The sequence below is a fragment of the Triturus cristatus genome, chromosome 3_2, assembly GCF_964204655.1.
Source record: "Triturus cristatus chromosome 3_2, aTriCri1.1, whole genome shotgun sequence".
In the NCBI taxonomy this organism is placed as follows: Eukaryota; Metazoa; Chordata; class Amphibia; order Caudata; family Salamandridae; genus Triturus; species Triturus cristatus.
The window spans coordinates 289,834,669-289,978,847 of record NC_140584.1 but is presented as its reverse complement, the minus strand read 5'-3'; the positions used below and the strand labels follow the sequence as shown (position 1 = coordinate 289,978,847).

Below are 144,179 nucleotides of genomic sequence, written 5' to 3'. Positions count from 1 at the left end.
TGTAGAGGCCGGTGCTGTATGTGAGCCGGCTGGCATCCTGGACCAGGGGGACGGTCTGTCTTGCCTTGGAGTGGATCTATCTGGAGGCCATCAGCAGCATGTGGAGGGTGTTGCAGCATGAGGTACAGATGTTGGTGAGTTGCATGTTAATTGTGAGCGATGGGTCCATGACGAACACCAGCTTGCCTGCGTGGCCACTGGGTGCTTGTGCAGTGCACACACCAGTGGGACGCAAGGAGTTGACCCAGCCATAAGGGGACAATCCTCAGATGACCTCTGTCACCTCCAAGTCCAGCCTCAGATGGCTGATGTTCAGCCATTCATCAACGGATCTTATGCCTTTGTGAAGTTTGGATCTGTCAATGGCTGGCCCTTTGGTGAGTTTGAGGAGCAGCTGGGTGTCAATGGCATACCAGATGATGATGATGTTGTGTGTGCATGTGATGGTGGAGAGGGGGGTCATGGAGACATTGAAGATTGTCACGCTGAGAGAAGAGCCCTGTGGCATGGGCCAGATGCCCCCAGTGTACTACATGTTGCAGGGTGGAGGCAGACTCCCTGGCCCTTGCTGGTGAGCTACTTCCTGAGTGAATCATGGGCCCTCCTCTGGATACCACTGTTGGAGATGTGTGAGCTGACAGTGTGGTAGCACATGGTGTAGAATGGTGTTGAGAGGACAAGGGTGGTGGGCTCACCATTGGTGAGCAGGGCAAAGTAGTCGTTGGTGTTGGCAATGATGACGGTTGCAGAGGTGTAGTTACTGTGTAAAACGGTCGGGTGCCAGTTGGCTGGAGCTGGTAGCATGTAGGAAATTGGACAGTTGCTAGTAGAGTGTCTTCCTGGTGACATTTGCTGGGTAGGGAAGTAGGCTGATGTACAAGGAGATCCTGTGGTACTGCATCACCCCATTGACTGACATCATCTGCCACATGGACTTGCTGGTCACAGTCTGACCAATGATGCCAAACACTGTGGGCTGGACTCTGATGGCTTCAAATGCCAAGGATCCCATCTCCCCCTGTGAACTTTGGATTCTATGGTCCCTGCATTTCCCCTTTTTCTGTGCACAAATCACGCCCCAGAGTTCGAAATTAAAAATGCAATTATTGAAATTTCATGTTGCAGTCATTTAGCATGAGTCCACAACCTACGTGTGGGGATATGTTAAAGTATGCCTGTGTGTGGAACTAACTCCAGCCATCCATACACTTGGATCTGAGTCCGGTCGAGGACACACATGGCTCACAATGTATCACAAAATGCAGACATGGAGCCTAACACTCACCCGTGATGGCCTCAAGCTGCTGAGGGGGGTCTTGCTATATTGCTCTGACAGACCAATTTTGTAGAGTCACATGAAGGTGTAGAGGTCATGGGTCATGTTGATGTGCCCGGGGAGGGAGTACCAGGTCTGTTTTGCGAGGTGGGAGAACTATCTCCTGCATGCAGAGGTCATGTGGATGAGATGAATGGTGGCCAGGGCAAGGTGGGCTGCATGGAGTAGGGCCAACGGGGTGTTGGATGACACACGTCCAAGGTCGGTTTGGGTCAGGGGTTGGGGACTGCCTCATGAGTGTGGTTGAGGAGTCTGAAGGTGATCCTGCAGCACACAGTGATCCATTGTACATATCTCAGGTGGACGGTGATGTGGCTGGGGCGGGGGATGTTGCAGATGAGGTGTGCGGATGCACCCTGGATGTGGATAAGTTCTCCAGCATGTTTGCTGTTGTCCTCTGTAGAGGCCGGTGCTGTATGTGAGCCGGCTGGCATCCTGGACCAGGGGGACGGTCTGTCTTGCCTTGGAGTGGATCTATCTGGAGGCCATCAGCAGCATGTGGAGGGTGTTGCAGCATGAGGTACAGATGTTGGTGAGTTGCATGTTAATTGTGAGCGATGGGTCCATGACGAACACCAGCTTGCCTGCGTGGCCACTGGGTGCTTGTGCAGTGCACACACCAGTGGGACGCAAGGAGTTGACCCAGCCATAAGGGGACAATCCTCAGATGACCTCTGTCACCTCCAAGTCCAGCCTCAGATGGCTGATGTTCAGCCATTCATCAACGGATCTTATGCCTTTGTGAAGTTTGGATCTGTCAATGGCTGGCCCTTTGGTGAGTTTGAGGAGCAGCTGGGTGTCAATGGCATACCAGATGATGATGATGTTGTGTGTGCATGTGATGGTGGAGAGGGGGGTCATGGAGACATTGAAGATTGTCACGCTGAGAGAAGAGCCCTGTGGCATGGGCCAGATGCCCCCAGTGTACTACATGTTGCAGGGTGGAGGCAGACTCCCTGGCCCTTGCTGGTGAGCTACTTCCTGAGTGAATCATGGGCCCTCCTCTGGATACCACTGTTGGAGATGTGTGAGCTGACAGTGTGGTAGCACATGGTGTAGAATGGTGTTGAGAGGACAAGGGTGGTGGGCTCACCATTGGTGAGCAGGGCAAAGTAGTCGTTGGTGTTGGCAATGATGACGGTTGCAGAGGTGTAGTTACTGTGTAAAACGGTCGGGTGCCAGTTGGCTGGAGCTGGTAGCATGTAGGAAATTGGACAGTTGCTAGTAGAGTGTCTTCCTGGTGACATTTGCTGGGTAGGGAAGTAGGCTGATGTACAAGGAGATCCTGTGGTACTGCAGTCCGTTGTTTAAGAAGGGCCTGGGGCTCTGCATGCCTCCTGCAGCCATGGAATGTGGCTAACTCAAAGGAGACATTCATGACGCGCAGGACGTGGGCTTCAAGGATGGCGAATGATGTGGTTGAGAAGTTGTGTGGGAAGGGGCCTGATGGAGAGCCAGAGTGGATGGTGCACATGATCCCGGTTGTGTACTTGCTGCTGATGGGAGTCCATGACCTGAGGGGGGTTTGTCCAGCAGAAAATAGTGCCGTCTGCCTCTGTGTGCCAAGGCTGTTGTCCATGGCCATGAGCTTGCAGTGGTACAAAGTAGCAAGGGATGGGATCTGCCTTGCAAGGGTGGGGTGTCTTGGATGGAGATCTGCTGTCAGTTCACTCACAATGCTGAAGAGCTCCTTGATGTCGTGTGTTTGGGTGTCTCGGCACTGTCTGACGGACCTCCACTTGTCCTTGCTGAAGATATGGTGATGGCTGTGTGTGGTGTTTTCCAGGGCTGTAAGGAAAATGATGGCTCTTTGTGTTGCAAGGTTCGCACAAGAGTCCGGCTAGGTCTGTAGGAGTCCAGTAGGTCTGCCTTGTCCCAGGTGCCTTAACTGTCGTTGTGCTTCACAGGAAAGTCCGTCAAAGTGGCTAGATTGATGGATGAGTTGCTGATCCAGTGTGTGAGTTTGCAGGGTGTGGCGGTGGTGTTGTTTTGAGTGTCCCACACAGCTTGTCTGTGGCGACTTACATCTGGCATCTGTGAGGGATCGGTAGCGGGGTGAGTGGCACTGTGTTGCTTGTTGGAGACGTGGATTCAAATGTTGATGGACCAATGATGGATGGTGGTGTGTGTCCCCTCCCGCAAGAAGTTAGAGGAGGTGGAGGTGAGGGCCTGCGTGCAGATTTACATGTTGATGGCTTAGCGGAATTGTGGATGTGGGCCTGCAGATCTGTAGATGAGTGTTACTCCGAGGGTTGCTAGGGAGTTGCTGCAAACCCGGACTTGTGACTCGGAGGGTGTACTTGTCAATAATTACCTATTCAGCCCCCGTGAGTGGTGTTGGCGTCCCTGTGGGTGATCTTGGATCCGTCTGAGATGGCAATGAAGACGTCATGTGCTGAGGATGCTTTTGTCCAGGTTACTGTCATGAAGGTGATGTGTGGGGCTGCAGTGTTGAGGAGGTAACAGAGTCCAATGGCGTGCTAGTGGATGGAGCGGGTGTGGAGTAGGAGGCACCTAACCTGGTTGGAATGACAGGGTCTGGGAGGCTGGGCAGCGCTGTGTAGGCAGTTGGAGTTGCACACTCAGCATGCGAAGGTGTCGTGTGTGTGCTTAGGGGTTGCCTGATGGCAGGAGGATGATTGTCACGAGGACATTGCTTGGAGAGTGGCTGCAGCATGAGCCTGTTGTGTGACGTGGGTAATGCAAAGACTAGAGGGTCGTGCACTGTGCATGTTAAAGGTGCAGACGGTCCGTCCTTTTGCACGGCGGTGGGGCTACAGTGGCACAGAAAAGCTGCTGGCTGCATTACAAATGGGTGGAGGGGAAGGGCTGAGCATTTCAGAGGCGTGGGGGTTGCAGAATTAGGGCACTCGAAGTGGCGGGCCGCAGGTGAGGCAGCAGCAGGCGGAAGGGCTTAGAAATCATGCAAAAATCAACACACAAAGACAAGGAGGTCTGCAAGGCACAGTGCAACAGGTGTATGTCAAGGAAGGAGTGTCAGCTCACTCATGGGTCACTCCCAGAAAGTGTATGATCAATCACCATAAATGACAGTGTTAGAATCCGGGGTCTCTGGTTGGCGCAGGTATGCACTTGCGACAAGCAGGGACCCTTTCCTCTAAGTCAGGGCGTAGGATTACCTCTTTAAAAATAACCCCTGCTCACCCTCTAGGTAACGTGGCGCGAGCAGTCAGGCTAGATTTCCAGAGGGCATTAGGTTAAGCGTTCAAGATATCTCACACAATAATCACCACCCCACCACACAAAGACACAAGGTTGTATTTATATCAAAATAAAGTTCTTTATATAAAAGATTTCTTTAGGCAGGTTGTCAAAATACAGTTCTCTTGCTTCAATAATGTTCCAGTTACTTGTATTGCTTTCAGGCAGTCCACAGATCTTAAAATGGCGAAGTTCTACTTTAAAAATGCTTCTTTGGGGCATTGTACGCTTCGTAGCGCCTCCGGTACGTGTCGTACACGTTCGGGACGTCTCTTGCCAAGTCCCACGCTTCCCGCGTGAGCGCCGGCAATGGATTTCGATGCTGTACGGGTCGTACAGATGCAGAGACGCGCCGTACATGGACGGCAGAGCAGGTACGGCTCGTACAAAGGGCAGTACGGCTCGCACCAAGGCGCGCTGGTCACAATACCTTAGTTCTTTGTGGGGAATGTTCGCTGCGGCCTCCGGAGTCCACAAAGGGGTGTCCCACGTCGCGTTGTCGTCCCTTGCAGTCAGAGGGCGGCGGTGCTTCGTGGAGCACTTGAGGACAGTCCCCGGCACACAACGAGGTTGGCAGAAGGAGGGGCGGCTCGGGGGGGATTTCTAACGCGTCGCAGCGCTGTCTGCTTCGTCCAGTTGACGAACAGGTGCTTGGGGTCCTTACAGTGATCTCAGCGGAGCAGGGTCGCAGAGGCTCGGCGCTTGGACGTCCAGGGTCTCTTCCTTGCGTTGCGAGCTACGGCTCGGGGGGCAGTTGCTTGCAGTGCTTGGGCCAGGCAGGCAGGCCTTTGCGGTGCTTACAGTAGCCCCGGTGGCAGACGTCGCGGTGCTCTGAGAGAGAGAGGAGCACACAGGTTCTCTGGGGTTCAGCGTTACAGGGTTACCTCCAGCAGCTTCTCTTCTTCTTAGGGAAAGGTAGCGCCCACTGTTCCTGGGGCACAGTTCAGGGGGCAAGTTCACCAGCAAGCCCTTGGAGATTGTTCAGCACAAGTTGAATTTCAAAGTCTTTTCTCAGTCTTTTCCTCCTCTCCTTCAGCAGCAAGGCACCCACGACAGGTCAGTCTCACAGGTCAGAGACAGTAGTCCTCCATGCAGCTTTCCCAGGTCCTTCTCTTCAGGCAGAGGTTCGTCTTGGCGTCAACAGGATCTGATTTCTTAGGAGCAGGGCTCCTTCTTTTATAGCACAATTCTTTTGTTCTTTGTCGCCAGGGGGCCAGGGCCTGGCTCAGTCCAGTTTTGGAGCACTTTGTTGTGGTGACTCTGCTCTTTCCTTTCAGCAGCAGGGCAGAGACATCAGCCGCTCCACAGGGGGTGGAGCCGGCATTGTGGTGGCAGAGCACAGGTCTATTCAGAGTCAAAGGTGTACTCCTCCCACCCATCCTGGTGTAATCTCTCTACCCACCACCTGGCAGCCAGCCTGTCTCCTGGAATTCCCCAGCCCTGCTCCTTTACTGTTACTAGGCAGAACACACACACGGCAGAGGCGGACTGAAATGGCCAGGTCAGTAAATACGAACTTTCTAAAAGTAGTATTTACAAACACAGGATATTAAAATAAACTTTACTAAAAGAAGTATTTTATTAGTCTGAGTTCAGGCATACTAAACTTGACTTTCTACCATGCTCTCTGAGTCCACTGGGATTACAGCGTGTAGTAATTCCAGCTGCCCATTCTGGCCTATGGAGAGCAGGTAGCCTTCAATAGTGAAAAACGAAAATAGCTGTAATTCACTATTAGGACATGCCACACACATCAGGGCATGTCCTACCTTATACCTACAATGCACCCTGCCCTTGGGCCTACCAGAGGGGTGACTAATATGTAGTTAAGTGAAGGTTTGGGGACTGGCAAGTAGGTGCACTTGTGCAATCAGTGCGACAGTACCAGACCGCGCGCAGGTTCTGCAGTGGCAGACCCTAGACACATTTTACTAGGCCGCTTCTGTGGGTGGCACAACCAGTGCTGCAAGCCCACCAGCAGCATTTGTATTTACAAGCCCTGGCACTCCTGGTGCACTTTACTAGGGGCTGATAGTAAACCAAATAAGCCAAACATGGAAACCAATCAATGTATACACTTTTCAAAAGGGAGCACTTGCACTGTGGCACTGATTAGCAGTGGCACAGTGCCCTGAGCAGCTAACACCAACAAAACACAATGAGGCACATCAGCAAAAAGTGGAAGGGAAACTCACGCCAAGGTGCCAGGTCTAACAGACAGCCACTGTGTCAGGCAACAAAATGCAGAGATGCGCAAAGGAGATCACCATCAGCAGCCATTCACGTCCCGTTGTGGTCAGCAACCTGCACAAATACATACACAACCAGGCACATCATGCACAATAGAGATCATTAGCTATGAAGCACTGCATGCATGTTGCCAAAGTACACAAACACTCATATGCCCAATCTTTGTCAAGTCTGCCATAGATGACGCATGCAAACTGGTAAGAGATCTGCAGTGACCGAGATGAGGCACTTTGGATTGTGCTGAACACCTTTATTCCACATACACACACAAAGGGATATGCCTCCATATTAACAGACTCACAGGTCAGTTGACAGAACATGTGGGACATACGCTGGACACCCCCTTCACAACACGGATGATGTCAATCTCAATGAACTGGCACACAAGGTAAGTGGATGAGCAGAACACATCCTGCTGCACACTGAGATGCTGCAATTCCTCATAGAGTATCTTGTTGTGATGTCCCCCACTATGTCCACCCGTAGCCTCTGCAATGTTTCAGAGCCAAGGTACACACACATTGAAGCCTTCATCAGACGCCATATTCCACTACAGATGACTGTCAAAAAGGATGACTATCATGTCATGGGAGTGATGCTACATGTCATGTGCTCCATGGTGAGAAGACATGTATGCATGGTACCACAACATGCACAGAGCAGTCACCACACATTCACAACCTGTATCACCACAAAAAAGCCTTGCTGCAATACTCACCCAAACTGACATTTCCACATGTCCGTGCATGGAACGCTGATTCAGCACACGTTGCAATCCACACGAGAAATAGGAGGAGGACAACGATGACACAACCAGACAACAGGTGCCAAATACCTGGGAATGACAGACACACGAGAAGTCACCCAAAAATGATTCTCAACGCACACATGGAAGTGTACAAAACAGCAACAATGTTGGACACATGTAAATTGCCTATCAAGTCTCTGTGCAAAACTGTGTTGCATGACATCATCACTCGAGTGACACATCAGAACACACATCCAAGTCACTGTGCATTCAGTCAGCTGGACACACACATTGCAACACATGCCACTCAACGCTACAAGATTACACACTCATAGCCAGTGACCCACCATTATGAGAAGAAGTTGCATATGAGCTGACTCCGGATATCATCCCCCTCTTCCTCATCATCACTAGCCTCGTGACCAAGCCCTTGATCCTCCACGGGTGGATGCTCCTGCTCATCTGGATCCAGGATGAGTGGCACTGCCTTCTCAACTGCCATGATGTGCAGCATGCAGCACACAATGAAGATTTTGCAGACCTTCTACGGGGTATACGGGAGGGACCCACCTGTCTTGTCCAGGCACCGGAATCGGCTCTTCAGGAGTCCAAACGTGCTCTCAATCACTCGCCTGGTCTGGCCGTGTGCATCGTTGTACCGGTGATCTGCAGCTGTTCTTGGGTTGCGGAGAGGTGTCAGCAGCCATGGCATGTTGGGATAGCCAGAGTCCCCTACATGGAAACATCATGTAAATAAGTGGGTCACGAGATGCCGTAGGAGACTAAGATACCGCAACACATAGGACAAAAAGACTATACCCACCAACAAGACATGCTCGCTCGTTGTGCAGCCGCAGCATCATTTGTGGCACCCTGCTACGCCTCATGATGTAGGCATTGTGTGCTGATCCTGGAAAACGTGCACAGATATGTGAAATCAGCATGTTAGCAAGACACACCACAAGGGCATTTATCGAGTGGTAATGTTTGCGGTTGCGATAGGCTTGTTCCTGTGCTCGTGGTGGTACAAAAGCCACATGTGTACCATCAATGGACCCAATTACATGGGGCATCCCACCCAGGGCATAGAAATCCCCCCTGACATCCCTCAAACCCTCTGGACTTGGAAATGTGATGAATTCATCAAGGTGCTCCAACATGGCTGCTAAAACATCACGCAGGACACGGCTGAACATAGTCTGGGATATCCCACCCACATCAGCTATGGTGAATTGAAACGTACCTGTTGCAAAAAAAATGAAAGGCTGCCATCACCTTCATCTTGGTTGTCAGCGAAGTAGGATACCTGTGTTGCGGTTGGAGGTGTGGTGCCAGCCTGTTTGTCAGGTCCTCAATCAACTGTTGAGTGAATCTGTAACTGCGGATGCAGAAACATTCCATCATGGCACCCAAGTCTGGCATTAGTCTTGGGACAGGTGGTGCCCTGCAAAACATAATTTAGAGGAATGAAGATTGAGAGTCGGCAAACATCAATGTCAATGAACATAGCACATGCTACACTGCTAATACACATCAGGTAACTATGGAGTCTGGTGTGTGCAATACATCCAGGACACAGATGGCAGCTTGCTGGCAATCCTACAAAATGCATGATACACCTGTTGATTGTCAAGTCAACATGACATGCCCTGAAATGATTTGGGGGCCAGTCTGAGTGAAGAGCCACAGATATGACCGGAGTGACACACAACCACATAGCTGCATTTGAATGATGTCAGCTCATCCATACGACTGATCAAGCACCTCCTGAGGCGGAAGCCGGGAGGTTGCGTTGCTTGGCACTGCTTTTGTTTTTACCTGCTTTAAAACTGCTAAATCAGCGCTTTATTGACTTCCTTCCAACTCAGTGCAAACTGGCTTGATTTACAAAGCTTGAATTACCCACTTCGCTCCCCCTCTTTCCCGTTGCCCTGGGCCACTCCCAGCCGAGCATTGACGCTGTGGAGTTGATCCCGGACATGGAACAGCGGCAGCCATCTTGGGTGTGGGTGGGAGTGGCAGCGCTCTAGTTGCGCATAAAAGGGGACGTCCATGTCTTCGCGCAGCGAACGCACCTGACTCGCGCCGGAGTCGCGCCAGAGTCAGGCCCGTCTACGCCCGTCCACGCCAGGACGGGCCTAGGGACATTGGACCCGGTTTCGCTTCCTGCACTCCATGGTTTTCATGGTGTTAATAACACCTACACAGGTGAGGAGTTAAAACAACTTAGTCACCACCCCCTCGCACAGTGCACTACATGCGTACTGCCAGTTCATAACTTTAATTGCGCCCACTGCGGCTTTACCATGGGCCGATTGTAAAGGTGTAACCAACTGAAAGTATTACATAAACGGGGTAAACCGAGGGGTAGAACAAGGACTGCTAAAACATCCTCCTCCCTTACAAAACTGCATTTTTGGAGTGTGAACTGTAGATCCCTTCCACAACATAAGATCAACATCTATGACTTTATAGTAGACGAAAACCCGGATGCCATGTTCCTTACAGAAACCTGGCTTCAGGTTAGTTCAGGGCCTGATATTGCCATAGCGATTCCCGACGGCTATAAACTGGTAAAAATAGACAGAGACACTGGTAAAGGAGGTGGCATTGCGATAATTTTTAAGTCAAACTATTTATGTACTCTTGATGCTTTTCCCATGTCTGGTTGCGAAGCCGGACTTTTTAAGCTTGCGATTAGCCCTCAACTTACCCTGTTTGGTCTCCTGATTTATCGCCCTCCCGGTAACACTAACACCTGGATAGCTTCCTTTGCAGACACTATGGCCCTTCTTTCTCTGAAAGCGGCCAATTTTTCCATTCTTGGTCACCTGAACCTCCATCTAGAAGATGGTCAATGTAATGTCAGCAAATTATTTTTATCCGAACTGGAAGCCTTAAATATTCTATTATGCAATTCTGGACCTACACATTCTGCTGGGCACTTATTGGACCCTGTCCTTTCAAATCTTTCTTTCGAATGTTCTTTTCCTGCCCATCCTTTGGAATGGTCGGATCATTATGCAGTACACTTTGCCTTATCTCAAACAGATTTTCATAACAAGAACACTAGTAATAAGGATGTGCTTATACATCACTGGCATAAACTTAATATCACTGATCTTAACGCACGTTTATCGAATACTCTCCCTAATACCAACACACCCACATCTGTACTAAACTCCGAAGTATTCAAATGGCTGAATTCCGCCATTGATGAACTTCTTCCCTTAACACTCAAAAACTCTTCATCTCATCGACCTCCTGCACCTTGGTTTTCTGATGATTTAAAACACATGAAATCTAGCTGTAAGACGTTTGAGAGGAAATGGAGACGTTCTTACTCTGCCTCCCGTAAAACAGCCTATAAGGAAGCCCTTAGAGACTAACATCATCATTGCAGAATGGCTAGAGCTGCCTATGTTTCGAACTCAGTCATCAATGCCCAAAACTGTCCACGTACGCTCTTTTCAGTTGTGAAGAAACTAACTGGAGCAGACACGGTACCAGCCCCTCCCGCTCTGGAAGAGGCTCAATGCAATTCTGTAGCAAATTTCTTTATATCTATAGTAGAGCGTATCTATGACTCTTTAAATCCTTTGACAGCTAATGATACTTCTCTGCCGGAATCTACCCTGACTCCAGATGTCTCACTCCCCACTAGGACGAAACTTGCAAATTGGTTACCCTTCGATGATGCTTTTTTTTCCCATTGCCTAAATAGCATTAAATCTGGTTCCCCACGAGATCCGATACCCGCCAAGATTTTAAAACTACTTGAACTTAGTTCACGTCAAGTGCTAATGCAACTTCTCAACTCTTCATTACTTGAGTCATATGTTCCTCAGGAGTGGAAGCATGCAATGATAATTCCTTTATTAAAAAAGGCCGGAGCGGACATTACCAATCTGTCCAACTTCAGACCTATTTCATTGCTCCCTATTCTATCAAAGATCCTGGAAAGGCACATTAACACACAGCTGACACATCTTGTGGAGAGCTCTGGCTTTTTACATCCGTCCCAATCAGGCTTTCGAGCGCATCATTCGACTGAAACCACACTCCTAGGAGTTACTGAGAGTCTGGGACACAGTGTCGATCGCGGGGAAACATCAGCCTTGATCCTTCTCGATCTAAGTGCGGCGTTCGACACTGTGTCTCATTCCATCCTTCTCGCGACTCTTCGGTCCCTGGGAGTAGAGGGTGCAGCTCTCGGCTGGATAGCCTCTTTTTTAAAAGATCGCACTTTCCAGGTGTTCTCTGCCTCTGCTTCTTCTACAACTTATCCCTCGGCGTATGGTGTTCCCCAGGGTTCGATACTCAGTCCCTTACTATTCAACATTTACGTAAGACCCCTTGCCACTATTGTGGAGGAAGCCGGTCTTACACTGTACTCCTACGCCGACGACTCACAGATCATTTTTTCTCTCTCTAACAAAGAGTGCAATAACACCTCTGCTTTGAAAGAAGGTCTGACTCGTGTTTCAAAATGGATGAAGAGTAATTTTTGAAACTTGACGGTGACAAATATGAGGTTGTGATACTAGGCAAGAACAAGGATCTCTGGGGTTCCCACCATTGGCCCAATGATATGGGACCTACCCCGCTACCTGTAGCTGCAGTTCGCAATCTCGGATTTCTCATTGATGAGAAACTCACAATGAGACAGCAGGCTGTAAAAGTGGCTTCCATTTGTTTTGCCACCCTGAGATGGCTTCAAAAGATTTTGTGGATGTTACCTCCTTCCTCTCAAAGAACGGTAGTCCAGGCGTTGGTTGTTTCCCGCCTGGACTATGGTAACGTCCTATATCTGGGAGCTGACCAAACAACCATAAAAAAACTTCAGGTTGTACAGAACGCTGCCGCCCGACTGCTCTGCAATGTTCCTAGGAGAACATCAGCCTCTACAGCACTTCGTGACCTTCACTGGCCCAAAATTCCAAACAGAATTAAATTTAAAGCCTTGTGTCATGTCTTTAAAATCAAACATGGCTCAGACCCTAAATATCTTCAGGATCTTATCCAGGCCTACAAACCTAGTCGAACTCTTAGATCATCAATATATGATGATTTTTCTGTCCCTAGATTTAGGCTGGCAAAAATGGGAGGGCGTTCTTTTGCCTATTTGGGTCCTAAGTTTTGGAATGCTCTTCCTGTGACCCTAAAGACAGAAACCAACCTCTTTCTTTTTCGCAAAGTTCTTAAAACTTGGCTCTTTCAGCAGTAATTGATAGCCTGGTAAATTCAGCGTGCCATTCTTTTTCCCTTTTAGTCTTTCCTTGAGCGCCGGGAAACCCACTGTGGGTAGCTGTGCGCGTTAGAAGTTTAAATAAATAAATAAATCCAGACAGCTGACTGCAAGGCACACGCACAGGTCACATTGAATGTCAAATGTACATGTCACACACAGTGCGATGGAGGGGTACACGTGACAACACAAAGACACAGCCATTGAGATGACAAACACATGAATGACTGAAAATATATGATGTCCCATGCACACAGACTCTACAGCCTTGGGAATCCACATGTGGCATGGTGTGCGTAGATGTGTTACATGCCCATCTCCACACAGACCCCTGTTGGATGCACCAACAGCAGATGCCGTTGACGGGACACTGACATGAAGCTCATGGGAACACATGACACACAGCCGACATAGTCCCAAAGGGGCACGCTGATCGTGACAGGTCAGTTCATAAGTATCCCTGTCCCTGGCATCAGGAGACAGGTGCGGGTGTTGATGACTGTGCCACCCACTGCTGCTATACATGACACAGTTGGACTACAGACACACATGTGGCACGTGTCAAGGTGATGTGTGGTACATCATGCCCCATCACACATGACATGTGTCCACAGGTCAGAACACATCAATTGTGCAACTAGATGGAAGGACCTGTGCAAGATCACAGGCTAACACACCTAGGGCCTGCACATGAAAGAATGCAATGATAAGTACTTGATGGACATCCATGTGCGACTCGTAGCCCTCCATTCCTGGAATGTGTACGGCTGTATCACCTTTGCAAGTGTGTGAAATGCGTACACATCCGTGTACGCACCAGTGGTACACGTACATCTACAACTGGTGCGTACACGTACGTGTACAACTGGTGCGTACACATACATGTACTGCCAGTGCCTACACGTACCTGTACACGTACGTGTAGGCACCAGTCATACACATCCGTGTATGCACCAGTCGTACATGTCCGTGTACGACTGGTGCCTACACGTACGTGTACAGGTATGTGTAGGCACTGGTAGTACACATATGTGTACACACCAATTGTACACCTACGTGTACTAACAGTGCCTACACATACCTGTACACGTACGTGTAGGCACCAATCGTACATGGACGTGTACGACTGGTGCCTACACGTACATATACAGGTACGTGTAGGCACTGGTAGCACACGTACGTGTACGCATCAGTTGTACACGTACGTGTACTAACAGTGCCTACACGTACCTGTACACGTACATGTAGGCACTATTAGTACACGTCCGTGTACGACTGGTGCGTACACGTACATGTACTAACAGTGCCTACATGTACTTGGACACGTACGTGTACGCACCAGTTGTACACGTCCGTGTACGATTGGTGCGTACACAGACGAGTACTACTGGTGCCTACACATACGTGTCCAAGTACATGTAGGCACAGTTAGTACATGTATGTGTACGCACCAGTCGTACACGGACGTGTACGACTGGTGCCTACACGTACGTGTACAGGTATGTGTAGGCACTGTTAGTACACGTCCGTGTACAACTGGTGCGTACACGTACATGTACTAACAGTGCCTACACGTACCTGTACACGTACGTGTACGCACCAGTAGTACACGTCCGTGTACGCACCAGTCGTACACGGACGTGTACTACTGGTGCCTACACGTACGTGTCCAAGTACGTGCAGGCACTGGTAGTACACATACGTGTAGGCACCAGTCGTACACGGACGTGTACTAACAGTGCCTACACATACCTGTACACGTACATGTAGGCACTGGTAGTACACGTACATGTACGCACCAGTTGTACACAGACGTGTACGACTGCTGCGTACATGGACGTGTATGACTGGTGCCTACACATACGTGTACAGGTACGTGTAGGCACTGTAAGTACATGTCCGTGTACGACTGGTGCGTTCACATACGTGTACTACCAGTGCCTACACATACTTGGACACATACGTGTAGGCACCAGTAGTACACGTCCGTGTACAACTGGTACGTACATGTACGCGTACTAACAGTGCCTACACATACCTGTACACGGACGTGTACGCACCAGTAGTACACGTCCGTGTACGCACCACTCGTACACGGACATGTACTACTGGTGCCTACACATACGTGTCCAAGTACGTGTAGGCACCAGTCGTACATGGACGTGTACTAACACTGCCTACACATACCTGTACATGTACGTGTATACACTGGTAGTACACATGTGTACGCACCAGTTGTACATGGACGTGTACGACTGCTGCGTACACGGACGTGTATGACTGGTGCCTACACGTAAGTGTACAGGTACGTGTAGGCACTGTTAGTACACTTCCGTGTACGACTGGTGCATACACGTACGTGTACTACCAGTGCCTACACGTACTTGGACACATACGTGTACGCACCAGTTGTACACGTCCGTGTACGACTGGTGTGTACACGGACGTGTACTACTGGTGCCTACACGTGCGTGTCCAAGTACGTGTAGGCACGGTTAGTACACGTACGTGTACGCACCAGTTGTACACGTACGTGTACTAACAGTGCCTACACGTACCTGTACTAACAGTGCCTACAGGTACGTGTCTCACGCACAGTGCAACTGGTGCCGTAGGGGTACGTGTGAAACGCACCGTACCTGTGTGTGGCATTCAAATTTACATAGGGACACATAAGGGACAGGTATTAGGCCCTAATTGCATGCAGGTTGCCATGGATACCGAGTTTTGACTTCAACATTTTCCAGCAGGTTTCCTGGAAAAGTCAGTTGGCCACAATATACAATGTTGCTAAGTGGTTGTTGACTTGACATGATGCTTTAAATTTGAACGATGCTAATGCTGTCACTGCTGTATGTTTAAAGGGATTGCAGTAAACGTAAGATGCGAATGATTCTGACCAATCACTATGTACTCCTCAAAATGAATGGCCCTCAGCAAGACAGATATAAGGCAGCCAGAAGCCATGAGAGGGCACTTGCCTGCACAACTTTCCTGTCGACAACATTGCTGCTGTCTCTGCTTCCCTGGACCATGTCTCGTGCTGTGGAGAGGGCCCAGCCATTCACCCTGGAGGAGAATCAGGCCCTGCTGGACATCCTCCTCCCACAGTACACCAGCCTGTATTGGAGACCAGGGGAGCAGGTGATTTCTGAGTCCACTACCTTTACCTATGCACCTGTTGTGTGACAGTCAATATTGTGTCCAGGTGGGACTGACATGCAATGTTGTTCAGAGTGTGTCCCGGGGGGGGATGCTTATGTCACTCATGCAGTGCATCATGTAGTTCCTGTGTGCACTCCTCACTTGCATGGTGCTTACAGTGACTTTCACTGCATAGTGCATGAGACATTCAGCCTGGCTAATCCTTGGGGGCTTTTATTCATGTTGTCCTGAGGTGATTCAGTGTTTCCCCCCGGTGTAACAGGTGACTGTACCCACAGATGTGTATGAGTTGGGTGGACCTGTGGAGAGTGTCCAAATGACGTGTACGACCTCATGGACATTGACGTGTGTGAATGTTCCTTGTCATGTGGGTGAGTGTCTATGTGAAGTGTTGCACCACACCTGCATGTGGAATGCTACTGATCTAACCATCTGATGTGAAAAGTGAGCCATGCTTTGTGTCTGACTTGCAGAGCTGCCACGACCCCTGTGACTCCCCCCAGGCAAATGGCACATGTGCAGAGTGAGGGTTGTATCCGCTGTAGTCAATGACAGGCCAGTGCTCAGTGACTGGGTGTGTCTGTCTAGTCTGCTGAGGGTGCGTCAGTGGAGTGGGACATGTGACTGCATGGCACGTGCTGCCCATCAGCCTGCTGTTGCATGTGCTGCACAGTGTGTGGCATGTGCATTGAGTGTTTTGCACCCCTCATGCCACCTGTAGACTTTCAATGCCATGTACTGCATGTGCGCTTGCACACAGGCCACTTGCATGTTGTGAATGAGGCTATTCCTGTCAGCATCCTATGCCCTGTTCAACATTTCAAAAATGTTCTGATGTGTGTTTCTGGGACATGGAGCAGGTGTATTGATGTTGTGTCACTTTGTCATCCTGACAGGTAACTGCCTACGAGAAGGGGGGTCATCTGGACCATCGTCGTCAGGGCCGTGAGGACTGCAGGGGGGCGTGATCGGCAGCTGGCCCAGGTCTGCAAGAGGTCGGATCGCCCGGGTCCAGCTGAAGCTCTCTCCACCTCGCCGACACGGCGGGCGCCGACACCTAACCCTCCACATGAAACGTGTCCTGGCGGTGTTCTTCTCTGACCTCAATAGGCAGTTAGAGGAGGAACTGCAGCAAGGAGGGGGTAGGTACATGGCTTTTTGTTGTGTTATGTGTCGCCAGCTTTAGGAAGTGCTATTTTGCATGAATGCACTCCCAGAGTTCATATGTGCAGTGCATTTTCTCTTTCTAAATGTCACCTGCCCATCTTTTTCATCCCTTCCTCTCCTGGACATGTGTCCCCTGGTGTGTGTGTAATCACATTTGCACATGGTCATCTCTGGTGCCAGTACATCTAAGTGCACATTTCTTTCTGCATCATGTGGGTGGGTGGTCTGTGACTTGTGTTGGTACCTTACCTGTGCCATGACCTGTTCACTATGTAGGGGGTCCATAGTTGTTGTCACTGATGCTGATTCTCAACATAGGAGTGTGAGCCTTCAACTTGACACCCTTGCAGCATGCATGTGCAATGTTGTGGCCTCAGACATGATGTGCATGAGTGTGAGATATGCATAGTGCCATGACGGTTGTACATGGTAGAGTCAGCTCATTCCAGGACCATGGAGCAGTGTGCCCACTACAGTCCCTTGAGACACCCTGGCCTCCTAATCATGTGTGTCATCCAACACTGTGCACATTCTCTGTGTGTGCTGCATAGGTCTGCCTCTGTGGCATTGTTTCCTGCCCTACTTTGATTTGGTTAATGTGTGCTACATGTGTCCACTGGACAGGGATACAACATTTTGCTTGTGCATACTCACACTGGGCATTGCCTGTGTGGCTATTCACAACAATCTGTTGATGGTTGTTTGTCACAAATATGTGTTGTCAGCCCCACGAGGTGATGTGGTGTCAATGAAGCAATTTTGCAAGCACAGTTGTTGTAACCCTGAATAAGAGGTGTCACTTCTTGATCTGTATACATCACATTGACTCAGGTATTGGGGGAGGGGGGTGCGGGAGAGGCATACATGTGCAACTCAGATTTTTAACTGGCAGGTCTGACTTGTGTGGGAGAATTGGCTGTACTAAAATACACTGGGCAGTGCCCCTGTGATGCTGGCCAGTGCTCAATGTACGTGCTTTGCAGCCTGAGTCTTTTTTTTTACCAACAAGAATCCTGCTCATACATTTTTTGGCACGTGTGTGGTTCTGATGCAACGCAGTTTGGACTGTGTGTGCTGACATCTGTGTGTACATTCAGGCTTGCCATGAGGGTGTCCCCACAGTACAGCTGGCCCTTAACACCCAATTGCAGTCCCATTGGCTTATGCATTGTCCTGGGTGTGGACATGGGTGCCACTCCAGATGACAGGCAGTAGGTCATATGTGTAGCCAACTGTGTCATCAGGTGACGGTTGGCCTGGTGACAACTGACATGATTCTATTTGTTACTCTTCATGATTTGTACCTTGGCACTCACAGCACTTGCCAACAGTTGTTCATGTTTCACATGTGGAAAATCGTTGATTTGTGTTAAGAACACTAATGTGCCTGCATGCAATATGTCGCACAAGGCAGTGCACACAAAAGTACAGTGACACTGTCATGGAATGAGCTGGCACATTTTCTATGAAGCCACTGTTTTAAATAAATGTTGTCACAGAATCTCCATATACATGTTCCCACGGTGGTCTTGATTTTGTGAGACTCATTAGTTGTCGATGATACAAACTAACGAGTGTCAAGACGTCCAGACCTCCGTGGGCCCATGTATATGTACTTTCTGCAACACAACCTATTTCTGACAGTGGCTCCTCCGAACAGGTGGCAGCTTCTTCAATGACAGTGTCAATGTACTTTTGTATGCACTGCCTTGTGCAACATCTTGCATGCAGGCACATCAGTGTTCTATTAGCAAAATGGCCAATTGGCACATCCCAAACATGTAGATCGGTTGAAGTTGTGTGAGTCCCAACGTACCAACATTTGTTCGTTTTGTGTTCCAAGGGACTCACAGGTCTCTCAGTGTGGTGGCCCCTTGAGTATTGAGGTGTGTAAGTTTACCGTGAGTGCAGCACTCCTGTTTATTTCAGGGTAAACAAGAGGTGTCATGACTTCATTGTATTGCTGTGCTCACTGGTTCACAGACACTAGCTTCTCAGTGTATTGCTCCTTCAAGTAGTGGCCTTTTGTTTCTTGAGTTTCCTGGTGTCAAAGTGGCATGGTGGGTCTACCAACTGGGCAGTACAGGGCTTACATATGTGCGGAGTTATCCAGCTGTTACTCATGATGCATTGCCTGATATGCACTGTGACCTATTGTTCTTGTGCTCATGTGTCAGATGTATACAGGTGACTGATGCTTTCTGGTTTCTTTTCCTTGCCCACAGCATCATCATCCACACGCGAGGGAGACACCGGCATGGACCTTGAGGAGGGACCCAGCGACAGTGCCACCAGTGCTGTGGAGTCAGCAGGAGACAGTGGCACGGAGGGTGAGGGGAGTCAGTCAGAGGACCTGTCCGGAGGCGAGAGCATGTACGACACCGACGGGTCCCAGGCTGACATCCTTGAGGAGGCGGAGGATGCAACAACATCTGGCAGCATCCCACCATCTGTACCCGCCTCCTCCATTGACATCTCCGCCCTCCCAGTTGCTCCCTTCTGTCCGTGCAGGGTCCCACCGTGTCTCCTTCAGACCAGGCACCGCACCCCCTGCCCCTGTCACCCCTGCTGCCCTCAGTGAAGAGTCTGTGAACACACTGCACCAGTTGCAGGTTGGTTAGGCATCGATGCTGCATGTCCTCCATGAACACACTGGACTGCTCACACAGTTGGTGTCGTTCATGGAGGGCATGTCATCAACGATGACTGAGCAACGCAGGTTTCTGCGGTCCATGGACTCTTCACTGAAGGAAGCAGTGTCTCTCCTGCGGCGCTCCGTCCCCCCCCTATCCCGGACCCATCCACACTGCCCTCTCCAATGCCTGTCCAAAGCACACACAGACAGTCACAGGTACACACCACAACAGACACATCCAGCACACCCCCAACTAAGGCACAGCACACACCTCCTGGCACGCACACTCAGGGGGATGTAGTCACACCCACAGGGTCTGGGGGCAAACGGCAGCCACGCAGCCACAGTCAGAGTCCGCAGTCCTCACGACCCACTTCCTCCAAATCCACTCCCATTAGCTCCCCAGGCAAAATGTCACCCAAAGAGACCTACATGGCTAGTCTGTCCCTCAGCCCCACTGTGACACCACCCTGCAAGCGGTTGAGGAAGTCTTCGGCCAGGTGAGTTGAGTCCCCCCCCCATGTCCACCACCTCCCCTGAGAGCGCTGCACCCCATCCCTCGGACCCCCCCCCCTCCCTCCGTTGGCCCTGGTGTTCGTTCCGGTGCAGGGGTTCCTCTGGACGTCCTGGCTGCCGTGTGCACCACCTTTGGCGCTGCACCACCCCCTGTGGTGGATACGTACAGCCCTGCACCCACCACACCTACCCAACCCACTCATGTCCCTGCGGTGCCTAGTACTCCCACTGATGAAGCCCCCCCCCCCCCCGGTCGACAACCCTTGAGGGGACTTTGTGCAGGCAAGGTAGGGGTGGACACACTCGCATCCGTCCACCCTTGGACTCAAACTATGGACTGGCCATTGGCCTTTGTAAATAGTGTTTTATTACAAGTTCTTTTGTTTATGTGCTGAATAAAGCCTTTTCTTTTAGTTTCCACACTATTGCATTTCAGGTACTTGATGTTGGTGAGGAGGCCCATGAAGTTGGTGTTCTGGTAATGTGTTAGGGTTCTGAGAAATGTTTTAGTATGATGGTCATGAGGTGGACCATGGTGTCTGTGTGCCATCTCATTGTCTGTGAAAATATTAATTTGTAGTGTTTGTTATTTTGGATTGTGAGACATTGTCCCAGAGAGTGTTCCTTCCTCTGTGGCACCTGACATGTTCCCTGCAAACAGTTGCACAATTGTTGTGCTGACCTATGTCAACATATCCTTTGTTGGTGACGGATCCCTTCACCAATGGCCATGCATGCTCACCAATGTCTCCTGCTAACTCGTCTGTGCCATCCTTGCCAGTCACTGTACTTGTGTTTTGTGTATGTAGGAATGGCATCAGGGAGCAATTGGCCCTTTTCAGCACTATGCATGTGTGTAATCACGGCCTAACACACAAATGGCACATGTAATGCAGGGTATTTGGGCACCTGACTCACAATTGTGGGCATTGTATCTAGTGGCAGTGGACCCTATTCCTTACATGAGAGACATCATCTGGGTGGCTGGACCAGCACCTGGACATTCCTATCACTCCTGTGATGTGCGTGACAGTGTGTGGTCCCCTTGGCTAACTTATTTTAGTATGCATTTCCATGACTATACAGTCTGTTGGCATTAAATCCGGGTGTGTATTGTGGGGCATCCGCCATGGGTGGGTATACATGTGTTGTATGTCCTCACACCCACATGTGGTGTGTCATGCAGTGTGTGAATGCCATCCATCCTCCTGGGAGTGGGGCACTGCTGGGAGTGATATGCACAGACCCCTCATATGTCTGGGCACTGCTGGTAGTCCTCTGCACCCACCCCTCATATGTCTGGGCACTGCTGGGAGGGATATGCACCCACCCCTCATATGTCTGGGCACTGCTGGTAGTCCTCTGCACCCACCCCTCATATGTCTGGGCACTGCTGGGAGGGCTCTGCAACCACCCCTCATATGTCTGGCCACTGCTGGTAGTCCTCTGCACCCACCCCTCATATGTCTGGGCACTGCTGGGAGTGATATGCACCCACCCCTCATATGTCTGGGCACTGCTAGGAGTCCTCTGCACCCACCCCTCATATGTCTGGGCACTGCTAGGAGTCCTCTGCACCCACCCCTCATATGTCTGGGCACTGCAAGGAGTCCTCTGCACCCACCCCTTATATGTCTGGGCACTGCTGGTAGTCCTCTGCACCCACCCCTCATATGTCTGGGCACTGCTGGGAGGGATATGCACCCACCCCTCATATGTCTGGGCACTGCTGGGAGTCCTCTGCACCCACCCCTCATATGTCTGGGCACTGCTGGGAGTCCTCTGCACCCTCCCCTCATATGTCTGGGCACTGCTGGGAGGGATATGCAACCACCCCTCATATGTCTGGGCACTGCTGGAAGTCCTCTGCACCCACCCCTCATATGTCTGGGCACTGCTGGGAGTGATATGCACCCACCCCTCATATGTCTGAGCACTGCTGGGAGGGATAAGCAACCACCCCTCATATGTCTGGGCACTGCTGGTAGACCTCTGCACCCACCCCTCATATGTCTGGGCACTTCTGGTAGTTCTCTGCACCCACCCCTCATATGTCTGGGCACTGCTGGGAGTGATATGCACCCACCCCTCATATGTCTGGGCACTGCTGGTAGTCCTCTACACCCTCCCCATATATGTCTGGGCACTGCTGGGAGGCCTCTGCACCCACCCACGCACCGCCTTGGAGCTGTACACTGCTGGCCAGGAACTACACACACATCAATTTGTAGGTAACATGCTGGGCCAGTCCTCTATGCCCACATTCATGGCGTGTGTACGCCTCGTATCCTAATTTTCCTGCTGCCGTAACGGGGTACGTGTGGTATGGACCGCACCCACGCATGTATGCGTGGGTACGGTCCGTACCTGGTTAGTCATGGGGCCGTGGGGGTACGTACCGTACCCACGCATTCATGCGTGGGTACGGTCCGTACCTGATTAATTATGGGGCCGTAGGGGTACGCACCGTACCCATGCATTCATGCGTGGGTACGGTCTGTACCTGAGGACTCATGGGGCCGTAGGGGTATGCACCGTACCCACGCATTCATGCGTGGGTACGGTCCGTACCACTGTTGTCATGGCGCCATAGGGGTACGTGTGGTACGCACCGTACCCACGCATGTAGTTTTCACCTTCTGCGGCGTGTGTGTCGGGTGCGGTGCACCAGGTCGTAGGCCAGGAGGACCGGGATGACACGTACAATGGTGTTCATGGCTGTACGTCGCGTACCGGGGCTCCGTGGCGTTGCCGTTCGGACTGTGTTTGGCTCCCGTAAACAAAGAGCCGTACGGAGTGACGTCGTATTTGCTGGGCCGGAAAACGCTAGTGAAATACGTACGGACGTCGCATACAAGCATTTCCGGATCGGAATCGTGGGTATTTTTTTGCTGTACGGTCTTTTGTATGATTCGTACAGAAAAAGGCTTTCGGTACGAATCGTACTTCCTAGGTTGTGAAATGAGTTTACCTGGTACGAGTCGTACGGAGAAAATGCTCCGTACGACTATTCGTAGGGCCTTTTTACAGGATCGGAATCGGCCCCTAAGTAAGTATATATATTATATTTTATATGTATATGTTTAATTTATTTTAACATTATATTTTTAATTTTTTATTTTTTAACATTTTTTAATATTTTTAACTATGTTTCTTTTAATTATATGTATCATTTACTTTATTTTACATCATTTTTTTAACATTTAAAAAAACTATATTTTTTGCAAAGATATTTTTGACATTGATATTTTTTTCTCGATATTTTTGTACTTACCATGATGTAGATAGGATGTCGATATTTTTGACTTCGATATTTTTGTTACGATATTTTTGTACCTCGATATTTTTGTAATGGATTCATTCTTGGCATATGGGGCCCCTGGAGCAAAATGCTGGTGCTAGCACTTGAGAGAAGCAACCATGACAAAATGCAGGCTCTGACATACCAGATATAATTTGGGACATAAGGGTCACTGATGTTGTGTGTATAGCATTAATGTCAAAATTCTGTTACTGGCATGTTGTAATTTTTGACATAATGGGCCTCGCATGACAAAATTTGAACCCTGGCTCGATGCAGAGGCACCCTTAGCACATTCTGCAGAAAAATGGCCTCAGCTACTTGGGTGAGTGAAGTTTCATTAGGTTGACACTCCATGAAAGGACAAGAACATTTGAAGAGTGTCCTTTCAGAACTATAGCTTTTTAGCAAATATATGTGATTGTTATGTTTTAATTAAAATATACTTTTAAATCCAGTTTATTTTTAAACAAATTCTCGTGAAAGAATCCCCCCTGACCATCCTCAAGCACCCTACAACAGGTCTTGCTCAATCACTCGCTCACCATAATTCCTGCATGCCAACAGTCTAAAATAGACATTTGACTGTGCTGTGTTGTTTGAATAATCATGCGGTTACTTCAGTGATGTAAATGATTGTGATGTCACTAAAGTTAAGGTCATGTGGCATCACTTTACAGGAAGTTTCAGTGTCAAACGCAATTTATTTCATGTTGGTACCCAGCAAGGACTGTTTTCATTTGGAGAAAACGGAAAAAAAGAAAATATTGCCATAAGGGTACAAAAGGAAACAATCCAGGAAAAACAACAGTAGCAACTGACTGGCACAGGGAGAGGTGGATGGAAGCATGATTGTGGGGTCTGGTACTGAGAGAGGTGTGTTAGAGTCTGGATAATGTTACAGGAAGATGTGGGATTGAAGATGGTTGTGAGGGATTGACGCTCGTAGAGGCGTGACAGAGGCTGGTAATGGTGTAGTCATACTGGGAGAGGTGGAGTAAGGGGTTGGTGATGGACAAATGGCCCTGGGGAGATGAGGTGGAGGCTGGTAATGGGTACTGGTAGTGAGTGGGGTTGGTTGTAAAGTACAGCAGGAGACTCAGAGGGCTAGAGGAGAGAGGGAGGATGATAATAGTGAGCTGGTAATTGGAGAAGTGAGGTGGAGGAGAGCAATGGGATATTGATTCTAGGAGAAGTTGGGTGAATGATGGTTGTGTGGGTGGTGCTGGAAGAGGTAGTTAAAGGCTGGTGTAGGAAGGTGGAATCTGACTAATGGTTGCCCCCAACTTTTTGCCTGGTATTTGAGTGGTTTTTGACTAGTCTGGCTGGGCTCCTGCTATCCAGGACCCCAGCCTGCTTTCTCCCTAAAACTAATGTGAAGTACCCTAGGTACAAACCAATTGGATACTGAGGATTCCCTGACAGTCCCTTGTAGATGGTACCCTAGGTACCCAGGGCATGGGTCCCTCAGTAGGCCTACCAGGGCTGCAGCACTTATTGTGCCACCCTGGGACAGCCATACAAACTGACACCACGAGACCACTACTGTAGTCTGGGAAAGGTGGTGCTAGCACCCCTTACAGGGATATAGGTACCCTATATCCCACCCCATTACAACACATATACTCTCATAGGTCACCCCTATAGCAGGCCTTGCTAATCCTACAAGGCAGGGTGCTGAGGTATGTGTGAGGGGGGACCCCTACCCGAGTAGGGCCTCTCTGCAACCTTCGTAAAATCATTGCTGGGTTGTTTGTAGTGTAGCCATACCATATACTCTTAACCGCATTATAAGTCTATCGCAATAGCATGATAACTTGAGAATGGCTACACAGAACCATATCGTGTTTGCTGTCAAACATGTAGGAATCCTACCCCCAGTCCAGTCATGGGCATGAGGGCACGATTCCCCCCTGCTAGAGGGGCGATATGGGAAAAGCGGCAGAATTTAGACACCAATTTAAAAGTGCACACGTAGTACAAAATGGCTACTACCCGCCACCCACACGACTCTGGCTGGCTGTTGCTGGGGAAAATCCCAGCCTCGCCAGCTGGACAATAGAGCTCCTGTGGCAGGTAGGTACTAGCACCCCAGACAGGATATGTGGATTGGAACTGGGTGGGTGCACCATATGTTGCCTTTCAGAGTTGCACGTAGGCTGCTACAGCGCCTACATTCTGCATACACTGCCTGGAACCGGTTCAGGGGCATCCTGCCCCTTGCCCAGGCGGGAAACACACAAAGGGGAGAGGGTGTAGCCACCCTTTCCCGCCTTAACTCTCATTGTTGGACACTACTCTGGACACTCCCCTAATCTTGGGGATAAAGGTGAATAACGTAGCCCCAGAGCCTCAGATTAATCTTGGACTTCACTGACTTGCCCTTCGACGAGCTGCTGCCCAGCTGACTGAAGAAATCTCCCTTGGGGTAAAGGAGTTACCCCCCTGCTTGGCAGGCACCTGAAACACTGCAAGTGACCCGGTTGGAACTTCGCTGCTCCTACGGACTTCGTCGACTCCCAGCAACCTTGAGGTGGGTTTCCTAAGCATCCCAGAGGCCAGTGATCGTGCACAGCAAGTCTGCGCACCGTGGACCGCGTGGGTGCCGAGATTCCCAATACCGCAGGACAGGCCACCTCTTGCATAGCACACAACCCTGACCAGTGGGGAAGTTGTGTGCTTTGGCCCATTTTTGAGCCAACCACCAAGCAGCAATTGTGCCAAAGATCAGCGCCCTAGCCCCCTCCGGTGGCCCGTGGGCTCCCTTTTACGCACTCCATTTTGCTGCCTTCCGCTGTCCCTGGTCTCTCAACTTGTGGGCCCTAGCGGAGGACAATCTCGACTTCCAAGAGTTCCTCTGGTTGCTCCAGGCCTGCTCTCCAGTCTCTTCAAAGGAGACCTCTCACAGACCTCGTGGGTCTGCACCAGTAGCTGATTTGTTCATCTTGCATGGGTTGCGGTTGCCAAGGCTTAGTGGATCCAATCCGGACACTAACACCGCAGCGACCCTCATCCAACGTGGGACAGTCGCCCTTCAGAAGCTGGCCTTCCTTGAAGCCTCCCGGAGCCCGTGGCTGCAGATCCAAGCTACACCTCTTTCCACTTGAAGCACTCGACATTGAAGGTCTCTTTCCTTTGAGCTCCCTGGTCACTGTGCCGTGACCCAGACTCTGTCCCCTCTGCTTTCAGGTTCTTCTCTACAAGATCTACAACTTCAATCTTCCCGGCATCATCAACGCTTTTGGCTAGCAGCAGTTTTGTACATCTTCCCATTGAAAATCAGCCTGCGACCCGACATCGAAAACGACCTATGCACCCGGCTTCCCTGGGGCAGGTAACAGTGGTACCTCGGTACTCCCGTGGTAGTGGGCTCCTCAAAAGCTCAACTCTAAGTTTTTAACTTTGAACTCCTGCTAGAAGTGTCTTTAATCTGTTTAAATCAAACAGCGACATTCTCCATAGGCTTTAATAGAGATCCCGATAGCAGCTATTTCCACTGCACGAGCCTCCCGTGGGTCCCCTTCCTCATAACCTGGGGTGGATTCTAAAGGGGCCAGCGATCCTAAATGCCTTAGGCATTGTCTGTAGAATTGTCGTGGTTCTTATACCACTTTTTTAATATATGGTTTGGTCCCCCCCTGGGGCCCTATGATTCCAGTGCTATTTATTGTATCTATCAATGCTTGTTTGAATTGTAACTTTGCCTCAACCTCATAAACAGACTTGTGGGATTCTGTCTAGAATAAATACATATATTGTATATATATACCTGTGTGGACTACTCTTTCATTTGGTCATTCAAGAGGTTATCTATGGTAAAACAATAAGCTTAACACTCCTTCAAGACTTAGCCTGAAGGCTGCTCTCCACAGCTACCACTAGGATAGCTTTCTTTAAAGGTTGTCTTAAACCTATCATCAATAAGAGTCGAATTGGACTGGTGCAAGGTGTCCCCTATAACTAGGAGACAGCATATGCCAGGCCAACTTCTCACAGCTGGTAATGGAGACCTGATATTGAGAGAGGTGGGGTGGATGAAGGATTTGGGGGAGCTAATGCTGGGAGAGGTGAGATGGAGGACGATTGTGGGGTACTGGTGTTTTCAGGGGTGTGGTACATTCTTGTGAGGATTTAGAGGAGGTGTGATGGAGGCGGACAATTGCGAACTGTTGCTGGAAGTGGTGAGATGGAAGCTGGTAGTCTGTGATGAGGATATGCTTGAAAGTTGTTCATGATTGAGTATTGTGGGAGATGTTACACTGAAAGATTTTCAAGGTGCTCTCATGTGTGATAATGAAGAAATCGGATGCAAGATTAAATAAAAGAATTGAGGGGAAAGGATGTGGCCTAATGCTAGAGCGGTCAACCTTGGAGCTGGGGCACCAGGTTTGAGTCTGGCAGAGACGCTCCACATCCTGTGATTCTGGGCAAATCACCTAATCTCTCTGTGCCTAACAAAAATAAAATGTGTCTGTCTGTAACTTAACTGATGCTCATGTAAAAGCGATCTGATACCTTCGGGTCTAGTTCACGCTAATGGAAAAAAAAGAAAGAAAAAAAGAAATTGCGTTGTATCTCACAATTTGCTCAAGTGGGGATGCCACGATTAATCCCAAGTTTTCTGGTTTCACATTGAGCAAATAAACCACTAGATGAATAGCCATTTCAGTCTCTCATTTTACATCAAAAGGCAATGCTTTGTCTTTAATTCTTGGCACATGAGGTTAATGCATGAGTGAAAGATAGAAGCCACATGAAGGCTTGGCTCATTTAGCTTCAAGTATCCAAGAGAAGCTCGAGCTGATGCAGAGCTAGGCATCTGCCTAAACCTTGACTCGATCCTTCAGTGGCTTGCCCACTTCTACCAAATAGTGGCAATTAAGGGCCAACGGCGCGGGAAAGACATGATTTGACTATGATCAAACAATTTTGCGAAGCAGGAGACAGAACCTGTTAGACCTGGCGCCATTGGCGTGGGTCTCCCCACAATTTTTTGCCTTTGCCTCCTCCTGGTTTTGCTGTGTATTGTACTCCGTTTTGCTGGTCTAGATGCTTTGAGCACTTTGCCACTGCTGTTCAGTGCCAAAGCGCAAGTGCTCCCTTTGTAAAGTGCTGTTGTAGATTAGTGATTCCATGATTGGCATGTTTGATTTACTTGTCAGACCCTAGTATAGTGCACTGTGTTTGCCATGGGCCAGTAAGTCAAATGCTGCTAGTGGGCTACAGCACTGATTGTGCCACCCACAGAAGCAGCCTGTGAAATATAACTCTGGCCTGCTATTGCAGAGCCTGTGTGCAGTCTGGGACTGCCATGTCGACTTGGCAAGTGCACACACTTGCCAGTCCCTAAACCTTCCATTTTCTACATATTAGTCACCCCTAAGGTAGGTCCAAGTTACCCCTGCGGGCAAGGTGCATTGTATGTGAAAGGTATGACATGCCCTGATGTGTGTGGCATGTCCTGATAGTGAAATACCGCCAATTTCATTTTTCACTAATGCAAGGCTGCCTGTTCCCATAGGACAGAATGGAGAGTTAGTGTATAACATCTTATAAACATAACTGGCCCTGGGAACAAGGTAGAAAAATAAAGTTTAGTATGCCTGAACTCAGAATGTTAAAATGCATCTTTTAGTGAGGATGATTTTTACATTATGTGTTTTAAAATACCACTTTTAGAAAGTAGGTATTTTGTTGCCTAACCATACAGTGTGCCTCTGCTAGGTTTGTTTACTGCATGTCTGGCTTGTGGATGACAGGAGCTGGAGAGGGGCAGCGGCTCCAGAAGTCTGATGACTCAGGGCTGGGCTGAATAGACCTGGCCTGCATTTAGAGTAGGGGGAGGAGATTTCCTTTCACCTGAATGGACCTGGTCTGCCTTCAACAATGCTATTTCCACCTCTTGTCAGGAAGCTGCACTAGGGAGGATAGTACTGGTTTTTGCTGGGTACAGATACTCTCTGCCTTCACAGAACAAAGGATTTTTGTGTATAAAAAGAGGGGCCCAGACCCCAGACTTTTAGATCACTTCTGGGAATCAAGAGAAACCTTTGCCAAGGAGAAGAGCTGGAGAAGCAGATGAGGAATAATGTCCCTGTGCTGTTTGTTGTCTGGGGTTGGCCTGCAGTGGCTACTTACTGCCAAGGAAAGGAGAAAAGGAGTTGGCTGTTTGCTTTGTTACCTGCTTAAAAGAAGCTCTCCAAGGGCTTGAAACTGAGCTTGCCTCCCGTTCTGAAGTCTCAGGGACACAAAGACTTCACCACCAGCTCCCCTGAATTTCCTTGCTGGGAATTCCAACCTGCACAGAGGGTCCTGCTGCTGTTTAGGACCTCTAGAGACTGTTTGTCACTGGGAGCTGGAAAACCGACGCAACATCGAAGAAGCGTGTCACATCCGCACCTGTTTGCGACGCATCACCGAAGAAACAGTCGCAGTGCCTGCCGCGGCTTGAGAAACCGGCCCACGATGCATCAGGAGCAACGATCTCCGAAGTACGAGATCACCACACCGATCCAGACGCAAGCTTGCTGTATGACTGCACAAAACCACGCATCGTACAGGATCAACGCATCGCATTGAGGTGCCAAGACTGCTGGCCATTTTGTTTGTTTTTTGTGACACATATAGGGTACTTTGTGAGAAAAGTGTTGAATTTACAACTTGCATTGAACCGAACTATTTCTACTATTTGAAAGCCAATTTTTGTAATACTGTATTGTGTATTTTTGTCGTTTGGTCTCATTTTGGTTTAGATAAAGATTACTTATTTTTCTAAACTGATGTGGTGTCCATCTGTATTGTTTTCACTGTATTACTGTATCTGTTCACAAACTCTTTACACACTGCCTCTGAGATAAGCCTGTCTGCTCGTGTCCAGCTACCATGGGGGTGAGCAGGGGTTATTTTAGAAGTGTATCCCCCTTACCATAACTAGAACCAACGGTCCCTATTTGGACAAAGATACTAACCTCTGCCAACTAGAGACCCCTATTTCTAACAGAACCCCACAGATCAGAACTCTGTGTTTTAAGGTCCATAAATTTCTGTCTACACCAGATTTTAGAGACTGTGTGTTCTCCTCCCCAACATCAAATGATTGCTGAGTTATAGTCCCATTTCTTTTCACACACCACTATTTTTTAATGTGATTATGTTCTTCCTATCTCTGTAAAAAAAAAAAAAAAAGGAGCAGAGAAGCATATTCAAAAAGATGCATAAGAACACACAATTTGTCACAAAAAAATGAATAAAAAAACATGTTTTCTGGTACCATAGTTTCCATATTGCTAATTACACAGCGAGTAGGGGGCGAGTAGTTCCAAAGGTGAGACTCAGCCACTGCTCTCACCAAAGAAATGCCACTGTGCTGGGAGCTGCCCAGACCTTTAATACAAGGTTCACAATCAGCAGATTTGGGCAAAGTGGTAAAGCCAGGATTATTAAACATCAAGGTCCTGATTAGGAGTATAGGTACTATGTATCACAACTGATAAATGTTATGTTATGTTATATTTATTCTTATATAGCGCCTAATCACCAACAGGTCTCTTAGCGCTTTTTCTTGAGAGCGGGCCAGGGAGCATTGGGGTGGTCACATAACAGCACAGGTGTGTGGTAAATTTTAAATTACCTGTACTTAATTTATGCGGTAAAGTTCAATAAGGATAACTCAGAATAAATAAGAGGCAGAATCCGTGATATTAGAGGTTTTAAAAGGGGATTTATTCCTTACAAAGGAATTGGTTCGAACCAGGCAATCGGATTCCGTCACCACGAAGGTTCGGGAAGGGATTGAGCATACTTTATTGACAGGTTATCATATATATAGTCAATGCATTACAGTAAAGGCAGATGCTGGAGGCGTAACAGCTGAGAAGAGAGATAAGAATATACATACGTAATGAAAAAAAACGTTACAATAGGCGTGTACTAGAAACGTCATTATGAGGATGTCACAGGTGGGTGGATCCATAAGAGAATCCTGCAAGGTCGGCAGAAATACATGGCAGAAATGCGCGTGCAGTAGCATGACGTGTGATTGACGTATAACTGGAGGGTGAAGGGGACTTGACATTTAGCCCTACATGAGGAGACAGAAGTCTGGGATGTCAGAACAACCTAATCCCAAATCGTATCTAATATCTTGTGTTTAAGGAACTGTATTATCTGGAAGGAAAGGTCTCTCAGGCAGAGGCTATCCTATACTGACTGCTAGTGCGTGTATAAGCGTCTACGTGTCTACATGAGATGCGAGGGGGCATGGGCCTACCATGGTAACAGGAGCTATGAATTACTTGCACGGAGACAGTAAGGCCGGGCCCTTTGCTCTGTAGCTGGAAGGATGTTTACCTAAACTACTAGACAGGAATGTATGTTTCGAGGAGCGGAGCAGATAACTTGAAGGCTAAATACAGTCTTGGCAGGCAACAGGCCGGGCCAGGCACCGTTAGCCGCGCAGGAAGTAAGACAAAGGTCATGGATACAGATGCAGGTCCAGGCTGGAGCATTCAGAGGCAGAAAGCAGGAAAAGGCTCGATGGCAGAATTCAGGGCCTAACTTGCCATGGCTGAAAAACGTGAAAGGTGCACCATATAAAGACGGTGGCAAGGCATACTTAGGAACGGAATATTCGACCCATTCATGGCGGATCTGAAAGAGGACATGTTAACGTTGGACACAAATGTATTTGCGTCTTCATAGCTGGAAGTGGAGGGAACATACATGTACTTGTAGCACGTACATGGAGCCGTTGGGGTCTAAGATAGGGGACACAATTGATCATAAAAATTCATATTTCCTCATTCCCTCCTTGTCCCCTACGGACCCTTCATGATATATCGATCCTCAGGAATCCATCAATCTGTTCATGTAACATCATTTGCTCTTCTTTCTTCTTACGGGATTTTGAATGAGAACTTGAGTGTGGAATACATGATGTGGCACACAGGCCGCAAATTGCTGGCCCACATTGTAGACACAGGCAGCAACTGAATACTATGAGAAGGGCAATACCTAGGAAGGATAGGACTTTCCATCCCCAGGCTGACAACACACTCCAGAACCAACCGGACCAAGTCCAGGTGCCTGGATTCTGGTGTATCTGACTTGCAATCTTATGAAGACGAGTTATGGCTTTATATACTGATGGCGCGTTTTCTGGAATGAAAACACAGCAGCTCGATCCGATGACTCTACAGGCTCCGCCCCTATCGGCCAGGATGACGTCAAGGACAAGACGATTTTGGAGAACAACAATCCGCATCGCAGACTGCTCCTCCGTTAAGTTGCCTAGGGCAGAAGTAGTTTCATTCACTACTGCTTCAAGGGTTCTGGTTAATTTACGTATCAGTTTACTATTAGAGACAACACCTATGTAGGGAAAGAGACCTTTATTGAAGTCTGTGTATTGTTCCCATGCCGTTTCAGTGTAGTCGACAATCGGGAGATTTCTCTGGGGTCTATTGTGTACTAGATGGGTGTTTCTATGATAATCAGGAGGGGCTAGGAAAACAGGTGGCAGAAGGAATGCAATGTAACAGGTACCATCCCAATCTAGAGGTAAACGTATATATGCGGTATGACCACAAATGAAGTAGGAATGACGGGAAGCTCTGAATGTAGACTTGCCTTGATTACTGAATTCGATCACAGTAGTACATTTACTATGACCCAGGTGTACTGAACCATTTTTTCTCACACATAATTCACCTTTGACTGGTAATACTGACATAGCAGGCAAGACTGGTGCAGCTTCGGATTCAACATTCAGAATCATGAGGTTAAGTGTAAAATTACCTAATCCATATACTTCATTTTCTAGATCAGTTCCTGTCCTTTTGGGAAGTCCCTTTTTGTTAGGGTAGCAGGCTTTAAGCAAAACTAAGTTCAGGTTTCCCCATACCCAGTTGTCCTGGTAAACTACGGTATTAGAATCTAAAGAATTGATCAAACTAAACCATGCACCACAGGAACCATTGTGTGTGAATGGATACGGAAAGAGGGGCAGAACTCCCTTGTATTTCTGGTAGGGAGGGAGTCGGCCACATATCCAACAATTTGTAGCGTTGTTGGCCTGATGGGAGTGATGTAACATACTAATGAATGTGTTGTTGCGCAGCGCAAGTCTGTAGGGCAACTCATGTGGAGGTAATTCGCTAAAAGAGTGTTCGGCAGTAACATTGAAAGCAGAATGTGCACGCTTGAAAATAGGGTAGTATATGTGCAACAGTATACTTGCAGCAATAATCAGAAGATTTAGAAAAAACATAATCAATAATGTCACTATACAGTGACTACGAAGTGATTTACAATATGCACGTTTCTTGAGCTGTTTCTGTCTATCTCTCTCTCTATTTCGGTCTAGAGGATACATGTCAGAGACTAATTTAACCGATTCACCTAGGAGAGGACTTAAACAATTAAATTGTCTGACTTGCTAGACCTTAGCTTCAGTTTATATTCCTGGGAAGCAGTTTTCTCGACCAGGGGGAGTTTTGAGTCAGTCCGTGGAGGAGGGCAGGGCTGAGAGTTCAAATCAGAAGGCAGTCCGTGAAATTTCTTGATGTGGCTCGAGTGTAGCCAACCCTTGCGACCCTCAATCTTCACTGCTGTCCTCGTGGTCAGAAGTACTAGTTTCGGCGTTTGCCAGCGAGGCTCCAGCGGGCTCCTCCTGTCGAAATTTCTTATAAACACGTAATCTCCGGGAACCACTTCATGGGGCTTCACCTCGGTGTTGTCGGGAAAGGCTGCAGCTACCTGTGAACGGCAAGATTGTAGTGCAGACATCAAGGAAGCAAGGTAATCTGTCAGCATATTACAATCAACGTCAGTGATTTTACGAGGTATAGGCGTCCCCCACATATTTGGTGGCCTACCGAAGACCACCTCGTACGGGGATAGCCCTGTTCGAGAATGTGCTATCATTCTCATGTAAAAGAGCGCAACTGGTAAAGCTACTATCCAGTCGACGCCTTTCTCTCTGCAGATTTTAGAAAGTCTAATTTTCAGAGTCTGATTATGACGCTCCACGAGACCTGCTGCCTCGGGATGCCGGACACAGTGGAATTTCCACTGATAGCCTAACAGGAGTGAAATGTGTTTCATTAGCTCGGATGAGAACGGCTGACCGTTATCTGAGTACACGATACGGGGCAAACCATACCGTGGGAAGAATTCACGAACCAGCTGCTTGGCAGTGGTCGGAGCAGTGTAATCTGGGACTGGATATGCTTCTGTCCAACGGGAAAGTGCGCATACAACTACGAGGACATATTTGAATCCTCGACAACGTTCCATCTGGATATAATCCATCTGGAGGACTTCAAAAGGGTGATCGGGAGGTTGAAATCCACCTTGCTCTACAGGAATGCCTTTACCTGGGTTGAACTGACAACAAATCATGCAAGTACGCACTGTTTGGCTGCTGCTCGTGTTTATTGAACCAAATGTTTTGAATACTGTCTAGCATAGCTTTTTCTCCTAGATGCGCTGGACTATGTATTGTGTTAATGATAACTTGAACCATGGAGTCGGGGAGAAACCATGTAGATTTTCCCTTCGTCATCCATCCCTGATCTGTTTGGATCCCTCCTAGTTCAGTCCATTTCTTGATTTCCTCTGGTGTAGCATGTGTCTGTATGTCAATTACATCAAGGGCGGGATCCCTGACTGTCATGCAATGTGTCGATGTCGGAACTATTGTCTTTGTCAAGTCAGTTGCATGAGTTCGATTCTGTGCTGTTTGCTTAGCTGTTCGGTCTGCCAGGTCGTTACCCTGGGAAATGATATCGGTAACTTTTGTATGGGCCTTGCACTTCATGATAGATATCGAAGTAGGCAGATGTATTGCATCTAACAGAGCTTGAATGAGGGGACCGTGTTGAATGTTGGCACCGTGAGAAGTTAAATAACCTCTCTCTCGCCAGAGGACTCCGAAGTCGTGTACAACTCCGAATGCATAACGTGAATCTGTGTATATGTTAACTCTCTTATTTTTGGCTTGAATACAGGCTTGTGTCAGAGCGATGAGCTCTGCTGCTTGAGCTGACAAGGTGTCAATACAATTCGTTTCAATAACTTCGGTGTCTGTCGTGACTGCGTAAGCGGCCACTAACTCTCCTGTACTTGTTCTCATGCATGAACCATCCACATAAAGTGTCAGGTCTGGATCTGGTAATGGAATGTCTGTCAAGTCTTGTCTGGGTTTCGTCGTAATAGTAATGACTTCAATGCAATCATGTGCCAATGGGTCTGTTCCACTTAATGGCAAAAGTGTGGCAGGATTTAATGTACTACAGCGTCTGATTTCTATGTGTGGCTGAAACAATGTCAATTCATAACCTGTCAGTCGTGCTATAGTCAAGTGCTGGGTCTGAGTTCGGTTTAAAAGAACTTCCACGGAATGTGGAACTTGCACTGTCAATTGATGTCCTAATACTATGGAATCGCTTTGTCTGATCGCTAAAGCTGTTGCTGCGACTGATTTCAAGCACGTAGGCAGAGCCTGGGCTACTGGATCTAATGTGCTAGAAAAGTAAGCACACGGTTTGTGTGAACCTGCTTGTTCCTGAGTGAGTACTGACAAGGCAGTACCTTCGCGTTCTGTAACAAAAAGTGTAAAAGGCTTACTGTAACATGGTGTCGCTAAAACAGGTGCTTGACATAAGGCTTTCTTTAAGTCTTCAAAAGCTTGTGTATGTTCCTGAGTCCAAGGGAGGACAGTCGAAGTCGCTGCCTCCTGGGTTGTCAACTGAATGAGTGGCTTTACTAGAAATGCATATTGGGGAATCCATTGTCTACAGTACGAAGGGAGGCATATGAAGGCCCGCACCTCCTTTTGTGTCTTGGGTCGTGACATGTTTACAATTAACTGGATGCGGTCAGGTGTGAGCTGTCTCCCCCCTTTGGACAGCAAGTGCCCAAGGTACACAACTTGCTGAACACAGAATTGCAGCTTCGAAGGGGACACCTTGTGCCCCTTGTCGGCCAGAAAATGTAAAACCGTCAGTGATGCTTTTTCACATTCGGGCTCGCTTCGGGCGGTGATCAGCAGATCATCGACATACTGAAGCAGGGTAGTGTTAACAGGCATGTGGATACTGTCAAGTTGTCTTTTCAGTGCTTGGCTGTAGATGCTGGGGCTTTCTGTGAATCCTTGAGGTGCGCGTGCAAATTTGAAGCTTCGTCCATTTAAACAGAATCCGAACAAATATTGGCTTTCCGGATCGATTGGGACGCTAAAGAAGGCGTTCTTGAGGTCAATTACAGTAAAGAACGTTGCTTCTGAATCAATAGCTGTCAATAATGAAGAGATATCTGGAACCACGGGATATTGTGGTACAATGCATTTATTCAATTCGCGCAGATCAATAATTAATCGATAAACTGGGGGTGCATTTGGATCAGTACGTTTAAGAATTGGAATGATAGGAGAATTACATACATTGGAGTCGGTTTCCACAACCACTCCTTGTGCAATGAGCTCGTCAATGATTTGCAGCAAAGCCACTACAGCATCTGGAGGTAACTTGTATTGTCGAATTCGTGGTAATACCACTCCTGCTTTGAGTGTGACTCGATATGGTGTAATGTGCATACAACCTACATCAGTGGGGCCTTGTGCCCATAAATGTGCAGGGACATTCTGTAACCGGTGATCCATGTCTCTAAATACGTAGTGACCTTTAAAGTCACGCAAAAATAGTCGTACCCCTTCCGGGGAACAACATATTACAGCTCCTAGAGCTTTCAGTGTCTTTATACCTAACAAGTTTTCTGGGCATGATTTTGTAAGCAATAAATCTGTAGTCCGTGTCAATGGACCGACTGCAAGAGGAAGAGGTTGCGATACTTCGTTAACAATAGGCTTTCCTGAAAATCCAAGGGAAACATTCTGTGAGCCTGAGAGGGGTGCCCCTGGAACCTCGTCGTGACTTATAGTTGTTCTGCTTGCCCCTGTATCAATTAAAAACTTTCTGTCTTTCCCTAATACTTGACTATGTACATAAGGACCCTCTTGATCTACAGGAACCTCAATAAGAGGCAAGCCAACCTCCCTCTCTAGGCTGTTTCATGTGTATCGCTGATAATCGGGATAGTCATTTTGTGCATACTGGTACATCTGTTGTGTCGTGTTTTGTGTTGCGGCACTAGGCTGTGGCTGTGGTACTGCTACGGTCTGTTGTGAAGCTTGCATAGGCTGTACATTCTGAGGTACTTGTGGCTGGATCTGATCCTGTCTAGGTGGACGCGGTCTCTCCTTGGTTTTACCCGTAGAGATATTATGTTTCAGAACTGCACAATCGTTTATATAATGACCTGGCTGTTTACAATAGTTGCATGTCCCTTTAACGGGAACCGCTGAATTACTGGACTGTGTCGTACCCTTTTTATGACCGTCAGCTGGAACTGACTGAGCAACGAGCATTTTCATTTTCGTGTCTTTCATACGTCTTTGTTCGTGTTCATGTTCTTCTCTAATTCTATTCTGGTGGTACTGTAACATTTGTAACATTTGTGAAGGGGTATTAGCTTGCCAAGAGCTCTCGACTTTCAATACTCTGTTCTTAACCTGGGGCAGGGAATTCTCGACTAATTTTGTTACAAAAAGATGTGGATATGAATCGCTACTTGCTTTCAGACCGCTATTAATACCAAAACTTTTTTCAAATCGGGAATAAAAATCACTAGTGTCTTCATCTGGTTTCTGTTTGCAGGCTGAGATTGCACCCCAGTCTTCCTTTTTCGTAGTTAATAACCGTGGCAATACTTGTACTAACAATCCTGGTAACGCTTTAGTTTTGTCCCCAAGCCCTAGGCCTGGAGTTCGGGTATTTTCTTCGTTTTCTAATGCAGTCCAATCAATCTTTTGCTCTCCCACCTCCCATTCTTTTTCTTTGAGTTTCTCGTAAATACCGGCAGGCAATAATACTTTTAATATTTTCATAATGTCAGGATAGGTATAATCACCCATGAGTAACATGTCTTTTATTTCACGGTGAAAACCTGCTGGATCTCTGTCATGGCTGGGCACTAATTTTTTCATTTCCAATAGTTCTATTTTAGTTATAGGCGTGTACACAAACACGCGTCTAAAAGTATTATCATTTCTAACTGGGTGCACTTCGCGTAAGGGATTCTGTCTGTCTATGTAATACATTTTTCTTTCCATGGAGGGAGCTGGATCAAGCTCTGGACACAGAAAGGCACTGTATCTGTGCCGATGTTCTAGAATTACTTTAATTAGATCGGTACCTAGACCTCTCCATTTCTTCAGGAGTAGTTCTATCAGTATATCAGGTAGGGGACCAGGATCGGAGTGTTGACCTTTATACAATATAAGGAGGTGTTGTATCATGTACATACCAGCTAAACGCTGTTCGTCTGGTGAAAGATTCAAAAACGTGTGTGCTAGCGCGTCATCACTATATTTATCAGAACTGTCAGCCCATTGTACTGCTGACCTGGCTAATTCTTGTTCATCCATAGAATCGAGTACATGGTACCCCATTCGTTCTTGAAGTATTTTCTCAGTAGCCTGAAATAAGTGTTCAGGGGTCTTTGGATTTGACATGGCTGCTTGAAAAATTCTCTTACTTTCTGGACGTATCGGACGCATTGAATTATTAAAAGATCTTCCCTTACCTACATAAGCTATCATTTCTCTAGCTGGTAATTGTAATTGTCCTGTTGTCGTTTCTAGTTGTTCCTCCTCCCCCGAGGATTCAGTCTTATCTGCATCTATTTCTCTTTCAGGCTGTTCTCTTTCACATATTTGTTCTACTGTTTTTCGGATCCTTCGGTACATATTTTCTATACTATTCTGTTTATCATGTTTTCCGTCTGCTATATTCTGACCCCATTTGTTAAGTGCTTTCATTTCTTCCGGGTCTACACCTGGCCTATCTCTGTTTCTTATCAGGCAGTTTATGAAGAAGCGTAACAACAGTTTTTGCGTGTCCACTTTCTGGTATGCCATGGCCTCGCCAATACTTTCAGGACCTTGCCCTGTTTGGACAAAGTGATATATTTTGTCTAGATGATCAATCATTCCTGGTAGTATCATTAAATAGTTCGCAACTCGTCGTAGACGTACTGATGATAGCATCATTCTGTCGTCTTTACCGGGTACTGGATCATATCTACAGTCTGTAAGAGGCTCTTTAAGTATGTCGTAATTCGCTGTTTGAGGTGTACGTTGGTGTGCTAAATCCCTATAAGTCAATCGATGTGCTGGTGGTGGCGTATGAAAGCCTCCTGTTGCACCTCCTGAGGTGCCAGGTCCAAAAGGATTTGTTGGGTGTAAGGTAGGGAGAATAGGTGCAGGAAGGAGTGGAGGAACAGGCGGAAGGTTTTGAACGGAAGGAGGAGTATGTTGCTCCAGAAGTGGGGGCAGATTATCTCGGGGTCGAGCGCCGTTAGCAGGTGGTGTGCGTGGCGGCGGAGCATTAACATATTCGGGGGCTGCATCGTCTAAATAGGAAGAAAGGAAAATGTCCTTTGCGGTCTTGTGGTGCAATTTAGTCGGAAGCAATGGAGGTGGCAGATCTTTTGGTACTTCCAGGGTGGCCTTAGGTAAACCCTCGGCCAGAAGAGGATACATACCATTCATAAGAGTGTTTCGTTGTCTGTCTACTTGTTCTGCTTTTACTCGGATACCTTCCTCAATTAATACGTTTTCTCGGGCTTTGTCTGAATCCTCCCTACTTTTCTCTTCTTTTCTGAACGCTTTCTCTGTGCGTCTATGCGATTCTTTACGCCATAATTCAATGGCATCTTTCTGTGACTGTCTGGCTTTCTTTTTCCATAATGCTTCTTCTACTCTCATGATGCAATCTGCATCCCATGTCCCAGCAACGGGCCATCTCTGATTCTCTGCTAAATCCTTGGTGTAGTCCACCCACAAATCGAGATATAATACGGCATCTAGGCCATGTTTATGGTACATAAAGTACCCTGGAGTGTCTCTAGGTGGAATGGGAACGGCTTCCTCGAGTATCCCTTTTCTAGTTTTTATCTGTCTTAATTTTGAGAATAACGGCATCTTAAACCTTGCTACTTGATTCTTACTCGGACTTGAACACAATTAATACAATAAACACAGTAATTAAGATCGAACAATCACTCATACCACGATATTTAAAACATATTAAAACATTTTAAAACGAACAACGATAATTAGAATAAAACTAGCTAACTGCATAATACTGGATGTACTGCTAAACAGTACAGATACACTGCTAAAACGGTGCAGACCGGATCTGTGTACCCAAACCCGTCTTGACCGGCAAACTAATGCGCACGTCTAGATGCGTCCCCAGCAACGGTACTCACCGGGAAGCACGGAACGGAAGGCCTCGGAAACTCTGAACTGGACTGGACCGGACTGGACTCGACTCGACTCGTGACATAGGTACTTCGGAACTTCGGAACCTGGTGGGCCTCTGTATACCTCGGATCTTGCTCTCTCAGCTAGGCTCTGGTCGGGATCCTCCGCACTCCTCACCGCCTCGTCTGGGTGTTGATTGCAGCCTCAGTCACCTCCGTTGGCCTGAGGGAGGTACAGGAAATCCTGCGGGTACGCGTAGTTGTCCGTCCGGCTGTGGCAGGAGACCGGGTCTGCAATGCACCTCCGGCGCGTGGGGTGGGGGAGGAGTCCCTATTCGGGCGCCAATTATGTGGTAAATTTTAAATTACCTGTACTTAATTTATGCGGTAAAGTTCAATAAGGATAACTCAGAATAAATAAGAGGCAGAATCCGTGATATTAGAGGTTTTAAGAGGGGATTTATTCCTTACAAAGGAATTGGTTCGAACCAGGCAATCGGATTCCGTCACCACGAAGGTTCGGGAAGGGATTGAGCATACTTTGACAGGTTATCATATATATAGTCAATGCATTACAGTAAAGGCAGATGCAGGAGGCGTAACAGCTGAGAAGAGAGATAAGAATATACATACGTAATGAAAAAAAACGTTACAATAGGCGTGTACTAGAAACGTCATTATGAGGATGTCACAGGTGGGTGGATCCATAAGAGAATCCTGCAAGGTCGGCAGAAATACATGGCAGAAATGCGCGTGCAGTAGCATGACGTGTGATTGACGTATAACTGGAGGGTGAAGGGGACTTGACATTTAGCCCTACATGAGGAGACAGAAGTCTGGGATGTCAGAACAACCTAATCCCAAATCGTATCTAATATCTTGTGTTTAAGGAACTGTATTATCTGGAAGGAAAGGTCTCTCAGGCAGAGGCTATCCTATACTGACTGCTAGTGCGTGTATAAGCGTCTACGTGTCTACATGAGATGCGAGGGGGCATGGGCCTACCATGGTAACAGGAGCTATGAATTACTTGCACGGAGACAGTAAGGCCGGGCCCTTTGCTCTGTAGCTGGAAGGATGTTTACCTAAACTACTAGACAGGAATGTATGTTTCGAGGAGCGGAGCAGATAACTTGAAGGCTAAATACAGTCTTGGCAGGCAACAGGCCGGGCCAGGCACCGTTAGCCGCGCAGGAAGTAAGACAAAGGTCATGGATACAGATGCAGGTCCAGGCTGGAGCATTCAGAGGCAGAAAGCAGGAAAAGGCTCGATGGCAGAATTCAGGGCCTAACTTGCCATGGCTGAAAAACGTGAAAGGTGCACCATATAAAGACGGTGGCAAGGCATACTTAGGAACCGAATATTCGACCCATTCATGGCGGATCTGAAAGAGGACATGTTAACGTTGGACACAAATGTATTTGCGTCTTCATAGCTGGAAGTGGAGGGAACATACATGTACTTGTAGCACGTACATGGAGCCGTTGGGGTCTAAGATAGGGGACACAATTGATCATAAAAATTCATATTTCCTCATATGGGGGGGTTAGACGGAGTGCAAGGCTTCCCTAAACAAGATCATTTTAAGCTGTTTCCTGAAGGATAGAAGTGCAGGTTCCTTGCGTAGCTGATCCGGCAGTAGGTTCCATTGCTGCGGGAGTAGGACGGAGAACGATCTACCTCCTTTAGACACACTGTTGTATCATGGGGGAGCCAGGCGGCAGGCCTCAAAGGATCATAGCGTGCGACCCGGGACGTAATTTTCAAGGCGTTCTTTGATGTACAGTGGGGCTTTGCCGCAAATTGCTTTATGTGCAATACAGAGGCCCTTGAATTTAGCTCTTTGCTTAATCGGAAGCCAGTGTAGCTTGTGCAGCAGGGGGGTGGCACACGTCCTTCTCTGCAGTCTAAAAATCAGTCTGGCTGCGTAGTTCAGTACCACCTGCAGTTTATTGATAAGGTATTGCGGGAGGCCAATGTATAAGGTGTTGCCATAGTCTAGTCTGGAAACAATTATTGCTGATACAATCGTCTGTAGTGAGGCAGTTGAGAGAAGGGGAACCAATTTCCGCAGTTGTCTTAGGAGGCCTATGCATGTTCCAACCACTGTGGTGACCTGATTGGCCATTGAGAGCTCAGAGTCAAGCTTGATGCCCAAGCTTTACACTACGGGTACTGGTGTGGGGGAGATACCCTGTTCTTGGGGCCAGAAACGGTCGCTCCAAGGATTGTTTTTCGTGGGAATGACGAGGACTTCTGTTTTGTCTGGGTTTCTTTTTAGGGAATTTGCCGTCATCTAGTTTACCGTAAATCTGAGGATGTTTTGTGCCAGGTCTTGGGCGTGCGTGGAGTTATCAATCCGAAGGATGAGTTGGGTGTCATCCGCGTAATTGAAAACTCGGCAGTCCATACGGGCTAGAGCCGCCACCAAAGGCTGTAGGTATATGTTGAAGAAGAGCGGTGACAATGCGGAGCCCTGGGGGATGCCACACGTGAGGGTGCACCTATCGGACACCTGCTCACCCAACTGGATCCTTTGGGACCGGCCAGTCAGAAAGGATGAGAGCCACTGGTGCGCCTGTCCGCATATGCCCAGATCAGTGATTCAGGCCAGTAGTTGTGTATGGCTGACCGTGTCGAACGCCGCTGATAGGTCTAATAAGATCAGGGTGCTCGGTTTTTTATTGTCAGCCGCCGTTCTGAGCTCATCTAGAACAGACAACATTACCAGCTCGGTACTGTGGTGGGCTCTAAAACCTGCCTGTCGGGCTTGGAGTAGCTGGTGATCCTCCAAGAACACCAAAAGGGTCTTAAGGACATGTTGTTCAATCACTTTTGCTATGAAGGGGAGCTGTGAGATGGGTTTATAATTTTTGGGGGTAGTGGCGTCAGCTCCAGATTTTTTTAGCGCGGGAGTCACTCTGGCCCCTTCGGGTTGGAGGGTAAATGGCCAAACTCCAAGGAGTTATTCAGGAGAGCGAGGATCAGCCTTTCCAGCCCGGGGGGGGGGGGGGGAGGGCCATTCGGAAGATACTCGCGGGTCAGGGGTCAGCGGGGGAGCCCGATTTGGTGCGTTGCATCAGTAGTGTCAGGGATGTGGAGTCTAGTTTAGGGAAGGTGGAGAGTTGCTTGCCCGTGGGAGGAGGGACCAGATTTTGGACTAGGGAGCACTGGTTGATCGGGGTGTTCTCAATCTCAGAGATGTTGTCCCTGACTTTCTGGAGAAAGAAGGTTTGGAACGCATTACATTCAATGGGCGCGCCCGTAGATTTTATTTCCGCATTTTGACTGAGTTCTTTCAGTATTCTGAAAGTCTCTTTCTCTTTGTTCAGTGCGTCAATAATCCATGCCTCGTAGTTTTCGGCTTTCCTCGACATAATGGATTTTTTGTAGGAGGTGAGAAGGGTTTTGTAAGATGTCAACTCCATAGGGTCATATGTTTTCCGCCATCGCCTTTCGGCTTGGTGGAGATTTTGCTTCTGTTTCCTCAGAGTCTTGTTAAACCAGGGGGCTCCCTTGCCCTTGTCTCTAACTCTTTCCCTCCTTTCTGGTGCCACTAAGTCTATGGCACTACGTAAGGTGTTAGTGAGGGCTACACTTTCTTGGTCAATATTCCCTTCCGTGAAGATTGGCGGGGGGAGCCTACGAAGGGTGTCTATTAGGTTGTCCTCCTTGATTTTTTTCCAGCTTCACAATTTTCTCCACCCTCGGGGTGGTTGTGATAATTGGCTCTCCAGCAGGACCCAGCAGCTAATTAGCGAGTGGTCTGACCAAGCACAGGGGCTGATGTCCAGTAGACTGGCCCGTGGTTGTGTGGTCCAGATGAGGTCCAGGGTATGCCCTTTAATATGGGCCAGGCCATCCACCAGTTGATGGAGTCCCATCAAGCTCATTGCTATCTCAAAATGGCTAGTGAGCATATCTCTTGGTACCAAGTCCCAGTGATAGTTGAAATCGCCGACCACTAGGAGGCGCTGGTACCGTGAGCAGAGGTCAGTGACAATCTCTGAGAAGAGATCGTTAAATCTGGGGGTGGATCGTGGGGGGCAGTAAGCAACCAGGAGAAGGAGGCAGGAGGATTTCAGTGTGATTTTGATCCCTAATATATCTGCATTATCAATGCTTTCTGCCACTATCTTGGCAACCATGATTTTAGTGTTGAAGAGGATGGCCACACACCCTCCTCTCACCTTTCCTTGTCTATAGTACCAAAGTGCATCAAAGTCCCCTGGAAGGGCTGCAGTGATGTCTGGGACCGAGGTGTTGTCCAGCCAGATTTCTGTGAGTGCCAAGATATCTATGTCTCCATCCTGGAGGAGTGAGAAAACCTCGAGGCGGTAAATAATGATACAGCAGGGTACGTTATTTATGCAATACGAATAATAGCACCTATTACGAGTTTCTGGGGTATAATGCGGATTTTGGAGTTTAAAGTACCAAAATTGGCATGATATGGTAAATAGTGTATGCTTTTCCCTTGTTAAATTTTGGCTGGTTTGACCTGCGGAAATTGAACAAAGGTTGAGGTATTTAACATATCCGATAAGTATTGTATGTGCTAAATGCAACCATTTTCGTAATTCCGACCCCTGCATAAACAGGGCTTTACGCAGCTACTGGAAAATATGACACTCAATCATGGCCTTATTCTCCTAGTGCCCTGGTTAAAACTGTCCTACTGTACCATGTCTATCAGTTGAGGCTGGGTGCTTGTGCCTGCCAACCTCAGTGCATTGCAAACCTTGTCAAGGGGGTCTTTGTCAAGAGTTTTTACAGTATTCGTTACCTGACTAACCCTGTTTGTAAGCCCTGCTAGGTTTACGGAAAGAAGAGTAAACAAAGGCATGAGGAGATGTTGGGGCCTAAGATTCTAGTTTATTCCAATTCGATAATCAAGTTACTTCCTTATATACTTGACTCTCCAAAGGATATGATAGCATGCAGAGAAGGCTTACTTCACGGTGTAATAAATGGATAGCTAGGTACAGAAAAACACAGCATTACCATGCCTGTTACGCTTCCAGAGACTCAGGGCCCGATTCACAGAACTAACTTAAGACAAAATCCTAAACTTACTACCATTTTGGTATTCACAGAAGGCACTTACACATTTTGGTATTCACAGAAGGCACTTACTCATTTCGGTATCCACAGAAGTTAGGAGTCCTAACTTTAGGACTCCTAAATGCCTTCTGTGAATACCGAAAGTCTTAAAATTAGGATTTTTCTCAGTTTAGTAGTAGTATAGTTAGGACTCCTAACTTTAGGACTCCTAAATGCCTTCTGTGAATACCGAAAGTCTTAAAATTAGGAGTTTTCTCAATTTAGTAGTCCTAAGTTTAGGACTCCTAACTTTAGGACTCCTAAATGCCTTCTGTGAATACCGAAAGCCTTAAAATCAGGATTTTTCTCAGTTTAGTAGTAGTATAGTTAGGACTCCTAACTTTAGGACTCCTAAATGCCTTCTGTGAATACCGAAAGTCTTAAAAATAGGATTTTTCTCAATTTAGTAGTCCTAAGTTTAGACTTAGGACTACTAAATTGCGAAAAATCCTAATTGTAAGACTTTCGGTATTCACAGAAGGCATTTAGGAGTCCTAAAGTCAGGAGTCCTAACTATACTACTACTAAACTGAGAAAAATCCTAATTTTAAGACTTTTGGTATTCACAGAAGGCATTTAGGAGTCCTAAAGTTAGGACTCCTAACTTCTGTGAATACCGAAATGAGTAAGTGCCTTCTGTGAATACCAAAATGAGTAAGTGCCTTCTGTGAATACCTAAATGGTAGTAAGTTTAGGATTTTGTCTTAAGTTAGTTCTGTGAATCGGGCCCTAAGGGTTTCCTTGAGGGTGTAGTGTCAAATGGAAACCTCAAAAAGTATCCACATTAAGTTCACGCCTTGTACAGGTGTCCGTCCTCATATTGACCCCTGGGAATATGCTTGGGAGTCCCCTTGTACTATTACCCAATACTCCTCATTTTGCCGCTACCCTGTCCTTCTGGTAGTAGCGGCTCGTGGAGGGAGTTCAGTGTGGCAGTGAGGCGGGGCGGGGGAGGGGCAGAGTGGGGAAATGTAAACACCGGAATATGGATGAACGGAGGTAAGTACACATTTAAATAAATAAAACGAATTTCGTTGCTCGCGCTGCACCGCATTTATGAAGCGCGTGCAAGGAAATTCGTTTTATTTATTTAAATGTGTACTTACCTCCTGTTCATCCATATTCTGGTGTTTACATTTCCCCACTCTGCCCCTCCCCCGCCCCGCCTCACTGCCCCACCGAATCTCCACCCTACCCTTTCATCTTTCTCTTCTTCCTTCTATTGGTCCATTTCTCCTCCTCGACTTCTCCATGCCACTCTCCAACCTCGCTCCCTCTCCCTTTGTCTTTCATCTGTCCCTGCCCCTTTCTCCACCCCTCATTTTGTTTTCTCTACTTCAGTCTCGCATCACCCTTCTCACTCTCCCCCTACTCTCTCTCTCTCTTCTTCCCTCTGTTATATTCTTCTTCCCACCTTTATTTGTCCTTTGTTCAACTTCTTCTTTGTCCCTCTACTTCTGCCTTCCATGTGCTCTTTCTGTCCGTCATAATACTTCTCCATACCTCCTTCCTTCTTCCATCTCTCCACTTCTTTTGCCTCTCCTATCTTTCTCTGCCTCTCCCTCCACCTCTCCCAGGCCTTCCTTACCCTTAGAGTGCTCCCTTCTTCATCCTTTTTATCACTTTCTCACCTCACTTCCATTCTCCCTCTCTCCTACCTTCTCCCCTTTTGTGCCCGGATTTTCTCCCCATTTCACCCCTTCATTTCCCCCTTCGGCTTTCTACCTCTTCTGACCCTCGTCTGCTTTTCGCTCCATCACTTCGTTCCTATTCCTCTTCCCTCTCTCCCCTCTCCTTTATCCTTCCCTCCACCTCCACCCCCTCACCCATCTTGCCTTATTACTTCTTTCTCCCTCTGCACTTCCGCCGTGCCTCTTTCCTGGGCCTGGAAGTCCCTGCACGGGTCTTCTTTTGTGCTGTGGTTTCTCTTAATGCCAGGGCACTGGACCCCGCTGCATACAGAGGTGAGCCGGGACCCCTGGGCTCCCTCTACAGGGGGTCTGACTAGGGGTCTGCATTCTCCGAAAAAAGTATTTATTTCCTGTAATCAATTTAAAATAATGAAGGGCTTATCCTGCGGCAATTTTCGACTGCGGAATATGTTCCTAGCGCCGAGAAGAGCAGTTGGGATGCGTTCCCCGTCCAGTTTCATGGCATCTGTACATTATACAGCGACTAGAAGCCCCGGAGACTACACGAATTGACCTTTAATTTCGGATAGCAATACCAGACCGTAATTACCGATGTCAGTGTTATTGGCAAAGTCGGGCCGGTATTTCCAGTGGATTATGGCTATCTCCTACTAGGTCAACATGGAATGCGGAATAACATGAAATCATCTGTACTACCGGCCCATTTGCTGCATGATTTCCTGAATTCCGGGCTGTTTTCCAAACTGTATATGCGGCTGGAATTACCACAAAACGTCATACCTGTTTTTCCTAAAAATTTGATCCTGGTGCCAATGCAGGAATTCCATCAAACTCCTGGGGGCCAATTCACAGAACTCAACTGAGACAAAATCCTGGGCAGTAAGTTCCATTCCACTTGCAGAATTTGGGTAATTTTGCGTTCCGCAGAGAATGCGGAATTGCCAAATATTCTGCGATTCGCGGCTTCGCGGAATTCTTTGCTTGTTCGCGCTTTCAAAATGCTTGTTCGCAAGATATTTCTCCCCGAGCACGCAAACAGCGTTCGCGAACAGGGAAAAAGCATTGCGAACGGGCGGAACAAGCAATTCCCCGTGTTCGCGGAACTTGTGCGTGCTTGCAGACATTTTTTACCATTTCGCAGAGCTTTGCGTAGCGCGACTACGCAAATTCCGCCCACCCCTAGTCGAGGCACATTGCCAGTGCCTGCCCCGCCACCCAGAAGGAGTCCCCGGAGAAGCCCCGGTGAGTGGGGCTGCGCTGGGGCCTTTTTCTTTTTCTGTCAGTGTGGTGCCAGGAGCGGAACCAGAGCGGACCGGAGGAGTCCAGAAGTTGAGCCCCGGTGAGTGGGGGCAGACCGGAGCCGAGTTTGCGCTCCCTGAGGCACAGTGAGTGCCTGTGCAATTTTTCTTTGGGGGCAATTTTTGTGAGAGTCCCAGCGTGGGGGCTCAAAAGGCCGAGTTGGTGCCAGGCCTGATAATTACAGCTGCTCCGCAAAAGCGCGGGCAGCTGCCATGTTTGGCACATTTGTTGGAAAGTCCCAGTGGGGACCCAGGAGGCACAGTGGTGCCAAAGCCTGAATTCCAGCTTCACTGCGAGAGAGAGCAGGCAGCTGAAACCCGGGGGAATTTTGTTCTCCCTGAGAAATGAGTGAGATACACTCCCCCGCCCCCAGCGCATTGTGCCCTCTGATTTCGCTGCATTGGCACCTATGCCCTGACTTTCTGGACAAAGGGCATTGGGCCCCCTAGAGAAGGCTCAGTTGGCCAGGGGGTCAGTTGTATGTTGGTAGGGCGCAAGGCCCTAAATGGGAGTTATGCCCAATACCTATTGCATAATGTGTTTATGATAATGTGATGCAGACATGAGGCATTCATTTATGTTGCTAATGCAAAGGTGTTTCTGCCTAATATGGTGATCTAATGAGATTTATGCATAATGTATCTATGCCTCTGATGGTTATGCAGGATATGTTTTATGCCTAAGGTGATATAATGCTGAGGTCATTATTATACCACTAGTTACTGGTTGCGTTATTTACTACTTGTTACTAGTGCTTTCTAAAAGGTGCTGACAGTGGCCCTGCCAGGTGCATATAATCCCCTGCAAATATTGCTTAACAGTGTATTTGTGTGATTACAATTCTAATGTGTTTGGATAATACAAAGGCTATTTTTATATAACCTTGTGTGGAGCTTCCTTTGTAGTGTGCGTAGTGTGTTGCTGCTATGTGTGTGTGTTGCGCAAATGCTTTACATATCGCCTCTGGGATAAGCCATACTGCTCGTGCCAAGCTACCTGGGAGGGGGCTGGGGGGCAGGGGTTATCTTCAGCGTGTAACTCCCTTGCCCTGACTAGAGTGGTGGTTTGTGCCTGGCTTAGGCGCAAACCCGAGCCAACCAGAAATCCCATTTCTAACAAGCCTGTATCAGTCTAGAGCCACATCTCCCCTAAGCTGATACCTTCTTCGCCCACACATCTCCCATTAACATTCTCCCTTACATTCCAGCTAATACCAAAAAGACTGTCATCACTGCCCTAATTTTGTTCAAATTAGATTACTGCAATGGGCTCTACCTAAACTTGCAGGAGAAACTCCTGAAAAGACTCCAAATTCTGCCCAACGCAGCTGCTAGACTGCTCTTGGGGATTCCAAAATTTCAATCTGTCTCACAGGTAATCCGTGACCTACACTGGCTACCAATCAGAAGTCGCATTAAATTCAAGGGACTCTGCACGGCCCAGTGGCTTAACGAAACTTGTGGGAGCCCCCTGCAAGGTAGTGAAGGGGCCCACTCTTGACTCAAGCAGCAGCTCTCTGGCCAGGGTACTGTGCTGAGGAGGGTCCCCTGGAGCTTGGGGGCCCGCTCTGCAGGGGCTGAGGGGGGTCTATGTTACACCACTGCCATAGCCCAAAAGGCACTTCCTGGCATAGGCCCTGAGTTTCTTAGAAATGCTTTTGACGGGTATGCACACAGCAGACGTTTGTGCTCCTCTGGTGCCAAGACGGTGGTGCCCAGATTTCGTAGCACTAACTGGGGTCGTAGGGGTTTTGTAACAGTGACTGTATCTGACTGGAATAACACTCCCCCACACATCAGGGCCTTACCCTCCCTCGCCGTATTCAGGAAGGAGTTGAAAACGTGGCTTTTCAACAAGTAATTGGGGTTTCAGTTTGTGTTACAATGGTCTCAGCCCCAAGACACCTTCGGGTAAACGAGCGCTCTACAAACCTTTATGTAGCCTAATGGCTAGTGTGGTCGACTTCGAAGCTGAAAACGGGTTTGAGTCTCTGCTAAACATCCTGTGATTCTGGGAAAATCACTTAATCTCCCCGTGCCTAACAAAATTAATGTGCCCGTCTGTAACACAACTGGTGCTCATGTAAAGCGCTCTGATACCTTGGGGTCGAGTTTGCCCCTTATATAAAACTACCCCAAAAAATACACATTGACATTCAACTAGCATCCACTGGGCCCACGTTTCAAGGCTCCATGTCTCAGTAGAGACACGTCTCCCCGGGCTACTTCATTTGACGTCTTCATTTGGCCACCTTCCTCTGGTCCTACTGGTCCGTGAGTGCAAACTTTCCCTGCCTCAATATCACCATATTTCTAAATCGCCCTAGGTGCACACCTTCCCGGAGCTTATATCTTGTCAATCCCACACCTTTTTGAGTGCCCATTTTCCATGGCCCATCGCCTCCCCTCACCCACGCCTTCCTTGGTAAGCATCTGTGCTGGCCCTAAACCTGCCCATGACCTCCTGCTCTTGGGTCTATCAGGGGTTCTCCAACCTTTTCTGTACTGGGAGGTACTTAAGTTCAATGAAACGCATTAAGAGCCACTAATATTATTAGTGTTATATAATCTCAATGTTGTTATATTTATATTAATACAACCAAGCAAAGCATTCTAATTTAATAAGCTGGGCTGCACACAGGCACACACTCTGAGGTGGCTGGAGAGCTGCAGTAGCTCACGAGCTACTGGTTGGAGACCCCGTGAACACCTTTTGTGGGCTTAGAAATCCTCCGGTCCACACACTCCCATGGCTTTTATTTGTGTCAAGATCCGCATCTCCCTGGCTCACACCTTCCATGTACGTGGACAGTTTCACATGTCTGCGCTTGCACCCGTGCTATTGAGCAGTAATATTTCCAAGTAATCATCCTTCCATGCCCACACCTCTCCAATGCCTATGTGTCCCCGGCTGCACACTTCCAATGGTCTTACATCTCCCCAAGTTCACATGCCCCTGCGCCAATGCCTCCACTCGGTCTCCATCAACCAGACCATTTTCTCCCTGTCTGCACACCTTCCCTGGTCCCACAACTCAGCATTTCTCTGGGTGGGTCGTGGGTGTACTCCCCTCTTGACATTAATCTCTCCCAACTCGACATATATCTCTGCTTATTATGGTGTGAACAGGTGCTCTCTAAAGAACGCCGGAGCTCAGGAAGCCGTCGGCGTAGGAATCCTTCAATGAACAGTCATATGCTGCCATCTGGTGCCTGAAATGGGAACTGACCGGCACACAGTAGGAAGCGTGTAGAAAGAGAGAGAGAGGGAGCGAGAAATACCCACACTCGGTGCAGAGCCTGCACTCCGCCGCCTTCCCTAAACAGACGGAAGGAGCCGTGTGCAGTCGTGAGCGGTAACCTGCTGCTGCATGGGGGTGCGAGGTAAGTGCCAAGGGTTAATGGCGATAGGAAGTAATTGGCGTCTGGGAGCACAGCCGGTGATGAGCGACAGGGAGAAAGAGGGGCGCTGGCAGAGGCGGGCGGATGGGTTAAGGCCTCCCTGCAACCTATTGCCGGTTGGCGGAAGAGGCGAGTAGGGTTCCTTGGCCATGCGACTACTCACCGCAGCGGCAAGGAGACTGGCGAGAAGGCTGAGCTGCAAAAAGAGCGAGCACGTCGCTAAACGAAAGGACATACTGCAGCTGGGCCGTACCGTTGTACACTGCCGGGTGCAGAATGGCTGTGGCATTGCCACTGAACTCTGTAGTGCAGCATTCCTATTGCAGTGCTGTCAGTGCGGTGCGCATCAATCAGTGCACTATGTCTTTAGAAGTGTGCGTTTGGAATAGCCCAGGACAGCATCCTCATGATAATGCAGCCAGTGTGGAACACTTAACAGCAACATTTATGCAGAACTGCTGAGTTTGGCATCCTATTGCACTATGTCTGTGGTAATGCTGTTGATTTTGGCCTACTATAGTGCGGTGTACCCATGGTCGTACGGGTGATTCGGGACACTGCAGAGTTCCCATGTTAGTTCATTGATTCTGTGGATTTGGAACTCTAATGCAGAATGTGAACTCGCCTCACTAGGGCAGTCACCCAGTTGTGATTGTGTGCACTTGGCCCACTGTAGTGCAACATCCCTCTGAGAGTGCTCTGAATGTGGCCTACCGCACTGAAGCGCTTCTATTAAAATGTGAAGCTGGCACGCTCAAGGGTAGCGTTCCCACGGCAATTCTAGAATTTGGCGCACAGTGCAACGTTTCTATAGATACGTAGTGACACTGCCTCACACGAGTGCTATATTCGTATGGTCGTATCATCCATTTGGCACACAGTAGGACGTATTCACGTGGCAATGATGTAGGTTCGAGGTATTGTAGTGTGCCATGGTAATACCGTGCATTTGGAAATCTATAATACAGTATACCATGTCATCTGTGGATTTACCTCAGTACGATGCACTATTTCCACAGTGATTGGTTGATTTTGGCACACTGCACACTGTGCTGCAGCATTCTTTTGATAATGCTGTGGCCTGCTACAGTTCAGAACTACTATAGGAATGTGAATGTAGCACACTGCAGAGCAGTTTGACAAACAGTAGTGCACTGTTTCTATAAAAATATTGCAACATTGGCACTGGTGAGTGGAGTATTCATATGGTCATGCTGTCGATTTGGCACACAAAAGCACAGTACTAATGTGGCTATTATGCAGATATGGCACATTGTAGTGCAAAATCAGCACGGCAGTGCTGTGGGTTTTATACAAGATAGTGCTGTATTTTATGGCCATACTATGACCTTTGTTAAATACAGTACAATATTCCTGCTATAATGTTCTCGATTTGCATAATACAGTGCTGTACTTTGTTTATCGTACCGTGTGTTTGTCACAATGTTGTGCCTTGTGCAGGACAACACTGCGTGTTTAGCATGCTTCAGTGCAGTTTTCCTATAGTAATGGGAGGATTTGGCTCAAAATTGTGCACCATTCATGCTGTGTATTGTGTTCTCGACACTACCGTGATGCGGCTGTTGTTTTGTCATTATATAATGCTGTATTCTGTGGTAGTGTTTTGTACTTGTCACACTCTAGTCTAGTCACACCGACGTATTTCTGTCGGAGTGCTCTGCATTTGGCATAGGTAATGTTGCAGAATTGGCATGCACTGTTTAAGTGTGTATGTGGTGTGGGTGTGTGTGAGGGGTGTTTGGGTGTGAGTGTGTGGGTGGGTGTGTGTTCTGTGTTTTTGGGGGGTTATGTGTGTGTGTATGTGTGTGTGGTGTGGTGTGACTGTGTGGGTGGGTGTGTGGGTGGGTGATGTGTGTGTGTTTGGGTGTGTGTGGTGTGAGTTTGTGTGGGGGGGGTGTGGGTGTGTGTGTGTGCGTGTGATGTGTGTGTATGTGCTGTGAATGTGGCACATTCTGTTGCATCGTTTATCATGTAAGGTTGTGGATTTGGCACATCATGGCTCATATTTGCATGGTAATGCTGTGGTTTTAGTACTTTGCAGATGTGTCAGAATAGAAGTTTGGTGGTAGTGCATACTACAATGCATTATTAATGTTGAGCCTTTGTCTCTCAACAACACAGTATTCAAGCAGTGCTGCTGCTTACTTCCCCAGGGCAGTATTCCTTCGGTAACAGTTAGTGTAGCACAATGTATCACAGTGTAGCACAGTGTTTCCGTGATGGTTTTATACTTGTTATGTTATGTTAGTTTACGTTATTTATTATACACTGGAGTACAGTATTCATGTTGCTTTTGTGCCATGTTCTGCTGCATTATTCTTTACAATCGTTTACATGTGGCCGATATTAGACTCGTGTCCCTTTGGTAATGCTCTTGTTTTATATACTCACAAATAGAAGAGGATCTATATTCAAGCACTTCCTCCTATGCAGTAAATGGTATCACAAAAGGGGCTTGAATGCACTGAATAAACTTATTGTGGCCTTCTTAGGTATGTGTTGTAATATTCACTGTAGGCCGAAGGTATCCAAAAGATATTGGCGGCGACACCTCCCCCACAACTTATCATGGCATGCCTCATCATAGGCGTCCTTACCACACTATAGTAGGTGAATACCAGTCCTGTGGACTCAACCTCGCAAGGAGTTCTTATATAATTCTTATTCTAGACTTAAGCAGGGATCCAGTAGCAAAATTATCTAAAGTGTAAACCCAAAGATTTCCCTCTACTAACAGGTACCCTTGATATGCTTAAAAAAAGTTTTTGGAAGATTTTTGATAAAGTATAATGGTCCATAAATCCATTCTGTTTGCTGACATGTTTCGACTCATTTATGAGCCAACATAGGACCACGGTCTTCTTCAGGGCATAACAACTCCCTCACTAACTACTGCATACATTCCATGCATAAACATGAGGTGTAAGGCTCTCATACCTGTCTTATGCTAAACCATTTTTTTTACACCAACTGGAGATAAAAGCATAATAAAAAAGGAAGAAAAATAATCAGTCAACTAAATCAGTGATTTTAAACGATCTGGTAGCAATAATTTTGATTTGAGTTGATTTTGTAATGTGCAACAAATGCCCGAGGGTGTCTTGGTGCTAGCATATGTAAGGATAGTACTGCTGAGAGGACCAAACTGCAGTAGTTACAAAGATAAAGTGAAAAGCCAAGTATTTAAAAGCTTTCTAAAAGTCCACAGGTTAGATTGACATCTTAGATGCAAAGGCATTTGATTCCATATCAAAGAGGTGGCATGAACTACAATTCTGCCGCCCCAAGAAGTTCTGTTGATTTTAGGAACCAGTGGTGGCCGCCACCGTTAGTAACCAGCATCATTTTGGACATGGCTGACTGAAGACTTCTAGGTGAATACCACAGAATTTTTTTCTTTAGGAATTCTGGACCTGTACTATAAAGAGCTTTATGTGCCGTGCAGTGTGCTTTAAAAGACTCTCTTTTTTTTTATAGGGAGCCAATGTAGCCCCTCCAGCCCCTTGGCGGCTGATTTATGTTTTCTGATGTTTATAAGAAGATAAACTGCTACAAACTGCAGCCTCTGGAGTTTCTTTAAGAGGCTTTGCTACATGCCCCAAAATAAGGCATTACAGTAGTCTAACCTCGACAAAACTAAAGAGATGGCAACTGATGTCTGAAGATCAGCCGAGAAGTAGGGCACTATTTTTTTCAATATCTTTGAAATATAAAAGCCGGAGGAAATGAGCTGATTCATCTGGTCAGCAAACGTGAGTTTTGAATCAAAGACCACTCCAAGCTTTTTCACTTTTGTAACTGGTATGGCCAAGGGGCCAAGAGTCGAGGGCCACCAGGAGGCATTTCAAAAAGATGAATCAGACCCAAAGAGGAGCATCTCTTTCTTGTCAGAATTTAGTTTAAGACATTGACTGTTCATCCAGTTAACAATTGTTCTCATACAGTTGTTAAAACAGAGGTATACCTCCTCTATGTTACTGGTAATTGACACTGCTATTTCTGTGTAATCTATGTAGGAGATTGTATTAAAGCCAAATTATCTAATCAGTTTAGCAAGTGGGGCCACGTAAATGTTGAACTATGTAGGGCTCAACGAGGACCCCTGCAGGACTCCATAAGATAAAGAGAAAGAATTGAAGGTAAAGTCTCCAAAGTAGACTGATTGCACTCTCTCGCTAAGAAAATAATCTAATAGATTAAGAGCTACGCCTCCAATACCAACATCAACTAAACACTGTTTCAAGACGATGTGTCAAATGTTGCAGATAGGTCTAAAAGGACCAATGCAGCCTTTCCACCATTATCCATAATGACACGGATCTCCTCTGTGGCCACCACTAGTGCAGATGCTGTGCTATGCGCTTTCTTAAAGCCAAATTGTGTTCCATCCAGAATGTCATTTTGATAAAGAAAATCCAAGAGCACTGAATTAAAGTTTCTCACAAGAAGTTTAGATGGTGAGGGAAGTTGAGAGATAGGGCTGTAATTCATTTTTTCGTTTGGATTTAGGGATGGCTTTTTTAAGCAAAGGGAAGATCAATGCTTTTTCCACTCCAAGGGAAAGCTACCAGCATTTATTATGTTACTCAGTAATGCTGGGAGAGGAGGTGCTCATGTAACTGCTAGTTCCTGAAAAATGTTCGCAGGACAACGATCTGATGGAGTCCATGACTGGGTTAGCCTTATCAGATTGACCACTTTTTCCGTCGTAAGAAGTGGAAAATTACAGAGAGATTGGTGACTGCTATCCAGGGAGGGAGCTTCTATAAGTGGGGAGTTAGCACTTTGGCATACCTTGATATCCCTATAAACAGCCTCCACTTTATTTTTGAGAAATTCAGCATAATTGTAACATAGGTTTTGTGCTGGTACTGAAGTGTTCGCATTAAGGGGGCATGAGAGCGGTTTAATTGTTCTAAAGAGCTGCCTAGAGCAGTTGGTTGTCGATTGAATTTTTTCAGTAAAATTTGTTTTTTTCTGCTTTAATCATCACTTTATATCCCAGAATGAGGTGCTTATACTTAGCCTCTCTGCTGGAGAGTAGCTACTCCTCCAGACTTTTTCCTGTCTTCGACAACTTCTTTTTAATCCCTAAGCTTTTATGAATACCAGCCCGCTGTAGGGCGTATTCTGTGGGTTTTGGATACTCTAAGTGGGGCCAGATTATTTGCTGCCTCATTAAACCAGCTAAAAAAAATTGCCGCATCTTTATTCCGTTCACCAGGTATTATTGACTAATAAGACTCTAAGGTCTCAGTCAATTCCCTTCTATCAACTTTAATCCAGGCCCAAATAGAATCGACTAGGTCCCTATTGGTCTCTGTCAGTTTGGTTGAAGTAGTTAGGATGCTTAACCTTATGGCCATATGATCTGACCAAGTAACCGAGAGAATATCCTCAAACTGCAAGTCAGGGTGGTTAGAAAACATGGCATCAAGAGGATGTCCGGCAATGTGTGTAGGGGTGTTTACTAACAATTTTTAAATCAAAGTTGAACATATTATCAATAAGCAGCCTTGAGTCTTTGTTAGCCTCAGCATCTAAGTGAAAATTGAAATCTCTTAAAATTGTATAATTAACATATTGTATACAGGTTTCAAGGAAATCACGAAGGGCTTCTTGAAACTTCACTTTAGAGTCAGGCGGACAGTAGATCAATAGGCCATAAAATATGCATTATGATTTAATTTGCAGTTAACTGAAAGTACTTCACGATCAATCATGGCGAAAGATTCACAGATGATTTCAAGATTATCCCTATAAATTATTCCCAGTCCGCCGCCCCATTTAGTCTTTCGGTCCAGCCTAAAGACTACGTAGCCTGCAGTGAGTGACGCCACTAAATCTGGGTTGGAAAATGTGTCTGCCCAGGTTTCTGTTAAAAAGGAAATATCAGGGGAATACGAGTCCAGATAATCAAAGAGGCCGTGTTTTTGGTTAATTACAGATCTTGTATTCTGCAAAATACAATTTAATTTAAATTTTGGAATCGGATGTAACATAGGACGGGGATCGCCCGCTCTCGGTTGGACCCACCTTGAACTAAATCCAGAGAACAGGAATAATGGCAGTTTGCACAAGCATGGCTATTATCCATCAAGTTAAACGTGAAATGATTAAATAATAAGGCAGTGTTACCAACAGTATGCGCTTCTCTCGTGCATTACAAACTTTGACCAGGGTTCCTGGCGCAGGCCGCAATCCAGACGCAGATAGGTGCAGATTGGCTTGCATTAAGCATGCCTTTGTTACGCTCCCCGCGTGCGCCCGCTGCGTGAACGTGGTCTGCGAGTCAATTTCATTTCCGGCATGGGGCTTGGCTGTTGTGTATCCAATGGGTGAAGCGCAAGTCAGTGCTTGGGAGAAAACAGTGATTGGTCAAAGAATATTCAAACCAGGGTCCAGCAACCCCTAGCACCTGGGTCAGGCTCCCCTGGGCCAGGTGCATACTGGTAAATTAAGTCCAAACTAAAATAAAGATGCAAAAGGAAAAGCATACATTTAAAATAAGTGGGCAGAGCCCGTAGCACTCTATAATTGAGCAGCCAGGCACCTCCTTAAAAAAACAGCAATGTTGTTGTACAAAAAAATTAAAAGTGAGTCCAATTTCAGCAAATGACAGCAAGGCAGCCCCTGCGCGAATGCGGTCTGCAAGTCAATTTCAGAGCCAACATGGGGTGTGGCTGGTGAAATGATTACATAACAGAGTTTTACCTACAGTATTTAGCTGGAGGAGCGCTTCTCTCATGTATTCCAAATTTTGACCATGGTTCCTGGTGCAGGCCGCATTCCGGCAGCGGATGGGCACAGACAGGCTGGCCTTCGGTGCGCTCCCCTATGTGCGTCCGCTGCACAAACGTGGTCTGGGAATCAATTTCAGAGCAGGCATGGGGCGTGGCCTGTGTTTATCCAATGGGTGAAGCGCAAGTCAGTGCTAGGGAGACATCAGAGATTCAGAAAAGAATATTCAAACCGAGGTCCAGCAACTCCTAGCCACTGGTTCCAGCTCCCCTGGGCCAGTTGTATAGTGGTATATGAAGTTCAAACTAAAAGATGTAAAAGGGAAAGCATACATTTAAAATTAGTAATATTTGTATAGCCCTCTATCAGGAGCCAGGCACCTCCGTAAAAAAACGACAATGTCATTGTACAGGGAAATTAAAAGCGAGTCCAATTTCAGCAAATGACAGCAAATTATGATGTGTTCTCCCATGATTACTTCTCACCATATTCACCCCCACTCATGGACACTGCAAATAGACAAGCAAGGTACATGTTTTATGTATGTCTGGTAACACTACAATTGCAAAAGAAACAATTGATGGACGGAATGCTAGACAATGCAAACATTCACCCCAAGTCACAAGGATCAGGGTTAAATCCATCATTCTTTTGCTCACCGCACCACCCCAGTTTGGACCCAACCATATGTAAATCAGTCTTGACCCTGTTCCTTGTGGGAACAGTCCAGCCTGAACTGCCAAGCCAGGTCCTCCCTGGATCGGAAACAAGCATCCTTGGACCGGTTTCAGGGCATCACCCTTCATTAGCAAGGCTAGCTTGAATCCAGTGGTGTGGTGAGCAAGGGACCCACGTCTGGGCTTACCCTTCCCACTTAGGGCGACATATGCCGAAGAAACAATTGATGGATGGAATGGGGAGAGGATGTGGTCCGTCGGCTGCGCTGCCGCCTCTGGTGCAGGAAACCAGGGTTAGAGCCTCGAGGTCGCGTCCACATCCTGCGATTCTGGGAAAATCACTTAATTTCCCCGTGCCTGAATGTGTAATGTAAATACGGTGCTATGTAAAGCGCTCCAATACCTTCGGGTCGAGTTTGCGCTATATAAATATGCACACACAAAAAATGCTAGACAATGCAAACATTCACCCCCAGTCACAAGGATCTGGGTTAAATCTATAATTCATTTGCTCAGCACACTACCCCAGTTTGGACCCAACCATATGCAAATCAGTCTTGACCCTGTTCCTTTTGGGAACAGTCCAGCCTGAACTGCCAAGCCAGTTCCTCCCTGGACCGGAAAAAAGCATCCTGGGACCTGTTTCAGGGCATCACCCTTCATCAGCCAGGCTAGCTTGAATCCAGTGGTGTAGTGAGAAGGAACCCACGTCTGGGCATACCCTTCCCACTTAGGGTGACATATGCAAAATAAACAATTGATGGGCAGAGTGCTAGACAATGCAAACATTCACCACAAGTCACAAGGATCTAGGTTAAATCCATCATTCTTTTGCTCACCATACCACCCCAGTTTGGATCCAACCATATGCAAATCAGTAAAAAAAAAATATTTAATACGTTCTTGTTGAGCGCAACTGCCACCCCAAGGGTATCCTGGCGCTATGACCTTCACAGTTCATCAGATCTAACACACTACATTGCTCTTGGAAAGAGGTGGGTCTTTAAATCTCTTTTAAAAGAGGTTAGATCTTGCTTACTCCTCAGCGACAGGGGGAGGGTGTTCCACAATTTAGCGGCTGCAAAGCTGAAAGCACGGCCGCCCATCCTCACTCTGTTGATCTTAGGAACTTTTACCAAAAACGCCGAGGAGGATCTCAAAGGTCTGGCAGCCTGATACCAGGAGAAAAGATTTTGGAGCGGCAAAGGTCCTAGCCCGTGCACAGCCCTGAAAAGAAGGCACGAGGCCTTAAAGAGGATCCGCTGCTGAACAGGCAGCCAATGGAGATCGAATAGTGCCGCCGAAGACGACGCAGAGCGTGAACGAGCTAGAGCCAATTTGGCTGCCATGTTCTGAATCCTCTGCAACTTAGATACCAGAGTGTTGGGAGCCCCCAGAAGCAGTGCGTTACAGTAGTCTAACCTACTGAGGATGGTACTGCGCACCACTTCTGCTCGTGCTCCCAAGGGAAGTATCGGCAAGATTTTACGTAAGGCTCGAAGCAAGCCCATACACGTTGCCGTGGTCCTGTTTACAGAGGCATCGAGCTGCAGACTAGGCTCAAACATGACCCCCAAATTGCGAGCCGACTCGGCGGCAGTCACTCTGCCCAAGATAGAAGCCGGCCAAAAATCCTCTGGCAGCGGGCGGCGGGGCCGATCCAAGGAGCAGTGGAGAACCTCGGTTTTTGACCCATTAAATTGGAGCGAATTAAGCCGGAGCCATTCTGCTGTTGCCGACATGCACTGGTGAAAGGTGTCCCTCAGAACCGCCTCCTTGCCCTCAAAGGAGAAAATCAGTTGAGTGTCATCGGCATAGTTGATGACTGAAATGCCGAATGACTTTATCAAACTGATTAGGGGTCGGAGGTAGAGATTGAAAAGGATCGGGCTAATCGCAGACCCCTGAGGCACACCCTGCTTCACCTGGCGTACGGCTGAGCGAAAAGGTGGCAATGCCACTGCTTGTTGTCTATTGCAGAGGTAGTATGTTAACCAGCTTAGGGCCGAACCAACTACGCCCGCTCTCTGAAGGCGGTCCAATAGGACAGCATGATCCACCGTATCGAACGCGGCCGACATGTCAAGCAGCACTAAAAATGCTGCCTTACCCGTGTCGACACGCGTTCGTAGATCATCCAATACGGTGATCAAAGCGGTCTCAGTCCCATGGGCCGGCCTAAATCCAAATTGGGCTGCATCCAGACATGAGCTGGTTTCTAGGAAGTTGGATAAGGTTCTTGTGACTAACTTCTCTATGACTTTTATAGGGAATGGTAACAACGAGATGGGCCTATAATTGGCCGGGCATAGAGGGTCTAAAGAAGCCTTTTTTAGCAGAGGTGTCACTACTGCCAGCTTCCAGCTGTCTGGAACCACGGCTGTCGCCAGTGACTGGCAGCAGATGGTATATAACGGGGGCAGCAGCTCTGCCTGAAGCGCTTTCCAGATCTTATGTGGCAAAGGGTCAAGTGGAGAGCCCGAGGATACACCATTAGCCAATGCATAAAATTCCTCCAAGGTAGGGGTGGGAAAACAGGACAATTGAAGTTGCCCCACTTTAACCTCGATCCCCTCAGCACCCGAAAGATAAAGGTGTTCTGGTGGAGAGAGCCTTGCCGAGGCCGGCTGGCCCGAAATCGAAAGGCCGGTTAGGATCGTCTTCATTTTTTCCTCGAACGCAGAGGCCAAAGAGTCGCACAGTTCCTGAGATGCTACAGTGACTGGTACTGCACAGGCTGGATTAGCCAAATTATTCACCAGTTTGAAAAGGGTCTGTACTTTATTAGAGGCCTTAGCCAGGGAAACTTCCAAAAACTTCGCTTTGGCCATCCTTAGATGGACTTTGTATTCCTGCAAGGCCTGTTTATAAGCCACACGGTCCGGTTCCCCGTATCCTCTCCTCCAAGCGCGCTCTGCCTGTTTACAGCGAAGTTTTTGCTGACTAAGATCGCTAGTGAACCAGGCATTAACTCTCATGGGTTTGTCCTTCACCCTCCTTAGGGGGACCAGTTCATCTAAGGATGTCAAAATTTGCTGACTAAGGGCAGCATAGCTCTTATCCACAGTATCCCCCACAGAGAATGCTTTGGGCAGTAGTGTAGGTAGACTTGACCCCCTTAACAGGCGAGACCATTGCCTACTGAATTTAGGCCTATCCGGACCACCTTCACTTCGCAGTCCTCCCGGCAGAAAGATAGACATGAGGACCAGAGCATGGTCAGTCCAGCATTGATCCATGACCCTATTAACTACAACCAGCTCCTTGTCAGCAAATACCAAGTCCAGTGTGTGCCCCTTCGCATGAGTAGGAGACTGCACCAGCTGCTCTAGCTGTATATTACTACACGCTTGGCAGACTTCTCTAAAGGCCAGATCTTGCGGGCCAGAGGGCCATAGATTAAAATCGCCCAACACTATGAACTCAGCATGGGAGTTAGATAGATCATAGATGAGATCAATAAATTGCTGGAAGGACGAAGCGGTTCCGGAAGGCGGTCTGTAGCATAGAAGACCTGCTAATACTGTACCACCCCAAGCCGTTAGGGAGAAGCCCATGAGCTCAAACCCTATCACTTCTTTTACTTCAAGCTGTGAAAGGGAGAGCGTGTCCCTACAGATGAATCCTACTCCGCCACCCCTCCCCGAAGTTCGGGGGATATGTCTTATGAAGTAGCCCGGTGGGCAAGCCCAACCGAGCTCCACTCCACTGTCCGTTCTAGTCCAGGTCTCGGTAATGAATAAGATATCCAATTTGGAGGACTTGACTAGCAAGGCGATCTCATCATGATGTTTAACAAGAGAGCGAACGTTGAGCAGACCACAAAAAAGAGTGGTCTGAGTAGGTGACCGCGTGGTAAGTTGAATATCTGGAGCCGTGAGGCAATTCAAAGCGCACAGTTCCTCCCGAGTATATACCAAGTGCGGAGTAGCCGCCATTGTCGAACTGGGAGCAACCGGGATGCGAACGGGCGCTAACGGGCTTACCTCTGGCGCACCTCCGATGCGCCCACGGCGCGCCCGCTGCGCGCTTACGCTGCGCGCCTGCTCACCCATTCCAATTAGTAGTATTACGCCACGCGTGGTCCGCCTAGTAGAGCCGCTGGACCCAACCAATATGGCGCCTGAAGTGTCCCAAAGCCTTCACTCACCCACCCAAGATGGCGGTCGGAGCGCCGCAAGCCAGGAACCCCCACTGACTAAATCCCGCCGAATGCGGGTGCAACACCAATTACAATGCAGGTAAGCCTGACTATCCCCCAAGTAGCAAGCGCCTAGTGGCTGGCAAAGAATTTAAGGCAACACGAGCAGTGCAAATTTAAAGCAAGTGCCCAGTAAACGAGAAATAATTAAAATGACAATGCGCGCGATGACAGAAAGCTCTGCCTATCGTACCGGAAGAGCGGTTTAAATAGCTCTCCAATACGCGTGGTCCGCCTAGTAGAGCCGCTGGACCCAACCAATATGGCGCCTGAAGTGTCCCAAAGCCTTCACTCACCCACCCAAGCTGGCGGTCGGAGCGCCGCAAGCCAGGAACCCCCACTGACTAAATCCCGCCGAATGCGGGTGCAACACCAATTACAATGCAGGTAAGCCTGACTATCCCCCAAGTAGCAAGCGCCTACTGGCTGGCAAAGAATTTAAGGCAACACAAGCAGCGCAAATTTAAAAGCAAGTGCCCAGTAAACGAGAAATAATTAAAATGACCATGTGCGCGATGACAGAAAGATCAGTCTTGACCCTGTTCCTTCTGGGAACAGTCCAGCCTGAACTGCCAAGCCAGGTCCTCCCTGGACTGCAAACAAGCATCCTGGGACCTGTTTCAGGGCATCACCCTTCATCAGCCAGGCTAACTTGAATCCAGTGGTGTAGTGAGCAAGGGACCCACGTCTGGGCATACCCTTCCCACTTAGGGTGACATATGCAAAAGAAACAATTGATGGACGGAATGCTAGACTATGCAAACATTCACCCCAAGTCACAAGGATCTGAGTTAAATCCATCATTCTTATGCTCACCACACCACCCCAGTTTGTACCCAGCCATATGCAAATCAGTCTTGACCCTGTTCCTTGTGGGAACAGTCCAGCCTGAACTGCCTAGCCAAGTCCTCCCTTGACCGGAAATAATCATCCTGGGACCGGTCCTTTTTATACTTATTGAACCTATGTGAGTAATCTCTGTGGCATCATCATGCCACCATAGTGCCAAATTCCAATCATATTGCTATGAAATACATTTTTAAAGTGATCCAAAATTGCTGTAATGCATGCATACAGACATCGAAACAAATATGTGAAGCGATATCAGATGCAGCCTTCTCTTAGCTGCCATTGGGTGGTCCATATGTCAAATTTTAAGCCGTATATTATGTAGTGCACTCTATATGTTAGCACATCAACCTGCCATATTTGGTAATCACCTAGATTTACAGCGACTTTGGATAACTTAAAGAATGTATTTCATTACAATATGAAATTTGGGTCGAGTTGCTGAACAAAAAGGACATTATAATTGTTGTAGAGATTGTATGCTAAGAGTACAAGAGCTTGGATTATTAAATAACTCAATCTTTTGGCAATGTACCCCTACTATTAAAGGTTTAACTAAACCTAACTTAAACATCTATTATGAATTAATATTTTGCTCATAAATTTCAGAACCATGGTTACATATGATATTAATCAATTTGGAATACTTGAATATGGTAACATTAACATTCTACAGGTCTAAGGAATTTAGCTACATGATCATTCCATTATCAACGTTAATCATAAATTTAATGTACAAACATACAACGGAGCGACAGTTTCTTACCCACATATAAATCTTTTGAAGTGATTGTTAGTAAATTTCCAGATAGCAATCAAACATCATGGCTTTTTTTGTTGTTGATTACAGCTACCCTTTGAGGCGGAAGCCGGGGGTGTCGCTCCTCAATTTGTATCTCTGTTATTTCTCTTGCCATTTTGCACTTTGCTGTTCGCTCTACCCATTTTGCACTGTTTTTAATGCTACCCTTGAGGCTTAAGCCGGGGGTTTCGCTGCTCAATTTTTAAGCTTTTTAAGTATATCGCTAGTTTTGCACATTGCTGTCCGCTTTGTTTGACTGCATTTGCCTCCTTACCTGACATCGGTTGTGTTCCTGGCCTTGACGCTCACCGCTCAGCTGAGTCTGTGCTGGGGCGGGAAGCGCGAGTCCGGAGCCGCCATCACCTCCCTCAAGGCACAGGGCCACGCCCCTCACTGATAGCCACACCCCCTTCCTCCTATAACTATGGTCCCTCCTCGGACGCGCAGCGGACGAGCGCAGCGGGCACACCCTCAGCACGCCGAAGACACGCCAAAGACAAGCCCGTCTGTGCCCGTCCGGGCCAGTACGGGGCATGGGGCAGAGGGCCTTGTCCCGCCCGCCTGTAAGAGGCTAGTAAGAACCTCGGGGGACCTACGAGCGTTACGCCCTCTTCGAGACCCATGCTGCACTTTGCTCAATCTCTGCATTATTGGAGGCACGGCCTGCATGAAATGCAAACTTTCCACTTCCATATTCCAACCTTTTCCTGACTTGGTTAGAAGGCGTAGGAAACACAAACAACATCGGGTCGCAGAGGCGAAGGAGTTTGTGCTGTACACCACCAACTGTCGTTCGCTTCCCAAGCACAGTTTGGACATATTCAACCTCCTTATGGAGGCTAACCCCAGCGTTCTTTTTCTGACTGAGACATGGCTGCACAAGAGTGCGGGCCCTGATGTGGCGACCGTCCTCCCTGCAAATTATGCGATTACCAGAATTGATCGTCATAACCAGGTGGGGGGTGGGATTGCCATCATTTTTGATAGGAAATTGAAGTGCACCTTAGAACATATCAGCATTCCGGAGTGCGAAGCAGGACTTTTCAAAATCTCCCTAAATCCAAATTTCACCATGTCTGGTGTATTGCTGTATCGTCCTCCTGGTAACTCCTCCAAATGGGTGTCTACCCTAGCCAACTACATTACCCCATATTTTATGGCATCCAAAATTTTTTCACTTATTGGTGATTTCAATCTTCATCTGGAGGACCAGTCTATTGCAGTGTGTGTCAATCTGCTGGACGATTTAAAGGCCCTAAATTTGTCTTTATTAAATACGGGTCCGACCCATAATAAGGGTCATCTGCTGGACCCCGTTTTTTCGAATGTGACGGTGCTCAAGTGGCTTAATATTTCTCCCATTTGTTGGTCTGATCCCTATCTTACTAAATTAAGTATCAAATTTCCACCTACAGCTCACTCTACAATTAATGCCTCTGCCACGTTGAGGAAAAATTGGAAGTTACTGGACTTGGTGGAACTCTACCAGACACTTCATGTAAACCCTTCCAGGAAGGTCCATGACATAAACCGCCTGGCCGAAGCCACTGATAAATGGCTCCGAGATGCTGCTGATCATTGTCTACCCACCATCTCCAATAAAGTAAACAGTCACCGTCCTCCTGCCCCCTGGTTCAATGACCTTTTGAAAATTGAAAAAACTAGATGCAAGGTCCTGGAGCGCAAATGGCGTAAAGATTACGACCCTGATGCTAAGATCATTTATCACAAGGCTAGAAATTTATATCATTCTGCCTGTGTTAAAACGCGCGCCTCTTTTGTATCTCTTTCTATTATGGAGGCTTCTAACAAATCGAAGACTTTGTTTAATCTAGTCAAGGACCTTGCTGGAGTTCACACCGCAGCATTACCTCCTCCACTGGATGCGAAACAGTGCCAAGATCTTGGCTGTTACTTTGTGGAGAAAATTGAGAAAATTATCAGGGACATCTCTATTAACAATACTGTGTCACCCCTTCCCTTTGACTGTGATTTTGTCTTTCCGGACGATAACATCTTATTAGTATGGCCCTCCATCACGGTCAACTCAATGAAATCCATACTTAAAAACATTAAGTCTTGTTCTCCTAGGGATCCTATCCCGATGAAAATTCTTAAACTACTAGATGACCAGGCCTTGGAGGTCATTGTGGACATGCTTAACGCTTCACTAGATTGTTCATCTGTCCCGACCCTCTGGAAGCATGCCATGGTTACGCCTTTGCTAAAAAAGCCCACTGCTGAACCTGAGTGTCTGGCTAATTACAGACCTATTTCTTTGCTCCCCGCCTTTTCTAAATGTCTGGAGAGACATGTTCATTCGACCTTAGCCTCTTTTGTGGAAAAAAATTAACTTCTGCACCCCTCACAATCCGGCTTCCGTGTTGGTTTCTCTACTGAAACCACTCTCCTTGGAGTCACAGAACACATCAGAAACTTACTTGATAAAAGTCAGACGGTCGCTCTTGTACTCCTTGACCTAAGCGCGGCCTTTGACACTATATCACATGAAATCCTTATTAAAGCACTGTTTAGGAATGGAGTGCGTGGCAATGCACTGGACTGGATTCGTTCCTTTCTGAGTGGCAGGACATTTCAAATTAATTCCTCTACAGCGTGCTCTGACTCTTTTAAAATCTTCCACGGTGTCCCTCAGGGCTCCATTTTGAGTCCGCTGTTTTTCAACATATATCTTAGACCGTTAGCAGACATTGCTGAAAAATCTGGACTCTCCCTGATGACTTACGCCGACGACTCCCAGATTATTTTCTCCCTTTCAGAGCCTAGCCCTTCTTCTTCTTCTCCCCTTAAGTTGGGGCTGCAAAACATCCTGAATTGGATGACGAGCAACCAGCTAAAGTTAAATGGAGACAAGACGGAGGTTCTTCGTCTAGGTAAACAGCATGCTCTGTGGAATGCTTCCCACTGGCCCGACCAGCTGGCCACGATTCCTACCCCAGTGACCTATGTTCGTAACCTGGGCTTTATTCTGGACAATACTCTTTCTATGAGTAAACAAGCCAACAAAGTTGTGGGTCTATGTCTCACCATTATTAAATGGTTACGGAAAATCATATGGATGCTGCCTCTTTCTACCCAGAAGACTGTAGTCAATGCTTTGATTACTTCTCGGCTTGACTACGGTAACATACTGTATTTCGGCTCAAATAAAGTAGTAGTGAATCGACTACAACTTGCTCAGAACGCTGCAGCCCGTCTACTTTGTAAAATCCCGAAAAACTCTGGGGTCTCAATTCACCGTAGGAAACTCCACTGGCTTAAGGTGGAAAACAGAATTCGCTTTAAAGCCTTGACTTTTATGTTTAGAATCAAGGCGGGCACGGCACCTAACTATCTTTTATCTTTAGCCCAGCCTTACTACCCAAAGCGCAGTCTTCGTTCTCAATCACTTTCAAATTTTTGTATCCCCAGATTCAAATTGACAAAAATGGGTGGCAGATCATTTGCCTTCCTTGGCCCTTCTCTCTGGAACGCCCTCCCCCTTTTCATCCGGAAAGAGGAAAACTATGACAGGTTCCGTAAAAACGTTAAGACCTGGCTTTTCGACCAATAACTCGAGCAGCCTGTTTTTTGGTCCTAATATTGTTTTCTTGCTGTATCTTGGCGCCGGGAAACCCTTTTTGGGTAGCTGTCGCGCCTTATAAGTTCTAATAAATAAATAAATAAAATAATAAATGGATCCTAGCTAACATATATAAACCATCATATATGAATTCCAACTTTGCGACTACTACTAACCTACTTGATTAACCTAGTACCTATTCATCTCAGCCATACTTTAATTATGAGCGATAATCACATTTTAACAGATTCAAGCAATATAAAGGGTTTGCTGCTTTTGCAGTGTCTATAAGACTTAGCTCCCCTACACCTCCAAAAACATCCTGGATTATGTTCTGGCCAATGTATACCGCCCTGTCGCACATACTTAATTTCAACAACAAATGCAAAGTGATCACTGGCAGATTTTCAGTTAGCAGAATCATTCAGTGAATCAGTTCAAGATGAAAGGAGTGGTTACTGTACTTCATCAATTTAGGAATTTACCCAGAATGGATATTAAACATGTATCTGGCATCTTGAAAGACAAACCTGATGATTCTTCCATTTATGCTATTGCATGACCTTTTTATTCAGCTTTAGCTGAGTTTTGACCTATATAGCTCTTCTAAAAACTTGTACCAAGAAAAGAAGTAGTTTATTTAATCAGCGAAACTGCTTGTCCATTAAATTCAGATTATCTAACGCCACATTGGAACCAGCTACTAGAAGGTTGCAGAAATCAGGACACAGAGAAAACAGAGAGCAAGTTAACAACCTAAGAAAAACGTAAAAAATAGAAATCACTGCTGCAACAGCTAACTCTGTTTTGAGAATTAGCCAAAGCTAACCACATTCAATAGGAGTATTTGAGTACTGAGCAGATTTAGAGCCAACCCTACAGCTAAAGCAAAGGGATATTGACCATATTAGTAAGCCGGACACATTTTGTGAAGAAAGAAGGTGAAATAAAAGCAAATATCAATAACTGCCTAAATAGTATTGATGTTCATACAAACCCATTTCCAGATCCTTCCCAATATTCATCTGGAAAACCAAGCACTCTCACCAACAGTTAAATATGTTTTATTTATTAATATTTCTCTCAGTACAATCCAGTAGAACAGCAACAACAGCATATAAACCAAATGCACATTATACAGGACAGTGAATCAACAGATATATGTCAAATAGAGGGAAGCAATTAAACATATAAGTTAAGACGGAAGAATATTATGAGGGTGGCGGGCAGTATACTTGAGGTCTTAAATAAACATTTGGCCGACATGCATAAGATGAAACAGAGAATTGTCCCTGAGGAGGTGGACTGGGCATCACAGGGGCCAGTCACGCTGTCACTCTCTTTCCAAGACAATAAAATACCCAAATCGGAGTGAGCAGTGCAGGCTGAGCGATAATGTCTGTGCCTACAGTTACCAAACCACTTCAAGGGGTTGCCGGTGTGTTGATATCATGGTCCATGACATAAAGCCGTAAGTATGACCTGAGTGGTCTCCAGATGTTTCCGATTGAGATGCCTCTGGCTGCAGTTCTGCCTAGAATTCCAGCCACCCATTGCAGTATATGAAGTTACTCATCCATTTCTTGAATTTGGGAGCCTGTCCCAACAACATGCCACCTGCCTCTTGGCCAATAAGAGTGCCAGAGCCAGGAATCGCTTGTTTGAAGTGTCTAGGCCCCTCACCAATCCAAGCAATTCAATATATGTATAACTCATTCAGTCCTGATGGATAGGGGTGCCTGTACCTCTTTCCATTATTTAAATACTGCAGCTCAGGACCACACCAGATGAAGGAACTCTGCTTCTAGAGCTCTGCACTGATTACTAGTGAAATCTTCCCTCAGGCCAAATTTATTTAAACTCATCAACGTGTAATATGCTCTTTGTAAGAACATGTAATGGATAATGTGGATCTCAGTGCTGGAAGACACCATGCCTGTCTGAGTAGAGGAAAAACACCTTGTTTCATAGAGGATCCCTGCAGTAACTCCCCCTCCCAGTTGGAACGCGGAGTCTGGGTATGTATGGTCTTACCCATCTGCGAAGCACTGTATAATATATTGAAGAGATGTTTAGAGATAGTGGCAGCTAAAAGACATTTCAGAGGCGGAAATGTAGCTGGCTCTTTTGGAAGTCTAGGAGTGAGGATTTACAGATGGCGCACAGACAATAATATCAAAACATGTCTAGTGGGCAACAAGGATGGTTCCCTTTATAATCTTCCAGTGTAAGGAAGACACTGTTTCTAAATAAATTGCCCCATATCCGTAAGCCCCATGCGTGAATTTGTCATAGTTCTTGGTTCATTTGTAATTTGTTCCAGAGGTCGATGGCTCAGAGGTGTTCTCAGGGAGTACGGATAGCCTGGTTGCACATTTTTACTCAGTCTATCCCCAGCCCAGATTGTGCAGTCAGTCATCGATTGATTGCACACTGAGATCTAATAATTGGCTTCCCCAGGAAAGTGGGAGTCAGGACAGGGGCCATACTATGAACTTCAACCACTAAATGTGATAAACATGGGGCTTGCACCAAAATAGAGTGCAGTGCTCATGTGCACAGAGTTAATATATAAGTCAGGGGCTTCAAATCCGCCAAGGTAGAACTGCTGCATTAGAGTCTCCCATCCAATTCTGGGCTGTCTATATGCCCATACCAGTCTAATCATTAGGGATCTAAGGACCTTAAAAACTGTCATATTTAAAGGCAGGGTAATATTCAGGAAGAGATGAAGCAGTTTAGGGAGGATCACCATGTTCATAAGACCTACCCGACCTGCCACCAAAAGTGGGAGTGAGATCCAATGAAAGATCTGCTCAGCAAGTTGAGTAGTTGTTTGTAGAACCATAATTTTCCCTTAGTACCACATCTCTGTCTCTATGCATCAAGATCCCTTAGTATTTGAGAGAGTCAGTAAACTAACGCAGAGGGAATTCAGGCATAAACAGAGGTGTTTTGGTTATAAGGGTAAAGCTCTGGGATTTACTCCAGTTGGTATGAACCCCAGAAAATGACCCAAACCTAATATATTCATGCATAATAGCATTAAGACTTAAACAAGGCTCTCAAATGGAAAGGGTCATATCATCGACATGCATGGATATCAATATGGGTCTACTTGTATAGCCTAGAGCATATTGAGCGTGGTTCTGCCGAATCCTAGCTGCCAAAGGTTCCATGGTTAGTGTAAATAGGATGGGCAAGAGAGAGCATCACTGTCTCGTGCCCTGGGATATTGTCAAGGAGTCTGAGTAAGCATTGTTAACACAGACCCTCTCCGTGGGGAACATATAGAGCAATTCTTTCCAGCTCAGGAGGGGGTGCAGGATTCCCAACCTTCCCAGGATCATGAATAAATAGCCTCACTCCAGCGAATCAAATACCTTAGAGGCATCCAGAAATATTGCAGTGGCATTAGGAGCTGGATCTGTGTCCAGCAGGAGGACAAATAGGGTACGCAGGTTGTGTGAAGTTGAGTGGCCCAAAACAAATCTGGTCTGTTTCAGGCAAACAAAGGTGGGGAGCAACAAAGTCAGGCTGTTGGCAATTAATTTTGCAAGTATCTTAGTATGAAAGTTCTAGAGCAACAAGGGGCGGTAGGGCTCACATTGATGTGCCAGTTTATCTGGTTTCAAGAGAGTGATAATCACCACCTCGCGGGAAGGATCTCTTTAGCCCATGCCATCTCAAATACTGTGAGTAATGTGGGGGCCAGGTTAGTAGCAAATTGTTTAAAAAACTCAGCTGGCAATGCATCCAAGCCAGGCCCCTTGCCAGTGGGGAGTCACATCTAGCAGTTCATTTACGCTGAATGGCTGCTCCAGGAAGAGGCAGCATGTGTTGCTCAGCCAGCTCAGAGCTCTGTCTTCCAGATAAGTATGGATCTGAAGTGGTTCTGGTGGCCCTATAGGGATGCACAGATATTTGAAATAAGCCAAGACCATAGTGAGTATCTGTGGGTAATCACACCAAGTATGTCTTGTGGTGTCTTTAATTTCTACAAAAGAGTTTGCCTCCCAGGGACATCTTATCATGATAGCTAATGACTTGCCAGGCTGCTCTCACTTGCCATACCACAGGAGTTTGGGGGGAGTGATGGGGGGAGGACAACCCACACCTTCATGCTTCATGTCCACGTTTTCCCATGGTCAGTCGGACTCCTCGTGCGATGCAGGAGGTTTGCTATGGGATCAAAGTGACCTGGCCTCCCCTGTAACTTCTGTAGATAGTCCAAGACTTGTTGCTGTGTTTGAAAAATATGCTTTTTCCACAGGTGTGAAATCCACAGGCGAGCAGGGTACAGCATGGCGTATTGATTTGTGGCCTGAATAAGCTTCTGTTTCAAGGGGATTAATTTACATTGTGCCTCCTGTACCGTTAGTATAAAATTGGGAAATATCAATATAATGTTGCCATCAAAGGAGAGAGCGCCTTTCTCTCAAACCAGACGAAGGGCAGTATCTTTGGCGCAGAAATTCAACAGGCATGTTATGAAGGGATGTGTTTGGGCCCCAGGAGGGGGCCTACTCACCAAAGCCCTGTGGCCTCGCTCCTCAACAAGGAGGTGGGAGAAGTAATCTACTCCAGAAAGGGTTAGTAGCAAATTCTCCACAAAATCCTCCATTCTGCTGATGTTGGTGGATTACGGAAACACCCAAAATGAGGATATTATTGCGTAGAGATCTAGCTTCTACATACTCATTCTTAGCTGCAATAATCTTAAGGACATTTTTCATGTTAAGCCCAATTTCCCCTTTTTGACGCCAACTCATTTTCTACTGTGAAGATTCTCTGTTCAGCCTCCTTCAGTCTATCATCGTGAATCTCAATCTTGCAGGTGACAGCATCAATTCTGACCGCGAGGGCATTCATTTTAGCGTCTATTAATGTCAGGCTCTCATAAATGGCCTTAAGGATGAATTTAAAATCTACATCCTGGTCACCTGTGTCAGGGGGATGTTTCCGGTGCGCCTGCCCGCCCGGCGGCAGCAGCGATTTATCTCGTTGCCATTGGCATTCAGAATGCAGTTTAGACTGTTTGCTGTCCACCTTGCTCATTGTGTGCGGCTGTGGGTCCAGGATTGGCACGGGAATGTCACTAGTGTGCGCATCGACCTCTGTGCAGAAAGGAATCCTAATGTCAAGGCTGAATCAGCTGGATACAAATCTTTAGCCGTGCACCGTATATTCACACAACTGTCAGGCCCTATGTCACCCAGAGGATGGGTCCCACCTCACCCCTGAATATAGTCACCAGTACTGGAGAGATAGTCCATAATCTGCTGGAAGATAAAAAAAATAAGAAAATTTGTAAAATTAGAGACAGTCACTGGAGGAAATAATTCTGATTTAAGTTGATAAATGTACAATTGTTTCCTTTAAAAGTACATTCCGTGGCACAGCATAAATCTAGCAACTCTACCCAGAAAGCCATTGAGAGTATATGGACAGTAGGAGTCACAGAAGGTCTACTTGATTTTCATCGTTTAAAGTGTTAGGTTAAAAACTGAACCTTTAGAGTTATGTTGAAGTAGAAATGATGACTAAATGATGAACAAATCATTGATATCTTACACTCAATTGAGACCAGCCCTGATGTGTGTGGTGAGAAAGATTTTAAACCAAGAACCAGGATTATGCCCTCTATACATCATGATGAAATAAATGTCTTTCAGGAAATTACTATTAATGAACTGAAACATTTAAGACACAAACTGTCAGGGACTGTCTGGGACTATGTGGGGAACACAGTCAGGGACTTGGGCAAGGACTGGGAACTGGGTAGAAAACGTATACAGAAAGAGGAGTACAGTGCTGCTCAGGATCATACAGGGAGTCAGAGGAGAAAAAGGGATCCAAAGGGGAAGCCTGTACAAGTGAACAAGATGGGTAAGACTCAGAAAGGAAGGGCACTCACGAGGCAATTTAGCATTCAGAATAACTACACCCAGGACAAATGTGCAAGATATATATATATATGAAACAACATTAACAATAAAGGGGAGTGTGGGGTAAATCACTCAGGAGCTCCACACGGTAAGACTGAAGCTCTGTAAGTTTCTCACCCACAATTGCTGTTACAGATACTGACGGCAAATACCCACATGTAGGATATGCATGCAAAGGCAGGGTCTGTGGAGCTTATACTTATGGTGATGTTATAAATGTAACTCAAAGACAATACTCACAGTAAACAAGAAACACCACCTAGTTAGTCAGCTGTGCCCACGGATCCTGGCGATCAAACAGGAACATGCAAGGCAGTAACAGAAAGGGGGTAGAACTAAACACAATCACAATAGACAAGGAGCTAGCAAGGAGGAGTGCTTAACAGGAAAGGAAAAAAAATCACAGGGCACACTTGGCAGAAAGCAAGTAACAAACATACAAGGCAACAAAAGCAAGACAGCAGAATAGAAAGACAGCAAACTAGAACTGGAACCAAGGAAATGGGAAGAAAGGCAGGGAGGCAGGGACTGGAAAGGGATATACAGAAGGCGAGGCTACAATGGTATACTAGAATAGTGCAGGTTAAGGAATCAAGAAAACAAAGTAGCATAGAAGGCAGTGCTGGGGCACGAACACAAATTGAGCCAAGGCTCAAGAGTCATGGTAGCACTGCAGGTAATGCTAATCCAGGGACAAGGGAAACTGCTGCAGCTCAGGAACAAAGATTACTAAGGCTCAGAAGTCAAGGTAGCACTGCAGGCAGCGCCAATTCAGGAACAAGGAAAACTGCTGCAGCTCAGGAACAAGGAATATCACAAGCTCAGGAAACAAGGATCGGTCTCACTGGAAAACAGCTACAATGTCCAACCTTGGCCTGAAGGGAGCTGGGGCTTAAAAGAGCTCACAGTAATCACATGCATCAGGTGTGAGCAGGCTAGCAGCAGCCAGCCACAGGTGAGCTGAATTCCTCCACCCATCCTTGGCCTGCAGGTGTGGAGACAAAGCAGTGAGCAGGGAATTCTAGGTAGTGGAGCTCCAAACATGAGCAGGCTGGCTTCAATTATCAGCAGGCTGGCTTTCACAAAACCCGGCATGGATTGGGAATGGATGTCAATTTCTGAATGATGTCCAAATGCCTGGAAGTCAGGATATGCACACAGGGGAGTGTCTGGAGGCATATCAGAACACTGGAAAGCCCCACAATTCATCGCCCTGGTGGTGGACACGATCGCACAGGGAGTGAATCGTGACACCAACGGGTTCAGTAAAATCAAAAGGACTCTTAGAATTTAACACAGTGAAGAAACTGAACTGAGAGGAGGACATAGTAATGCAACCCTCCTACAATGGGGGAATTTTATCAAGTAGGCAAGAAAAGACTATGTGGAGGAGGGTCTACACCAGCTGAGTGACCCCATTGGGTATGGGACAGCTGACCTGAGTTACCATAAGAATTTGGTACTTATATATAAGGATTAGTTCACAATTGAATGTTGCTGAATATGTTGAAATTATCTCTCTGACGGTAAAGGTAGTTCTATTTAATGGATTATTTAATGGATTATTGTACTAACAAATGTGTGGTACGGCAGTGGACATCTACCTGTTTTGTGTATTTCGGCTGGTGGGAGGACCAGGCATTCATTGATCCGCTGTAGGAAACGTATATGCCAAATGTAATACTTTGACTGCATTGCACTGACAACCAATTTCAGTATTGAAATGGGAGTGTGTCTGACTTGCTGGAACTCCAAGAACTACTGAACAAGAACAACATCAACTTATGTTTCTTGATATGTTACAGCTACACATTAATTTCAATTAGTAGTCATCCAGTCTCATTTGAATGAAACATTCCATACAGCAAACTGATCAGGTTAGAAACAATTTATAATACTCCGAAAATGTTGAACAAGCTAAGGGGGATACTTTACAAATATCAAGCGAGGGGATATTCTAATAGGGTCCTGGAAATCGGCACAAGAGAGATTGATATACAAACTATAGAGGAGTTGATATTTGGCTACCAACCCAATCACGGTGTAGCACGCAAGAGTAGTGCCATTGCATTAGTAACCCCATTTGCTCAGCAGTCACAGACTGCCTGGAAGTTGTTGTCAAACTACTATCCCATCTTAATGAATGATAACTTTATTTGACCACTACTACCTTATTCTCCAAGCATGATTTTCAGTGAAGGCCTCTCCAACAGAGATATTTTGGTGAGCAGTCATTTATTCTCAATAACAGCACATGATTCCGCCATTGCAAAAACAGTAGGATTTTTCAAATATGGTTGATGTAAAGCATGAAAAAATAGTCAAAATGTTGCCTCATATTTGGTTCCTTATGACTACAAAGAGCATAAAAGTATCACTTTTTAACATGTAAATCTAATTTTGTAATCTTGTGAACTTTGCAATGTATGAAAAATGAAAGATGAAAAAAATATCAAAAAGTAGGCTGTTCCAAGGGGAAAACTATGTTTTTTTTCTGCCCAGCAAAAAGTTTGAGTGGCCTCTGCAAAATGGATGTGCATAAGTTGTCCATTTTACCCAATGCCAGAGGTGAATTTACAGCGCTCATTACTTCTGCTCTAAATCTAATGGCAAAAATTGACTAATGGCGATCTTAGAATAACGAGAAGGCAATGTCTTCTGGGATGAAGACCTGTTCCCCAATAGCACTTGATTTTTTGGCGATCCACATGCATCCCTTCACTAACACCACAAATGCCATGTACACAAAATGGATGTTCATTGAAGGTCAACTGGTAAGCTAGAGCACGGTGTAATGGGCTCCTGAACTGCTCAAGTGCTGTGAACTTGGATGTTGGTGCTCAGCACCGGTACACTAGAGAGCCTAGTAGTATGAGTGCTCTTAATTCGATTTGGGTGCTTAGAACAGAAGTTATAGTGCCCTAACCTTGGACATTGGTGCTCATAGCCAGTACACTAGTGCTCCTAGTAGTATAAATGCTCTGAACATTAATGGGGGGTTTACTGTCAGTGTTCTATTGCTTCAAGCAGTAGTGGGAATGTTCTGAGCTTGAATGTGGGTGCTTAGCATATGTGCTTTAGTGCTCCTACTGCTCAACATAATCTTTCTCATTTTGTCAACTTCAGAAAAATGAGTTTGAGCCAACTTTGAAGCTACTAGTACCAGTGACCTTAAGAAATAAACAAAGACCTCAAATGCAAGCAGTCCATTCAGTGAGCTATTTCACCATACATATATGTTTTTTAAAACATTTGGTAACCCTGCATATTCTGGTTTTAATGACGTTTAGCATTAAGATTTGTTAAACTTGTTTTTTTTTAATAATTAGAATGTGTGGTGTATTGTTGCTTCTCTGACACCTGACTTGTGTGTGTGCATATGTGACACTTGGAGTAAGAGAGTCAATGGCCGAGATTGAGGCAAAAACTTCTGTTACCTATCTTAACATGTGGTGGCCGCTTAGTTATACTGGCGACGAGGAGACACGTGGACTACAACCTCAATATGATATTCATGGTGTAGGAAGCTTGCACTCCCAAAGTGGTATTGGAGGTGATCTACAGACTGCATAAGTATTCGGATATCAGTCGCAGTGTTGTGGTGCTGTAGAGTGCTTCACGGTTGCTCCTTAGCATTGGAAGGAGATCAGGACTGCTCCGGTATTTATTATCTAAAGTATTACAAAGCTAGATGCCGAGTACATTCTGCCATGTGACACAACTGGTGCATCATGGGAACATGCATATCACCATTTAACATTGAAATTATTTTTAACCATAAAGTGTGCATTTCAACTTCTTCTAGGGCTTAACTCTGTCAGCAGGCAGATCTTTGATATTGGAGCTGTTAGAAATGGGATCTCTAGTTGGCAGAGGTATGTACCCTCTCCAATTAGGAACCACCACTCTAGTCAGGGTAAGTCAGATACAAACCCTAAATTAACCTGTGCTCACCCTCTTGTAGTTTGGCACAGAGCAGCCAGGCTTCACTTAAGAGGCAATGTGTAAGGATTTATGCAACACTTAATTACAGGCACAGCATGAAAAAACCACAAAAAGACTCAATACCAGTTTAAAAATAAATGAATATTTATCTGATTAAAACAAGAACAAAACACAAAATATTCAATCAGTAGAAGTCGAGAGATGAATTCTTAAAGATTAAATCCCAAAACATGGTTTAGAAGTCAATATCACTAAAGGGTTACTTGAGGTCGCGCTAGAGTGGGCTCAATCTGAAAATTCCAGCCGGCCGCGATGGAGCGCCGGTCGGATACAGTACCAAACAGGTTGCGCTGAAGTTTTACCTTCTTAAGTTGAGCCAAGAGTCACATTTGCGGTGAAAGAGTTCGCTGGGAGCATGGTGAGCGTCTCTGGCAATGGTCTGCTGAGCGCGAAGAGCTACCAGGCATCGCAGACAGGCAGGCTGAGGCCTCGCGGTTGCGAGCGGAGATGCTGCTGTGCGAAGAGACAAACTGGTGCCCGCTCACGCTGATCCTTCAAGCAAGCGACATGGTTCCCGAGCGAACTGGCCAATACACGAAGAGCCCAAAAGCTTGATTTTAATGGGCTGTATTGCAGGAAGCGCACTTCTGAGGCCCACGGCTGGAAGAGACACCTCAGGCAAGGGTAGGACTCATAGACGACAGAGTCCAGCAGCACCAGCAGCATTGCAAGAAGTCTTTTGTGATCCTGAGACTTCAAAGAACTGGAGGCAAGCCTACAAGCCCTTGGAGAATCTTGGGTTCAAGGATGTAGAGAGCAGGTCCAGTCCCTCTCACTACCAGGCAAGGAGCAGCAGGCAGCAGGTCAACACAGCAGAGTAAGTTGCAGAGCAGCAGTCCCTCCTGCAGCACAGCAGCTCTTTGTCCAGGCAGAATATCCTTAGCTCCAGTACAGTTCAGATTTGGTGTTGTCAGGGGTCCAGTACATATACCCAAATGTGCCTTTCATGTGAGGGATACAAAGAGGCATTTGAAGATCACAAGGTCCCTGCCTTTCCTGTACTGGCTCTAGACACACTACAGGGGGGTATGCAGATATTTTTGTGGCAACAAGCACAGACCTATTCAGGTGCAAGTGTCAACTCCTCCCTCCCAGTCTACCTAAGGAAAGCCCATCAGCCTGGTGATGGACCATCAGGATGCAAATGTCATACCCCAGCTTCCTTTGTGTGACTGTCTAGAGGGAGTGCACTAAGCCCAGCTGTCACCCTAACCCAGATGTGTATTTAGAGATAGATAGAGGCAAAGAATGGTTAAAGTAAGAAAATGCTAACTTTCTAAAAGCAGCATTTTCAGATCAGCAATTTAAAAACCAACTTTACTGAAAATATGTTTTTAAATTCGGAGTCCAGAGACACCAAACTCCAATTTTCCATCTGCTCGCAATGGGAAATTACACTTAAACGATGTTTTAAGGCAATCCCCATGTTAACCTATGGGAGAGATAGGCCTTGCAGTAGTGAAAAACTGATTTTGCAGTTTTTCACTACCAGGACATGTAAACCTCAAAAGTACATGTCCTACCTTTTAAAAGCAATGCACCCCGCCCATTGGACTACCTAGGGCCTAACTTAGGGGTGAATTTTATTTAATAAAAAGGAAGGGTTTGGCCTGGCAAGTAGGTTAACTTTCCAGGTTGAAATGGTAGTTTAAAACTTCACACAGGCTCTGCCATGTTTAAAGAGCTTCTGAGTGGGCGACACAATCAATGCTTCAGGCCCACTAGTAGCATTTAATTTACAGGTCCTAGGCACATATAGTGAGTGCACTTGACTAGGAATTTACAAGTAAATGAACTATGCCAATTGTGGATAAGCCAATGTTACCATGTTTAGAGTACCCAGCATATGCACTTTTGCACTGGTTAGCAGTGGTAAAGTCCCCAGAATCCTAAAGCCTGGAAAAATGAAGTCAGCAAAACAGGAGGTCAGAAGGCAAAAAAGTCAGGGGAAACCATGCCAAGGATGCCAAGACTAACAGGAATGCACCTTGAGATCTCACAGATACTACCCGTTCTTACATGGACTTGTGTTCCTAGCACCTGTGGTGTTGGGACCGGATCTTTGATAACTGAGCACAGGAGGCTCTGTGTGATCCACAGGGGCCAGTCTCCATGTGTTTTAACTGACACACAATTGACTGCTGCCTGACAGATCTTCTTGTGTTTAGCGCATTCGTCAGCAGTGAATCTCCATGAAAAATCTTGCACATGACTAGACATAGGCTGATAGGCCTTCATTGTGTACATAGTGCGCTATCCAGGTATGCGTTTACTCTCTGCGCACTTTGCTGGTGAGTGGCTATAGTTTAAGCACAGTGCTTTAGCAGCACAAGACTGTCTGTTTTCACTTACAAAAATGTTATATATAAATAGATAAAAGGAACATGTTTCACCATTCTGTTTTATTCTTGTACACCATTTGTTTTCGAGAAACCTTTGTACTTTCACATGAATTGGGATCGACACATTTCAACCTCAACAAAGTATTCTTCATGAATCTTCATTATTAAAAGACTGTTAACATTAATCACAGAAACATATAGTTTTTTTATTTGAACATATTCATATGTTGTTTTTGTATTTCATGTAGACAAGCACAATGTAATATCAACTCCATTCTTCTCATCACATCCGGGCAAACCCAATTTAAGTTGGGACGAATGGAAAAAGGTCTTTTTTAAATTATTCACATATCTGTGAACTAATCTTAGTGCTGAGAGGAAATTGGCACTTTTTACACATTGTGCAGGAGCAGAAGGCCAAGAAGTTTTGCATAACGTGCCAAAGCAATCACATGTAGAGATGCTCATGGTCTGAATGAAACTGATATAGCTGTAAAGAAACTATATTCACATCATCTACTAAGAATTAGTACTATTGTTGAAAGATTCAATTTTAGCTGATGTAAACAAAAAGAAAATGAATCTGTGGAGAAATATTTGACTGCATTTAGAGTGCTAGCATCTTGTTAGAGTGGTGCTCTTCTGGGAGAAGGCACAAGGGACAAGTTTGCATTTCATTATAAATTAGACAAAATAAAGTAGGAGTTATGTCTCAGAGATGAGCTACAGTTCGCTGATGTTATATGAACCGCTAAGCATATTGAACACATGTTGAGCTGTGTGGAAGAATTAGGAGGTGACATCAGTAAGAAAGTTGATGTGAGTGTTGTAGAGTGTAAATGAGCATCACCATTTAAAGGATTTTTTTCAAATATGAGCCATCAGGCCATATGGCTAACTGGAAAGATTGTCCTGCCATCAAAGCAGTTTGTAATAAGTGTGGTAGACAAGGACACTTTGCCAATTGTTGCAGGAGTGAAACTGGACTGAGGAGTAATGGGAAGGAGGTCTGTGATGAGGTGGTTCTCCAGGTTTGTAATGCGAAGCATGGTTGTCTATTAGTTTCTGTTAAAATCAGTTACAGCTATGTTGAGTTATTCCTCCTTCAAAGTAAGCATTGTTTGTTTACAAGAATATACATCATTCTATGCAGGAATGTGCCACTCACAAAAATGGATGTTAAACCAGGTTTTGGTGGTCACCCGATAAACATGTTGTGGTAATTTCATGTTTTTATAAAATATAAGAGAAAGTTTACAGAAGGGAAGATATATGTGAAAGGCAACAACATTTTGGGTTGGTTACATCAGAAGGATCTTGGTGCCTACCTTGATCCTAATGGAGTACATCAAGTACGTGTCTACCAGGTTGGAGAAAATGTGGTGTTTTTCCAAAGAGATTTTCTAATGTTTTCAGTTCTAAATTGGGATGGCTTCAGAATTATGTTCATAAAAAAAATAAAACAAAGAAGGTGCAGAACCTCTTGTGACCAAAGTGAGGAGGTGCCTTAAAAGAGGAATTGAGGAGACTTTGTTAGGAGAGCATCACTGTTCCCGATGAGGCAGCTGAGTGGTTGGCACCAGGGAACGTAAGACTGGTCATTGATCTAAGATATTTTATTAAGGGTGGGTGTTCCTGTTATATCTATCTAGCTACAAGAGTTATTGTGTAGGTAGAACTAACCACTGTACATCCCAGACAGACTAGTGTGTCTGCAGGATGCACCACATAGGATAGGAGCGATGGTAGAGTAGTGCACAGTGTTTCTGCTCCATGGCTGCAGGAGATCTGCAAGGACAGTGGAGAGGAGTGGCACATGCTTGAGGCGTGGCATAGAATGCCAGGGGATGTGGAGCCTGCAGCATATCTGACATAGAAGAGCAGGGCCCCTGAAGGAGGGTTACAAGTTCCTGTCACAGATTTCACCCAGAAGAGCAGGACCGCTGGAGAAGGGTTGGATATTCCTATCTCATATCTGACATTATAGAAAAGGGCTGAGTATTATTTGACTGTGGAGAAGTCACAAGTGTAAAGCATCGGCTGTGAAGAAGAGCTGTGTGCTCCTGTGGTATCTGCTATAGATTTACCAGGGATCTTAAGAAGGGTCAAGCGTTCCTTTTATATATCTTCTCTTAAATAGCAGGGGCTGTGGTATCAAGGCTGAGAGTACTTGTTCCGGCCTGTCCTCGACTGGAAGAACTTGTGGATAAGGCCTGGCATTTCCTTTTAAATATCTTCTTGGAAGTAGGAGTGGATGTGAACACTAGGTGATATTTCCTGGCAAGTAGACTGCAGGCTTTTTGTAGAGGGTTCTCTTTTCCTTTGTCATGTCTGCTAAATGAATGAATGGTGCTCCCTTCTCAGAGAGTAAGCATTTGGAAGCCTGCAATTTCCTGTCACAAGATGTCATATGATGGCCCTGGGAATAGACCTTCAGCCCTGCTTCCTCTTCACGTCCAACCACATCCCTCCACCACTTGGCTTATGAGGGGTGAACGCTAGTACTCAGTCTAGGGGTTGTACCTCTGGCAAGTGGCTTTATAAACCTTTGTTCTCTTCTCCACTGCACCCCTTCCCTCTGTCTCTCCAGGAGATGGAGTCCGACGAGTCAGAGCTGCAGAGGCGCTCCTCTGACACAGACAACACTCCTCTGAGTCCCCCCACTTGCTGTCGCTGCCCACGGACCTGCTGCCTGTGCTGCACCTGCCTCTGGTGAGTAGCATTCCTGCCAAGTGTTTGAAGTAATTTACAATCAGCCATTGTGTCACTGCCCCCTGTAAAAAAGTGCCTGGAATATCACCCTAAAATGAATATGAACTGTTCTTCATGAAGCATTCATTATCTCCGCCAAGGAGCCTGTCCCATCATCTCACCACTGGTCGCAGTCATACAGTCTTTCCTTAGACCTCAGCACTCCTCCCTTACAATGCGATGGAGCCTGTCATATCCTCTCATTGCTTGTTTCTTACCATGCACTGCAAGCTCTTTCACTCTCTTATCATCTGTGTCATGCATAGCAAGGCAGTCTCTCATTCCCTCTTCATATGTGTTGCACTCTATAATTCAGCTTCCACCAGTCACTCTTTGTGGATCTCATGCAGTGCCGTTGAGTCTCATTCCTCCTCATATATTACAGTGGAGACTGCCCCAATACTTCATTGCTGGTCTCACGCACTGAAAAGGAATCTCTCCTAATTCCTTTACACTGGGTTCATTGAGTGTGATAGGGTCTCTCACATCCCATCATCTGTGGTATCATACTCTGCAATGCAGTCAAACTCTTCCGCATGTCGATGGTCTCAAGCTGTGCAATAAAGCCTATCATACCATCGATCACTTGTCTCATGCAGTACAATGGAATGTCTCCCAATCACTCATCACTTGTCTCTACATTGCAATAGGGTCTCTCCCAGTCGCTCATCATGGGTCTCATACACTGAAATGTAATTTGTCCAAATTCTTCAACTAATGCACTGCAAAAGAAGCCTCTATCAGTCCAGTTCCTTGATACTGTCTCATACATTGCAATGGAGCCTCCTCGATTCCTCTTCACTCATCTCAGTCACTGCCTTCCCAGCCCTCTTCGCTGACCCATGTACTGAAATGGAGCCTTTCCCAAACCTTCAATACTTTTCTTGTTCAGCATAATCAGATCTCTTGTAGTATCTGCGCACTGTCCCCATATACTGCAATGAAATCCTTTTCATTACCTCATCACTGGACCCACCCGTTGTAACACAATGAAGCCTAGTTCGTTATCGCTGGTTTCATACATTGTGATGTAGTCTCTGTTATTCCATGGTATCATACACTGTACCAGAGCCTCACTTATTCAACAAACCCCGAAGCCATCTTCTTCGATCGCAGATATGGTCTCCCATGCTGATCCAGGAGGCCTGTTTCCACATTACAAATTAATATGGTGCATACTGCTTCACTGTCCTTCCTTACTGGCTTTAGGCATTACATTGAGTCTCAATCATTCTTTACCTTTCACGGTTCAATGGAGCTGTTGAATTTCTGCATGGTCAGTTGTCCACTCACTCCGTTTCACCACACTGACTCTATACAATTGTAGCATAGTCCCACTCTTTCCTCACACAACTGCTTTCTTACACTACAGTTGCCTATTAATCTCCTGCCCACCTGACTGACCCTAGGCACATCTATACCCTTGTCCTGGCATAACTGACCTCGTGCACTTCAGTGCAGTGCAGCTCACTCCTTTGTAGCCAACCTTACACCCTGTAATAGGGACACACTTTCCACATCCGCTGCCAAACTCCTTTCATTGCATTCGTGCTGATTCGCTGCATCAATGTCCACACACAGTTAAACACTCGTGCACACTCTTCAGCATCATGCCACTCATACTCTTCAGATGTCTCCAACAAAACTGATCTCACATGCTTCAGAAGTTTCTGTGATTCCATGCCACCGTCCTCTGGTGCTTCAATGGAGGATAACTGTTTTCCCTCATCTGAGGCTTTCTGCATTCCATGAGAGTCTACTCAATGGCCCACACACTGGGCTCATATAGTCCAATGGAATCTTATTATGCCGCATATACTAGTTGCTGGTAGCCTCGTCAGATGTGGGAAAGTGCTATACAAATGCTGTAATACAATACACTTCTAAGCCCCATGCACTTCAGGGGAGTGTTGAGAATATCCTCCATATTATTGCTTAGTCACTTGAGTGGAGTCCAATCAATTCCTCACACACTATTCCTTTGCACTTCATTGTATTTTCAAGGTCACATTTTTTTTAGGTCTGGCTTGACAGCGAAGCTGGCCAGAACCTGTTGTTACCAATGTTTTAAATTGTACATGGAGAGCCCAGAGTACTATCTTTTTTTCTCCTCATGCCATTCACAGTTTGGGGCATTCTTCCACCTCCTGTAGAGTGCTTGTATTGCTATGGACGAGGGGCTATTCACCATAACTAAAAGAATACTGAGTCATCAAATATTATGGGCCTCATTTATGAGAAGTGACACATCGCTCCGTGAAAGCAGCGATGCGTCACTTCTCACTGCGCCCTCCTTGCGACATGATGGATGCATCATATTTACTGTATGACGCATCATGTCGCAAAGAGTTACAGATACATCAGTATTTCTGACGTATCTGTAGGCGCAAAAGTGACGCATTGCTAGAGTGTGTCACAAAAGTGACGCAACTCCAGCAATGTGTCCTTTCACATGGGGCAAGCCCCATGTGAAAGGGCCTGCGTCAGTCTTACGCCTTCTGGGAGGCAGGCGTAAGATATTGACTTATTTGCACCCTAGAAGTGGCACATTGAAATCTCGTAGATTTCACTGCGTCACCTCTACGAGGCTTACTTATGTGGGAACGCCCACCCTGTATACCTTATACCTGATGTAGGTATAATGTAGGGCAGGGGTTTACAAAGTGACGCATCTGCTTAGATGCGTCACTTTGTAAATAGGGCGCAACAGGAGGCATGTTTAACACCGCCGATGTGTTACAAAAAGTGACGCAACGGAAGCGCAAAACTGTCACAAGGCCTCATAAATAAGGCCCTATTTTTTTTATCTCAGAGATGCATTGCATACATAAAGCACTATTTTGTTGTACTGCAGCAGGTTTTTTAAATATGTTAGCCAGGATTCAAAATGCAAGTCAGGCCTATTGGCCTTGTCAGTGCTTGTTTATTTAGCAGTCACTTCAAATATGTATTTAAAATTGTGGCTCTCTTAAAACCAGTACTCAAAGCTAGCAGTGTTTTAGAACATAAAACAGGATACCGCCATGATGGAGGACATTGTGAGTGTGCAAGACAATACATCAACTGCAGGGTCATTGATGAAAATAAGATTTTTTTGCCAAGTGACATTGCCATATGTACTTTAGTTTAGCCTAATTCATTCACAGATGACTTGACTCATAGAACATCACATGACCCTTCTGCATCACAGATCGGATATACCTCAAAAGGCATATATGTCCCTCATCACTTGCCTCTGAGGCATCCATGGGTACTCTGTAGGTCCCATATTGCTTTCCTTATACACATTAATGTACCCTCATAAAAATTTCAATGTCAGTTTACCAGTGCAGCTCCACAGCCTCATAGATCTCTCAATTGCAAGGTAATATGACCTGCCATGCATTAGCAGTACCCCATACAGAAAATGCCTTTAGCTTGTGTTCCCAGTAGATGCATTTGCATATCCCTGTGCATCTCACTGAATATACTCCCTATGCTCCTCCAGGCTGCCTAACACTGACCGACCTCTCCTATGTCTGCTGCAGGGGCCTAGCAATGAGAATTCGCAGAAAGGAGGGCAGACTCGCCAGGAGCGCGGCATCTATCACAAGACTGGAGAGCCCTCAAAGGAACGAAGAGAGGTGGGTTTGAGCTCCCCCTGTAGGCTGGGCACATGTATTCATGCCTTCAATCGTGCTCACTGAAATGAACCTGTATGTCACCATCCATTAGAGGTGGGTACCTGCTCTGAATGGCCTGGCAATGCCTGTGTTAGGCGTGTGATGCAAACATTTGAAATTCCAGCATGTTGAAAAAACTGCCAATTGTCGGGAAAAATAGGGATAAACTTTTCCAAAAGCTGGATGATTTTAATGAATGCTTTTATTAAAAGGGTTGCAAACAAATTGGCAGTGTTTATTTCTATAGCTTACACGTCAGATTTAATTATCTCTTGTTGGTTAAATAATAAGGGCTTCTATCACCTAACTGAGGTACCCACAGCAAACCAGCCATATTTGTTACCAGATCATAGAGGAAAGAACTATTACAAGATACGTATAGTGGACCCGTTACAACGCAGGAGTTTACAACGCATGCCATTACAACGCGGTCATAACAACGACTGCGCTATTACTACGCATACCATTACAACACAAGTCATTACAACGACTTGCTGCAGGGGGGGCTCTGGAGTTTGGAATAGTATCATTTACTATTCCAACTCCAGTCTGTGCAACAGTAGGGAAGGTGTTGTATTTAAAATCCATCACTTTCTGCCCCCTACAGCAAGTTGTTGTAACAATTTGCATTGTAATGGTATGCGATGTAACAAAGCGGCCTTTGAAATGACTGCGTTGTAATGGCATGCATTGTATCGCATGCGTTGTAAACGATGTTTACCCTTTCAAACCCCAATGGATTTTGACTCTAAAAGCTGCAATCAAAACCCAATTAGCATAAAATGCCAAATCAGACAATTCTGATTTTATGGATTCAGAAGCTAACTTAAGATTTCACAGGAGGTTTTCAAAACGACCACTTCGAAATCTGAAAGCTTGTGACTAAATGTATGTGGGATATAAAATGGTCATTCTGTTGGTAGGAGGGTCAACACACGAAGCAGTGGTATCATTTATTGTTAAAGATTGTTAGTATTTGTAGACCTGGTTATTTGAATGCAGAAATGCCCTTATTGGTGGTTGCACAGTATTTTCTCTGCTTAGAGGCTATTCCTCTTTTATGGTAAAAGTGACTCTTCCAACATACTTATGTTAAAACTGAACACTTGCTAATTAAAAAGTGAAATATAGCAAGATTGTTACTGTGATACTAAAGGGTTGTCCTAGCATGTACGCAGAAAGGGGACACTGGGTATAAGCTCTACACATATCTCACAATTAGGTATAATGCGCTTTGTAAATGTGATTTAAGTTGATTTAAATGTAGGATCAGTAACCGTAGAACTGTCACCCAAAGGGTATCTTAGTGCTTTCGGTTTCTATGAAATATACCAGGACAGAGTAAGAAAAAACAGATGATTAATCAGTCAAATTAAATTGTAAATAGAATTTTGGTAAAATAAAAATGTCTTCAATTGTATTCTAATGGACAAATGGTTTTCAAGCAAGTGAAGAGCTGGAAGGAGAGCGTTCCACTTTTTTGATGCTCAGAAAGACAACCATCTGTGTCCAGGACTAACTTTCTTGAAAAGTGGAAGAAAAAGTAAAATACTACCTAAAGATTTTAAAGGTTGAATGGGAGCGTAGTGTTTAAACTTTTCTTGTAGAAATTCAGGGGCAGATTTATGTTTCCTGGCGCATCCCTGCAAATCAGCAGGGATGCGCCAGGAAAGATGCGTCACGCAAGTTTACCCTTGCGCCACCACAGATGCGCCACATTTACAATGCAGCGCATCGTGGCGCAAGGATAAACAGATGCGTGACGCATCTGATGGCATAAGGGCGGCGCATTGCTGGAGTCGTGTCGCAAGCACGACGCAACTCCAGCAATGCTCAGGGGCTGCCCATACCTAACATGCTGTGTCACGCCTTACACCTGCTTCACGCAGGCGCAGGGTTTTGACGCAGCAGCGTCGGAAAAGTGACTCAGTGAAATCTTGTAGATTTCACTGAGTCACTTTTCCAAGGCTTTTTCCGACGGAACGCCCACCCTGCATACATTAAACCTGACGCAGGTTTAATGTAGCGCAGGGCTTTACAACGTGACGCATCTCCCTAGATGCGTCACGTTGTAAATAAGTCGCAACATGGCACATGGTTTACGCCGCTGCTGCGTCACAGAAGTGACGCAAATGCGGCGTAAATGTCTCGCAAGGGGCTTATAAATCTGCCCCTCAGTTTCCAATATATAGATGGCTTGATATACCGTGCACATGGCTTTTAAAGTGATTAGTTCTGGCACAGGCAACCAGTGTAAGGCTATTTTGTTGGGAGTAAAATGTGACTGTTTTGGAAGACTAAACATTAGTCTAATGGCTGCATGCTGGATTCGATTTAACCTTCTTACTGATGTTTTGATCTGACCAAAATAAACAACATTGCTATAATCCAACCTTCATAATATTACCTCTTGAATCGTAAACTGGCATGATTTTTTGTCTAATTAAGGGGTGATCTTTTTCACTACTTTAAGGTGGAAAAACCAAGAAAATAACATTTTTATTAATTTGAGGCTCCAGTGTAAACAGCCCGTCATACTGGAACCCCAGATTACGGATTTGTTTTATTTGTTTGGGGCAGCTCCAGTTCGACCAGCCAACAGTCTCTTATTTCTAAAGGGATTTATTTGACAACCAAAAGAATATCTTTTTTTTCAGTGTTCATTTTGAGAAATGTCACTGATAGCTATGATATAGCTGATTTCAGGCAAGTACAGAATGATTCCATGTTTAATGGTGTGGGTTTGTTGAGACTCACTATAATCTGATTATCATCTGCGTATATTTTTAAATTGAGGTTAAAAGTTCTAATCAGTTTTGCCAACTGAATCATGTAGATGTTGAATAATATATTGCTCAATGAAGAGCCCTCTGGTACTTCAGAATAATATCCTGAAATGAAGACAAAAATAGTGGAAGGGAGACAACTTGAGATCTATCATTTTTGTCAATAATCCAGTCCAATGCAATGTTTTTCACAATATTTTCATGAGGACTCTCCATTAGTATACAATTGGAGATGGTATCAAAAGATGGTAACACGTCACGGAGGATCAGAGCTGCTCACGCTCCTCCCCCGGTCTGCCTACAGAAGTAGATGGTCCAAGACTGCAACCAATACTTATTCAGTACTATTTGTGGCTCTGAAGCCTGCTTGTTAAGAGTACTGTAGATTTTCTTGCTCATGTGTTTAATAAGTCGAGAATTTACTTCTTTTCGAGCATCTTTATTAATGAGCATTGGCAAAGCTAAAAGGTCTTCCTTTTGGTACCTATTGGCTTTGCAATGGTTTTTAAACATACTGCAAAGCATCCCCGATGCTGTGCAGCATGGCTATAGAGTTCAAAATGAAGCCTTTGACGCAGCCACTGGCATCCTTTTTTGAGACATGCGCACAACAAACACACACACCTACAAAATGATGTGAGTGCCTGTTTAGTTACTGATCCAAGTTAGATCGGTAACTAAAAAGATAAAAACCGCAAAAGCTTTTTTTTTTTAAAGTGGGTGAGGAAAGCAACCCAGGTGGGGTGGGACTGGAAGCAAATACGGGTGGTGTGGGTAGGAGAGAAGAAACTGGTGTGAGAGCAACATGGGTGCAGGCGGGGGAGAAGCACATAGGTGAGCAGTCAACGAGGGTGTGCATGGTGGTAGGAAGGAGAAGCAACAGGCGAGAGAGGAGGGCATAATGGGGAGGCAATACCAAGGGAGAGGTGGGTAGGAGAAGCAACAGGTGAGAGAGCAACATGGAGTGGGCGTTGAGTAGCAGACAGGTGAGAAAGTACCGGGGTGTGGAAAGTATACAAGTATGAGCACATATTGAAAGGGGTGGGAAGAAGCGCACATATGATCAAGAGCAACACGGAGTGCAGGGGAGACAATTGGAAAAAACATGCACTCTCGTGGAGTGCTTAACTGAAAAAAATAAAGTAGTGCTTGAAAAGCATGTAGTAGAATCTCAGAAGCCAGTCAATCAAAAGTGATGGTAAAGAGGCACTGTTCCATGGGAGGGGCATACACAAGATTGGCAATCTCCAACACGAATAAGAAGCAGGCAACTGAGAGTTATTTGTAAGCCCACAACATGTCTTGCAACAGACAAAGCTGTCCAGTAGGAAAGACTTACAAATGGCAATTGTGAAATTGGTCTGGAGTTTCTGGGCTGCATTGGGTCTGCTGTTGGTTCTTTCAATAAAGGCTTCAACAAAGCAGTCTTCCAGCATTTAGGGACTATTCCTAATTTGAGCTATATGTTACATAGTTGCTGGGTCAGGGGGAGAATGCTCCAATAGATTGAAAATATGAGCAGGGAAGGATCTAGTTGAGAGCCTGATTTAATAGATTGCTTTAACTGGAGAGTTTTACTTTTTTTAAATGGGTCAAATGTTGTAAAAAGTGGCTTTGTTAAAAGACAAGAAGACACCAGTGGATGCTCTTCTAATTCTTAAATTGTGGAATGGATTATTTTTTTTTGTGATTTTCTCATCAAAAATAGGAACTGGGGGGCGCGGCCAAGATGGCGACTTGCTAGGTCGGCATTTGTGGCTCTCTGCTCTGTCCCGGCATAGCCCCGCTGATTTGAAGACCGGGAGGGCTCAAAGAGTCTGCCGAGCCTTCCCTGGGGGCCGCGCTGGTGCCGGGGCTGTCCTGAGGGGCTGAAATCCCGGAGTTGGAGGTTGCCACGATGGCTACACGGAGCGGCCTGGAGAGAGGAGAAGGCCAATCGTAAGCGGCCCGGAGAGTCCAGTGCGGTGCCGCCACTGGCTGCCATCACCGACCCCTGAGCCCTGTGGTGAGACTGCCGGGGAATCTGTGATCGGGCGGCGGAATCGGTCGCACCAGGTATGACACCGTGCAATCCCGGCGGCAGAGGAGCTGGGTTGCGTGAGGCCTAGGTGGGCCCTGCCTGTCAGTGACTCCCATCGCTAGACCTACCAGCGGAGTGGCACTGGGGGACGAGATCATCGCCTGGGACAACCAGGGAAGGGAAGCAAGGTGAGGCCATCGGCACTGTAGACTGCGGCCCCGGAGATTGGAGGGAGACCACCGGGGAGGAAACGCACTGAGAAGCGGATTGGCTGCGCTCAGAGCAGGGCCTGGCGGGCAGCTCCTACAGCGGAGTGACTCAAGCCCTGAAGCCTCGGCCACGGAGGCCCAGTTGGGCCTGATCCACCTGTGCCCCCCCCCTCCCCCCCACTGGAAGTTGCGCTGCCGAGGTGGGGCCTGGGGAGACCGTGCCTTGGCCAGCGACTGGGACTGGGAGTGGAGCAAAGCGGCCAGACCACAGAGGCAGGAAACGATTGCAGGAAAAGGTCCTTGCCGGCTGACATCCTGATGAGTGTGAAGCACCTCCCCAGTGACCCATACAGGGCATATGTCACTAGGAGTGACAGTGGGTACAAAGGCATTACCCCCATCTCTCGGTCGCCCCCTGTTCAAGCACTGAGTGCAGCCTGGGGGAGCTGACAGGGTTGGGCCCTGAGGTTAGGAGTGATCGCTAGCCGCCCCCATGAGGTGGAGTCGTTCCCGGCATTAAGCCGCACTGGCAGATGCGGACAGACGAGGCCTTGACCAGTTGGGTGGACCACACCCCGATCGGACCCAAGACAAGAGAGCCATTTCTGGGCAGCATGATAGCGACGACACGGGCTGGGGCCTGAGGGTTGCCCTGACCGGGTAGGAGAGCCCCACAGAGCGAGGCGAAGTGCTGGCGGGAAGCCGCGATCCTGCTGAAGAAGGTGAAAGGATTGCTCTATGAGCCCCCTGTGTGGTGCCTCCCCACTCACAGGATATCTATCCTAGGGCTGCGCCTACCCTAGAAAACAGTAGTATTGCGGAGCCATGGCGACCCCCAAAGGCAGGAAGGAAAGAACGGTGAAGGACATGCTGCTCAAATCAGCGACATCACAGGCGGAGAGCCAACCTACTACAAAGGGCATGGAGGAGACAGAAGGCGCGGAGGGACCGGAGGCCCCAGTAAGTGGATCCTTCCTTGAATCACTTTTCTCCTCCCTACGGGAAGACCTGCCCGCCATGAAGCGCGATCTCTTGGCAGACCTTGGGGAAGTTCGCCGACATGTGGACTCCCTGGGCGAGAGGGTCAATACTCTGAAGGAGCACGAAACAGGGCACAAAGAGGAACTCGAGAGCCTTCAGCAAGAAATACTCAAGCTACGGGAACAGAATCTTGACCTCCAAGCCCACACTGAGGACCTGGAGAACAGGTCCTGGCGGAACAAAATTTGCATTCGTGATATGGCACAGGGAGAGGTAGACAGCGACATTGAAGCTCTGGTGGTGGACCTCTTTCGCTCGATCCTAGGTGAGCCCCCAGAATTCCCACTCAAATTGGAGCACACTCATAGAGTGGGCCTCAGAAGAGGAGGCCCGGCCCCTCCTGCGGACATCTTGACCGGTGTGCACGACTACCAGCTCAAAGAGCAAATCCTTCGTGAAGCTAGAAATAACACGGATTTCCTCTACAAGTGTCAAAAACCTACACTATATCAGGACTTGGCAGCCTACACCTTAAATAAGCACAAGCAGTTCCGCCTGATCACAACATTTCTCAGAGAATCCGGCATCAAATACTCCTGGGGGCACCCCTTTTCGACTGATCTTCAACTTTAAGGGAGAGCTCAGGCAGATCCGCTCTCTCTCAACGGCATACAAGCTTTTGAACCTTTAGGAACCCACAGAGGAGGAGCCCAAGCGGAACCACCGAAGCCCCCGACGCCGTAGTGGTCATGGATGACCCACCATTAAGCCACCCAGCCCCTCATCGTGCCCTGATTTGGACACTATGGCCAAGGAACAGCAGGCGGTTCTGGCATCCCTGGCCGGAGCACCCTTGGAATGAAAACTGAGAACTTACAAGAAGATCTAACGGTCGGTTACCAGCTCCCTTTCTCGTCGTTGGAACTGCTTCAAACACATGCACGGGCTGTGCCGGGGGGTGCGGGGAGGCACTGGCCACGGGTACCCCATACTCTTTCTCCAATTTGCTGTACACTCTGGACATTGATCGTTCGATGATCCCTCATTATATTTCTGTAGTTGTTATGTTGGGGTTTTGTTACTCTTATTTGATGGGTTCCCTCCCCCCTCTTTGCCCCCTTCGCCTCACATGCACATAGTTGGACCCCACTAGACCTGCCCCTGTACATGGAGCCCCACTCACCCCAATGCATTATAGTCACATATACTTGCCTAGCTCCCACAGTGCATCTAGATCCCAGCCTGTATACGGGTTAGTGTTAAAATTCTAGCCCTGAATGTCACAGGGCTTTACAACCCTACTAAGCGAAGATCCATCCTGTCTTATTTGGAGAATTCGAATGCACATATATGTTTACTCCAAGAGACACATCTCCTGCGCAGCCGTACTCACAGATTACGTTCCAAGGTCTTGCCACAGCAATATTTCTCTTCCCTTCCCACCAAGAAGGCTGGGGTAGCCATCCTCATATCTCGCAACTTTACAGGTGGCTGAGATCAGGGGGAGACTTTTGGCTCTCTCCATGACCATCGGACCGCACACATTCATGCTGGCCACTATCTATGCTCCCAATGAAGGTCAGGAGGTATTCCTTCGCAGGGCGGACGCAGATCTAATGACCTCCCTGGACCGGCAAGTACTTATAGGAGGTGACCTGAACATAGTGTTTGACAGTCACTTGGACCGCTCAGCTCAGAGACAGGGTCAGACGGGGCCTTATCTGCAGATGGACAACAGTGGCTACACGACCTGGGGCTAGTCGATATCTGGTGCCACTTCCACCCTTGCACAGCCGATTACACCTTCTACTGCCACGCCCACAAGACATATGCCAGGTTGTATTACTTTCTTGGGTCCCAGTCCCTTCTCTCCTCGACACAAGACTCATCCATAGAACCAAGAGCGTTGTCTGATCACGCAGCAATAACTAAATCACTGTCATTCCCTCTCACACCTCGGCCATCATACTCCTGGAGGCTAAGGGACACACTCTTCCACTGCCCTGAGGTCGTCGAACGCTTAACTAAGACGCTCGAGGACTTTTTATCCAGTAATGACAATCAGGACATCTCTATAGTGTCCTTATGCGAGACACTTAAATTAGTGGCAAGGGGCGACTTGATTGCTACGTCCTCAGCAGACAACAGGGTGCGCAGGGAGAAGAGAGAGGAGCTCTCCAAGCAGGTCCTGAAACTAGAAGGGATACATAAATGGACTGAGGCTCCTCAGGAATGGAGACAGTTAGATGCCACACGAACTCAACTAGCTAGCTTAGACCTGGATAGGGCAGAGTACTCTGCTCTACGCTTGAAATTCCTGTTCTATACAGGAGAGGATAGATGTGGCCACCTGCTGGCCCACAAGCTATGCGCTCAGCGTCAGGCGGCGGCGGTCTGTGACACTCAGGGTGCCGAATGCACGCAAGAAGCAGACATATCTTGTGCATTTAGAGACTTCTATGCAGAGCTATACTCAGTGCAGCAAATACCAGAGCAGAATTCCCTAGCATATCTTCAGGGGATAAAACACTCCCGCTTAATGACGGATCATCCTGCCTCTCAACAGCCCTTTCTGGGTTGAAGAGGCCATCTCAGCCATAGCTCGGCTCAAGCTTCTTAAATCCCCGGACCCGGATGGGTTCACCGCTATTTTTTATAAAACATTTTGCTCTATCTTAGCTCTGATACTAACTCGACTCTTTAATGCCATCGGAGATACCTCCGAGATACCGCCCACGATGCTCCTAGCGTCGGTAGTTGTCATTCCTAAGCCCTGTAAGGACAGCCAATATTGTGCTTCTTACAGGCATATATCCCTGCTGAACATCGATCTCAAGATTTTCACTGGAATCCTAGCTGCCAGATTAGGGCCGTTAATGCCTGAATTGATAGACCCGGATCAGGCCGAACCAATGCAGCGTCAACACTAGGAGGCTACTCCACCTCCTCGACAAAGCACATCGACAGTCAGTGGAATGAGCGGTGCTGTCAGTTGATGCCGAAAAGGCATTTGACAGGATGCACTGGCCCTTCCTGGGGGCCACTCTGGAGCGATTTGGGGTAGGGAGCCGATTCCGTAGATGGGTATTCAGCAGCTGTCTGGGTGGACAAAAAACCAAGGATGCCTAAGGATTTGAGCTTCAGACCCCTGAGGAGGGAGGCCTGGGAATCCCTGACCTGGTTCTCTACTATAGGGCTACCCAGCTGCGACCATTGTGAGAGTGGTCCCAGCCGGAATCCGAGAAATATTGGTTATTCATGGAGCAGGCGCTGGCTGGCAAGTCCCTGTGGAAAATCCCCTTTCTTCGCAGCGATTCCTGACCTCCAGGACTCTATGAATCGCCAATCATACGGGCCACCCTAAGGGCTTGGGACGCCACTGCTATACGCAGCGGCCTCACCATCTTACCATCGCCGCTCACCCCCATCACCTTATAACCCTGATTTACCCCGGGCCAGACATTGGGACAGGGATGGACACAGATCAATAAGTCATTTCCTTGATGCCGAGGGCCCCCTCTCTTATGAAGATTTCGGATCTGATTTTTCAATGCCCAAAACCAAACGTTACCACTATCAGCAGATTCGCCACTGGATAATGCAGCCTCAGACACACCAGGGAGCGGAGAGGAGGCTCACCCTGTTAGAGAGGTGGCTACTCTCCAAACAGTCGAACAAACAGCTTATTACAGAGCTCTACCACATGCTACGCCCCTCCCCGGAACAGCTGACTAAATCTGTGGGTCAGAGAAGATGGGAGACAGAACTGGGGCGGACACTAGCCCCAAAGGAATGGGGGGATATTTTTTACAGTCATGCGGCGCGCAATCTATCTAGCATAGAGTCTGCTACTAAGATTGCAATGTACTGGTATCTCACCCCCAGACTTCATGGGAGCGACCCTAGCCGCTCCCCGGGATGTTGGAGGGGATGCAGGCGCAGGGCACATTGCTTCACCTGTTATGGAAATTCTCCACTCTTACACAGTACTGGGAACAGATTCTAGATGAGATCGACAAACATTTTGCACTACAATATTGCGCTTCCCGGTGTATGTCATCCTGGGCGCTTCTTACAGGTTTACATTCTCCCTCAAGTCTTGCAAGGGTAGGCAGATGAGAATAGCTCAGGAGGCAGCACTACAGAATATATTGTCCCACTGGGGTATGAACAGAACTCCCACACTACAAGTGTGGCTGCACAGGCTGTGGTATGTGCTTGGTATGGAGCACAGCTCTTTCTCACTCCAGGGAGATGGGAACTCCTTTGCTGACCTTTGGCATATTATAGCCCTGCTGTGCTCTGAATTCTGCGAGTTAACCTGCCCCAAATACATGCTTTGACTCCCCACGCTGCAGCAGGCCCATGCCCAACCCCCTAAACATTGACATATCCCAAACCATGCGACCTCTTCATCTTCTGAGGCCAACGTGGGGGGAGGGGCAGGGGGAATATGGGAGGGGGGAGGGGAAGGGGAAAGGAGGTTGGGTGGTTGTTTCCTGTTTTCTTTCTTGATGTGTCATATAGCACTGCAAATGCCTTCAGCCCACAACTAGGGCTATATGTTGCCTATTGCATCTTGTCTCGTCCTTTAAATAAATAAAAAGATTTATACCCAAAAAAAGAAGAACTAGTATTACACAGTGCGGACTTTTGACCTTACCTTACGAATAGTCACTTTTTTGAGGAATTCAAAAAGTGAATCCAAATTGCTCATGATCTGTCCAAGTGATGAGAGCAAATGCATGGACTTTGATAGATCTAATGTTGGGAAAAAGGAGGTCAGTTGTACGACCTGATTGATTAGTGGGCCTCTGTATTAGTTGGTTAAAACTTAAAGATCCTATGTTTCTTGGAGGTCTTTAGTTACAGCAACAACAGGATTGATGTTGAAATTCCATAATATAACCACATTATTTGAAAATGTATCAAAAGGCATCAAGAAATCTATTAGATTAGTGCTAAAATGTGCTGCTGGGTGTGGTGGCCTGTAAAGAAATAAAAATTTGATTCAGTATGTGGAGGAATGCATTTATAATGCAATACAATACTTCAATACTCGCAATCACCCTACGAAAACATGGAAACCCTTCAACCCCATCCCGGAAGCCGAGATTCAAAAACTGATATCCACCTCCAAACCTACTTCTCACGTCCTTGATCCTATACCCACCCAATTGACCAAAAAACCTGAAACTCTGCATAGCCCCGTTCTGGTGCAAGATCATAAACAGCTCCCTGAGAACCGGCATCATACCTGAATGCCTCAAAGTTGGCCACGTCTCACCACTACTAAAATGGACAGCATCAACCTTCTTGATCTCCACCAATCGGGCTTCAGAAAAGGCTATAGCACCAAGACCGCGATCCTTAACATCATGGACGATATCCACAAATCCCTCGATACTGACCAATGTTACCTCCTCATTCTCCTGGACCTATCGGCAGCCTTTGACATGGTTGATCACCAACTACTCATCAAGGCTTTACAAGAAAGGGTAGGTGCTGATGAGGTGGTCCTACACTGGTTCTCCTCCTTCTTACACAGCCGCTCCTAAAGGATAAAAATCAAAAACGTTACTTCCGACCTACATCCCGTCAGCAGGGGTGTCCCCCAAGTTCAGTGCTCTCACCACAACTGTTCAACATATACATGGAACCCCTCACCACCATACTCAAAAATGCTAACAAGCTCTTCCACCTATATGCAGATGACACCCAGATTTAACTGGAAACCTCCTCCATAGATGACATTCACAGACTCAACGACACTCTGGCTGTCACTAAACCACCTAAAACTCAACCAAGACAAAACAGAGATCCTCCTAATTTACAACGAAGAAGAAAACCCTCAAATTTTAGAATGGCTAAAAACAATGGATGCTCTCGATGGCAATCTCACTCTGGCCAACTCCGTAAAATCATTAGGAATCACCCTAGACCCAAATCATGACATGGCCAAACACATTAAGAACTCCGCAAAGAGTGCCTTCCTCAATCTGAACCTACTGAACAAAATAAAACAATTCATTCCACCCAAAGACCTCAAACAAGCCACTCAATCACTGGTGCTATCCAGACTCGACTATGGGAATGCAGCCCTCACTGGTACAACAAAATCTCACCTAGCTCCCCTCAAAACAACTCTCAACACAGCAGCCAGAATGGTCACCGGAGTTAGGAAATACGATCACATCTCACCTGCACTCAGAGAACTAGAATGGCTCCCAGTCGAATTGCGTGCCAGCCTCAGAACTGCCTGCCTTACGCACAAAGCCCTGGACACAGAAAAACCGGACTACCTGGCCGCCAAACTCAAGAGGGCTGGTCCGACAAGGAACCTCAGGACCTCCAATACCCTAATACTCATCCCTAAGAAAATACGCAAACAAACAACCGCCGCACAGTCCTTCGCCGGAAACGCGTCCAAAATCTGAAACTCCATCCCAGCCGATATCAGGACTATCCCGCCCTTCGCAAAATCCCCAAAACACCTAAAAGACGTCTTCCTCAACTGCTCCCTCCCGAACAGATAGCCGCCACCAAAGCCAACAAACCTGCTGGCCGTAGCTCCCTGACACTCTATTATGAAGACCTACCTCCCCCTTGCTCCTTGACCCTTACCTGTTCCCTCCTCCCTCAAAGAGGTTCAACCCAAGACAACGTGCACTCAATGAGGTTATCTCAGGACTCGCATACTACCTTAATGTTGCACAGCACATTGGGACTTCCGGACCAATATGTATACTACTGCTCTATTGTGTGACTCTTTTATTAAAACTGTTGTAAAGCGCTCCGATACCCCCGGGTCCGGCCAGCGCTATAAAAAACTCCTTAATAAACAAATATAAATAAATACAATACAAGCAGGGACGATAACCCACACTACAATATATGCCAAGGGGAGATAATAAAGTTAGCTTAATAGAGGAAAGAATATGGACATAATCGGCTATAAATAAATATAGACTTATATAGTGACACTTCAGGGCATTCAGCTAGAAGAGGGGGCAGGTATAGGAATTGGATTTACTCCATGGTAAGAGCATACTCTGCAAAGTGACAAGTTATGCTCTTGCTCATGCTCACATTAAGTGAAGTCATGGACATTGCAAAAAGTATTGAGCATTCGATAATATCAAGCAAGTATATGGCTAATGAAAATAATGTTCCATCGATTAGTTCTGTGGAAAGTAGTGAGTCGATCAGTGTGTTGTCCTTGAAAGATAAGTCCATGAAGGATTTCAAAAGAAGAGTCTTACTGCTCAAGTGTGTTTTGAGTGTGGATCCAAAGTACACTTGACCAACAATCCTTCATTGAAGCACTCAGGAAACACTACACATTACCAGTTGAAGGTAGTGATAGTGGACATTCTTGTGTACCTGAGAATACCTCTTCATGTTCTTCTTTCAATTTATCTTATTCTGGTGAATTGAGAGCTGATCAGAGTGCTGATGTGCATGATATTCATTAGTATAAAACTTTAGAGCTTTGTAAAATGCTCCCATGCTTTCAAGGTTCAAAGACTTGCATTTACATTGTTTAGTGCTTAAATTCAGAGTGCATTAATTGTAGCATTGTTGAAAATTTCTCATGAATTTTGTAAAGGGAAGAGATGATGTAGTGTGGTTATTATAGTTATACTAGTCTTAGACCGATGTTGGTTTCTGTGTATCATTCATTGTACTTACCAGTTGCAAACATGTTCTCTTTTAGCATGTATTCCATGTTCCAGTCCTGCTCACTGTGGATTCCAAAAAAACGGCTTGAGAGTCAGTTTGAGTTGGAAGTCGCAAGAGGTGGACTGCTGAACTTGGGCTCCTGTTCATGCAATTAAACGAACCTTCACATTTATCTGGCGTCCCAGATTTGTTTATAACACCCAGATATGATAACGCTGGTGCGGAGCAGAAAAGGCTGGACTTATGGCTTCAATACCAATGCTTGGATTGGATGCCAAATTTATTTGTATTTGGTATGGCATTAAAAATGTGGATCAAGACTCTTTGAAAAAACGCCTCTGGAAAGAGCAGCCAGGGGTGAAGTTTCACTACAACTCTGGTGGGAGACCCTCTTTAGATCAATCAGTAAATTGCTTAACCCTTGAAGAAAAAAAAACTGAATGTATTCCATGCAGCTATGAGGAACATACTTGGAAGAACACCAGGTTTTATCTTTTGAGTCCAACTTGCTTGGGTTTTCCACAGACAACATCTGGGTATCATGTTAGATTCATATGCAGAGAATAATCTTAAAAAATGATGTCTGATCCAATCATTCTCATTCAAATTATGTTACATGAGATTAAGAACTTGTCTATTCTTTATGGGAGCAGCAACAAATCAAGAAATATTTACCTCCCACGAATGGTTGCAGATATTGCGACTATAAAGAATAGACCCACATGCACGTTCTTTTCCTATGCCCAGTTTTCTTCAATGAGCACAGGATGTTTTTCAATCTTTTTTTTGTTAGACTTGGCATTAGTAGCTGTCTTCTTGCCTGGGCCATCTGTTTCAATTGCAGTGAAATGCAGCTACTGAGTGGCTTTGTTAAATTTATGCTTGCCGTCAACAAGGTATTATTGTCATCTACAGTCTCTTGATTTTGAGCAGCACATTCATTATATTTAGGGGCTGCAGGGAATAACATGCAACTCGGAGCTGCCAAGCGTGAGGACTGCATCACAATCTGCCATTTGAAAATTGATTTGTGTGATCACTTGATTGTCTTCACGCTGGCTATTATGGATGGAAGGAATTTTCCGAATGTACCTTTTTGTACTTACCTTTAGCTATTTTAAATTTTTGTATTCATATGGTTTGCAATAACTATTCAATAAAGAGTATTGATTGATTACTCTGGGACTGCGTGGCTAGGTTTGAAATGGTGCTTTGCGATTTACAGCCAAGCAATGCAAAAGAACACAAATGCACAGTGACGGCTTCTCTGCAAAAGCGGTGGAGTGTCACCCTCCCTGCCAGCCTCTAAACTTGAAAAAGAAAACAATAATAAACCGGGTTTATTATCATTTTATTTTTCAAGTTCTAGTGGGTGGGGTCATCTCGGGGGATGTCAGGAGAGGTAGTGGAGGGACTGGTTTCGGTGCCCATGTGTGTTTGGCTGGCCGCCTCAGGCCGGTCAAACACACATGGGCACTGAGCTGTCCCCAACCCCAGCTGCATTGCCGGTTGGAGACAGCAAAGTACAGGCTCCCAGTTTTGCTGGCAGCGCAAATTCTCAGCACTCAGGCCATTCCTGACGCTGCTTTCAAACATGAGAACAGCATCACTTTAGGCCGCAAGGGACACTGGGAGCCTGTGTTGCAGCTGCATCGAGACTCGAAGCAGAAGAGCGTCGGGCAATTGCCAGGTAAGATTTTGTTTTTTCCTTTCCTTTTTCTGTTTTTGTCCGGTACCCCTCCCCCGCCCCACCTCTCCGCCTGCACAGCAGCCGCTATTGCAAATACAAACAGAATCTAAAACTAGGCAGTTTGGAACAATGTATCTTAATCAAATCTAGAAAATCATGAAGATGAAAAACAAATCACGGGACACAATGGGCAACTAACAAGGCAGGACGGAAATTGATGCAATTTTTTTCAGGAACATTTTTCTAAGAAAAATGTCTTACATTTCCGTCCAGCCTTGTTAGTTGCCCATTGTGTCCGATGATTTGTTTTCCATCTTCTATTTATTTATTTTAGAGTAAGTATGGTAATCTTGCACAGCATTCATGCAGATGATTGGTGTGAAAAGACTAAAAAAGAATGGTATTTTCAATATTTTTAACGTTAATGATGTATGATGGGCTATTAGAAATGATGGAAAGGTTGTTCTTTACAATAAAAGGCAGAAGAATCATGATTGCAAGAGTTATGACTAGAGGATGTAATTGTACAAGAGAAACTCAAAGGCAAAAAACTTAGACTGAACCATGGATTTGTAGGCAGTGGAAGTCTCGGAGTACTGTCAAGGTCAGACTGGGACAGAAAACAGGCCCAGGCTTCAAAATTGAACCAGCCAAAGATTAGTGAGTTATATAGTTAAAAAGTGGCCCATTTTTTCAAATTAGGACAGTTTTGAAATTGTAAAGACACACAGTATTAGTTTGGAAGACTACTTGGATTGGAGTTTGCTGCAGGCAATGTTTGTTTTAATACAAACACAAGGGGATGATGGACGGAGCGCTGAAACTTTTCAAACACTCACCCCCAGTCACAGATCTGGATTGAATCCATCATTGTTCTTTAGCTCACTTCGCCACCCCAGTCATATGCAAATCAGTCTTGACCCTATGCCTCATGGGAACAGTCCATCCTGAACTGCCACGCCAGGTCTTCCCTGGACCGGAAACAAACATCCTGCAACAGGTTTCAGGGTACTACCCCTCATCAGCCAGGCTAGCTTGAATTCAGTGGCAAAGTGAGCAAGGGACCCACGTCTGGGCATAACCTGCCAACTTAGGACGAACAAAGCAAACACAAGGAGATGATGGACGGAGCGCTGAAACTTTTCAAACATTCACCACAAGTCACAAATCTGGGTTGAATCCATCATCGTTCTTTAGATCACTTTCTCAACCCAGTTCAGACCCAGCCATATTCAAATGAGTGTTGACCCTGTGCCTCATGGGAACAGTCCAGCCCGAACTGCCAAGCCAGGCCTTCCCTGGACTGGAAACAAGCATCCTGAGACCGGGTTCGGGGTAACACGCCTCATCAGCCAGGCTAGCTTGAATCCAGTGGCAAAGTGAACAAGGGACCCATGTCTGGGCATACCCTGCCAACTTAGGGTGAACAAAGTAAACACAAGGAGATGATGGACGGAGTGCTGAAACTTTTCAGACACTGCACATTCTCACAGCACATTTTCTATTAAAATGGCCACTACATTTGCACAGCCATAAAGTTTTACTGATAATACTATACAGCTACAAATTCTTATGTCCCGAAATCATGTTTCAGTGAATATTTATCATTATGATGTCGGGCAGACGTAACACCTTAGCGGTTTGGAATTGCCTGACCTTAGGTCGGTGGTTCTGATTGCAGTATTAGGATGCGACCGCCCATAGGGCGGTCTCAAACATCAATTTTCCAATGGAAGCTTGTGTGACTGGTAGAAAAGGTCAGAGGCACAACTTTCCTTTGGAAAATGGATGTTTGTAAACATCCCTGGCCCTCCATAATGGAGGGGCATGGGGCACCTACCCCAAAGTCACTTTCCGACAGCTTTTCCATGTCGGAAAGGCCGACATGGAAAGGCTGTCGGAAAGCGGTATCGTAATCCCAATGGCAGAGCAAGGTTGGCTCTTCTATCATTCAAGGGATTGCAATTCCATTCCTCTTCTGACAGGGTCTGTGACCCTGTCGGAAGAGGAGCGGAATCCCCCCGCAGGTTTTCCTTCGGCCATCGTGATACGGCAATCGGAGGAATACCCTCGATGTCGGGCATAAAGCCTCCGACAGTATGTTGGATTGGCTTTCCGCCCGGCATCGAAATCGGGCCCCAAGTGTCTTGAATTTTTTGATCCTATTAATAATTGTTTTCATCACACTACAGAATGTCAAAAGCAAATGCTTCATTTGTGCTTTCCTCACTGCTGATATATTTTGAAATATTTGTAAAGTTCAAGTTTTTTTGTTAAAAAAGTAGCATCTGACAGCATTTCCTTTCACACTCAGCAAGATTGTCACATAGTTATCATTACAAAATTCTCTCACTTTGCAGCCAGAGAAAGAAAAGTAAACACCAACCTTCATTTTAAAAGAATAAGATGCAATTTGTCAAAAGTCAGAGCCTGGTAATTGACCTCTATGATACTATAGCATTTAAAGACATCTTTATTGCTTGTTCCCCTTCTGAACTACAGCACATTTGGGAGTGCTGCAGGACCCCCCTCTCCCCTGCACCATAAAGAATCTTTCCCCTGCACGCAGACACCCTTGCACTATGGTGCAAGTGTGGCTGCGTTGGCGCTACACTGCTAAGTATAGCACCACCGCAGGGAGAAACACAAGGCTGCACCATATCCTTGTAAATATTTATTTATTTATTTATTTGTAGAGTTTTATATAGCACTAACTAGACCCGGAGGTATCAGAGCACTTTACATAGATGTGGAGTACATAAACAGTTGCACTGGTTACATCGGTTACAAGAGAATAAAAAACACAAAAACAAGTCACAAGGAACATAGAGGGTGGTGGGGAGGGGAATTGAGCTAGAAGCTGGAAATCAGTCCAAGTCAGGCATACCGGCAATTTAGGAGGATAAACGGGGGGCGGAGCTTGCCCAGCAAGAATATGGCCGCGCTCAGTTAGAGCTCCGCACATCACCGCCGCCATCTGCCAGGTATCCGGCCATATTCCCACCGCAGCCGAGACACAGACGCCGGCGCCGGCTACCAGGGTGCCCGCGGACTTCGGGGGGCACTACCGATCACCAGCGGCATTGTTTTCCTCCCACGCCGCGGGCTCCCGGCGGTTGCGACAAGGTGCTGCCTAGAATCCCCGCCCTCGAGTTTGGTGCCGGCCGGCCCTCCAGTCATCCGGACCGGCTGCTTCTGGAGCGAAGCCTGCTGCTCCGTTCCTGTTTTTCTGGCTGCCGCTCCTGCTACCAGTAAGGGGGCTGAGACCACGACGTGCTGTGTGCCTGATTCGCCCTCCCCAGGGGCTGCCTGCTTGGCCCTCTGCTGCCTTGCGCCCTGCCTGCTGGGGACCCCCAGCTGCCATCTGACGCTGCTGCCCCGTGGACCTGCGCTGCTGCTGGCGACTATCCTTCCCCTTGGGCATAGGGGTGGCGCATGTGGGCGCGCTGTGCCTGGACATTACTGGGGTGTGCTGCCTCCTGCTGCTCACCTCCCTGGGTCTCTCTGCCTGCCTGACTTCCTCTGCCTGACGCATCCGTCTAAGGCTCCTGACGGTGAGCGTCATATTTCTTGCTGTGTTTGCTGCTGCTTTGGGCTGCACCTTCCTGTCTTCGGGGGCCCGTCTCCTCGCCTGGCTCTGGGTCTTCCATTCCTCTTGCTGCAACGAAGCTGACTGACGACTAGAGCTGGTGAGTTTGGTTCCCTTGGCCCTGAGATTCAGCGCCCCCCTCTTCTGCTTTGCGCCTGCCTGCTCCTTCCGACGCCATTATGGGGAAGGTTGATCGTAATCAACCTAAACTACAATTTGAACACCGTAAATCCCGTCGCATAGAGGAGGGGGCGGAGGGTGTGGACACGACCCTCCCTGGAACTGACGCCCCAACCGACGACCCTGTAGGTGACATAAAACAGATTATCGCGTCAATGCAGCGGGGCCTTACTGCCATAGACTCTAAGATTGATACGCTGGCCTATCGCATGGACCGTGTATCTGAGCGTGTTGATAAGCAGGCTGAGCGCCTGGATATGGTGGAGCGTCGCATTGCTGAAGTGGAGGAATCCCAGACCGACGCGGGAGATGTGCGAAGGCAGATGGAGCGCGCTCTTGTGACCCTACACGACAAGACGGAGGAATTAGAGGCTCGGTCGCGCTACTCCAATCTGCGCATAACTGGCCTGGCGGAGTCCACGGTGACGGGGAACATGGAGCAGTTTGTAGAGCGCCTGTTGACCACTCTCCTGGGCGCCGATACCTTCTCCCAACTGTTCGTTGTTGAGAGAGCACACCGCTCCCTTGGGCCCCGACCCCAGCCTGGCCCCCCCTCCTCGGCCCATTATTGCTAAACTCTTAAACTATCGGGACAGAGACGCTGCACTGCGCAAAGCACGTGAATTGGGGTCCCTTAGGTACGAAGGATCAGACATCTCTCTATTCCCCGATTTCACTCTGAAAGTGCAGGAGGCGCACCGGCAATTCTCCCCACTGAAACGCAAACTGCGAGACTACCACATTGACTATGCCATGCTCTACCCAGCACACCTGAAGGTCCTTTTTGATGGCAAGCCCAGGATTTATTCCGACCCGCAATCCTTGCACAAGGCCGTCCGAGATTGGGAGAAAGCCAACAAACCTTCGGGCAGTCAGAAGCCCCCTTCCTCGCAGTCTACTGCTCATGTGCACCTGGACGATAATGACTGAACGATTTGTTGTGTGTTACTTGTGTGCTCCAGATGTTTTCCGTTGCTACTGTTTATGGTGCCATGATGTATTATTGTGTACCCTGCTGTCTCGCCATTGACCCTGCGGGACGCATGGTATGCTTGGTGAAGCTCTACCAGAGCGCTGTGGTTCTTCCCCCTTGTCGGGCTTTGCCTCATTCGCTTCCATGTTTTCTTTTCTCTGATACATGTGGCCGGCTCCCCACGCTGCTCCACATGGGCCTGTTCCCCTCCAGTGGGCCTTAGCCCTCCTAAGCTACGTTGCTTTGACTCTTTGGCATTCCTATCTGTTTATCTCCTTGAGAGATGTGGCGGCCCTGCTACATGTAGGCGGTGTTTGCGTATTATGCTCAGTTTGTGTGGCTGGGCAACATCCGCCCCTTTGCGTTAACCGCTGATTTACCTCCAATGGGTTGGGGATCCCAAGAGGTGTTTGTTGACTGTTTCCCTATGTTGTTTGGGTGGGTTGTGCATTGCCTTCGCAAAGTTGGGGATTGCAAGGCGTGGGTGGGGGGTGGCAAGTGTTTATGGATTGTCTTTTCTTTTTCCTTTTTATTTTTTTGCATTATTTGGATCGCCAATTTCCTCATTTGGTATGTGAAGGATCTATATGTCCCTCCTTTCCCCGTTGCTTTATGGTGTGCATTCAGGCGTGCTCTCTACATGATAGATGTCCAGCTTGCTGCAGTGCAGGTTGCGATTCCCCATGTTGTTGACAGCATTAGATATGTGTGATTATCGACCTAGGTCCCAATCATCTACTAATCTGACCCTTATGTCGTGGAATATTCGCGGTCTCAATGATCAGCGCAAGGTGAGGAAGGTTATAGCCTATTTAAAGCGAAAGGAGATTTATTCCGTTATTGCAAGAGACGCACCTGCCACCGGGTGTTGCACTCCTGACTAGCAAACAACTAGCAGGGCTTTCGCATGCGGCTTGCTTTACCTCCCACGCCAGGGGTGTTTTGATCTGGCTTAACCCTAGGGCTGGCTTCAAGTTAACCCCTTTACACACAGACTCTGCAGGGAAGTTCGTTATCTCACACTGTCACAGCCCTCGCTGGGAGTTCCTCGTGCTCAACTCCTATGGCCCTAATTACGACGACCCAGGGTTTTTTCAATCCCTTTTTGATTTAATTAAAGCACACTGTAATTTGCCGATCTTCTGGGGGGGTGACTTTAATTGTGTTATGGACCCGACGTTAGACTGCTCCAGAGGCCCCACCCGTTCACTCTCTGCGTCGGCGAAGGCGGTGCAGGATATTGCTCTGCAGCTTCAATTGGCAGATGTGTGGCGCACCCGCTCTGCCACTAGTGGAGGGTACACTCACTATTCCGCACAGTATGACATTCACACGCGAATTGACTATTGGCTTCTCTCACAATCCCTATTGCCTAAGGTGCTGCAGTGTACTGTTTTAGCTCGCTCTTTTTCAGATCACTCCCCGGTCACGGTCGCGGTCCCTCCCTGCACTCCGCCCCCATTCTTGTGGCGATTCCCGCCCTATTCACTGCTGGACTCTGTTTTTCACTCTGAACTGCGTGAGGCTGTCTCCTTCTTCTTCGATACAAATGTGGGTTCGGTCAACTCCTTTATGACGGTGTGGGAAACATTTAAGGTTTTCATTCGGGGTATTGCTATTAGTAAACATGCGGGAGTGCTTCGCGCTATCAATGATCGCCTTACACTGCTGGAGGCCCGGCTTTCAGATATAGAGTCATGCCTGCTTCTTTCAGATGACCCTGAACTGAGAGATCTCCTTAAGTCCTCATTGGCCGAATTCCATGAGGCCGCAGATAGCGAGGTCAAGCACATGGGTAAATACGCTACCGCCAGAGCGTATGGCGAAACCGATAGGCCTGGCTCGGTTCTGGCGGTGATGGCCCGCCGACGACTGGACGCGCGAGATGCTCCTGAGATAGAAGGCGACGACGGGACCACTCTGACGCACCCCACTGATGTCAATATGCAATTCTTATCTTACTATCGGGACCTATATAGCTCCAAACTTGCCCCGAGTGACGATGAAATCACCAATTACTTGGAATATATACAACTACCCTGGCTCCAAAATTGGCACAGGGAATTCTTGATGCTCCCCGTCGAAGCAGCGGAGATTCGACTAGCTCTTGGATCTATGCGCGAAAGCAGCGCACCTGGGCTTGACGGCCTCACAGTCCCCTTTTACAAAGCCTTCAGTGATCTCCTCATCCCACATATTATAACGCTGTTCCACGATATGGCCGCGAACGGCATCATGCCCCCATCTATGCGTGAGGCTTTAATTATCACCCTTTTGAAGCCTAACAAGGACCCCCGTAGATGCCCTTCTCACCGTCCGCTTTCTCTGATCAATGTGGACACTAAACTGTATGCAAAGATCCTTGCCAATCGTCTAGCCCCGCTCCTTCCCCAACTTATTGGCCCTGAACAGGCTGGGTTCATCCCACGTCGCACGCTCACACAAAATATCCGCACAGTTTTTGGCGCATTGCAGCATATCCGCCCAGAGGTCAAAGCCGCTGCGCTGTTCCTTGACGCCGAAAAGGCTTTTGATTCCATCAAATGGAAGTTTATGTACGCTGTGCTGCGGCGCATTGGAGTTGGTGAGGAATTCATACAAATGGTGTCGGTGTTATACAACTCCCCTGTTGCTCGGGTTCGCACGGGTGATGTGGTTTCCTCCACTTTTTCGATCCGCCGTGGCTCGAGGCAAGGCTGTCCACTCTCCCCGCTGCTCTATGCGATAGCTGTCGAGCCACTGTTAGGGGCATTACGTGAATATCACAATCACAGAGGGCTTCGCTTTCCACATTACAACCTCATTGTCTCGGCATACGCAGACGATACGCTGTTGTACATCAGAGACCCTGAGACCCACGTACCCCCTGTGATACGAGAGGTATTACGCTTTGGGGGATTGTCTGGCCTGAGGATCAATTGGGATAAGTCTATTTTGTTCCCATTGACACCTACCACGGTCCACTTTCCGCTTGACTTCCCACTCCAGTGGACCACCGAACCGGTGCGGTACCTAGGTATCCAAGTTCATTCGAATGCCGAGGAGGTCCTTAGGGCCAATTATGCCACATTGATGGGAAAGATAGGTGATGACGTGGACATATGGATACGTCTCCCATTATCTTTAGTTGGCAGAGTATCCTTGGTTGTGCTACCTCGCCTACTTTTTCTGTAATATACCCATCGTGGTTCCTCCACAGCTGTTTCGTGACTTGCGATCTCTGACGAGCGAACTGGCATGGGCGGGCAAGACTCCGCGAGTCGCCTTTGACATGCTTATGCTTCCGTATGCCGCTGGCGGCCTTAACGCCCCCAACTTCGAATTGTATTATAGGGCTGCGCAGGCCTCCCACGCTCATAGCTGGGTGCATGGTCCTCAAGATCAGCCCCATCTCCACATTGAAAGGGTTGTCGCCGCCCCCTACTCGTTGCCTCGACTATTGACACAGGCCCCTACTCGACGAAGTGGCGTATTAGACTCCATTAATTCTGTAGTACACGCGTGGAATGCTCTGCTGCGAATATATGAGGGGGCGCAACTATACTGGCCCCGTATGCATATCGACTGGTGCCAGTGGTTTGTGCTCAGCTCAGATAGAGGTACCCTAGATTCCCTTCACAAACTACGTATATATCAAATGGGCGATCTATTTCGTCAAGGAAGGTTGGGCACCTGGGATGAGGTGGCAGGCACGGACGGCATACATTCAGCCCTCACCAAGTTTAACTTTTTTCGTACTCGGCACGCTTTGAAGGCGGTGTTGGGTGATGACTTACAGGAACCCTTGGCGATCCCCCCTCTGACAACTCTTCTAAGCGCTCCCTCCCCGCGCGGTATCATCTCCAAGCTCTACACTCTTGCACATAGTGAAAAAGCGTCTTCCCTTAGCGGCATTAGACGAGCTTGGCAGGCTGACATAGGAACTCCCATCTCTGACGACATCTGGTTTTATTGTTGTAAGGTTACTCGTGGGATCTCCCTGAATGGCCGCCACCGACTGGTTCATTTTAAATTTCTCAATAGAGTATATTACTCCCCTTTACAGCTTTTTAGATATGGGTTGTTAGACTCTGCCGATTGTGAGAGATGCTGTGCCCCACATGCAGATTTTTTCCACCTAGCGTGGCAATGCCCGTCAGTGTTTCACTATTGGGAACTAATTTTCCAGAAGCTAAGCGATATTCTGGGGCTACTCCTCACCCCAGACCCCCTGCTGGCGCTTCTTGGCTACACCAAACCCCTTAAGAATACTGTACGCAAATTGGCTGCCATGGGCCTCCTGCTTGCTAAGCGTCGATTAGCGATGCGATGGCTGAGGGGCCCGCTACCTACAGTTTCAGAGTGAAAGCGTGACATGTTGTATCGCAACACCCAATCTGATGTCTGCAGCGAACTGCTCCCCCCTTTTAATCGCCCTAAAAGTTTTTGGGGGCTATTTGCTCAATATCGAGGTGCTGCTCAGTCAGCAATGGAGGATCCTGATGTCTTAAGTGTGACTGCACGATTTCGCTACACTTCTTCATTGGATAGTTTTGCATATACCCTCCTCCTGGTTCTCTCTGACACACGGCCTCCATCTTGTCCGCAGCTAATGGCGCCCGCATGGTTCTGTCGCATTACCTCACAATTAATGTACTGAGTGTCTGTTAATGTACTGTATGCACCTTTGCTGCCACTCATATTATCATGCACCTTTGCTCTGTATTACAACTGTGACCTTGCTATTGTTTTTTTTTACCTTGGTGATCCATATTAATGCCTTCACTGCTTGACATTGTAATTTTCTTTTTTGTTATGTCGGCTTTTTGTATGATTGCTTTCGTTTCATTTTGTTTTCTCTGTTATTGTGTTGAAATAATAAAATACAATAATAAAAAAAAAATGAAGGAGGTTAAACATCAGGGGTCTGCCAAAGTAAATGTCAACGAACCCCCCGTCCATTCGACGTTGCGGAATTCACAGTATCCAGGGCCAGCCACGCACTCCGCGCCAGAGCACCCTGGCTGTAGGGATGGCCAGAAGAAGGGGGCGAAATGGATGTCTCGCACGGACCATCCTAGCCAATAGGTTGTAGGCGTCCCAAGGGGGGGGATCGTTGTGAGGGGGAAAGACAGGCTGGCGAACCAAGACAAAGACCGTTGGCAAGGGGCGATCTCGGCATCCGATCAACGTCGCCAAGATGGTGGACTCAGGTCTCAGTCCCATAGACCTCCTACACAAAATGGAGGAATTGCCGATCCTCCGAACCCCTAATCAAAAATCAGGGAGGAAGCCAACCTCTCGGTGCAGGACACGATGGGTGGGGCTGTCACTGGGACGAGAGGGCGGAAGACAGGAACTTGCCGCTGTCTCCCGGTTCGTCAAGGAATCGCTCGGGGACACAAGCGTGGCAGTATCGCGGCATTCACTCACTGCTTTGTCAGAGGAAAGCGACTCGGGTGTCGAAGCAGCAGCTATGGGAGGTGTAGAAAGAGGAAGTCATTGCGGGAAGCTGAGCAACCATGGCTAAAATATGGTGCAGCCATTCGTTTCTGAAGTGGCGGAGTGAGGTGTTAAGCCATGATGGCTAACGCCCCACTCCGCCACTTCGTTGCACCACTTCCTTGTACATATCCCCCAGATACCGTTGCCCCATAGCGGCCTCAATGTTATAACAGTGACTTGAGTAAGTAGTTAATGTTGTTTAGCCTTGCCTCCTAATGTTCAGAGAAGAGGCAAACGTAATATGGCAAAAATAGTTTATGCATTTAGAAATGCCATATATTTAGAATCTACACTATACTCCCTCTTAAATAAATGAGGGTTTTCAATATAGCCTTATAGTCCGGGCTATACTGCCCATTAAATGCCCACTCCAGCATTCGGCTCGGGCCTTTAACAATGCATGGGGACTTTAATGCCAGTATTGCCCAACTACGGGGGCTATAAGGCTATTAGAACATTCAGCCACTAGATGGCAGAATGTTCTAACAAAACAAAGGCCTCACCGAGCCCGAGGGAATTTAAATTCCCTTGAGCTCCATCAGACCTTTGTTCACAGCAACAGTTGTGAACGACAACTCTAGAATGTTGGCCCTCCATGCTTTTACTAGCCATTAGAAGCTCGGAGTACTCAATTGTCTTCAGTGGAGCTCCCAACATTCCAGTGTTCTAATATAGCCTTTCAGCCCGCCGGCTCGGGCCTTTAACCAGCTATGGAGGGTTATATTATTTATTTATTTATTTATTTAGTGTTCTGTATTGCGCGAGCATGAACTGTTGGGGTATCAGAGCGCTTTACAGCAGTAGCAAGTAATTACAAGAATTAGCAAAAACAAAGTTAGATACAAATTGGAGCATACAAACATGAGAAAACAGTGCAGGGAGAAACAGGCTATACACAAGGAATAGGGAAAGAGAACAGGAGAACATTTGGAGAGATAGCGGAGGGCGATGGCAAGAGCAGAGGGAGACTGCAGGCAACAGCCTTTGACCTTAAAGTGACAGTGAGGTGGAAAAGAATGCAGAGTGGTAGGCAACGTCACTGAAAAAGGAGTCACGTGGATTGCATATATGAGAGCAGAGTCGACAATCCCGATAGAGTTCAAGTACAAGATAAAGCAAGTCGCTGCACTGCTGAAACTGCAGAGGCACTGAGACAGATTAGGGTAGGAATTTTCCCATTTGGAAAGTTATAAAGCTATTAGAACATTCCGCCACTAGAGGGCAGAATGTTCTAACAAATAAAAGAAAGGCCTCACTAAGCCCCCTTTTTTAGAACTCTGTTTATTAACATACATCAGCATCAGTTATACAATACAGAGGAGTCAACAAATTTGTGCACGGTGATGACATATAAGAAAATAGATTACAGCATTGCATGGTGAAGGAATGTTATGGGGTGAGGAGGTCATTGTGTTCAATACTACGAGGCGGTCGATATATCTCTCCCCGATACACGTTCCAAGGGGCCCATATACGGGACCACTTTTTGGGGCAGCCCCTGGCCAAACATACCGTCTTTTCCCTATGCATGCACCATTCGAGGTCTTTTTTCCAGGCTTCTATTGTAGGTGGTTGAGCTGCGCCCCATAGCTGTGCAATATTTCTTTTCGCTAGCATGAACCCCAGTATGGCCCGTTGTGTGTGATGAATGTTCAGGTGTGTAGGTTCATTACCAAAGAAGGGTATTCCTGCTGTTCCTCAATATATGAAAGAAGAGGAAGAAGAAGAGTCAAGTGGGAGGCTGGAACCAACTACATCCAATATATGTTTAGAGTTGGTAATCCATTTGTTGGATAATAATGCCCTCACACACCCTTTCAGGTGTCATGCTTCATCATATGGGCTGCTCCTCGTCGGGCCGGCGGTGCAATGCCTAACGGGCTCCCTTAATAAGGGGCACTTTATCGGAGATCTTCAATCCAACTGCCGTATGGTGAAGTGCGGGTGTGGGGGCCTGGGAGATGTAGATGTGACTAAGTGATATAAAACAGGGTTGAGAGTGTCAGCTGGGAATTAATTTTATTCTTGGGACCTCCTTCCCTGATTAAAAACGTGAAGGTGTAGCACTCAACAGAGTATAATGTCTCATGTGGGAGTGGCTTATGTTATAATGGTCAGGTGTGTAGGTTCCCATATAGTCAGGCGGCACCTCCGCGCCTCTGGGCGGAGGCAGACAGGGAGCACTGCATTGATTGTGTCGTGAACCTTGTGCCAGAAGGAACTAATGTAGTCACACTCCCATGTGATATGCATAAACGTTCCTATGTGGCCGCACTGTCTCCTGCACGCCCCTCCGTCAGCCCTCCCCATTTGTATCAGACAGGACCCTGTGATATATACCCGGTGGGGGATTTTAAGCTGTACTAGTCGAAGGCGCACTGGAATAGCGACCATACTAGGGGAAGACACTGCTGCTTGCCAGTCCTCGTCATCTATTTCGATACCATCCCTTACGCATTTCTCCCTTAAGGATTGGAGGGGATCCACCATGTTATTGATCAATTTCTTGTATATTAAGGAAATGGTCTTTTCGGGTAAATGGCCGTCTAATATTCTGTCCTCCAATGGTGAGGATTTGGGAGGAGAAGAACCTCGTGGCAAGAGGGACCGAAGTGAGTGCAGAACCTGTGCGTATCGAAAACGTTCAGTGTCCGCCAACTCGTATTGTGTTTGCAGTGTGAGGAAGGACTTAGTCTCTCCCTCCCCCCAAATGTCTTTGATATGTGAAATTCCAATGAGGTCCCACTTGTCGAACCCTTTTGATTGCCATAGGTCACCCAATTTCTCAGAGTCCCACAGTGGAGTAGCTAAGGTCAGTTTGTGTCCCCATCCGAGAGAATTAGTAGCGTCTTGCCAAACTTGGATGCAGTGTTTGGTGGGGCCTGTTAAAGTGTATCGCTTGGGTCTCGAGTATAATGCACTGTTATAGTTTCCACCAGGAAGAAGCCACCTGTCCATATTGTAGCCGGGGTCGTCGGGGCGACCATAGGTAGCGTGGTTGATGGCCTTTAAATGAGCCGCCCAATTGTATCTTTTGATGTCGGGGAGGCCGATGCCCCCGTCATACCAGTTTAACGTCAGCTTATTTAGGGCAATGCGTGGTCTCCTGTCCCATAGAAGGTCTCTCTGGAGGCCTTCGACCTCCTTAAAGTATGTCATTGGAACAGGGTCCATGGTGTTTTGCAGGGCATAAAGGAAACGAGGCAAAGACATCATTTTGAACAGGGCAGCTCTACCCAAGAGAGAGAGGGGAAGTAACCTCCAACTAGCTATGTCCCTTTTGAGCTTGTGCAGTGATGGGAGGAGGTTGTGGGCGTATCGGAGAGAGGGGTCGAGGGAAATAAATATCCCTAAATACTTAAAGCCCACTATGTTGACCTGTATTGGACAGTCTCTCTGTGGGATGGGAGGGACTCCATTGAGGACATACAAGAGGGATTTGCTCCAATTAACAGTAAATCTAGAAAATCTACAGAATATTGCCAGGATATCTAGTACAGCAACCAAGGATTTCCTGGGAGAGGCGAGATAGAGCAGTATATCGTCCGCATAAAGAGAAATGCGGTCTTCCCAGTTCGGCGACCATTTCAGTCCTCGTATCGTTGGATCTCTCCGAATCCAAGCCGCCAATGGCTCCAAGGCTAGGACGAAAAGGACAGGTGACAGTGGGCATCCCTGACGGGTCCCACGACTGAGTGTGAACGTGGCTGACTGTTTGTTATTGACTACTACCTGGGCCGGGGCTCGTTATATAAAAGACGCACCATTGGATATATTTTGGACCAAATCCCATCTTTGCCAACACCGCCCAGAGATAGGACCATTCATTCATATCGAATGCCATGGATGCGTCCTAGGAAACAATCATTGCTGGCTCTTGGATGGCGGATGCTCTACCTAGCACGCCGTGGACTCTACAGAGGTTCATGGCCGTGTTCCTATGTGGCATAAAGCCGTACTGGTCTGGGTGAACTAGGCCCCCAATTATTTTGACCAGGCGGTTGGCCAAGAGTTTGGCCAGGATTTTGGGCTTGGCATACAGATGAGAAATCGGTCTGTACGAGGCGCAGTCAGTCATAGGTTTACCTTCTTTGGGTATGATGACTATGGTGACAATCCTTTGATCCCTGGGCAGTATCCCACCCTCCATGCAGTCCTCAAACATAGATTTTAAGTACGGTGCAAGTTTATCTGGTTGAAGCTTGTACAGTTCAATGGGGATTCCGTTGGGACCGAGAGCTTTCCCAGAGTATAAGGAGCGGATTGCTTGTGCTATCTCATCTGTCGTCAAAGGACCCTCCATAAAGGCACAAACTTCTAATGAGAGTTTGGGGAGCCTAATGTCCCGAAGTAAGTCATGGGAGTCCTCTTCAGTGTATGGGGCTAAGGCTGTATAAACAGTGTGAAAGTGACTGGCGAATTTGTCTACTATGTCCTGTGGATCAGTGAGGGGTATGTCTCCATTGTCTCAGAGTTCAGGGACCAGCCTGCTCGCCCACTCTTTCTTGTCAAGCCATGCTATAAGTTTCCCTTCTCTGTCTCCCAGGTCAAATATCCTGCCCAGTTTTTCCCTACCCAAAACTTGAGCTCTATTGGTCACAAGTGTCTTGTATTTGTGTTGTCGTAGGCTCAATAAATGGAGTTTCTCTGGCGAATTCCGGTTTCCAGGTCTCCCTCTAATCGGCAGATCTCAGCCTCAATGTCTGAGACTTCTTTTTGGTGATCCGTCTTCATTCCAGAGATCAGGGATAAGGCCTGACCCCCGATCGCAGTTTTGAATGCTTCCCATAGTGTCTGAGACGAGGACACGGACCTTTCACTTTCTAGAAAATAATTATCCATAGCTTTAATGAGGTCTTTACGAAGTTTCGGATCCCGTAGATACCATGGATTGATAGGGGCAAGTCTTCCCACTGTAGTCTGGCTGCGAACTATGTGGCTCCATACCGGCGAGTGGTTGGAGATGCCCCTAGCTAAGTGTAAGATTTCATGAATGTGGGTAATTTGTGAGGCGGTGATTAGGCAGTAATCTAGATAGGAAAGGCTATGGTGTACTCTGGAATGAAAGGTGTGTTGTATCCTGTCTGGGTGATATGTTCTCCACCCATCTACGAACCCCACGGCGTCGAGGCAGCCAGCGGGTAGAATGCCCAATCTCCCGTGGAGGATATCGGTCTAGTGTGCCCGAGATCACCGCATTGAAGTACCCCCCGAGGAGCAACAGGCCATCCGGAATGGAGAGCAGAACAGTGCATCGCTTTACATGAATTTCCGACCAGGTGTGTTTCCTGGAGTAGGACAACATCCGGGGCCTGCCGCTTAATATACTGGAGAACCACACTACGTTTGATCTTGTCCCCAAGCCCCTTAACATTCCAACTCAATATTTTAACATTTTTGTCCCCCTGTGCACACATTGGATAAGGCATAAGTCTCAGTGTCCTCTGCAATAGAGTCAATATCAATTACTGATGTTAAAACCATAATGACAAATGAACATGAACCCCCAACCCAACGACCCCCCACCCTGCTGCCCTGCACTCTGGGCGTGGAACTGCCCATGAAAAACCTGCAGAGTGCCTGTCGCCCTATGGAAGAACTAAAAGTAGAAAGTGTAGGGATGTGGAGCACCGTTTTCCTCTCCCCCTTCCCAAACGGTAAACATGAAGTTCCCAAAGAGAGTCACGCACCACAGTTCTAGGTGTCGACCATTGAGGGGAGATCCCCTCTGTAGATTGGCCACAGCATGGCCCGTTACCTGTCCCAGTGTGTCCCAGGAGTCAGTCCGTGCAGTGGAGTCACAGCGTCCATTCTAGCCCCATCAGTCGTGGGGCTGGGAGGTTGCATCTTCGCCATCGCTGCGGCTACACGGGGCCCGATCCGCCCGGCGCTCAATCCAGTCAGCCGCTTTCTCCGGTTGTTCAAAGAACAAGGCTCGCCCTTCTGCCTCCACACGGAGGTGCGCCGGGAACAGCATGGAGTATTTCAGACCCTCATCTCTGAGTTTCTGTTTCACCACAGTAAATGACTGTCTCTGCCTCTGCACTCGCTGTGTGAAGTCAGGGAAGAAGGAGATGTTCGAGTTATCGTACGGAGGTTGGCCCTCATTCTGGCCTTTTGAAGGATTTCATCTCGATCCTGGAAGTTCTGTACTCTCGCCGGTATCGGGCGCGGGGGGGGGGGATCCTGGCTTTGGACGACCCCCGGGGACTCTATGCTCCCTTTCTATGAAAAAGAACTTACTGAGGCCCTTGGGCTGGAGGTGTTTTAGGATAAGGTCTTCCACGAAGAAATCAGGGGTCTGCCCCTCGGCCTTTTCCGGAACCCCCAAAATACGTAGGTTATTGCGCCGTAGGAGGCCTTCATAATCGTCCAGCTTGAGTTCGGTAACTTTACGGAAAGTCTGCATGTCTTGGATCTCCCCTTGAAGTTGGGCGACGTCTCCCACCAAGCTATTTGCGGTGATTTCCACCTGTTTGACTTTCTCGTTGAGTTTGGCGAGATCTGCTCGGATTAAGTTTACATCAATAGCGATGGTGTCCATTTTGTGTTCCAAGGAGGTCTTAACAGTGGTTATGGCGCTCATGACATCCTTTAAAGAGAGTTCTCGTTCTTCCCCTCCCTGATCGCTGGTGGTTCTGCCTCTAGATAGGCTTGAAGCATGTCCTTGGGGAGGGCATAGCGGTCCAATTTATTTTGGGCCCTTTAGCCCCTGCAGGTTTGCCCTTGTCCATTGCTGCTCTGCTGTGTCTTCAGGTCTTTCGATCCCAGCTTCAGTAGCAAGCCCTCCTGGGGCGGCGATATGTCCCAGTCTCTGGGTATGAGGCACCAGACAAACCTCGAGGTTGGGAGAGCAGGGAGGGATATAGGCTCCGCCACCCGCCACACTAGCGCTCGCTACCCTCGTGAGACAGACCTGGCGAGCGGATCTGGCCACAGTCAATTCAGTGCAAGATAGGCAGGCTACGTACTGGGCACGTTCACTGCTCTCAGAAGCAGGCGAGGCCCTACACGGTTGTTTGAAAGACCTCCAGCAACACACAAAGAGTCCCAAAAGGCCGTGCGGTGGTCGCGGTTGCCGCAGCACCCTGCATTACTGTTGTGACCCTGAAAAGGTGGGGGAAGGGTGGGTCCCGCTTTTCCAATTTCTCGCCCTCGTTGAATTGCAGCAATATGCAGGAAAAGGGAGGCGGGGGGAGACCCGCGCCCCAGTCACGACACCGGGGGGCCCCTGGCCACTCACCGCATTTCACGGCTAGCATCGCCGATGGTGTGTCTCAGCAGCAGGTCGCTGATCCCGCTCCCCTCCCCAAACCTGATGGGCACTGACGGTTCTTGCTGCAGCGCCCTGTTTAGGCACCACTCTCCAGGTGGGCTCCACTATGCACCGGGGGTTGAATATGGGCACCCTTTTCCGGTCACGGAAGTCTCAGTGGTCACTTAAGGTGCGATGCTCACGCAGAACGCCGGCCGAATCCGTGGTTCTCGCAGTGGATGTGGGCGGAAATTGAGCTCCCGGCTACGGCACTGCCTTAGGCCCTCGACGAGCGGGATCCGTAACTTCGGGTGTAGGCAATCAGCAAAGTCGGGAGTGGGTGGAGATCGTCCCGTACACTTTCCAGTGCGTTTCTCTGATCCAGGGAACCGGATTGCTGCTTCGGGTAGATGTAGGGATGAAAGTTATTATGGAGCTGGGAGTTTAGGCGGCCATCTTGCTCCGGTGCTTGGCCACACACCCTCCGTGAGGCCTTTGTTCACAGCAATAGCTGTGGACGACAATGTTGGAATGTTGGAGCTAAGGGCTTCTACCGGCCATTAGAAGCTTGGAGCAATCCAAAGTTTTCAATTGAGCTCCCAACATTCCAATGTTCTAATATAATTTGCTTTCAAATGAGAGGGGCTTCCAAGGTAAAACCAATCAAGCTTCAGTCTTGTATTGTCCTACTCTAATGCCTTGCTTGCCACCAATCAAAGATTTGCCAGATGAAGCTATAAACACCTGATCACGTATTTATTATCCTGCAGTCCTAACGCATCTACGCAGAGGATGTGGCAGAAGATACATCTAGTCTACTCAAGACCCCGCCCCACCCATCCTCAAATAAATGCTTGTGTCTGACTCCCATGCATGTTATACATTTATGGCAGCATACAGGCAATGGAGTCTATGCCGATCTGTAAAATAATTAATTCTATTGCAAGAAAGCCCCATATTACAACTCATAGTCCTCTGACACTTATGACCTTTTCCACCTCCATCCACCAAGGGGTCACCTTCTTCCTCGGTCCATAGCTGCCATCATACTCCCAACATCTCTTACCCACTGCAGATATTTTCCCTGGCTCAGTATCCATTTAGCAGTATTTCATTTCTTATTGTTTCAAATATATGAAACCTGAGCTAAATGCAAGTGAATGACAGTGCACTGTGTAGAGGCTTTACTTATGTGAAGGGTTGTGGTGCAGGCTCTGCAGCCATAGCGGCCAAGTGTTAGCGTCATGGACAAAAATAGTTTATTTGAAGACTCTGGCTATGGAATTTTGAGCATGTGTTCTAACATGTCATCTGCCTGTGCTGAAAGGTGTCAGCACATTGTAGTGAGAGGTCATCTTAGTTGCCCCATGCACCCTCCTCAGCTTCTTTCTTTGTCTTATGTTATCTAGGTGATTGTTCTGTTTGAGTTCAGTATCCAATCATTCAGAAGGCACAAGCTGGACTATTATTTCAGTAAGCGTGATCTTCCATCTATGGCCTCTCTTTATTTCATTGTGCAACTGATTGAGAGATTAGTCACTATGGTTTGTTTCATATGGCATATGAAGACCAGAAGAAACATCTGGCCAATAATCTACATAAATATGAATATGAAAAGACATTTATAATTGTTAATATTGTGAACAGACACATTCGTAGGGTATGTTCAAGAACAAGCGAACAGTAGTAAATCTAACTGAGAGCTCCATGGAATAAGGTTTAATTTGTTACATTTGGGTGAGCTCCTATATATGGGTCTGTGGAAATGGCAACTTTTTCGGCCTTTTCTTTACTCCTCTCTCTTTTGTTCAGCAGCAGCAGTAGCCTTACACTGGATGAAGTCACCTCCTGGACGCGGTCTTTTGATCTCTTGCTAGAGAACCCGGCTGGCAGGAGTGTCTTCGCACAGTTCCTTCAGACTGAGCACAGTGATGAGAACATGATGTTCTGGCTGGCCTGTGAGGAACTGAAGAATGAACAGCACGAAGCTCCAGTCACAGAGATTGCCAAGAAGGTCTACCTGGATTACATCTCTATCCTGTCTCCCAAGGAGGTATGATGCACATTATAGCTGCAGCCACATCATCTTTGAGCTAGCTTCCCAATCGACTTTTGTTAAAAAGAATGTAGTTGAGCAACCAGTTGATCACTAACTAACAAGAGAAATACAGGCTTGGGGAGCATTGACAAATAAAATTGATTTGATGGATCCTATTGTTTTCCAAACAAGAGCCAAAGGAATAGGAAGACTGTAGAAAGTTAGGGAAGTAGAGCAGTTCAGGGATATTTATTAGACTCACATCAAAAGCTGGGCATCTTATATATTTCCTATTCCTCAGAAGCTTTAAAAAAAAAAAAAATGTGTCTGATACCATTTCAAAAACAGGTTGCGAAGATGCATATCTTGCAAAAATTATCACACGGTGACCTTGGCTGTCCTCACTGTGAACAAACAGCCACAAAAGAAAAGCTCAATAAAGGTTCTGCAAGGCAGAAACACAATAATAGATTATCAAACCATGACCATGAGCACTCCGATATGAGGATTGTTGTCCCTGCGCAGTAAGGTCCTACTGAAACCAGAGACCCTGTTATAATGTAAATTACAGTTCCTGTCCATTGTGTCTTCCAGTGAAGAAGAAATGTGATCAACTGCAGACATCCCCAACCCTAAAATTACCCACTTGTGGGTTGATGGTTCTCATTGCTAGCTTTATGGTCAAGAAGTTCCCAATTGGCAGGATTCTTAAATATTCTTATTTAGGGAGATAATTGGGAGTGCCAAAACTCATGGTCTTTGCATAATGTATGGTGTATTCCTCAATGACAAAAAAGTTATCCATTACTGCATGCTAGAGTTATTCCAACAATGATTTACTGTTGAAGTACAAATCATGTCAACCTTGGAACCTAACTGCACCTTTTGTTTATCTACATGCAGGTCAGCATTGATGCAACAGTACGGGACGCCATCAACAAGTCGCTGGCACGGCCAAGTGTGCACATGTTTGATGAGGCCCAGGCACAGGTCTATGCCTTGATGCACAGAGACTCTTATCCAAGGTTTCTGAACTCTCCACACTACAGATCACTGGTGCAGAGGCTATTCACACAGGAACATGACACGTAGCAGGCATTGGTCCCCAATGTTCTTCCGAAGCAAGCAGAAAAACTGCCACAACCATGACTGACTAAAATTACTGCCAAAAGAGCCAATTGGGTTGGCTGTATGTGCAAATCTCAGCTGTGAAGCTTGGCAGATATTTCATTCTAGTGCGCGATACAGACACACTTCCTCGTTCAATGGTTGGACAATATCAAGGAACAGGCTTCCAAGGAAAAAACAATCAACCACTGAATGAAAGTCTCTGGAAACATGTTCAAAAGCCTCACACTTTTACCTCACTCCATGACATACATTTTTTGCCTTGGTTTGGTAGCCTGGGCAATGATTGGTGAAATAAAGATATGGACTACTGATTACAACACCTGCTTTCCTTACTGATCAGGCAGCGAGGATTCCACCATGAGACATGTAAATTCTGAGGCCACCTATTTTTATTACCGACATTCAATGAAAAGTGCCCTGATATGGAAAGCACGCAAGAGCATAGAAAATAACAGTTTTATCAATGGTACAAACCCACGTGCCCAAAAGTGAGGGATATGGCAAGTGCACATAGTTCTATTTCACAATCACAAGAAGAATTCCTGAATTGTGAAATGTTCAGTTCTTAAACAGATTCATGTCAGAAGTGGCATGCCTAAACTGGTATTAGGATGCCCAAAGGTCTACGATGTGATATGACAGAATTTTCTCCAATAAATCTATTTACCTTTCGTACATCCCTCTATGTTGATTTTACCCGATTGCTAGCAAAATGTAATTCCTGAGTAGGTTTGGAATTAGATTTCAGCAAACGGCTGATACCACAGTTTTTCTATTTGCCCCAGCCTCCCACAAAACCTATTGCTCTGTTTCCTGTTCATATGTATTGAAACCCTCAACAAGACGATTGGGGCACAAGTCCACCTTGTTTTTGTTTAATGCTCGTTTTATACTCATTGTCTTCGTCCGGGGGGCTTGCCAATAGGTGTACTAGAGAAATTGTATACAGGAAAGTGACTCTGAAAAGCCAGTACTTGCTATTCTCATGTCGGTGAATATGACATGACTGATTCCCTACCCTCCCATCCTCGACCTTAGCAGCCTTTCAAAGACTGTCCTTTTTGAAAATCCCCTGAGCACTCTTAAGGTCTATCAATGTCAGCTTTTCTCCTATTACCTGCTCTTATCCTACACTTAGATCCTTTTGGATCTTAAGTTTTTGGAAAAGAGACTTGAGTTTCTCATGGTTAATATGGTTGGTTCAGAGGAAGTGAGGGAAATATAATGGCATAAGAGATCAGGATTATATTCTAGTGAAAGTTTGTATGGAAAAGGTGTTAACTTTTATGGTGTATTCATTTTCCACAAATATCTCCATGGTTGATTTCCACTTTTGTGGAAAATGTGGCTTGCAGTTTCTTCCAGCTTCATAGGTTTATGAAGGTCCACTTGCCTCATTCTGCACTATCCATCAGTCAGCTCCTATAATTGAAATGTTTTATAAGTGAGTGGTTAACATTGGCAATCAGTTGGAGTGACTATTCTTTCCTACCATGAAACTGTGATAACTCATGCTGAGCCAGCGGTGGAATATGAGACCAATTGTGGGGTGCAATGGAACAGAAGACAGCAGACATGGCTTTACCTACATGAGCCACTTTGTAGACGTATCTGCACATCCCGCAAACTCATAAATTGCAAAGGCTCTGAACATAAACACAAGGGTATTCCTCTAACAGTAACTGAATACTAGCCCACTTAACCATGTACCACTGGAGTTGGGGGAGCTATGTATTCCATTGTTCTATCCCAGCTGACTGTAGACCAGTAAAGTACAGCTCTAGTTTCTATTTCATTCCTCCAAAGATCCAAAATATTTTTTTATATTGCTCTTCATATGGAATTTCTACCATTTTGAATAACATATAAAACTTAGGGCCCCATTAGGCTTGCGGGCAGATCGCCCCCGCCGGGCCGATGGTGACCACCGCGGGCCCGGCGGTGGCGATCCGCCTGCCGGATGGCCCCGTATTACCCCCACCATATTACTATGGCGAGGGGCTCCGCGGTGGACGGTAAGACCGTCTGCCGCTTTACCACCGGTCGGATTTTTGACCAGGCGGAAAAGGGCCTAAATATGGTGGCGGTGTCTTGCAGGCACCGCCATACATATTAGGATGTGGCATATTTCATGCCTTTCCATGGCGGAGACTCCGCCATGGAAAGGCATGCAGTGTTTGCTACGGGGGCCCGTTGGGGGCCTGCACTTTGGGTGTACATTGGCATGGACAAGGTGCATGCCAATGCACAACGTCTATTCACAACATTGTGGTGCTGTGAGCACCGCCCGCCACAATGTTATGAATGTGGGATGCCACCACCACATTGGCGGTGGCATCCTAATTGACGGTGCGGGACCGCCGCACCACTGGCGGCCGGTTCTGGCACCGCTAGGGTGGCAGGCAGACAGGAGTCCGCCCGCCATCTGAATGGGGCCCATTGTTACCTATTTTGATGGAACTAAATTTACTGACTTTGCAAGTCTATAAGATCTGAGTTGACCTTTCCGAAATTCAGACACGTCCTGGCCTAATCACAAAAGTAAATTTACAAATGAATAAATCTGCATATGTAAATTCACTCTTACACTTTGTAGGAAATGTACTACTTTTGGCTGTTAACCATTTCTGAGTAGTGTAACTTACATTTCTTCAGCCCTTGAAAAAAGAGGTGGAGCAGAATTTGTGAAGATAAAGTTACTATTAGTAAGTAGTATTAGTAGTAAATAGTTCACCATCACTGGGGCAGAGAACTCCCTATTGTAAAGAATGGGGAAAATGTGAAAAGCAGGTTAAACTAATAAAAATGTAAACATATATTTTAATTAGAGAACAAAATAAAAATTCCTACAGCACTATGAATTAATTTAGAATACATTTTTTAATTAATTAAATATATTTAATTAAATGAAAATTATATTTTAAGATGTTTATTTAAAAAATCCCACCTAAAGTAAAACGTTTGTAGTTATTTATTATGTATTATAAATTACATAAAAGTTATGTATAGAATTAATTTCAATTAATTGAAATACTTAAAAAAATAAAAGTACAAATATTTTTTTTAGTAAAGAAGTTATTACATTATTTTATCATAGAATGATATCTATTTCTCATTTATATATTTTGTTAACCTCAAATGAAATGTATCTGCATTGGTAAAAAGTCAAAATAAATGAATTTATTTAACATTATTTCCTATGGGGCTCTATTAAGGGCTCGATTACGATGACGGTCAGAGGTGCCTCCGACCGACACCTTTGCAGTCTCGGGACCGACCGACCTCCCATCGGCGGTCCAGACACCGCAATTACGATATGACCACACATACTGTGACCGCAAGCTCCCATTTCTCTATTGGAGCTTGGGCTGCATTCGGAAACCCCAGGCCCTCAACCGAGGCTGCTGAGGCATGGGGTAACTGCTAGAGGCCCCCAAAATCACTTTCCAGTAGGCTTTTCATGTTGAAAAACCTGCCATGAAAAGCCTGTTAGAAACGAACATGATAATCCTCATGGCGGAAACGCCGTCCATAGGGGATTATGTGCAGCCTCCATCTGGCCAAGAGGCTCCTTGAGCCCATCGGAAGCCAGTTGTTCCACCCGACCGGTTTAAACTCTGACCGCCTACATTGTAACTAGGCGGTCGGACTATAAACCTACGATGTCGGTCGGTGAGCCTCCGACGAGCGGTCGAAGGCTCACCGACCGACATCGTAATAGGGCCTGAGGGTCTTTCCATAGAGAGACATATTCACTAGGATAAACTAACATGTGAATAAATATGCACATGTAAGTTCACACAAGTAAGATTTCCCTATACTTTAGCATAAGGAGATCTCTGCCCTGGGGTCAGGGATCTTCCTTTGGTATAGTTTAGGAAAAAGTAAAAAAGTTTATTTAACTTGAAAAACGTTTTAAAATATTTTTGTTAAAAATTATTGTAAATGCATTTTATATCTTTATTTTAAATGTAGAGCCAAATACAAAATGCTCCAGTAATCGTAACTTAATTTAAATTTGAAATGCAATTATGTTGAATATGTTAGTTTGCATTATAATTATGTTTCTGAAGTTTAAATTAAATAAAAACTTCCAACTAAAGTAAAAAAACATAGTTTATATATTATTTATAATAAAAAGTGATGTATAAAATTAAGTAAATGTATTATATTTGAATACAAATAATGTTACATTTATTTTTTAAATAAATAATGTTACATTTACTTTTACAAATTAAAAAGGTTATTAAATATGTTACAATAAAATACGAAGGGGCAGATCTACAAGAATCTAAAGCAGTGCGGTGCCCCAAGTCATTTTGCTGCGCCACGCTGCGTTGGTTTTGAAGGACAGGGATGCAACATATTTACAGCAATATGTTGCATCTCTGTGCTTCCCCCTGCACTGGTGCACAAACTGCTGCCATGCGCCGGCACAGACACCCTTGCACCATGGTGCAAGGATGCCTGCATCGTGGGGAGATTGTTTTTGTGCAGGAAGGTTCCCCTTCCTGCAAAAAAACAATCAATTGAGGTGATTTCCTCTTCCAATGTGTGCTGTAGAATGCAGCACGCATTGAAAGAAGAAAAACACGAGGAGAAATGAAAAATTTCTCCTCGTTGCACCTCGCTACGCCACCCCTAGGGTGGCGTAGCATTCTGACGCATTTCCAGATTTATGATTTCTTGTTAATCTGGGAATGCATCAGTGGACATGAGTGTTGCGTGGGAACACCCACAGCAGCACCCATGTCACGCCCCTAACACGCAAAGTGTTGCGTGAACAGGGCCGATATTTACAAGCACAGGTTAAGTCACGCAGGGTGACTTTACCTGTTCTTGTAAATATCACTTAGCAGGCTGTGCCACCGGTGTGTCACACAACGCGATGCACCGGCGGCGCAAGGGGCTTGTAAATCTGCCGGCGGCGCAAGGGGCTTGTAAATCTGCCCTGAAATGCTTTATCATCCGATACATTTTTATCATTTTACAGAAATGTATATATTTTAAATAATTTAATTTAACATCATTTCCTTCAATTATATATAGTCTATACCTCCTTAATTTCCTATGAATGGGTGTTCATACCTGTACATGTACGTGTGAGTGGGCATGTGTGATGCTATGTTTACTCCAGCTCTGGGCTGGAGTACATTACTACTGTCTTGGATTCTTTTTGGCTGCAGAAACTTTAGAATTGCTGGTTGCAAAAAAATTGAGTTACTCTTTTGTGTGTGGGTGCACGTCCCTCTCTAAACCTCACCTGAACCCTCCCTTAAGCCATCCATATTCCTCCATTAAATCTTCCCATTTAGCAGTAAGAATTCCCCATTTTCCAGTCTCTCCCCATATTTAGATCTTCAGTGAGATTCACACACACTTATTTACAAAAAACATGAGCTACAATGGATTCCATTTAATTTCAAAACAAACATGATTTTTTTTTTTTAAACGTAAAAAATTCATAGACATATTTTATTTTCTAGGAACAGAATACATTTACATTCTTTGTCAACAGAAAATTAACCATATCTAATAAAGAGGGGTTTGAGTACTAGTCAGCACATACAGTGCTATGCTGGGAAGATTAAAACAACATGATCAAAATCTTGAACCCACTGTTATATAGTTTGCACAACCTATACTTGACACTTAGCTTTTGCCAAGCACCAGTACTAATCCTCAGTGGTAGTATGTGCATTCCTAACAATAAGAATATTCAGGGGGTACCATAGTCCAAATTCCATGACAAGTAAGGCTGCAGAATTTCTCAGTACATATGAAACAATGAGGCTATATTTTTCCTTTTGAGAACAATTATCCATATTAAATTCATACTGACCCTGAATAAAGAAGATGGGAGGTAATACTTTAACTGTAACAGTAACCTGGAGGCTGATTACGATGTCGGGTGCAGTTTCCTCTGCCCGACATCGTCTCGGTCATGGGACTGACCGACACCCGGTCGGCGGACCCGACCGACTGATTAGGATACGACCAAACACAGTTTAGTTGCATTCCTATATTTTACAATGGAAGCATGTATTCCCCTGGAATGTATTCTCCCATTGTAAAATAGGAGGCGCAGTTGATCCCTACACCCCGTGGCAGGCACCTCAATGTGCCTGCCACGGGGTGCAGGTGTTGGACTTGGCCCTTTTTGCAGGGTCATCCCAGAACTTTTTGCCTTCCTCCTGTATTGTTTCTGACCTGTTTTTGTTGGTTTTATAACTTTGGGCACTTTACCACTGCTGATCAGTGCTAAAGTGCATATGCTCTATTTGTAAATTACTGATATGGATTGGTGTTTCCATGATTGGCTATTTGATTTACTAGTCAGTCCCTAGTACAGTGCACCGTGTGTGCCCAGGGCCTGTAAATCAAATGCTGCTAGTGGGCTGCAGCACTGATTGTGCCACCCACAGATGCAGCTTGTAAAATGTAACTCTAGCCTGCCATTGCAGAACCTGTGTGCAGTCTGGGACTGCCATTTTTACTTGGCAAGTGCACACACTTGCCAGTCCCCAACCTTCCCTTTTCTTACATGTTAATCACCCGAAGGTAGGCCCAAGTTACCCCTGTGGGCAGAGTGCTTTGTATGTGAAAGGTAGGACATGCCCCTATGTGTGTGGCACATAATACTGCCAATTTTGTTTTTCAGTATTGCAAGGCTACCTGTTCCCATAGGACAGACTGGGGATTTTGTTTACAACATCTTATAAACATAACTGGCCCTTGGAACAAGGTAAAAAAAAAGTTTAGTATTCCTGAACTCAGGATGTTAAAGTGCATCTTTTAGTGAGGGTGATTTTTACATTCTGTGTCTGAAAATACCACTTTTAGAAAGTAGGTATCTTCATGCCTGACCATCCAGGTGTGCCTCTGCTAGGTTTGTGTATTGCATGTCTGGCTTTTGGATGACTGGGGCTGGAGAGGGGCAGTGGCTCCAGAAGTCTGATGAGTCAGGGCTGGGCTGAATAGTCCTGGTCTGCATTTGGAGTGGTGGGAGGAGTAACACCTGCACCTGAATAGGGCTGGGCCTGCCTTCCACAATGACAGCTCTGCCCCCCTGTGGTGTGTCTGGAGCCAGGCCTCACACTGACAATGGAGGTTGTTGTGCACTTGCAAAGTGCCCCACAGAACTGGTTTTGGCTGGGTACAGACACTCTCTGCCTTCAGGGAACAAAGGATTTTTGGGTATAAAAAGAAGGACCCAGACCCCAGACTTTTAGATCACTTCTGGGAAATCAAGAGGAAACCTTTGCCAAGGAGAAGAGCCGGAGGAATACTGCCCCTGTGCAGTTTGCTGTCTGGGGTTGGCCTGCAGTGGCTGCTTGCTGCCAAGGAAAGGAGAAAAAGGACTTTGCTGTTTTGCTTCGTCACCTGCTTGAAGAAAATATCTCCAAGGGCTTGAAACTGAGCTTGCCTCCTGTTCTGAAGTCTCAGGAACACAAATACTTCACCCCTTCTGTCTGCCTGCATCTCGAACTGCTGTTTTAGCTGCTACAGAAGGAAATTGCAACACCTACGCCGGCGACGCCGTAATCTGCACCGAAGCCATGAGCGCTGCTCCGACTTGCGAAGTACACCGGCCGCCGTGCCACATCAACGCCAGCAAGCGATGCCGTAACCTGTCCGAAGCCATTAGCGCTGCTCCGACTTGCAACGTGGACCTGACGCCTGCTGCTGAGCCACATTGTCTCCGAAGCCGACTTCGTCATCGCGGAGCCGATCCTCAACGTGTGTGAACCCCGAATCCCTCGACATCGCGCCTCATAAGGAACAGTGGTTTCGGCGCCATTGTGAAGTCACCTCCCCGACGCAGTAAGGAACCGTCGTCATGCTTCCCCTGCGCTGCAGTAAGGAACAGAGGCTGCACCTCCCCTGGGGTCGTAAGGAACCAATGCCTACGAAGCCACACCTCCCCGACACCGTGAACTGTCTTTGTTTTCATCAATTCCAAGGTACTGTTCTTTGTGGGTCTGCTTGACTCCTGGCCCGACGCCACACACCACGCGGTCGGCGCCGTACTTTGGGATTTCCACCGGTCACAACGTCGTTATTACTCCAAGTGGAGTTATTTGTTTCTACAAGCTTTATTTAAGCGAATAACCTATTTTTGAGAATATCTTAATACCTGTACTTTGGATTTTTGTTGTGTGGTCTTGTTTTGGTTTAGATAAAGATTACTTATTTTTCTAAACTGGTGTGGAATCCATTTGTAGTGTTTTCACTGTATTGCTGTACGTGTTCACAAATGCTTTACTCACTGCCTCTGAGATAAGCCTGTCTGCTCGTGCCAAGCTACCAAAGGGATGCGCAGGGGTTATCTTAGGAGTGTATCCCCCTTACCCTGACTAGAAGCAAGGGCCCCTATTTGGACAAAGGTACCTACCTCTGCCAACTAGAGACCCTCATTTGTAACAGCAGGGGGGCACCATAGATGCCCCCTCAGCCTCCAACCGGAGGCCGTGCACCCAAGTGGGCCCTGCTGGGGGCCCCTAAAGTCGAGTTCCGACAGCCTTTCTGTGTCAGAAAGGCTACTGAAATCCAACATCATAATCACTGCGTCGGAAAGAGCCAACCTTGGGATTACTGGCCACATTCTGACTAGCAGACGGACTCTCTGAGCCCGTCGGAAGACTGTTGGAATGACTGTTCAGATTCCTACCAACCGCATCCACCGTAATAAGGCAGTCGGAAAGGAATCCGACCGGCATATTACGACGCAGTCGGAAAAGCTCCAACCGACGGTCAGAGCTGTTTCCGACCGAATTGTAATCAGGCCCTTAGTCTCAATTTGATTAGCTAAATCTTAAATTGTTCCAATATGACATTTTTTCAGAATACACGGCCTTCTCTCTTTTAATGAAGATTTCTAGATACAGTCTGATGGCCTGGGTCACAGCTAACATGTTCACCGTATACAATTTGCATAGGGTATTTCCATAAATAGTATTTGAAAAAGACCAGTTCTTTTGGGCATCTATAATTTCTATTGCATACATAATGGTAGGAGGTATTTGTAAGTGATACAACATTAATTGATGGAAAAATCGTCCTCACCCCCAAGCATTGTAGAAGCTTCTAACAGTGTTGCATGTGAGGTTGCCTTGCTAGTCAAATGCGGCATATGTTCCTTTTCATTTAAATTAGTAGAAGAATCCTTAGATATAAATATGATTTTACAATTTCAAGCCTTTCCTTATCAAGACGCCATACATTGTTGACCTTTTTTGATACAAATTTAACTTTTTGCTATATTTATCTTCAAAAATTCCCTTTTCCATAGTACTATAGGTTTTCCAAGCATTTTGGAGGACCTTTAGTGGTAAATCTAACATTACAATGTCATCAGTGTAAAGTTGACTTGACAATATTTAGTCTCCTCCTCTTGAGGCAACTCCTTCATGCATAGAAAGGGCAGGCATAATTCTTAAATATAAAGAGAAAATGATAGAGGTGTCAATAAGCAACCCTGATTTAAACAATTATCAATTTTGGAAGAACGGCCCTGGTCTCCTCAAGTAAAACACAACACCATGTTGAAGTGTGCAAAGCTATAATTAATTGCAGTAAAACAAGAGACTCCTGGAATTTGCAGCAACTTCCAGTGGGTAGGTGTATTGTGTCTGTCAAAAGAAATTAGAAATTTTAATAAAGCTATTTGTCTGCAATTATTTGAATAATTGCAGGATGCTTTTTACATAAAAAAATACAATACTCTCCGTCGAGGAACTTGGAATTTCTCCATATTGATTGCAATGTTTGAAAAAAGGAAATGAAAATATGGACCAAAGAATAGATTATTTGTTTATCACAGAAATAAGGATTTCATCGGGTCTCATAGCACTAGTTGATCTTGCTTTATGAATAAAGCCCCCAATCTGTTCAATAGAGGGGGGTTCATAATCATATTCCATTACAGTAAGTGGCTGTTCGGCTAATGCAGTGTGGTCTAGAGTCATTGAAATAGCAAGATACAAATTTGACAAGTTCCAGCCCTTGCCTCATTGCTAACTGAAATTGGTTTTACTTTTATTTTGTTGCCACTAGACTCAGCAGTAGTTTTTCATTTTCTAGTTATGTTTTATTGAATAATTCTGCCTCTCAGAGTTCAATCCATTACTGTTTTTTGTGAGATTTTTTTGTCTACTTCTTCACCTTTTAGGAGACTAATTGTATTCCTCTTGTTGGGAGAAGTACAAAAATGGATGTCTAACTAATCTATTTAGCTCTCTAGTAAGGCTACATTATAAGGTGGAACCTTTTTCAATAGAATTGGGCTGGAAACCTTACACACGTGACATTCCTTCTCAAAAGGACTTCATGTAGAACGCAAGCTTTACAAGTGGATTTTCTGTAGACTCAAACATATCATTAGTAGCTACTTCTATCCTTTCACTTAGATTTATATTTTTACATGTGTTCCAGACCATTCTCCCTTTCGACTTATCAAAGCATAGTGTCTTTTTCTTATAATTACAAGGCTCTGTTTCTTCTAATAAAAAATCAGTAGTAAAGGAAAGGACTTTAGGGGTACTATAATAGTTATCAATATTCAAATCAGATAGAAATCCGAAAATAGAGTAAGAGGAAATAACAATCTATTTTGGAAAAGCCCTTGCTTCTACAGTGAGTATACCTTGCGCGAACATTCTTGTCTAATCTTCCATTTGAGACAGACACTCATTATCTCTTATTCACTACTAAAATGTATACTTATGTATGTGGAGTCTCTAGTCAGGTGGAGATAAACGCACAGAAAAAGATAGGAGATGTGGAGGCGGAACCCCCACTCGTAGGCTTGTGAATATAATTTTGAAGTATGTTTAGTAGTGTTATTGTAGTGCCATAAAATTTACTAAAAATGCATTTTGTAAATAGGCACAATAAAAAATTGAAGAGGTGGAGATATCTGCCTGTAGGTTTGTAAATGGCTTTTTGCAATAAGAAAGTAGTATACTGTAGCACCACTTTGGGCCTTATTTCGATTTTGGTCGGAGTTGCCTTCGACCGACACCGTGTCTGTGTGAGAACCAACCGGCCATAGGTCAATGGTTACGCACACCTCATTAGGATGTGACCACACATGGTGTGGTGGCAAACTCCCATTTCTCTGTGGGAGCTTGTTGGGGTGGCTGAAACCACCCGCAGCACAATGGGAGTTTGGGTAAGTCCCTGCACCGTGCGGCAGGCACTGTGAGGTGATTTTCAGGGGGGCACCATAGGTGCCCCCCAGGGCCACAATCAGAGACTGCAGAAGGATGGGGGCCCTGGTAGACAGCAGTTCCATGTTGGGAAGGCCGACATGGAACTGCTGTCGGAACGTGCCATCATAATCCAGACGGCGGAAACACCGTCCGTTGGGAATTACGAGGACCTTCTGACTGGCTCCTTGAGCCCGTCAGAACCAAGTCGGATTCCCCGGCCGGTTTGTCTCCGACTGCAGTCATTGAAATACAGTGGTCAGAGTTCAGACCTACGAAGTCGTTTGGAAAGCCTCCAACCAGCGTTCGAAGTCTTTCCGACCGACATCGAAATGAGGCCCATAGTGTACCAAACCATTCAGTCTTTAAATCAGGCCGACATCTTCAGTTCACAGTTGAGGTCATCACTATGGTTTTAAATCACTGAACCATATTATAATCATTTATTGATTTATTTTTAGTACAAATAAGACAGATAAGGAGACAGAGTGCATTATGTCAGACAAAGTTACTAACTGCAAATGAGAGATTACGTTTTTGTAAGCAAAAAATGCAAACATAGGAAGAATGCAATATTCCATACTCAAGCACAAGTATTAGAAAAGAGACCTGAGCGCACAAAAATATCCCAGCTATTCCTGCTCCCACAACATCAATACTACTTGATATCTGTATGTTAACAATATTTTGCTGTTTTGAAGACGCTTCTATCATATCTTAGGGCCTGATTATGAGTTTGGCAGTCCTACACCAGATGGTGCAATGCACCGCCCACTGTAGGACTGCCAAACCCATGGTGTCACCGCCAGATCAGGAGTTTATTCTTGGTCTGGCAGTTGATTGTACGGTGGTCTGGTAGGCTAATAGAAGAGCCTAACATGCAGACCGCCGCTCTCAGACTGCTGCCTGCACCTTCCTGCACGAACTGCAGGAACTGGGGGTGCAAATCGAAGAATGCACTACATGTGCTCTCCTGCGCCCTGAGGCAGCAGCCCCCTTAGTTGCTTCACTGCCACCCTTTTAATGGCGGGTTCACCGCCATGAAAAGGGTGGTGATGAAGCAACTCGAACTATGCACGGCTGTGCCGCTTCCGCACCGCAGGCATATTTTTTCCTCTCACCACTGCGAGAACGCCGCAGAAGGATCTGGTATGCCTGGCAGTTGCAAAGGTCCGGTGGTGGTCTGACCGTCGCAGCCATAATACTGCGGGCGGTCCCGCAGTGCAGCGGTGGTCGGACTGTCAAAACGGGTTCCAAACTTGTAATCAGGCCCTTAATCAGATGCCCATTTAATAGAGAATGTGAGCAAAAAAGTGCACATTTACAAATTCCATGAATGCAAAGCTTGCATTTCTTATTAACTCCTTTTCATAACTTTGTGTGTGTATTAGATTTTCCATCATTCCATAAATTTGCCATCGACACAAACAGCAGCCTACGCATGTTTTATGGAAACCTGCTTCCTTCAGGCTGCAAAACATCACTGAAAAACTATAGTCACTTCTATGTACCATAGAAACCAAAATTACTACAGTGTACATTTTAGAATATATAAAAACCATAAACACTTCTTCATACATATATGTAGGTTATATGTATGTATAGATATTACTACATAGCTCTTTGTTAATAAGTCAAACTTCAGTGGAGAGATGCCATACCCTGATAACAATTCTCAAGCAATCGAAATTACATTTTCAATTTGAAAAATCGTATTTCTTACCAGGTTTCTTAGTTTTATCCTATCAAGAATCACTGTCTCATTTGGTACAGTCAGAACTTTTTACATAATTTCTAGTTAGATATGTTGTGTTTCTTGCATAAACATGCCTCATATAGTCAATTCTTGGCTCCATCATCTGACATTGCCTTTAAACTCTGACATTTCCTATACTAAACATGTTACACACAAATTTCTAATTACAATTAGTGTCTATTGTTTGATTCTGTGGCTCTGACCAATTTCAAATTTGGTGATGACGTTCACATCAATCATATCCCTTAGTTTTAGGTCCCTGTAGGTCTATTATTCCCCTTTTCACATAAATTAATATATCAATAGTTTAAAAAGCTTTATTATGTCTTATATTATCGATGATTAAATACAATATTATATCCAAATCCTACCAGTCAAATTGGTCACATATCAGACACTCCTGTCTAAGACCCTTTGGTCTCTATCATTATCGTATGCCTTACAATATCATTGATTAAAAACAGTATTATATCTGATTAACAACAATCATAGTGGTAACACATCAGATGCTGCAATCATTTCAAAAATATGGAAGTTGGTGTTTTGTGTGGGTGTGTCTCATCCTAGCTATTAACATTTCAGACTGATTACAATCAATGTCAGGTTATAATTACCTATATATTGAATTAATGGTAACTGTATCGTTATAGATGGGCTGCGCTCATCGTTCACATGTTCAATGCGTAAATTCTCATTTTTACGCAATTCTCTAATGCAATGGAAACTCATATACGGCTATATTTTGGTTAAAAATATTTATTCAGCTCATATCTATATATTTTCTGCTTTTGATTCTGAGAATAATCCTACCTTTCTGCTTTTTGCTCCTTTTTTATTTAATCAAATGTCCTCCTGTGGGGAATCTGGCTTCCAACTAGCACTGAATGATATTGGTCACTTATAATTTCTAACAATAATTCCCATTGTCAGTCGAAATGTAAACTTCCCCAAAATATATAAGTAAGGAGTTGCTTCGTATTCTTGGATATAATGTGGCAGACTAGCGTGATTTCGAATTTAAGTTTATAGCCTAAACGGGATTAACCAAATTAGCAAAGCTGCTCCTAACCTCCTCTTCCAAATATATCTGAACTGTTAAGTATGGTGGCAGGGGCAAACATTTTCAGTACTATTGACCTGAAGTCAGCGTATCATCAAATACTGCTTGATGAGTCTTCTAAAGATTTGACTGCGTTTGTTACGCCTTTTGGGACGTTCAGGTTTATAAGACTTCCGTTTGGGCTAGTTTCTGCCGCTTCCGTGTTTCAACGTGTCATGGAGAAGGTATTGGTCAATATACCTGGTATTTGTGTATACCAGGACGATATTCTGGTGTATGGATCTGATGTGTCTGAGCATGGCAAGAGAATTAGACAAGTGCTAGGTAGACTTGCCCACAATCTGACCATTAAGCGGTAGAAATGTAAATTTGGTTGTGGAAAGATTGACTATTTGGGACATACCATAAGTGCGGATGGTGTGGTTCCAAAAGCTGATCTGGTAAACACTATCAAAGATCTGATGGCTCCAACTTCTAAGGAAGAATTAATGCGCTTTCTTGGCATGGCCGAATATTACAACAAATTCATAAAGAATTTTGCTGAAGTCACATACAATATAAGGAATCTACTTAAAAAGAGTGTGAGATTTTGTTGGGATGACTCTTGTGAGAAAGAGTTTTGTGAATTAAAACAAAGGTTACAAAATGCACCGAATCTTAGAAATTTTGATCCCACCAAAACATCAATTATTTCTACTGATGCAAGTCTAAAAGGGCTTGGTGCGGTCTTGTATCAAGGGGGTACGGCTCCTGAGAACACCATTATGTTTATTTCGAGAAGTCTGAAAGGGGCTGAAACCAGATATTCAGTTATCGAGCGGGAAGCTTTGGCAGTTTATTGGGCTGTTAAAAAATTCAAGAAGTTTTTGTGGGGTACATCATTTGTGGTGAAAACTGACCATAAACCGCTGTGTGAAGTGTTAACTAGCAAAGGCATTGATTCAATATCACCACGTATTTCAAAATGGGTTGTTGGTTTGCAAGGATTTGATTTTGTTGTCAAGTATGTTCCTGGTAGTGAGAATCTTGTGGCGGATACACTTTCAAGATTGGTACCGTCGGTTGAACAAGGGTTATTAGATTCTCAGACGGATATTGACTTTAGTAATTCTCAGGATTTTGTTTGTGGAGTAGATTATGAGGTGATTTCTCATGAACGCTGGTTGGATGCTTGTAAAGCTGATGCTTCCATCCAAGAGGTATTGAGTCTCATTTGTAATGGTTGGCATCACAAGGAACAGGGTGGTTCTTTGGTGAAAGATTTTTGGTCAGTGAAAGACCAACTTTCTCATTGTGATGGTTTATTGTTGAGGGGTCATAGACTAGTTCCACCCATATCTCTAAGAAAAGAATTACTAAATTTAGCTCATGAGGCACATCTGGGTATCTCCAAGACAAAAGAGAGGATACGTTCAAGTTATTGGTGGCCAGGTGTAGATATTCAAGTTGAACATTTAGTTAGAGAGTGTGTTCAATGTTCTCTCAGTGAGAAAGGTCTTAAAACTAGAACTCAACCCATGGAGAAAAGATCTCGTCCTAGTGGTCCGTGGAAAGATATAGCTTTGGACATTTTAGGACCTGTGCATGGGGATGGTTCGGACACTTTTGTTATTGTGATCATGGATTTGTTTTCTAGGTGGCCGGAAATATTTTGTGTTAAAAATGTGAACACAGTAACTGTTATTGATTGCTTAAAGAAGCTCATTGCTAAGGAGGGTATTCCTGAAACCATTCTGACCGATAATGGGGTTCAACTGGTTTCTGGTGACATGGAAAATTTTCTTAGTGGTTGTGGAATTGTACATAAAAAGTGTGCTTTGTATCATCCAGAGTCGAATGGCACTGTGGAAAGATTTAACAGAGTTCTAAAGGATACTATCTCTTTAGCAAAGCAAAATGGGCTTGATTGGAAGGAGGAAATATCAAAAAGGGTTTGCATTTATCGTTTTGCTCGCCATACGACAACAGGGAAATCTCCTTTCTTTTTGTTTCGGGGAAGGAATCCTGATACTTTCTTAGAGCCTCCTTGGGTAAACAAATTTCTTTCGGCGAATGTGGGGATTGAGGATGACACTACTTGGAAGAACAAGGAAGATTTAAAGTGTCTTAAAAGTAAAGAAAACTATGATGTACGACATGCTGTCAAAGTAACAAAAGTTTTAGTTGGTGACATGGTCAGGATTAAAAAACCTGGGTTTTGTGTTGCTGGTTCTAAATATTCCAAACCCATCAAAGTGATAAAAGTTTTTCATAATGCAATAAGAACCGCTGATCACAGGGTGTGGAATTTGAGTTGTGTTGCTTTATGTAACAGAAATGATGATGTATATTTGTCTCAAGATTTGTCAAGAAAGGAAACTGTTCCTCCAGTCATGATGAGACCTAGTAGAGTTTCACGCACTCCCTCTTATCTGAAAGATTACGTTGCTTGACGTTCTGTTGTTTATTGTATATTTATGCAATGTGTAAAGGAGGGAGATATGTTGTAATATGCTTATGCTAGTATGTGTGATGTCACTCCTGACACATTGGTGAGGTCTTAAGGTTCTAGAGTGAACTCATCTTGAGCTGGTGGAAAAGAATGCTGTGTGAGAATCTGGTGATGAACCTGCTGGCAGTTGGATGGCTGAGCTGTTTAACCTGCATCTTCAATTAAATCTTTTCTCATATCTACAAATGGATTCAGGATCTTCATTCAATTACCTATGGTGTACTTTTTAACACATTATTTTACTACTCTGATTCCAGAATATATCCTTTTTCATTTTATTAGCGTCAACTACCAGATTTAAAGTCAGTTACTATGCAGCAGTCAAATACAAATCCCAAGTCGATTGAATGATGTCTTATTAGTCTTCCTGTCTGCACTGTTCAAATTTCATTGGGATAGAATTTGTTCACTTATCTTATTTGCTATAGTACTGGTTAATTGTTTATACAATAACCCACCAAGATAGTCTATTGTGTTCAACCTGATACTGTAGCTGACTATAAGTACATTTCAGTGGAACGTTGTATACAAACAATGGGGCAGGTGGATAAAGCATTTTTAAGGTCGCAAATGGCCCGATTCACAGAATTGGGTCGTTTGCAACTGAAAAAAGGCTTTTTCTGATGTATCAAACTGAAAATGCAACTCAGTAACAAATCAATGAATTGCAATTTGGGTTTTCAACCAAATACCCTATCTGGAAGGGACGTGTTTGGGGCATCCCTTCCAATTACCAAAATGGCAGTGGTATGTTTAAATGTTTTGCAACCGAATTCCGGTCACAAAACATTAATATTTTACCACCTCTTCAGAGGAGGAGATAAGTCATTCGCAAATGAGAAGATGTCCCCATAAATAAGGTTAAAAAAATGTGTAAGAGGAGGCAATGGTCCTATGGATGACTTCCTACTTAAAAAAAAAAAAGTTAAATGGTTCATTTAAAAAAAATGCATTAAGTTTTCCTTTCAGAAAATGAGCTATCTTTAAAAAATAAAAAAATTGTTTTATTTAAAAGTAATCACAGGCATGGTGATCTGCTGACTTCAGCAAGCACAATCCCTGTGATGACTGTCATTCCTACCTCGTTAAAATTCATGAGGTAGATCAATGTGGGATCCACTAGGAATTGGTAATTTAAAAGTTAGTTTAATGCATTAGGAATAGGGATTTACTAACTGCAATTCAGAGAAAATTGCAATTTGGAAATCTTTATTCCCAGTGTTAGTACATCTGGCCCCTTATCCGCAATGGTTTGCATGATCAAAAATACATTATATTGATATTCTATCTTTAGATCACCTAACTATTTCCTTGGCTGCTAAGAAATTAATTTCACATATTATTATAAAATAGTATGTCTACAAATGACCTTCAGGGTCTCAATTAGAAAAAGAATCATGTAAGAAATCTTGTTTGTAAACTAATACATATTTTTGAATGTCAGTAAATTACCATACCACATTCTTAGTCAAACCACAGATTTAACAGAGGGTTCCTTACTATTCCCATCTGCGTTACTCAAGATTTGTCAAAACAGGTGAAATTTAACAATAATGCTTTGACCATGTTTGTTAGTTTGAGTAATTTCGATTGACAATGGGAGTTATTGTTAGAAACTAGAAGTGACCACTGTCATTCAATGCAAGTTAGAAGCTGGACTCCCCCCACCCCCACCCCCACCCCCAGATGGGCATTTGATTATAAATTAAGAAACATAAAACATAAAGGTAGGATTACCTCAGAATTTACAATAGAAATGAGATAGATGTGAACATAATAACTACTCTTAACCAAAATATATAGCTTAAAATGCATTTGCATTACTTTTCATTTAACACTGTAGTTACTAAGGATTCTTTATATTGGAATAATGACCTGACATTGATTGTGTTTAGTTTCAAATGTTAATAATTAGCGCCAGAAAAAATACTACTTCCATAGTCTCAACATGATAGGAGCATCAGATATGTTACTACCATGAATGTCATGAATTGGACATAATACTATTTTAATGATTGATATTGCAAGACATGTAAGAGCTGTAGGGACCAAAGGGTCTTAGATGGGAGTGTCTGAAATGTAACCAACTTGACCGGTAGGAATATGCTATATTATTTTCTTTAACCATTGATAATCGAAGTAATAATATTTTTTTAACTATTGTTATATAGAATTAAAGCTGGGTAACAGTGAATTATGGAGACGTTTTTCACTGAGGGGTTCTGAGTGAATCAAATAGACAACAAGAGCGACACTCGATTTGTCCATGGCATCACTCAGAATGCTGAGGCAAAAATATCCCTGTGATTTACGTTTTTACCAATGTATAATTTTATTTTATATTTGGCCCCAAAATCATTTGCCCCTGCTTTCAACTGCTACACTGGATCTGAGGAGTAATGGGGGAGCTACATGGTGAAACATGCATAACACCCATCCCCATCAATCTCTGTACCTTCCCTCTTCTCCAGGAGCTGTGCTTTCCATCCCTACTCTGTAAAGCTCCCCGGGAGTCTAGCCAGAGCTGCCAGGAATTCCATTATGATGTAGCAACAGTGGTTAACATATTCTTTTATCCACCATTGTAAAGTGACAACAGTGAATTACTGGATTCAGAATCCAGTGGTTAATGCAAATGGCTCTCTATGAAAGACGTGCATAAAAATGCAATGTATGTGAGTGTCCTAAAATGTTATAGTGGAGCTGCAGGAACCTAAAACCAATGGATAAGATTGATTTGAAAGGCATCTCCAAATAAGAAACTGGTATCAACAACCAGAGAATCAAACAATTGAAAAACTATTAGGATGTTAAGATTTGTGTAAACATGTCCAGTGTATGAAATGTCAGTGTTAAAAGACAATCTTAGTTGATGGAGCGAAGAATTGACTATGTATGACATGTATGATCCTTGATAAGATATGCTTAAGTAAGAATCACATCTTTTCTAAAAGCAATTTTGTATTAAGTGCTGATTTTAATAAATGAGACAGTGATTCCTGTCATGTTCAAATTAAAAAACTGCGTAAGAAATATGTTTCAAATTGAGTATGTGATTTTGATTGCTTGAGAATTGTTAACAGGGTATGGCATCTCTCCACTGAAGTTTGATGTTTTGAACAGAGTTATCTAGTAATACTTTAAAACTATATATGTGAATTGAGAATTGGTTATGGTTTTTAATGTAATATTTGAAAGTATATAGAATTGACTTTAGTTTTCCTCTGATGTTGTTTTGCTGCCTTGAAGGAAGCGGGGTTCTATGAAATGTCTGTGCTGAGGTTTGTGTTGATGTTAAATTAATCAAATGGTAGAAAATCTTATATACACAAGGAGCTGTGAATATAAGAGTGAAGACGAAATGCAAGCCTTAGATTTAAAAATATGGACTTTTTGTTTGCATTGTCTTGTGAATGCGTATCACATTATAATATGATACAAGCTTCCCTAAAACAGTAAAATGCAATTCTCAAACACGTTCAGGTTATGCATGTATGCATGCATATAATATTGATACGTAAGTAGCGAAAAGGGAAGCATACTTGTTAACAAAATGCAGAATAATCTAACAACTTCTGGGTTGCTAACTACTAACAATATGCAAAACAGAGTGAAGCCATAGTGTAGTATACTAAACTTAATAAACAAAAATAGCACAAAATAATATGGGCATACTTTAGACTTTAAGATTGA

At 46.0% G+C, this 144,179-nt stretch overlaps 1 protein-coding gene across 2 annotated transcripts; it reads left to right on the top strand.

Annotated features, from left to right (window-relative positions):
- Positions 1–52,201: 52,201 nt before the first annotated feature.
- Positions 52,202–124,644, top strand: LOC146857175 (regulator of G protein signaling rgs-2-like). 2 transcript variants are annotated; one of them, XM_085646803.1, is made up of 5 exons: positions 52,202–52,350; positions 84,128–84,249; positions 87,816–87,911; positions 122,616–122,853; positions 123,742–124,644. In XM_085646803.1, exons 2-5 carry the CDS (start codon positions 84,131–84,133, stop codon positions 123,928–123,930), a joined length of 642 nt encoding a protein of 213 aa, XP_085502929.1. In that variant the 5' UTR covers positions 52,202–52,350; positions 84,128–84,130; the 3' UTR covers positions 123,931–124,644. The 2 variants fall into 2 exon arrangements, with proteins under 2 accessions (XP_085502929.1, XP_085502928.1); XM_085646802.1 differs by having other exon boundaries at positions 122,613–122,853.
- Positions 124,645–144,179: the final 19,535 nt, after the last annotated feature.

Coding starts and splice junctions, on each gene's coding strand:
- LOC146857175 (XM_085646802.1), top strand. CDS start 84,131: ATGGAGTCCGACGAGTCAGAGCTGCAGAGGCGCTCCTCTGACACAGAC. Junction 84,250..87,815: donor CTGTGCTGCACCTGCCTCTG/GTGAGTAGCATT, acceptor TGTCTGCTGCAG/GGGCCTAGCAATGAGAATTC. Junction 87,912..122,612: donor CCTCAAAGGAACGAAGAGAG/GTGGGTTTGAGC, acceptor TCTTTTGTTCAG/CAGCAGCAGTAGCCTTACAC.